At 48.7% G+C, this 121,896-nt stretch overlaps 4 protein-coding genes across 8 annotated transcripts; 2 read left to right on the forward strand and 2 right to left on the reverse strand.

Moving 5' to 3' along the window:
- Positions 1-40,384: 40,384 nt before the first annotated feature.
- On the reverse strand, positions 40,385-81,070 carry LOC144096608 (uncharacterized). Its single transcript, XM_077629418.1, has 12 exons — positions 80,664-81,070; positions 71,130-71,324; positions 69,114-69,367; positions 65,109-65,253; positions 63,910-64,039; positions 62,910-63,075; positions 62,226-62,374; positions 55,237-55,459; positions 51,860-52,121; positions 49,697-49,885; positions 49,082-49,205; positions 40,385-45,890 (listed from the first exon to the last, which is right to left on the reverse strand). Exons 1-12 carry the CDS (start codon positions 80,954-80,956, stop codon positions 45,636-45,638), a joined length of 2,385 nt encoding a protein of 794 aa, XP_077485544.1. The 5' UTR covers positions 80,957-81,070; the 3' UTR covers positions 40,385-45,635.
- A 7,296-nt stretch (positions 81,071-88,366) lies between these two features.
- LOC144096610 (uncharacterized) lies at positions 88,367-91,635 on the forward strand. Its single transcript, XM_077629419.1, has 3 exons — positions 88,367-88,520; positions 89,835-89,918; positions 90,124-91,635. Exons 1-3 carry the CDS (start codon positions 88,469-88,471, stop codon positions 90,435-90,437), a joined length of 450 nt encoding a protein of 149 aa, XP_077485545.1. The 5' UTR covers positions 88,367-88,468; the 3' UTR covers positions 90,438-91,635.
- On the reverse strand, positions 90,989-95,222 carry LOC144096611 (uncharacterized). 2 transcript variants are annotated; one of them, XM_077629420.1, is made up of 4 exons: positions 94,719-95,222; positions 94,514-94,656; positions 91,964-92,178; positions 90,989-91,346 (listed from the first exon to the last, which is right to left on the reverse strand). In XM_077629420.1, the coding sequence occupies exons 3-4, from the start codon at positions 91,969-91,971 to the stop codon at positions 90,989-90,991; spliced, it is 366 nt and encodes a 121-aa protein (XP_077485546.1). In that variant the 5' UTR covers positions 91,972-92,178; positions 94,514-94,656; positions 94,719-95,222. The 2 variants fall into 2 exon arrangements, 1 of the variants encoding a protein (XP_077485546.1); XR_013306786.1 differs by lacking the exon at positions 90,989-91,346 and adding an exon at positions 91,517-91,654 and having other exon boundaries at positions 94,719-95,218.
- A 4,819-nt stretch (positions 95,223-100,041) lies between these two features.
- On the forward strand, positions 100,042-120,825 carry LOC144096612 (uncharacterized). 4 transcript variants are annotated; one of them, XM_077629424.1, is made up of 6 exons: positions 100,057-100,481; positions 100,947-101,158; positions 108,323-108,534; positions 109,567-109,767; positions 111,133-111,283; positions 117,369-118,039. In XM_077629424.1, the coding sequence occupies exons 1-6, from the start codon at positions 100,478-100,480 to the stop codon at positions 117,447-117,449; spliced, it is 861 nt and encodes a 286-aa protein (XP_077485550.1). In that variant the 5' UTR covers positions 100,057-100,477; the 3' UTR covers positions 117,450-118,039. The 4 variants fall into 4 exon arrangements, with proteins under 4 accessions (XP_077485551.1, XP_077485550.1, XP_077485547.1 ...); XM_077629421.1 differs by having other exon boundaries at positions 100,066-100,481; positions 109,546-109,767; positions 117,369-120,825; XM_077629423.1 differs by having other exon boundaries at positions 100,066-100,481; positions 100,950-101,158; positions 109,546-109,767; positions 117,369-120,825.
- Positions 120,826-121,896: the final 1,071 nt, after the last annotated feature.

The raw sequence follows: 121,896 nt of genomic DNA on the forward strand, positions 1-121,896 counted from the left end.
AGGCAGGCAGGCAGGCAGGCAGGCAGGCAGGCAGGCAGGCAGGCAGGCAGGCAGGCAGGCAGGCAGGCAGGCAGGCAGGCAGGCAGGCAGGCAGGCAGGCAGGCAGGCAGGCAGGCAGGCAGGCAGGCAGGCAGGCAGGCAGGCAGGCAGGCAGGCAGGCAGGCAGGCAGGCAGGCAGGCAGGCAGGCAGGCAGGCAGGCAGGCAGGCAGGCAGGCAGGCAGGCAGGCAGGCAGGCAGGCAGGCAGGCAGGCAGGCAGGCAGGCAGGCAGGCAGGCAGGCAGGCAGGCAGGCAGGCAGGCAGGCAGGCAGGCAGGCAGGCAGGCAGGCAGGCAGGCAGGCAGGCAGGCAGGCAGGCAGGCAGGCAGGCAGGCAGGCAGGCAGGCAGGCAGGCAGGCAGGCAGGCAGGCAGGCAGGCAGGCAGGCAGGCAGGCAGGCAGGCAGGCAGGCAGGCAGGCAGGCAGGCAGGCAGGCAGGCAGGCAGGCAGGCAGGCAGGCAGGCAGGCAGGCAGGCAGGCAGGCAGGCAGGCAGGCAGGCAGGCAGGCAGGCAGGCAGGCAGGCAGGCAGGCAGGCAGGCAGGCAGGCAGGCAGGCAGGCAGGCAGGCAGGCAGGCAGGCAGGCAGGCAGGCAGGCAGGCAGGCAGGCAGGCAGGCAGGCAGGCAGGCAGGCAGGCAGGCAGGCAGGCAGGCAGGCAGGCAGGCAGGCAGGCAGGCAGGCAGGCAGGCAGGCAGGCAGGCAGGCAGGCAGGCAGGCAGGCAGGCAGGCAGGCAGGCAGGCAGGCAGGCAGGCAGGCAGGCAGGCAGGCAGGCAGGCAGGCAGGCAGGCAGGCAGGCAGGCAGGCAGGCAGGCAGGCAGGCAGGCAGGCAGGCAGGCAGGCAGGCAGGCAGGCAGGCAGGCAGGCAGGCAGGCAGGCAGGCAGGCAGGCAGGCAGGCAGGCAGGCAGGCAGGCAGGCAGGCAGGCAGGCAGGCAGGCAGGCAGGCAGGCAGGCAGGCAGGCAGGCAGGCAGGCAGGCAGGCAGGCAGGCAGGCAGGCAGGCAGGCAGGCAGGCAGGCAGGCAGGCAGGCAGGCAGGCAGGCAGGCAGGCAGGCAGGCAGGCAGGCAGGCAGGCAGGCAGGCAGGCAGGCAGGCAGGCAGGCAGGCAGGCAGGCAGGCAGGCAGGCAGGCAGGCAGGCAGGCAGGCAGGCAGGCAGGCAGGCAGGCAGGCAGGCAGGCAGGCAGGCAGGCAGGCAGGCAGGCAGGCAGGCAGGCAGGCAGGCAGGCAGGCAGGCAGGCAGGCAGGCAGGCAGGCAGGCAGGCAGGCAGGCAGGCAGGCAGGCAGGCAGGCAGGCAGGCAGGCAGGCAGGCAGGCAGGCAGGCAGGCAGGCAGGCAGGCAGGCAGGCAGGCAGGCAGGCAGGCAGGCAGGCAGGCAGGCAGGCAGGCAGGCAGGCAGGCAGGCAGGCAGGCAGGCAGGCAGGCAGGCAGGCAGGCAGGCAGGCAGGCAGGCAGGCAGGCAGGCAGGCAGGCAGGCAGGCAGGCAGGCAGGCAGGCAGGCAGGCAGGCAGGCAGGCAGGCAGGCAGGCAGGCAGGCAGGCAGGCAGGCAGGCAGGCAGGCAGGCAGGCAGGCAGGCAGGCAGGCAGGCAGGCAGGCAGGCAGGCAGGCAGGCAGGCAGGCAGGCAGGCAGGCAGGCAGGCAGGCAGGCAGGCAGGCAGGCAGGCAGGCAGGCAGGCAGGCAGGCAGGCAGGCAGGCAGGCAGGCAGGCAGGCAGGCAGGCAGGCAGGCAGGCAGGCAGGCAGGCAGGCAGGCAGGCAGGCAGGCAGGCAGGCAGGCAGGCAGGCAGGCAGGCAGGCAGGCAGGCAGGCAGGCAGGCAGGCAGGCAGGCAGGCAGGCAGGCAGGCAGGCAGGCAGGCAGGCAGGCAGGCAGGCAGGCAGGCAGGCAGGCAGGCAGGCAGGCAGGCAGGCAGGCAGGCAGGCAGGCAGGCAGGCAGGCAGGCAGGCAGGCAGGCAGGCAGGCAGGCAGGCAGGCAGGCAGGCAGGCAGGCAGGCAGGCAGGCAGGCAGGCAGGCAGGCAGGCAGGCAGGCAGGCAGGCAGGCAGGCAGGCAGGCAGGCAGGCAGGCAGGCAGGCAGGCAGGCAGGCAGGCAGGCAGGCAGGCAGGCAGGCAGGCAGGCAGGCAGGCAGGCAGGCAGGCAGGCAGGCAGGCAGGCAGGCAGGCAGGCAGGCAGGCAGGCAGGCAGGCAGGCAGGCAGGCAGGCAGGCAGGCAGGCAGGCAGGCAGGCAGGCAGGCAGGCAGGCAGGCAGGCAGGCAGGCAGGCAGGCAGGCAGGCAGGCAGGCAGGCAGGCAGGCAGGCAGGCAGGCAGGCAGGCAGGCAGGCAGGCAGGCAGGCAGGCAGGCAGGCAGGCAGGCAGGCAGGCAGGCAGGCAGGCAGGCAGGCAGGCAGGCAGGCAGGCAGGCAGGCAGGCAGGCAGGCAGGCAGGCAGGCAGGCAGGCAGGCAGGCAGGCAGGCAGGCAGGCAGGCAGGCAGGCAGGCAGGCAGGCAGGCAGGCAGGCAGGCAGGCAGGCAGGCAGGCAGGCAGGCAGGCAGGCAGGCAGGCAGGCAGGCAGGCAGGCAGGCAGGCAGGCAGGCAGGCAGGCAGGCAGGCAGGCAGGCAGGCAGGCAGGCAGGCAGGCAGGCAGGCAGGCAGGCAGGCAGGCAGGCAGGCAGGCAGGCAGGCAGGCAGGCAGGCAGGCAGGCAGGCAGGCAGGCAGGCAGGCAGGCAGGCAGGCAGGCAGGCAGGCAGGCAGGCAGGCAGGCAGGCAGGCAGGCAGGCAGGCAGGCAGGCAGGCAGGCAGGCAGGCAGGCAGGCAGGCAGGCAGGCAGGCAGGCAGGCAGGCAGGCAGGCAGGCAGGCAGGCAGGCAGGCAGGCAGGCAGGCAGGCAGGCAGGCAGGCAGGCAGGCAGGCCAGGCAGGGCAGGCCAGGCCAGGCCAGGGCAGGGCAGGGCAGGGCAGGGCAGGGCATTGCAGGGCAGGGCAGGGCAGTTTTTTTTTCTACCCCCGGCGGGTAGAACAGTCGGCTGAAAGCAGCAGGTTACCTGAAGAAACTGCTATCCAGTGTCGCAGAATGGATTCTGCAAGAAAATATGTCACAACCACATCAGAGGAAATGAATCCGTACACGGTCATTCCTTACATTAATGACATTTCCCTCAGTCCCAAAAAGGTAGGCGCAAGAGCTGGTGTAAAAGTGGTCAGGCAGGCTCCCCGCTTGATGATCTTGGAGTGCGCAGACGTGTAGGAGAGCAGTCCCTTCTAGCTTCGTGGTCCGTACCGCCAGCATATGTTGTGAGCGCCTAGAAAGGCTAACGTCAAGTCAAGAAATCGCATAACGTTGGTTTCTGGGAGTTCACTTGTTATTTCTAGCCCTAGTTCTTCTAGTCATCAGCAAAAGCAGCAATGAGAACCGCATTGACGAGATCCTGTCATCATGAAGCTCAAGGCAGTTTTGCCGCCCAGAAAAGTCGGCTGAAAGCAGCAGGTTACCCGAAGAAACTGCTATCCAGTGTCGCAGAATGGATTCTGCAAGCACTTAGAGGCAGAAAATATGTCACAACCACATCAGAGGAAATGAATCCGTACACGGTCATTCCTTACATTAATGACATTTCCCTCAGTCCCAAAAAGGTAGGCGCAAGAGCTGGTGTAAAAGTGGTCATTTCAGCACCCAACCAATTAAGAATACATGAGCGCCAAAGTCAACAGCGAGCAAAGAAGAATCAATGATAGAAAAATCACCGGAAAAATCATGTGAAATGTGTGAAAAGAGGATTTGTAAAATACCTCAGTCATGCGGACGCGCCTACATGGGTCAAACAGGGCGCTGCTTGAACGAACGGCTTCGAGAGCACAAAAGATCCCTAAAGGGCGCCATCAGCAGTGAATTAGCAAAACATGGCAGAGGGGATGAATGTGACCTGCAGCTTAGCAACACAATGGTCATCACGTCATATTTTGATCAACGGACCAGGGAGACTGAAGATGCCTTCAACAATCGACAAAAGAGTGACGTATATGCGTCAGCATACTTTCGATAGCGTTTCGTGACAGCGAAATAGATTATCTGCATGCGTTGTCCTAATCTTTTACCACGTGTACATCTTATGCGTTTGTCATGCTTCTGTTCTTTCCTTGTTTCACGAGCAAGATGTATATATTCGATCGAACGTGGATTAAAAATATGGTTGTTAGTCAGCGTTGATTCCCGCCTCTCTATTCTTTGTTTCATGCTGCGCTGCTCCCGCCACAAGAACATGAAATGTGCCAAAATTTTACACCACAAAGGAAATATGAATTCAAAAAGTCGCCCGATCCCGCCCATATAAAAGGAAATAGCAGCGCAATACAGATGTAATTTCAGTTTATTAGATGTGCTCTTTGCATTTATATGAATACAAACAGGAGACGCATATCTATGCACCATTTAACACACAATGTACGGAGCACTACGGCACCAGCATATAATAATGGCCAAATTTTTCTCTTGGTCTGAGAAATCTGATAAAATAAAGCAATAAAAACATAATACAGGCTGAAAATTGATGCCCCCTAAGCAAACATTCTAAAGGTTACAAAAGCATATATGCACACGCAAAAGCAAACACATGTAAAGAGCAACCTGGGTGCCAAAAGAAAAGATGATATGGGCGTACGATACAGATACGCGGTTTCAGGTCACGGACATTCTGCAGGGTGAAACCTCCCTCTGGCTTTGCTTCTCGCATGAGCCTCGGGGTAAGCTTGAGCGTGTTATCAAAACAGGAGAAAAAAATTAGTTCTACAAGCCGAAAATAAAAAACGAGCATAAACCAACATACCTTGACGACGTTGCCAACGGAAACCCGGGGATGAAATAAAATGCTGCAACTATATACATGAATTCAACGCAGCCTTCTGTCCTGCGCCTTCTAACGGCCCAGCGAACGCCCATACGCCTTACATACTCGTTACACCCCCGTTTTATTTTCTTGTAAGTGTGGAGATAAGACTGCTTGGAGCCGGATGGAAAGAGGAGGTCTTGAGGTAGGAGCCCTGGTACCCATGGTATAGCAGACCGCGCGTGCGGCACAATACGGCGTGGGAGGCGAGATCAAAGGGATCAAGGCACAAGTAATCCGGTGGGGGTGGATTGAAAGTAAGCGACGCGAACACAACACAAACTATACCGCTGCGACAGGACGGCAATGTAGGTAGAGCAGGTTGATCCATGGGCACTCGCAGCAAGGGTCTGGTGGGCTTCCGAAGATCTCTCCCGCCAATGACTGCAGTGGATGGCCAGGCTGCCACCAACAACACGCCACAGTCGTCGGAGGCACTGAGGAATGCAGAGTGCGCGCTAGGAGTTGCCCATTGTTTTGAAATCCGCTGCCGCGAACAACGCCTGTAAGAGCGCCATTGTGGTGTAGGGCCGTGAAGCTGCGCAAAAGACTTGCGATGCGCTGCGCGCCGCTGCACCAGATCCAAAAGGAATTATGAGGGCACGCCGAGGTGCGCTGGAAAGCTGCCATGAATCCGCAGATACGAAGTTCACGACAGCCCAGTGATGAGAGCAAGAGTTGCCGCGCGCAGGGGCTTGCGCGCGAGCGGCTAGAGGTTGCGCGAATACGTGCGCGCTAGATGGCTTCCGTCCAGCGAGGAAGCCGGGCGAGCGACGGGAGGCCGTTACTGCGCCTCTGCTAGACAGCGGTGCAACGAGGACTGCTGGCAGTTGGAGATGCCTGCAGGGACCGCCGCACTGTGCTGAAGTTGGAAACACTATAGAAGACTGGCACGTTGGTGACCGCCGCTCCCGGCGGTGCGATGAAAAGGCAGACCGCCGTCACCTGCCTGCCTGCAGCATAGAGCCGACAGCCCACGAGAGACCACTACGGCACCTCTTTCTTCCTTTCGCTCCCTCCTTTATCCCTTCCCTTACGTTCGTGCGTCAGCCGATATGTGACACAGACACAGCGCCATTTCCTTTCCCCAAAAAACAATTTTCATATACTACAGATAACTGAGCTTCCACAAAACGCATTTTAAAAAATTCTTCCTGGAGGATATTTGTGAAGCGGCGTCCTTTAGCATCCCAGGCACATCGCCTACTTCAAATTACACAATATGTGCTTGATGATACTATCCCACACCACACTAAAGCTATTCTGGCAGTTGACAGAGTTCGACACGATGCCATCTTACGGGAACTGCAGGCTCTTCAGGTAGGCCCTAAAACCTACAACTACACTTGCGCCTTTCTCTCGGGCCGCACTGCCTCCCTGCACATAGATCAGAATACCACATCCCCTTATACACTCGGAGAGCTCGGAACCCCTCAAGGATCGGTCCTTTCTCCCCTTTTCTTTAACGTTGCTCTCATCCCACTAGCTCACAAATTGGCTCTAATCCCACACCTAAAGCATACCCTGTACGCTGATGATATTACCACATGGACCACTCACGGCTTTGACGGGGAATTTGAGGAAACTCTTCAGTTAGCAGCACACACCATCTCCTCTCACGCGTCATCCATCGGACTCGAATGTTCCCCATCTAAATCCGCGCTCTCCCTAATTAGGCCAAAATCTGGCGCTAACCCGCACATCCAAATAGCTTTAAAAGGATCCCCTATCCCCGCCCTCCGCATCCTTAGCCTCCACTTGAAGGATTCTGGACAAAATGAACATACCCTTAAAAGACTCAAGGCCTCCACGCAATCCGTGTTGCACCTTCTACGCCGAGTATCCTCCCTTAACAAGGGTTTAGACGAAGCGGACATGAAAGTAGTGCACGCATTTACGCTTAGCCGAATTCTATACGCAACCCCATATCTCAAATTGAACTGCACGGAAACCGAACGCGTGAACGCCATGATCCGCCTTGCGACTAAGGCAGCCCCAAATCTACCTCGTAGCACAAGCACAGCCAAACTGCTTGCACTAGGCATGCATAACATCATACAGGAACTAGTTGACGCGCACCTTCAGACACAGTACCTTAGACTTGCCACGAGCGCCACTGGCCGCCATATACTCTCCTCCTTTCGCATCAACATACTGGCTAACCAGTCAACCCTTATAGCCATCCCTCGACACATATCCATACACATTTCATTGTGAAACCCCTTCCTCTAAACGTCCATCCCCAATATCATATCCCTCGCCGCGTAGCTCGCGCTAATTCCCCCCATAAGTATTAGGGGCAAGCACACGATGCCGTTTGGGTAGACGCCGCATGTACAGCGTGTGAAGCTACCGTAGCAGTTCCCTACAATCAAACCCTACCCCACCCCCTAACTCACCATTTTCCCTCGGGCTCTACACCCGAGGAGGCAGAGGAGACCGGCATCGCCCTAGCCCTTGCACATTCGGACGCCCAATACATCTTCAGCAACTCCAAAACGGCTCTGTCCAACTTTGCCAGGGGCAGGATTCACACCCCTGCCTGGCAATTGTTGAACACCCCTACCCAAAATTTACCACGCAGGGTAGAGCTCCAGTGGGTGCCGGCTCACTCTTGGAACCCTGGAAACGAGGCTGCCGATAAATTGGCCCGAGTTTTGATTTCCCGGACTCAGGACAGTCTCGATCCGGGATTCTTCGAGGGAGCGGGCGCACACCTTTGCGGAGCTCACGCAAATACCCCGATTGGACCATCGGACTTACCCCCTCCCCATCCCTCTCTTACGCACTCCCAACACATCCTCTTCAGACGCCTCCAAACCCGCTCTCTGTCATCCCCTCAGCTGTTATCCCACTATTGTGGCACTTCCCCTGCATGCTCCCTGTGCGGTGACCCTCACGCCACACTCTGCCACATCCTTTTCAGCTGCCCTGCTGACCCGACCTTCTCCCGGAGGGACAGAAAGCCATCTCGAGCTGGGAGGACTGGTAGATCCTGCTCACGTCTGCAGACCCGACATCGAAGCTTGCTGCGGTAACTCGGGCTGCCGACGTCATGTCCCGACATGACTTACCGTATTTACGCCCATAATTTGCTCCCTCGCATAATTTGCGCGCCCTTAACTTATAACCCGGGTTTACAAAAAAAAATTTTTACTTGCATATTTTACGCACCGCGCTGCGCTAGACCACCATCACGCACGCGGGCTCTACTATGGCTATACTCAGTAGCATTCGGCTATTCCGCGTGTTTGTTCGGAAGGCTTTTTGAATCTTTTGTGCCCCGCCGCGGTGGCTCAGTGGTTAGGGCGCTCGACTACTGATCCGGAGTTCCCGGGTTCCAACCCGACCGCGGCGGCTGCGTTTTTATGGAGGAAAAACGCTAAGGCGCCCGTGTGCTGTGCGATGTCAGTGCACGTTAAAGATCCACAGGTGGTCGAAATTATTCCGGAGCCCTCCACTACGGCACCCCTTTCTTCCTTTCTTCTTTCACTCCCTCCTTTATCACTTCCCTTACGGCGCGGTTCAGGTGTCCAAAGATATACGAGACAGATACTGCGCCATTTCCTTTCCCCAAAAAACCAATTATTATTATTATTATTGTGCACTGGCATTCATGGTGGCGTCTGGGGCCGCTGCTACAATCGCGGTGGCACCAGCGGCATCGCCACTCGGAACGGCCAGCAGCGCTTCCGGGGAGGATCGGCAGCTGATAGAAGAGCCAACATCGCTGTTCGGCTGATGCGTGTGACTCGACTGTCGGCTACGCTTTTCTTGGTGGCACTGACGGCTTGTGTTTGGTTGTTCGGTCGTGTCTTGCGATGGGATATCGCAACTGTACAGCAAGTTTCAAACTGCTTGTCAGCGCCTTATCACGGCGCGGAGCGGCGAAGCCAGCGAGAATAACCCCGAGCGCACAAGTTTGCCCATAGACGACAATCGTTGTGTCGGCAAACATGTGCGCACGTGGCTATTCTCGCTGGCTTCTCAGCTCCGCGCCGTGATAAGGCGCCGACAAGCAGTTTGGTCGACACTCGCGCAGTACTGTTAAAGAATTGTGTGGTGTGATAATAGATTTATTGATCCGCGGTTGCTTTCCCGGATGAAGTTGCGAAAGCAGACTTACGGAATCCGGAACTACTGATCGCTGTGCCGCAAGCGATGACGCTGTTTTAGCGCCTTATTAGGTTCGTGCATGCACCTTCATGCCATCCCGCATGGGGGGGGGGGGGGGGGGGGGGATGCGCGGCCTTTCATTTAGAGGTAACTTTTTTTCGGGAGGGGGGGGGGGGGGTGCGGCTAGCGTGGGGTGCGGGTCCGGGTGCTGACGTATACGCGGCAATATACACTATACCTATATTGCGCGTTATGACCTTTTGTGGAGTTTTAGAAGTCGCGCTTGCGAAATCCCCACGTAATTTGCGCACCCCCATCTTAGAGCCTTAATTTCTGAAAAAAAAGTGCGCAAAGTATGCGCGTAAATACGGTACTTGATGCAGTGCGGGACCGCGTGGTGGCCAGGGACCCAGCAGGGTCTAAAACTCACTTGCGAAAATAAAGTTTTTCTGTCTGTCTGTTAGGCACATCGCATCTTTGTTGAGACGCCCTTTCACAGCCCCATTAAGCAGGAGCTTAAGCGTCCTCTTCAAAATTTTAATGCCTTTTTCAGTGTGAAGACACATATAAGCCGAGAGCGAGGAATTCCCAACCGAAGGGTGACTGGCACGGTAACTGGAAACCTCCGTCTGAAGCCTGTTTCACATAAAAGCGATTTCCGCGATGTCTGCCGCCACGGCGTAAAAACTAATTGTTTCGAGCGGCTATAGAGCGACATGCCAAAAGTTCCAACAATTTGCACCCACCCGCTCAGTCGCTGGATTCGCTCAGCCTTGAGACGGCTGCTGCGAAACACTGGAAAGGCTCAGCGGAGGTGGGCCCGCGTGCCTGCTATGGGGGAACAGTGTGCGTGCGTGAAAAACTTTTAAAGCGAAAGCTTTACTGGCCGCGAACTTGCGATTTCGCCGTGGCGGTGCTGTGAGGAGGCGCATGACGTCACAATGCGTGCCTCGCCGCGGATATTTCTCGCTCGCTCCCTAGTCACTACTGCGCATGCGCCACTAGTAGCACCCAGCCACAGGTGTTCCGCCACTGCGCAGCGCCGCTCCTTTAATAATTGATTTTTGGGGAAAGGAAATGGCGCAGCATCAACCCCACACACCGGCGGACACCCGAACCGCGCCGCAAGGAAAGGGACAAAAGAGGGAGCGAAAGAAGAAAGGAAGAAAGAGGCGCCGCAGTAGAGTGCTCCGGAACAACCTCGACCACGCGGGGACCCCCAACGTGCACCGACAGCGCACAGCACACGGGCGCCTTAGCGTTTTTTCTCCATAAAAACGCAGCCGCCGCTGTCGGGCCCGAACCCGGGAACCCCGGACCAGCAGCCGAGCGCCGCAACCACCGAGCCACAGCGATGGGTCTAAGCACTCCCAACAGATCCTCTTCAGACGCCTCCACACTCGATCTCTGTCATCCCCTCAGCTGTATGTTATCCCACTATTGTGGCACATCCCTTGCATGCTCCCTATGCGGTTACCCTCATGCCGCACTCTCCCACATTCTTTTCGGCTGCCCTGCTGACACTCTCCCGCAGGAACAGCAACCCATCTCGAGCTGGGAGGTCCTGCTCACGTCTGCAGACCCGACATCGCAGCTTGCTGCGGTGGCTCCGGCTGCCGACGACATGCAGGACATGCAGTGCAGGACCGTGCAGTGGCCCAGGGGCACAGCAGCGCCTAGAACTCACTTTTTTAATAATAATATTTGGTTTTGGGGGAAAGGAAATGGCGCAGTATCTGTCTCATATATCGTTGGACACCTGAACCACGCCGTAAGGGAAGGGATAAAGGAGGGAGTGAAAGAAGAAAGGAAGCAGAGGTGCCGTAGTGGAGGGCTCCGGAATAATTTCGACCACCTGGGGATCTTTAACGTGCACTGGCATCGCACAGCACACGGGCGCCTGAGCGTTTTCCTCCATAAAGACGCAGCCGCCGCGGTCGGGTTCGAACCCGGGAACTCCGGATCAGTAGTCGAGCGCCCTAACCACTGAGCCACCGCGGCGGGGCGAAGCTCACTTGCGAAATAAAGTTTTTGTCTGTCAGACTGAAGGTGTTTCAAACATACATGCAGAACAGTAAATGGGTTGTAAAAAATTCGCACTACCCATAGGCTGCCTTAACATTTGTATTAACAACTTATTGCAGGACATAACGTTGCGTGCTACTGATGGTAGCACGAAGAATCTGCCGAAGTGTTTCTAAATCATTTTTGCACGCGTTCCAACTGAAGCACTACATATTTGTGCGCTGTTCGGCAAAAGGTGTAACCGACAAGTTGTGTACAGTTGGATAAATGTCCGGACCCCGAAGAGTGTCTGCTACGGGTCCAATTGGAGAGAGAGAGAGAAAAAAACTTTATTGTTGGAGAGGAAGTCGGGGCACGCCCCTGGATCTCCGCACGACCCCACTGCACTCAAGTGTTTATGTCCCTAAGGGTCCATAACACTGGCAGCCCGGCCGGTGGCGATTGTCTGCACGGCTGGGTCCTCCGAGCGCAGTAGGGTCTCCCAGTCCTCCCAGGTCTTGAGGTCCTCTAGGCCGCGCGGGGGAGGGTCCGCCGGGCAGAGGGAGAGGATGTGGAGGGAAGAGGCGAATGGTTCTGGGCACAAGGTGCAGGCAGGAGTGGGGAAGGCGGGGTGATAGTGGGCTAGGGTCAGGGGTGAGGGGAATGTGTGTGTGTCTGTAGTTTGCGCCAGTGTTGCGTGTTGGACTTATTTTTGAAAATGTGGGGGAGAGTTTGAAGGATGCTGCACTCCCGCCACCGGTTGGCCCGGTATTGCACTACTACCGGGATCCGCCTTGTCATTAGCGCGTCTTTACTATCCTGTCTTTCTATCCGATCTTTCAACTTTCCTGCTATCTGCACGTGGTAGCGATTGTGGCTCGTCTTGAGCCAGTGAGCAGGCCTGTGCACTTTACTTTTCTTTCTTCCTGGCAACAATCTATCTATCTATCTGTGTACAGTTGGTTACGTTACTGTAAATATAATTGTGTAATGTCAACGACACCATTAGAGGTGACAGATGCAGCTCTCCAATTTTTAAAGCGAAAGCCAAGCAAAAAAAACTCTGTTCATAATTTACCGACAGCCTCTAACACATGGTGAATTCGTGTTCAAACTGACGCGGTTAGCGATTTCGCCGTGGCGGTGCTCCGAGAAGGCACATGACGTCACAACGCGCGCCTCGCCGCGGATATTTCTCTCTCTCTCTTTCGCTTCCTAGTCACTACTGTATGCGCCACAAGTAGCACCGAGCTACAGGTGTTCCGCCGCTGCGCAGCGCCACGCCTTTCCTCAAAATCCAACTTTAAATTTTCAGTTTTCTGTTTCTTCTTTCCCTCCCTCCTTTATCTCTTCCTTTAGGGCGCGATTCGGGTGTCCACCGAGATATGAAACGGTTACCGATGGTGGTGGTGGTAGTGGTTTTATTAAAAATAATAGTAAAAAGGAAGGAAAAGATTTTTGCTAGCCCCGGCATCTGCCATCGATACTGAAGCACCTGAGCTGGGGCAGCGGAAATAAAGGACAGCAGGCAGAATGGAGAAATGAAATGAAAGAGGTGAGGGGATAGGAATAAAGGATAGGGGGAGAAGTAATATGTACAAACTATTTACACAATAAGAAATGTGTCCAGGCTGTGCGCGTGATTAGTTCATTTTAGAGGAATTAAACCACACGCGCGCACAGCACTGTGTTGGTTACAACTGGAGTGGGGCGTCCAGTTATTAATCGTTCAAGGCAGAACTCGCGGAGCGTTCGGTCACTGCGTGTAACTACCTGACGGAGAACAGACGGGACGTCAAGCCCGTGTGTTCGAGGAATGCACAGAGGCTCACCAAAGTTCGCTCACGAGTGCGCGCACTGCCCTGCGGCCACAATAGCGTCTTGATGAAGTCTGGTAGTGTGCCCTGCGCCCTATAGGCCGCGAGCATATCGCGACGAGCATCGGCGAACGCAGAACAGCGAAGGAGCAGGTGTTCTAGTGTTTCCACTGCACCGCATCCGTCACGCCCCGCCGCGGTGGCTCAGTGGTTAGGGCGCTCGACTACTGATCCGGAGTTCCCGGGTTCGAACCCGACCGCGGCGGCTGCGTTTTTATGGAGGAAAAACGCTAAGGCGCCCGTGTGCTGTGCGATGTCAGTGCACGTTAAAGATCCCCAGGTGGTCGAAATTATTCCGGAGCCCTCCACTACGGCACCTCTCTCTTCCTTTCTTCTTTCACTCCCTCCTTTACCCTTCCCTTACGGCGCGGTTCAGGTGTCCAACGATATATGAGACAGATACTGCGCCATTTCCTTTCCACCAAAAACCAATTATTATTATTATTATCATCCGTCACACACATCACTCGTCACGATTCCGTGACGCACCCGTCGTTCCCCGGGCCACACGCAGCCAATGCGCGCGCGGAGGATCATTGCACGTTGTGACCGTGTAAGTGCGCGACAGCCGGTGACACTGTCGATGCGCTCACCTCCCGCGATGCATGGGTCGGGGTGCTGCTTTCGGAGATGGTCGTGGATGGCCGCACGCACGTCCTCCAGCGCAAGGGGCAGATCGCTGGCAGGTAATTGGTGTGCAGCGGTCGCGAGGTCGTCAGCTTCTTCGTTGCCGGCGATGCCGCAGTGACCGGGCACCCACTGTGCACGCACGGCACAACCTCTCTGCGCGAGGCGCTCGGTGCGCGAGCGAATTTCCCGCACTAGTGGGGTACCGCGGCCGTTAGATTGCAGGCGGCTGAGGGCGGCGCGGGAGTCGCACAGCAGAGCACTCCTGGGCGGTGGAGGGCCGAGGGTGAGCAGCAGGTCCAGCCCAAGCCGGATCCCCAGCAACTCCGCCGTGGTGGAGGAGCCCAGGAAGGCTGCGTGTTGCTGGCTGTGCAGTCGCAGGGCGGGGATGGCGGCCGCCGCAGCAAGGGAGCAGCTGTCGCGGGCCACTGAGCCGTCGGTGTACACGAGGAGATGGTCCTGGAGCTCCTCGTGTATGACGGCTCTGGCCAGCTGCTGCACAGCACAGAGGGGTGTGCTCCGCTTTCCCGCAACGCCGACGATCTCGCTGTATCTCCGAGACAGCAGGCCAGGGCGCGCAGGAGCCGTAGGGGGGTGGGTCTTGGGTCAATTGCTCATACTCGAGCAGCGCCGCGCCCATTTGTGAGCGCGGGTGCGAGCGCATACGCTGCAGCAGCGAGCCGCCGTCCGGTGCGCGGTGAAGCCGGTCGATGTGATTCAATGCCCTGCGCGCTGCTTGGAGCTCAAGGGGCCACGCTCCTGCCTCGGCCAACGTTGCGGCTTTACTCCGCTTTACTGATGAAACGAGTAACTGTGCCATTTCCTTTTCTCAAAAACCAAACAAAACAAGTGAGCCGACGGCGTTCATAGAGTTCATTGGCGTTAACAACTTTGCAAAGGCCGTTCATTTTCACGAAAGGAAAGACACACAGCCGGCTCCGTGGCTGAGTGGAGGCCTCAATCTCCCTTTCATGTACGTGGCGTTGGTGTCCAACTGCTAAAGTCTGCTAAAGTCTGCTTTGATCGCGTTCCGCACACTGGATAGGCAGCGCGCCCTCCCTGCCACCCTGGGAAGTAGGATGCAGTTAATGGTTGATCGCGAGAGATTGATCACCAAATGAACGCTGCGGCCTAGGTATTGCTGCAGTGGCGCATGTCAGCCACAACGCTGTGAACGGTAATGCATTCAGGCCGCATCTATCTCTCTCAACACGAATCAAAGCACGAATGAAGCGTCCGCATATCCAGGAAGCCAGTTATGCGTCCTTCTTTTGCTCAAAGCCATCACCATCTAGAACATTGTCAACGCCAATGCGAATGAACACAGTGAACGCCGACATCTTTCGCTTTGTATATCCTAGATTAGCGGAGGTACCACATTATTTTTTTTAAACAGTGCTCTACAACTATACATACATGCACGTCGGTCTCCGGTTATTTACTGTACAGTTTCCTTCCTAACAGAGTCCGACACCGTCCTTCGGAGCCGGTACCTGCAGTGCTCAATGAGTCAGACAAATCAGGTAACCCTCGTCTCCAACAGTGATCGCCAGTGTGCGTGACTGGTGACCCAACGGCTGTTGGTTTGAATCCCGACTAAATTTTATAGAATTCCGTTTGTTAAGTCGTTAAGTCGTTAAGTCGTTAAGTTTGTTAAGTCGTAAACATCACTGATGTGCACTTCTTCGCCATAGCCGCCACATTCCTACCCCCATCGCTTCCAATTCAGCGCAAGAACATGTGTCGATAAAGAGCGAGCATATCTAGCTAGCGTAATTGCAAAATCCAAAATACAGCTCCTTGAACATCACTGATGAGCACTTCCCGCTACAACACTTACAGCATCGATAAAAGATGCCGACGGGGCCAAGAGTTTGTCCCCGTCGGCATCTTTTGTCGATGTTGTGAGTGCGTTGCGCAAAATAATGAGCTCAAAAATCAATGTCTGACCTTCATGTTTTGTTTGGGGCCCTGCGTTCACATGTTCCAGCGATGACGCCTGGTAACCTGAAGAACTTCCTACAGCTAGTGCTTTCTTTTGAGTCCCTAATTACCACCTTCGCAGCGAACTTCCTTGCGATCTAATATGGATCGGGTTAAACCTCGTGGATCTCATATGCACCGAAAAGTGCCGTTTATATTGCAGTGGAACTGCGCTGGGATTTTAAGTCAGTTAGCTGAACTAAAACTATTTTTGAAGGAGACGTGTTCCAGTATTGGCCCTGTCAGAAGCTGGCCTGCCAAGCGGGAGATGTTTGACTGGATATGTCGCCCATAAAAACTGCAGCATAAAGACATTTCCTGCAGGAAGTGCCGCGCTTTACTTAAGAAGGGAAATTCCACATGTTTCTCTAAGCGTTGCCGATCTTTGCACGGATGACATTGAGGTAGCGGCTGTGAGAATACAGTTCGGCTCTCGAACCCTTTCTATTGCATCTGTGTACTTGTCTCCGCGGAAGAAGGTAGCATTGGATTTGTTTCTACAGCAGCTCTGCGACCGCTGCCCAGCTCCTCGAATCATCTGCGGTGATTTCAACGCCCATCATGTCGTCTGGGGTGACAGGAACACGGATTCCCGTGGACGCAAACTCGTAGAGGTTATTGACAGTTTCGACCTGTGTGTTGCCAATGACGGAAGCCCCACTTTCTTTCGACCTCCAGCCTCAGCGACAGCTATACACCTGACACTCCATTCACCTGACGTCCGCGTGAGGTGGTCAACAGCGCCTGACCGCATGGGAAGTGATCACTACCCGATTTTTGTTTGCTGCCGACTTTCGTATGCATGATCCTAAAATTAGCAATGTGGTCCACTGGGACAAGTACAGAGAGCACCTAGAACGTTTTTTCTGGTGATGACAAAATGATTTCTAGTAAGCTAGCAGCAACTACGGCAGTCAAGTTACCTGATAATTTTCCGGTCCCGCATTTAAAGCTCAGGAAACTTTGAGCAGCGAGAAGGGCGGAGTGCCAACTCATGCGGAAGAAGGACGACAGGGAACTGAAGACGACCTTCAATAGGATGAATTCTGCCATTAGACGGCACACGAACAAGCTGTACAGGTTGCAATGGGCCTCATTCTGCGCTAGTTTGAATGTGTTCTCACCGATGACGAGAATATGGCGAGTTATTGGCAGCCTTGCTGGAGAATCTCGCCCTTCGAAGCCTTTTGAAGCTCTTACAATATGCAAGGAAAAACCTATTGCGTGCTTGGCAGAGAAATTTGCAGACGCACTCGTATGTGCTAATTCTGGAATAGATATATATACACCACCTGCTTCCTCCAGGTCTATTACGGACGTCCCGTTCACGCTTCGTGAGCTTCAGACTGTGCGCAGTGGCCTGCGGCGCCGGTGTGCACCAGTTCCCGACGGCATCACCAACCAAATGCTGAATAATCTGCCCTTGCAACTCAGGAAGGAGCTCCTCAACTTCATCGATCGAGCTTGGGAGACTGGCGATGTTCCTCTGTCATGGAAGGTGGCACATGTAGTTCCAGTACTGAAGCCTGGCAAAGACATGACAGACCTTGCCTCGTATCGCCCTGTGTCATTGACCTCCCGTGTAGCTAAGTTGATGGAGAAGCTGGTAAATGAACGCTTATCGTGGTGGCTTGAGGACAGCAAGGCACTGCCAACATGTATGAAAGGATTTCGCCGGGGTCTTAGTGCCCAAGATAGCGTCTTAGACTTGGTGAGTCACATTGAACACCAGAGAGCTTGAGGACAGCAAGGCACTGCCAACATGTATGACAGGATTTCGCCGAGGTCTTAGTGCCCAAGATAGCGTCATAGACTTGGTGAGTCACATTGAACACCAGAGAGCTTTCGGCCTTTCCACCTTAGCCATTTTTCTTGGCGTTGCGAAAGCTTACGACAACGTGCTTCAGAGCTCAATTCTAAACAGTTTGCAAGGCATGGGCATACACGATCATATGTTAAGATTCATTTACAAGTTTATAAGTGACCGCGCGGTTCGTGTACGGTTAGGGAGTACGTTAGGCACCGAAAGGGTTCTGTCACGGGGTGTGCCGCAAGGAAAAGTTCTTTCCCCCACGCTCTTTAACGTCGTAATGGCTGGCCTTCCCGATTCATTGAAAAAAAATTGCAGGCAAGTGCGTATGTCAATATATGCTGATGGCATCTGTATTTAAATTACTGGCTACCAACAAAAGCGATTAGCCCTGATAGCTCAACAGGCTCTACTTTCGGCACAAGCTTACCTTCAAGGGGTGGGATTTTTTTTCATTGTCTTTATTTTCTCTTGGACAGAGAAGGAGACAGGACTAAAAGCTCGTAAGCTTGACTGACAGCTTGACAGCCCCCTTTACCAACTTGGCAGTTCAGTACACAGGAAGAGATTTTCAATTTTCCCAATAAACACTGAAACAAAATAACAAAACACTTTGTAAAAAAGCAGCACTATGCATTGCAGCACAAACATAGGTATTAGAAAAACAAATAACTGGTCATGGGGAAACGAAAAAAATAATAACAGGTATAGGTTTAAACTGAGTGCAATATTACGTAATCTTGCTAAGAAAAAATCGCTTAATAACATCACTTGAATGCTGAAAGGGGTCAAACAATTCTTTGTTCAATTTATTTAATAATACTGGAACAGTATAAGAAAGAGACTGCTCGGTATAATATGCCCTAGGCGTCGGCACTAACGAAATTTCTTTATGGCTAGTCTGCAGGATATGCGCGTGTTTCTCAAGTTTTGCCAGATAACTAATATAATGTTCATCACTTTGTGAAGAGCTTTAATATATCATTAAAAGTCTATAATTGTTTAAACTATAGATTGGCATGATTTCATATTTTAAAAACAAGTCATGTGTGGGGGAACAATAAGGAACACCAGCAATGCATCTTACAGCTCTTTTTTGAAGAAGGTGAAGCTTGGATAAATTTGTGACACCCGTAGTGCCCCAAACGGTACAACAATATTGTAAAAGAGAAAGAACTAATGAGTTGTATAGCAACAGCCTAAGTTTGACAGGAAGAGTACCGCGCAGTCGCAACATGACACCGACAGCTGAAGACACTTTTGATCTGATATAGTCAACATGATCATTCCAAGTCAAATGCTTTGAGAATATAACGCCAAGGATTTTAACGGAATCTACAATTTCAACAATATCAGAGCTTAAGAACACGTTCAACGGCCTAGAAATTATCTTTTCTTTTGGAAAGTACAATATTATTTTTGTCTTTTTAGAATTAATCTTCAAACAATTTGATTTTGCCCATGTATTTAATGCACTCAGTGTTTTGGTTGCTTTCTCTTCAATGTCACTTTCTGATCTCCCGGTTATGAACACCGAAGTGTCATCAGCGTAGGATACAATCTTTCCATCAGTTACAATTGCACAATATCATTTATATAGATTAAAAATAAGAGCGGTCCCAGTATACTTCCTTGGGGGACTCCTGCATAAATATTTTGTATTGAGGACAACGAATTTTTAAAGTCAACATATTGTGTTCTCTTCGACAAATACGATTTCATAAGATCGTGAGCTTTTCCTCGGACACCATAGCTTGCCAGTTTATGTAGTAAAATTCTGTGGTTTATCAAGTCAAAATCCTTAGTAAAATCTATATATATGCCTGCACCTATTTCCTTATTTTGAAACATATCTATAATGATTTCTTTTTGAGTCAGTAATGCTGTTTCAGTGGATCGATTCTTTCGAAACCCGTGCTGAAAGTCAAGGAGCAGGTTATGTTTTTCGAAGAAAGATAGTACCCTACAATGCATTAATTTTTCTATACCCTTCGAGAACACTGGCAGTATAGAAATTGGACGATAGTTACGAATCAAATTCTTGTCGCCGCTTTTAAAAACCGGTATCACTCGAGCCATTTGCAGTGCCTTTGGAAATACAGCGGTGGATAATATGAGACTGTAAATGTGAGTAACAGCGGGGCATATTAGGTGAAGAACATGTTTAATGGGCGCTATTTGGAGACCAGTTGCATCTGCTGACTTGCTATTTTTAATATTACTTATGCACGAGAAAACTTCTGTGTAGTTCGTGGGCGCAACGAAAAGGGGTGATGGACAGCTGCTTCCCTTGATGAATTCAATGTAATTTTGGCTGCACTCTACCTGACTCTGAGATGCTTGTAAGATATTATTGAAAGCATCAGCTAAACAGGTCCCATATATTCGTTTGCCTTCATGCTGAAAGTTTTCGGAAGTATCACGGGTATTTTGCTGCAATAAGCAATTCAGTTTTCGCCAGATTACATCCGATCGCTGTTCTTCAGGGCTCCAAAATACATTTGTGAAATAGGCGTCTCGAGCCATTCTTAGTTTTGATGTTAGATTATTTCTGTAATTTTTGAATTGCCGAAGCAACTCTCCATCTTTTGATTGTACAAACTGTGCGTACAATCGGTTCTTATGCTTGATCATTTGGAGCAAGTCGGACGTTATCCAGGGTTTCCGTGCTTTTGATGACATGGCTGTCTTTCTTAGCGGAAAATGTGCATCATATATAGACTTGAATGTAGTCATGAAGTTAAGGTAAGCGGTATCACTACTATCTTCCTCAAAAACGTGGTTCCAGGTCTGTTGGCTAATCGCAGCAAGAAAGGATTCAAGATTTTTTTCGTTATAGATTGTGTATAAATTATTTGCCTTTTGTAATTAACATGTACAGCTTTATCAGCAATCATGACGATTCCAAGATGATCACTAATGTCGGTATATACTACGTCTGCAGTTACTAAATTACTGTCAACATTTGTAATGAATACATCTAATAAAGATTCACTTTCTAAAGTCACTCGTGTCGTCTTTGTTATTACGCTAAAAAAACCATTAGCAGCAATTAAATACTGGAGTTCTTTTTGGGATTGACTCAATGAAAGCATATTTATGTTAATATCGCCACCTAGAACCATATCTATAGACTGATCAGTTGCGTAGCTAAAAAGCATTTCAAGAAATTCAAAGAAGTGATTAATGGCACCAGATGGTGGCCTTTAAATAACACAGAAAAGTTTGTTAGAACTTCGTAGAGTGAGCACTATTTCGCACGATGATGTTTCTCTAAGCAGAAGCGCGACGACGCCTCCCCTTTTATCTTCGCGGTTTTGATAGAAGCACTGATAGCCAGGACGGTGAAAAACAATTGATGCTGGTGTGTACCAGGTTTCAGTTAACATGATCGCTGTTAGTGACACTCCGAAAGTATCGAGTAGAACAGCTAATTCATCTTCTTTGCTTGTTAAGGATCTGACGTTTAAATGAAAAGCTGACAAAACACATTTTTTTGGTTTCACTATATGCTTAATTTCATATGGCTGATAACCCATGTCGAGAAACAAATTTTAGGTGTCTGCAGGTATAACTACACAATTTGACGCAAATCATCAAACTTGGTGACTGCCATCACTGCTGAGGTATCCGTTCTGCGCACAAATATTTTACCATTCCGAGTCCATGCATATTTCCATTTCCACTCCTTTTTCTTTGCATTTGCCGCACCGAACAGTTTTTTCATAGAAGGGCTCAAGTGCTCATTAACGAAGATGGGGGTTTGGGGTTCAAGTTCAATGTCCTCTGACGTTATCCTCAGCTTTCGAGCTTTCTCAAGAAAGCAGTCACGAACTGATCTGCGAATAAACTGCACCACTATATTTGGCGCTTCTGTATTCCCCGTAGTTCGAACGCGGTGACAGACCTCGATGTCTCCACTTTCAAGGGGCATCTTAATAGCCTTCGCTATCTTTTTTGTGATATCCATGACATTCTCGTCTTGCGTCCTCGGAACACCTTTCACTTCAACGTTGTGGCACCGCATGTGCTGTTCATTTTGTAGGAGTTTCACTTCATGCTCTTGAACTTGAGCATGCGAAGCGTCTCGTTCCTTTTCTAGTTTTACTACAGATGTTCTTAGCTTTCCATTTTCCAATTCAACGCGGTTCACGGACGTTTTCATTTCTTCATAACTCTCGTTTATGAAGCCTAGGCTGTTCTTTATCTCGCGGATGTCCTTTCTTATGTCCCTTTCGAGACTTTCCCGTAGTTCGCGGAACTCTTGTTTGAGTTCTCGTTTCAGTTCCTCAAAAAGTTTAACAAGTTTCTTTGACATTGCCACTGGGCAAAGGGGAAAATAAGCTTGCAGCTCGGTTGACGCAATGACAACAACAGTACACACGAGCAAGTACAAGCGAGAGTTGGCATGCAACAGCAGCAGCAGCAGCAGTCACGGCAAACGAGAAAAAAAAAAGCTCCCAGGTTAGTAGGGCAAAATTTATAACAATAATAATATTAATTGGTTTTTGGGGAAAGGAAATGGCGCAGTATCTGTCTCATATATCGTTGGACACCTGAACCGCGCCGTAAGGAAAGGGATGAAGGAGGGAGTGAAAGAAGAAAGAGAAATAGGTGCCGTAGTGGAGGGCTCCGGCATAATTTCGACCACCTGGGGATCTTTAACGTGCAGTGACATCGCACAGCACACGGGCGCCTTAGCGTTTTTCCTCCATAAAAACGCAGCCGCCGCGGTCGGGTTCGAACCCGGGAACTCCGGATCAGTAGTCGAGCGCCCTAACCACTGAGCCACCGAGGCGGGTGGGCAAAATTTCATCAACCTGAGAATGTACGTACAGCAAAGCGCTTAGAAAAGCGTGCGATCGCCGTGACTGCCGCTGCCAAGTATGTACAGCAAAGCGCTTAGAAAAGCGTGCGATCGCCGTGACTGCTGCTGCCAAGGCGTCGATGCGTTCTTCGCCGGCTTTTCTGCTTTCCGCCAGGAATCCACGCAGGCGCAGTGGAAAAATCCGGCTTTGTTCTGTTTCCAGGTGTAGGAAGACGTCAAGCGCGGTTGAAGATAGACCTCGGTCACTCTTGCATCCGTCAATCCAACCACACACGTTTCCTGGGCGTCATTATTTACTCCCGTCTACAGTGGCGAAAAGCTGTAGACGCGATTGTTTCATCTATATCTTCTCGTCTCAGTGTGATCCGTAGAATTGCACGTGAGCAATGGGGAAACCATCCTTCTTCGATGGTCATACTTCATGAAGCGCTGGTGGTCAGTCGCATAATGTATCAATTACCTTTAATTTCCCCCTCGGCATCACAGCTTGAACATCTCGAAGTTGTCCACAGAAAGGGCCTAAGAAGAGCCGTTGGAGTTCCTCAGGCGGCTGCGAATGAGGTAGTACTTCATGAGTCTCTATCGAAACCTCTTAGCCTTGTCGCTTCTCAGAGACTACTAATGCATCTAGGCCGCCTAGGACAGGCGGTAGCTGGGCGATCCCTTCTCCAGCGGCTCTGCAGGAGATATGAGTCGAAGGCTTATTTGGCACTCAATACTCTTAGTTCTTTAGGCCTTAATGTCCGAAGGCAAAGGAAACGGTTGAAACCCTCCTGGTCTTTTCCGACCCTCGACTGTAAGGTCACAATTCCCCATGTGAGCGCAAAGCGCAGGTCTCCTTTGGCAGCAACGCGTTCGCTTGTACTTGAACATTTGGAAACAGAGTATGCCCGCCATCTTCAAATTTTCACGGATGGTTCTGTGGACATGGTCAAACAAGCTAGCGCAGCGGCTTTTTACATTCCTTCTTTGGACTGTAAGTGGTCCGCACGCTTTACTGCTGTCGTATCCTCCACAACGGCTGAAAGTGTTGCTATTGAGGCGGCTTTACGGAAATTAGGGTCTTGTCCGGCTCAACCTGTTGTCATCCTAACTTATTCAAAATCTGCCCTTCAGAGGTTAGAGCTCGGATTCCCTACTGATGCCTTGTCTATAAGCTCTCTTCTCTTGGTGCAGAATCTGCACAGCAGAGGCTTTATTCTATATTTCCAATAAGTGCCCTCTCACATAGGAGTCAACGGTAATGAGGTGGCAGACAATCTCGCCCATAAAGCTCTCTCAAGGAGTCCATCAAAAAAAGTATTTCAAGATGGGAATAGTCTTCACAGGAAAACGGTGCTCGATCATTTCGGTACCCTGTGGAGTGTGCCCCACAAGCCATGTGTGACCAAGGGACTGAGAAGATCCCAGGCGACTCTACTACATCGAATTCGCACGGCCTGTGCTCGCACTCCTGCCTGGATGCATAAGACGGGCATAGCATCGTCTCCGCTCTGTTCTTTATGTGGTGTGCGCGGGGATATCAAATATTATATTATGTACTGCCCAGAGTACAACGCGGAAAGGTATGTGATGTTCGCTTCCTTCAAGAAGACAGGAACCCGTCACAGTACAGTTCAGGACATTGTCTACCCGAGTGGAAACCAGATATGCAGAAGGGAGGCTGCACGCCTTCTTTTAACATTCCTGCAGGACACGGATCTTGTTTCTAAATGGTGACAGCAGGAACGGACTATGGCCTACTGTGATTGAATGTGTGCGTAGATGGTGTCTTCCGGAGTGGACTACGTTATACTGTGAGTGAATGTGTGTATGGACTGTGGCACTGCAATTGCCTATGTTCTACTGCGACTGAATATGTGCATAGATGGTGACTTCTGGAGTGAACTGTGATGTGGACTGTGTGGATTGATAGCGTGCATAGATGGTGACTACGGGAGAGAATGTGTGCTATTATAAAAGACTGTGCGCATAGCGAGGTAGATGCGATAGGCTTTACAACATTATTAATGTAGAAGGGACGCTACGGTGGAGCAATTGCCGGCAGATAAAGCAAGGCTAAACCCACCTGTAGCATTCAATGCCTCAACTCAACTCAAGTCACTTCCCGCTGCAGCCACCATATTCCTGCCCTCTTCGTTTTCAATTCAGCGCAAGAACATGTGACGACATAGAGCGAGAATATCTAGTTAGTCTAATTGCAAAATCCAAAAGGGAGCTTCTGTGCAGTCGTCGCCGACGCTTCCCTCAAAATACTTCACCGAACTGTTCGTTTAAATATACATCCTATACAACGAGTCAATCGTGATTTTTTTTTCATTCTCCAGCTTATTTTGTTGTCAACTTCTGTACGCACTTTCTCGGGGCCATGCTCTCCTGCGCTCTAATGCGCGGCGCTTTCCCCTTAAAGCCGCCGTTGTGGCTCAATAGGGTTTCATTTTTGTGGAAAGGAAAGGATTCTCACTTTTAGGTGGACGCCATCTGGACGTGCACGCTCCGCATGGGCTCCCGCTCTTTGGCCAATTTCTGGCGTTTTTACGAAGCCAGTGGTCCGGGACCACGTTTCCAGAGGTCAGTGAAGGTGTCCGTCACCACCTGTCATCGGTATTTGGAAGACTTTCGGCATTTTCCGCCTTTTTTAGGACGTTTTCCTGCCGAGCCCGGCAAGCCCCCGGTTGGGCCTAACGCCTCGCAGCGCTAGGCTTAGACCACGTACGGCTCCGACTCTACCCAAGATGGAGTACGATGTGCAAGGGGAGCAGATGTCTCCGGACAAATTCAACGTCCAGCATTGGGAGACCGTTTTGCGGTTTCACGAACGACATCGAGCCAGGAAGGAGTTCGCAAGTACGCCGAACACTAGTACCGCCCCGTCCACGGTAAAGCAATCTGGCGGCGCTGCTGCCAAGTCAGCCGTCAAGAAGCCGCAGCTGCAACGCCGACCGCCCAGACTGCCACGGCTTCCAGTCGATGACTAAAAGGTTGTGGTGAGGCCTCGTGGCGGACTTAGCCTCTGCAAGGTCGGGACGCCAACTATCTTCACCACCGTATACCGAGCACTCGGCCTCAACTACCAAGAGTCATCGAAGACAGACCGTCTTCGTGTTAATGCAGTGAACAATACGTTCGCAATTAGTACTCCGGTGGATACCAGAGCACAGAAGTATGTCGCCTTGAAGAATCTGCAACTCGAAGACGAGGCCTTCGAGATGAGCGCCTACCTCCCACCCCCGGACGACTCCGTCCGAGGAATCATCTACCAAGCCAAGAGCGGTGAAAACTACAAAGAGAACATAGATGGTCTGGTACCCTTCAATCCGACCCTTCCGATCGTGGACGCCCGGCAGCTGGGAAAGGCCACCTCGATCCTCATAACCTTCACGGGAACCAAGGTACCCCGGTCTCTGTGCTTCCGAGGAGGCATGTAGTACATCTGCTACCCATTCTACAGCAAAGTAGAGTCGTGTTTCAACTGTCGTAACACCGGTCATCACACCGACGTCTGTCCGAAAGCAAAGACGAATCTCTGTCACCGATGCGGGGAGAAGCACCCTCTGAAAGAAGACCCGGACTGCACGCCGAACTGCATCATCTGCAGCGGCTCCCACCTCACGGGTAACAAGAAATGCAACTACCGCTTCATACGCGCTAAGCCCAGCAAGGGAAAGAGTCAAGACCATGATGAGCTGTTCCGTGAGGACGGCCAAGGATATTCGTCGGGTGGACACCGCTCCCGGAGAAGATCAAGATCCAACTCCAGCCACCGGAACCAGACTCCGGACAGTGGCTACCGGAGGAGCCGGAGCCGATCCATATCCTTCCCACCACTTCAAGAAGGAAGAGGGGGACAGGGAGGATCACCAGCCGGCAGGTCGAGAGACAAGAAGGTGAGCTGGGCACACGTTGCCTCCCAATCTAAACAAAGTACATCTCTGGATTCGGAGCTTCAGGTCTTAAACACGACGCAACCAAATGCATGTTTTTTGGCTATTGCATAGAAGGTGAGCTGGGCACACGTTGCCTCCCAATCTAAACAAAGTACATCTCTGGATTCGGAGCTTCAGGTCTTAAACACGACGCAACCAAATGCATGTTTTTTGGCTATTGCATAGAGCAACGCACATAATTTTTTTTTCTATTCGGCTTAATTCATAATTAGTCGAGATCAACTAACCAACTTCACAAGTGACGATGATAGGCGAAAAATTCCAATGAGAAAGTTGTAGAACGGTCCACAAAACGTCCGATTGAACCGTTTGTAATTAGCTTACCATCTATAACGTATTAGCTTTTTTTTGTTCACTGCAGATGCCCGCAAAATACAAAAACCCCACATGACATGTCCGCTTGCGCATCGCGACTGTAGTGCTCTCAAGCGTTCAGCCCAACAAACAAACAGCTCATTTAGCCGGGTGCGCTGCCACTTAAAAGGAGACAGGGCTGCGACACATGCGCCGGCTGTGTGATTACGCGAGGCAAGCGGTAAGGGCTGTGTCTGCTCCTCGCTATCATGACCGAAACCGTCCTGTCACGTTCTAAGCGGCAGCACACTGTTCATTCCTACACAGAACGTTTGAGAGCACTTAAATGAACACAATACGCAATGAACACAGTAAGCCACTCTTCCAATCTTGCCGTTTTATCTTTTATGCGCACTAAAGGTAGCGGTCTGTTTACGCAGAATAGTAAAATATAATCATCCTTTTTACACCTCTTTATTTCGTTCATCTTCTCGACCCACCAGAAACCTCACCTATGGGAACTATAACCTCCCACCAAATAATAACATCTATAGTGAACGGCTGGTACAGTTTGCAGGAGCCAAGGTTTTGGAACAGTTTACAGCTAGACATAAAAATAATCACATGAACCTTGTAAAATATTAAAAACTTACTTTATGGTACTTATATGACCAATGTGACGGTTGTTTTGTCTTCGTGTCTGCTGTGCTGCTTTTGTTGGATTTTGTTCAGTGTGAAATAACGTGCAAAATCATGTATTTCATCTTTAGCTCTCACCTAGGGTGCCTCAACACAGGGTACTTGATAGGTAGGTATAGGTAGGCCCCAAACAATGCTGGCGCATACCCACTGCGACGAAGTGGCCAGGACACAGGCGGTTAATTGCTGGATACAGGAAAGTTTTGACGGGAAAAGGAGTGGTAATAGCATGTAGGCTGATAGATTGGAAGACGCAAGGACAGGGGTCCTGTTAACTTGGAGATCGAGGACTGGTTTAATGTGTATAATAGTATACAATGCCTGTAATGTTTCAATGTCGTACTGACTGAGAGCGGGAAAAAGAAATTAGAGTGGGAGTCGCTGCGTTTCACGAAGGAAATTTTGCACAGCAGAGCGCACACTCCTGTCGCTTCGTCCAAGCAAAAAAGCGCCAATATAGAAAGAACAACCGCAGAGGAGACAGGCAAACCCAGTTGATGAAATGGAATTTGCAAAAGACGCTTCCTGTGCACTTTCGTCTTCTTCCTCCCTGCGGTCTCTGCGGCCGCAGGTGAAAGGTCATCGATGCAGCTTCCTTTGGTAATTCGAGATCCTTCCAGTCCCTTCGGTAGGGTGATGACACCACATGTTCAATAGGGAGACGCCATTTTGAATCACATGCATCGCGCTGACCCCTACAATGAAGAATGGTTCTGAAAACTAACCTCAATTCAAACTTCGGTGTCTGGAAGCAGAATTGTACGCTATCATGTGTCAGACATGAAAATGCTGATTTCGGCAAAAGTACTTTCGTGCGGCTAAATGATCCTGTGCTTCGAAACGGCGGATATGTCACCTCACCGCTCTACCAATTCTAACAAAGGAAGCTGCACCGAGGCACCTTTCACCTGCTGCTGCGGATACCGAAGAAAGAAAGAAGACGAATCTGTACGGCCCTGTCGACGGGCTCCAACTGGGCCACTTCCGCATGCAGACAGAAGGGAGTTGTAACAGATGCGAAATAAAAGACGGGAGGAAAAGGCGCACGTCCGTCCAAGTGACGACGCCGGCTATTCCAGCTATATACAGATAGTATCAATACCAAGCAAGGCAGCAGTGTGGGCTAGTTGGCTGTACACTTGATGGGAATGACGCGCTACACAAAGAAAAAATGACAACTGAAACGATAGACACAGGACCAGCGCGCACAAACTAAGGAATATTCTGGTACGAGGGCACACAAGTACATTTCATGCACATTCTCAAAACAATCAACTCATTGCCACCAGTTGTGTCGCACGCACCTTCACTTCTTGATTAGTTCCAACTCCTCACATGATAACAACACCAAGGGTGCACTTGTGCTTACGCACTCTTCACCGGCCTCCCATATCTCGACGGTTTCTCTCAATTCCCTTTCCTTCTTGTCTCTTTACAAGCTAAATTGCGACACAGCCGGTGGCAATGAATTGGTTGTTTTGAGCATGTTCATGAAATGTATTTATGTGTCCTCGTACCAGAATAATTCTTAGTTGTTAGTGCGCGCTTGTCCTGTGTCCAGTTTCAGTTGTTTTTTTTTCCCTTGTGTAGCGCATTATTCCCATCAAAATTATCAATACCGCCTCGACTTTTCACTAGGCATGCATGGCGTAGAAGCTTATGCAGAGCGCAGTGGCTCGTGTAATTGTTACCTTGAAATTAGTGCGACATGAACAACAAGAGCGTGCTTAAAACTGCGCTAAGCAGTGAAGCATAAACGAGAAAAGCAAACAATACGTTGGCAGTGTTTCCGAGGAACAATCTCTGTGTACTGCTTAGTTTGTATTTCCCTTAAGTGTCCTTTTTAAAACTTGATGTAATTCGTTTAAATACAATTAGGATGCATAATAAAATTAAAATAATGCATGCACGATATGATACAGATATGATTCCAGCCCCACCACGCCCAGTGTAGGATGAACAGCACTATTGTGTGGACCGCCCTGAAAGGCACACGTTTACTTTTAAACAGCCCTTCAAAGCCTTACAGGGGGCCGATGAAGGTGGGATGTAAGCAGATGTAAGCATGCAACCTTTCCAGCCATGCCAAGTCCAATGTAGAATCTACATTAATGTTGTGTGGGCAACCCTATTTCGGCTTGCCGAGGTATTTCCTGCACAGGCCTACATTTATTTGAAGCCGCCCTCAAGAATCCGACATGGGACCAATGCTGGCAGCACGCAGACATGTCCCTTTTCTGCGCGCCCAATGTAGGACCGACAGCGGTTTTGCGTGGGCAGCCCCATAGTACTTTCTGCATAGCACCTTCATTTACGTTGAAGCTGCCCTCACAAATCCTACAAGGGAGCGATGCGGCGTCATGCAGGTATCGCATCTTTTTAGCCCTGCCGCGTGCATTGTGGACCAACAGCAGTTTTTTCGTGGCCAGGTCCATTTGGGCTTGTAGAGGTATTTCCAGCACTGGGCCTACATTTACATCGAGGCTGCCCTCAAGAATCGACATGGTACCGATGAGGCGGCATACATACATGGCAAGATTACTTTTTAAAAGGAATTGAATTAAATTACTATTCGCTTTTGTAGTTCTCGCAATGTAATTAAATAGCATTCCAAATTACTGCTCACAAAAGTAATGACATTACGTTACAATTACTTCCCAGAACTAATGGAAACTACATTTAGAGAATTTTTAGTTTAGACGAATAAAAGTTGCGCATTGGTCATAGTTCCTACAATATTTCCAGACTTCTTTGTTTGCACCGCCACTGAGCTTCGAAGTCGGCGCCGTAATACCTCTCTTTGAAGAAAGTTAGGTGGGCGGATGAGATTAAGAAGTTTGCGAGGATAGGGTGGCCACGGATGGCGCAGGACAGGGTTAATTGGAGAGGCATGGGGAGGCCTTTGTCCTGCAGTGGGCGTAGTCAGGTTGATGATGATGAACAAGATAGGTAGCGCTAGTCCACTGAACAGCCGCTTTTCTGACGCAGATGAGGTCACATGCGTAATATGCTCCCACCCCCTCAAGAATTTGCATCCACTGCTTGTTCACGCTCATCCTCCCGGAAAGGGGCGCAGACAAGCTGCCAATTCTGCTGTTTTCTGGAGGCACGATGGCGAACATAGATTGCATGTCGCCTACGTTGCCTTTCAGTTAAAGATAGGGCATCAAATCCGGCCGCAGTTTTCCCGAAATCTCACACCCAACTGAGACTCTATTGTCAGTGCTGCGACATGACAATATATATGAAGCAGTCTAGAGGGAAGTACTCGCTCAAGCACTCGCAGTGTGCGTGTTTAGGTGCTATCATCATCATCAGCCTGACTCCTCCCACTGCAGGGCAAAGGCCTCTCCCATGTCTCTCCAAATAACCCTGTCCTTTGCCAGCTGCGCCCACCCTATGCCTGGGAATTCACTTCTTAATCTCATCCGCCCACCTAACCTTCTTCCGCCCCTCGCTACGCTTGCCTTCTCTTGGAATCCACTCCGTTACCCTTAAGGACCAGCGGTTATCTTGCCATCGCATTATATGCCCTGCCCAAGTCCACTTCTTCCTCTTGATTTCGACTAGGATGTAATTAACCCGCGTTTGTTCCCTCACTCATTCTGCCCGCTTCCTTTCCATGGCTCGCTGCGCTGTCCTTAACTTAATCTGAACCCTTTTCGTTAGCCTCCACGTTTCTGCTCCGTAGGTGAGTGTCAGTGTTCTTAGCGATGCAATGTGTAGCGAAACCGTCCATGGCATTACAAAGAAATGAGATAGCCTTCCTCGATAAGTCTTCCATCCGCTGTGTAATCCTCGATGTGTTTGTTTCTGGCTTGTTTTTTGGTTTCGTGCGTTTTTAACCTTATATATTTCGCGTGGTTTTCCAATAAAATTCAGTTGCCAGACAGCGCCCGTGTCGTCTTCTCTTTCCTAGGTCCGTTGTCCGTTTTGCGCTGGCTCACAATATTGTCACAGATAGGTTGCAGAACCAAAATGGCCAGGCTTAGCTTAGTTAAGCCAAGAATGCGTTGCATATCTCGATGGAGTTCCGTGCTGCTCCGTTGAGTCGATAGGCTATTGACTCGATCGCCATTGAAACTGCCCGTGTAGCAGCGCTCGATCGCCTTTGAGTCGATAGACTATCGGTTCGAGGCCCCTCGAAATGCCCGTGTGACAGGGGTATAAGACTGTCCCGGCGAAGGAGCGCAGCTCTTTTATACATATGCCGTGACGTCAATCATAGCGCAGCGCCCCTAGCGGAAGGAGCGGGAGTCAGGTGGTAGCTGCGGCCGCGCGCGACCGCGCCAGTTGGGGCCCAGCTTTTCCTCCGTGACGTCACGCGCCGGCGCAGCGCCCCTAGCGGGTGGAGCGGGAGTCAGGTGGTGGCTGCGGCCGCGCGCGACCGCGCGAGTTGGGGCCCAGCTTTTCCTCCGGCTGTCGTGACGTCACGTCACGTGGTTTGGTGGCTTCCCGGCCGCGCCCAAGGGCTGAACTGAGTGATTGCAATATGCAACGCATAAAAGGGCTAGGCACAGGCCGCAAGGAATCAAGCAGTGTCCAAGCTGCAAACAGCACGCGCGTCTCACTTCTTTGTCCTCAAGGCGCGGCCAGGTGTCCCCGGGCGGCGCCTTGAGGAAAAAAAAAAAGAATGGAAGTGAAAAGCGTGGGCGCACTTGGAGCGAACGGGAGGAAGGAAAACAAGCGAGCAAACGATCACGGGCGGCCGAACGACTGCAGGCAAAAATAAAACAAAAGAAAACGCGAAAGAGGCGCCCGTTACTGTGAAAAGTAAGGCTTCATACGCAGTACGTGCACTACCTGAGGCTGCGGTCGACGGCGCGAACTGGGCACAGTGCCATCGGGGAGGACTTCATACGTCACATCCGTGATGCGGCGCAGCACTGTGTAGGGTCCAAAGTAGCGGCTCAGGAGCTTCTCCGACAGGCAGGGGCGACGTACTGGATGGAGTCCATATCCACACTGTCATCGGCGTGGTACTCGACGCGGCGATGTCGTTGGTTGTAGCGTTGTGCATCCGTTCCCTGCTGCCGGCAGATGTGCATACGGGCCAGTTAACGGGCTTCCTCTGCTTGCCGGGAAAATTCCTCGGCGTCTGGCGTGAGCGCCTTGTCGTCAGGAGGGCACGGAAGCATGGCGTCTATAGCATTGTTTGGACATCGCGCCCGTAGACGAGGCGAAACGGTGTAAAGCGAGTCGTTTCCTGAATCACCATGCTGTAGGCAAACGTCACATATGGGAGGACCTCCTCCCAAGTCTTGTGCTGTACGTTGACGTACATTGCAAGCATGTCTGCTAAGGTTTTGTTGAAGCGCTCCGTGAACCCGTTTGACTGCGCGTGGTATGCAGTAGACTTACAGTGGTTCGTGTGACTCAGCTGGAACACCTCGTGCATAAGCTGCGCTGTAAACGCGGTGCCCCTATCGGTGATTACGCAGGACGGGGCGCCATGTCGTAAAACAATGTGGTGTATGAAGAAGCGCGCGATTTCAGAGGATGTACTGCGCGGCACCGCCTGGGTTTCCGCATAGCGCGTCAAATGATCAGTTGCAACAATGGACCCAGAAGATCAATGCCGACTTGCTCAAAAGGTGTGCGAGGTGGCGCAATTGGTTGGAGCAAACCTGCGGGCTTGAGCGGTGGTGACTTACGACGCTGGCACTCACGGCAACCTCTGACGTAGCGGTGGATGGTCTTTGCAAGTTTAGGCCAATAATAGGCCTGACGCACTCGAGCGAGCGTGCGTGCAAATCCCAAGTGGGCAGAGATGGGCTCATCATGACACGCAGAAAGGATGTCGTCACGGAGGTCTGATGGCACGACTAGGAGGTAGGTCCGGTCACTGTTGCTGGAGTTTTTTTTTGTACAGTGTGCCATTGCGAATGCAAAAAGAGGTCAAGTGGCGGGAAATGTGTCGAGGTACGTTGGAAGCATGGCACTCCGGGTGATCCATGACAGACCGCAGGGCAGCGTCAGCATGCTCCTTTGCCACCAAGTCCGAATTGCTGATCACGCCTAGGAAACGATTGTCACCCTCTGCGCTGTCATCAGCTTGCTCGACGGGTGCGCATGAGTGCGTGTCAGCGTCTTCGTGTTTACGTCCGGACTTGTAGGCAATTGTGTAATCAAACTCTTGAAGGCGAAGACTCCAGCGTGCTGGGCGGCCTGATGGGTCCCGGAGATCGGTTTAATTAATTAAGCCAGCAAAAGGAATGGTGGTCGGTGACCACTTTGAAATGACGGCCATAGATATAAGGTCGAAATTCCATCGTGGCCCAGACGACAGCGAGGCACTCCTTTTACGAGGTGGAGTAGTTGATTTCGGTGCGCGAGTGTGTGCGACTCGCATACGCGATCATACGTCCCACGCCTTCTTGATGTTGGACGAGGACGGCACCAAGTCCGATGTTGCTAGCGTCGGTGTGCATCTCGGTAGCAGCCTCCTCGTCGAAGTGAGCCAGCACAGGGGTAGTGTGCAGCCGTTGGCGCAGCTCTGCATGTCAAAGCAGCCTGTTGCTCGGCAGTCCAGACGAACGGTGTATCGTCACGTGTTAAACGAGTGAGGATTTGAGCGATCTTGGAGAAGTCGGCGATAAAACGGCGGTAGTAGGCGCACAAACCCACGAAGCGCTTGAGCGTTTTCTTTGTAGTAGGACGGGGAAACTTGGCTACGGCGGCAGTTTTCTCGGGATCGGGTCGTACGCCGTCGGCGCTCACAACATGGCCGAGAAACTTGAGCTCTTTGTAGCCAAAGTAGCATTTCTCGGGTTTAAGTGTCAAGTCGGCCAACCGCAGGGCATCCAACAGGGTCCGCAGGCGTTCAAGGTGTTGGTCGAAGGTTTCGGAAAACACCACCACGCCATCTAGGTAAACTATACAGGTTTGCCATTTGAGGCCGCAGCCAGGACAGTATCCATCATGCGTTAAACGTCGCCGGCGCAGCACAAAGGCCGAAGGGCAACACCTTAAATTCATATAGGCCGTCGGGTGTGATGAAGGCAGTTTTTTCGCGGTCACGTTCATCAACCTCAATCTGCCAATGTCCGCTCTTTAGGTCGATCAACGAAAAAGACTTGGCGCGGCGAAGTCTGTCGAGTGAGTCGTCGATGCGGGGCAGCGGGTAGCCGTCCTTTTTCGTTATGGCGTTCAGCTTACGGTAATCAACGCAAAAGCACAGTGTCCCATCCTTCTTCTTAACAAGCACGACGGGGGACGACCACGGGCTCTTAGAGGGCTGAATAATGTCGTCTGTAAGCATCTCCTTCACCAGCGCTAGGATGGCGTCGTGTTCCTGTCGGGAAAATGCGGTGCGGCTGCTGTCGTATGGGGCGAGCGCCATCGGAAGTGATGATCCGATGCTTTGTGATCGTCGTTTGCCGCACTTTAGAGGAGGATGAGAAGCAGGTTTTGTACTGGAGCAGTAGGGCACGGAGGTCGCGCTGTTGAGTCGCTGAGAGCCCGGAGCTAATATCGATGCGATCCAGGGACGTGTCCGGACGCTCCATGGGCTCGGACGCAAAGCACTCAGTAACATCGGCCAATTGGTCGGCCCACGTAACGACAGTAGCTCGGAAAAGGTGACAAGATTCGTTCGTAAAATTAGTGATCAGGAGTTCCAACGGACCGTTACGGAGGTGGACAACGCTTCGGGCCGAGCAAATGCCGTGTGTCAGCAGCAAGGAAAGGTTGCCCTCGGTGGCCGCAGGTCCATCACGTAGCCCATCATCGCATTCGACGCTTGCAAAAACACTGGAGCGCGGCGGGATCAAGACACTTTCAGTGGAAATACGAAGGGCGGAGCTGCGTTGACGAACGTCGGAGGTGACGTCCGCTTTCGCTGTAGAAAACGTAACGGTTCTGTGCCGCAGGTCGATAACACCATTCTCACGGAGAAAACGTACGCCCAAAACCAGGTCACGAGGATAGTCGCGGAGCACCAGGCAGCCAACTACGAACATCGCGAGTCGCTGATCTTGACCCCAGGCGTGCACTGTCCAAGAGGAGTAATGATATGGCCCCCCGCCGTCCGGATCTGTACGCCAGAGCAAGGAGTTGTAACTTCCTTCGGAAGCCAGTTTTCCACTGATAGTTGAAAACTCCGCTCCTGTGTCCACCAACGCGCTAATGCTGTGGCCATCGAGAAGCACGGGTATGTCGAGGGAGAAGCGGTCCTTTAGTTCAGCTGCTGTCGTCGACGTCGTCAAAGCTCTATCATATCGGATGCCTGCGTCGTCTTCATCGTCAGGGGGTCTTTACAGCGTCGATATCCAGCGACAACGCCCCCGGAGGTCGCTGTCCTCAGTTTTCCCGGCGAGGGCTGGGCGAGCGGTCCACCGTCGCTCGCGAGGAGTTCTGCGCATTCGGTGAAAACGATGATTGGCGAGGTGACGGCGACCGGGACTGACGGCGCGCCATGGGCCACAGAGGTTGCTGGGTTACGTACTCCTCAATCTCACAGGGCCGCTGCCCAAATCGGGCCCTCGGCGCATCGGAGGAAAAACCCTGCAGGCCAAGCTCTCGATATGGGCACCGGCGAAACAGGCGGCCGGACTCCCGACAGTGGAAGCACAAACGCCGGCGGTCAGGGCCGCGCCAGACGTCCGCTCTGCGCAGGGATTGGCGATCACTCGGGATGCGGTGCTGCACTGGCTGCACGGAGGGTAGCAGGACGTCGTGATGGTTTGGAAAAACTGCCGCTGTATTTGGGGCAGGGCGTCGCAGAGCGTCAGCGTAGGTCGGGCGGCAGTAGACTGTCTGGATTGGCTGTGGTTCGACGCGTAGTAACGGAGGCCTGATAGCTTGCTGGCACCTCTTCGCGGATAACGCTCATAAGGGAGCTGGCCGCTGGCTGCGACATACCACAAGTCTTCTCTGGCTCCTCACGGACAACAGCGAGGATAATGTCGCGTAGAAAGTCGGTATTGCTGTTAGAAGCTGGGAGGGACTCCGTAACAGAAGCAGCAAGGACTGCCCGGCCGTACGCAGTGGAACGCTGCCGGAGGACCTGCTCCATCGTGACTGCCTCCGCTAGAAACTTGCCAACAGTGCTTGGGAGGTTGCGCAAGAGGCCGTCGAAAAGCGCGCATTAGGTGGCGCAGCTTTTTGGCTTCCGACATGGCTGGGTCAGCCCGTCGGAAGAGCCGCGTCATGTCTTCGACGTACATGGTTACCGTTTCGTTGGGCTTTTGCGTACGGGACTGCAAGGCTCGTTCAGCTCGCTCCCGACGATCAGCGCTGACATACGCGGCGAGCAGTTGACGTCGGAACTCAGGCCATGATGAAAGTGTCCTCACGGTTTTCGTACCACGTACGTGCACCGTCCTCCAAGCTGAAGAAAACGTTCCTCCGCTTGGCGGCGTCATCCCATTGGTTAAATGCGGCGACACGTTCAAACTGGAGGAGCCAATCTTCCACGTCCTCCAGTTGAGTCCTGTGAAAGGACTTTGGTAGCCGTGGGTTCTGGCGGGTGTAGCACGCGGCGCCTTGCATGACCGGTTGAGGGGTAGGCGCCGAGGCAGAGTCGAGTGGCCTGAGCACAGGAGGCAGTCGGCCAGGCGGCGAGGTTGTCTCCAATAGCCCATTCTCAGGGGTCCATCCCAGATTTCGGCTGCTGACCCGGTGCACTGGCGTGTCAACAGGGCTCTAGAGGTCTGGGGTCCTCGGTGTTAGGAGGGGTGTGCGACATATTCCAGGGCGATTTACCCAGCATCTCCACCATAAAATGTCACATAGTTCGCAGAACCAAAAAAGCTAGGCACAGGCCGCAAGCAGTCAAGTAGTGATGATGATGATGATGATGGCCTCTGGCTGAATGGCACGTACCCTCCAGAACCCACGGCTACCAAAGTCCTTTCACAGCACTCAACTGGAGGACGTGTAAGATTGGTCAAGCAATGTCCCAGCTGCAAGAGCACGCGCGTCTCACTTCTTTGTCCTCAACTGCGCCGCCCGGGTACACCTGGCGGCAATATGAACTACTTCCAACTTGCCCAACAAAACGTACCTACTGCCAAGGCATAGCAGATATAAGGAAGAGCATGGACTCATTTATCAGCAGAAGTAATTAGCTAGTAATTAATTACTCTCCCGTGAAATTACTGCTCCAAAGTAATTCATTACATTACCTAATTACCTGCCCAGAAAAGTAATAAATCGCTTAACAAATTACTCAGAAAAGTAATTTAATTACTGCCATGTATGGCACCATGCAGATATTCCCTCTTCAGTCCTACCGCACACAATGTGGACCGACACGTTTTTGTGCGGCCAGTCCCATTTGGCTTGTCGAGGTATTTCCAGCAATGGGCCTGCACTTACATCGAGGCTGCCCTCAAGAATCTGAGAAGGAACCGATACGGCGGCATGCCTTCATTCCAGCCATACTGTAGGACCAGCAGTATTGTGTGGCCCGCCCTATCGGGAACACCTTTGCTTTGAAGCTGCTCTTAAAAACCGGACAAGGAGCCGTTGCAGATGGCATGAAACCATGCCACCATCTCAGCCCCGCCCAATGCAGCAGAACCAGCAGCGGTTTTACATGGGCAGCCCTATTTCGCTTCGCTGACATATTTGCCGCCATCACACCTCTCCAGCCCCGCCACACCGATGTGGCAAAGAGTGGTTTTGAGTGGGGAGGCCCATTTAGGCTTGTCGAGGTATATTTGCAGGGGTACACATTTGCATTAAACCTGCCCTCAAGAACCCAACAGGAAATCGATGCGGGCGCATGCAGGCATGCCACCTTTCTAGCCCCGCCGCGCCTAATCTACGATGAGCAGCGGCTTTGCGCGGGCATGCCCAATTGGGTTTGCCGAGGTGTTTCCAGCATAGGATGTACATTTACGTTGAAGCTGTCCTCAAGATTCCAACAAGGCACCAATGCGAGCAGCATGTTAGCTTGCCACCTTTCCAGCCCCGCTGTGTTCGATGTTGCACCAACGGCGGTTTTACGTTGGCAGCAGCGTTTGGACTTGCCAATGTGCTTCCTGCATAAGATCCACATTTATATATTCAAGCTTCCCTCTAAAACTTGACAAGGGCCCAGAGTGGGCAGCATGCAGGAATACCTTTCCTGTTCAGCCACGCCCAACAGTGGTTTTGCGTCTGCAGTTCCTACCGAAATAGTGCCAACATATATGGCCCACATATATATTGGAGCTGTCCTCAAAGAACTTCACAAGGAACCGATGCAGGTGGCATACAGGAATAGGACGATTAGCGGCGTTGCGTGGGCAGCCAGGCTTGGGTTTACCGAGGTATCTCCTGCATAGGGGCCACATTCACGCTAAAGCTGCTCTCAAGAACCAAGTACAGAATTGATGCAGGCGACATGCAGGCATACCACCTTACCAGCAACTCTGCGCCCAATGTAGGATCAACAGAGGTTTCGCATGGGGAGCCCCTTAGGGCTTGCCAAAAACAAACTTTATTCAGAATAGCTCCTCGACAGGAGCAGCATGGGTCATTCCGGACTGCTTTCGTCTTGTCCAAGGCCCCCTGAAGACAGCCGCCGCACAGGCTCATCGTGTAAAGCTAAGCTTGTCGTCCAGGACTGTGCTGGACCAGGCCACCACACACTGGTGCAGTGTGGCACTTAGGTGTGAAGACACTGCTGGGTTATGTTGGCAGGCCCATGTGGTATGGAATAATGTAGCCCTATCCCCACAATGTGGACATTCATCCTCATAAGGGCTTGCCGGGGATTTCCTACATAAGGCCCACATTTACACTGAAGCTGCCGTCAGGAAGTCAAGGGGCCAATACGGGCAGCATATGACACCTTCCCAGCCCTGGCAGGCCCCATGTAGAGCAGCCGTTTTGCGTGGGCGGCCCCATTTGGGCTTAGCGAAGTAGTTCTTGCATAGGGCCCACATATGCGATGAAGCTTCCCTCACAGACTCGAAGAGGGTCCGACACGGGCAGCAGGCAGGCATACTACCTTTCCAGCCCCAACATGTCCGCTGTAGGGCCAACTGGGGACCAAGCAGTTGCACTTTTTTCGTTGAAAAAATGTGGTAGTTTCTCGCTTTTGGGAGAGTGTGACCGTTTTCTCTTTAAATCTGCCCCCGGAGTCAATGTAGGTTGTTTAGGGGCTGTCCAGCCCTAGCTACCCATGTGGTGCAGCAACAGCTCCACATTTTGTGTTACCTGGGACACAGGAAATTTCTGACAATTGGCACTGTCCTGACATACCATTTGTTAGCCGCTTCAGAATATAAGGGCACATTTAGTAGAAGAATCAGTTTACTATGCAATTGCCTCAGCCCAGCCCAGGCTTGTCAGTTTACAGGACCGAGCGTGGCCCAAGCCGACTGCCTGGACCTAGCCGAGCACCCAGCCTGAGCTTTTAGGTAAGCCCAAGCCCATGCAATGATTTACCTGTGGGCAGGGCGCACTGCCCTCCCAGGTTTTGTCGGATATGTCCAGCCAACACAAGGTTCACACGCCGTGCGAGGGCTGACAATGGGGAGTGGGACACACTGCACAGAATAAGTTAACGAGAACAACTCTGGACTGCGACTTTCACGCATGAGGAGCAGCTCGTATGCGACTAACGCATGATGACCCAGAAGTCCGCTAATAACTGCATCAAGAGGACGTAGCTGTCATGACCCAAACCTTTGGCATATTACACGGAGCACAAGGCTACGCTCGTAGTCAGTGAATACAAAACAACGCATCGATTTCCCAACGAAGCATTTTCTACACTAGCATTCCACAAAACCATGCCTCAGTATCATCTCTAAATGCTGCTCTGAAAACCACCTCTCAAAACCTCGTTTCAACCTCGTCTTTCAACACAATCTTTAAACCCTACGTTAAGGCACAGCTGCCGCTGCTTTTCGCAGCACACCTAGGACGATCGTCCTGTGGGATTGTTTGTTGCACTCCTCTTGCGAGTTTCCAGAAAAACCACTTTTAAGATGTATTGTTCTACTATATACTTTCTTCTCACGTAGGTAACATGATATGACAAAATCAAATGGTATAGAAAAGTGTCCAAGGGCACCAATTTGTGGACATCCAACGCTACAATCCACACGGGGGGATGCTTGGATTGAAGATGGGCACCTGGTTTGGTCATGCTGAGTTCATTTGATCTGGCCTAGCAGCTTTACCCCCTCCACTACACACACACATAGAGGCAGCACACAGAAATAGTAAATGGAAAATTTATAAAACCATACTCTGAGTGAACTAAGTAGTGCCTTACTCCATAAACACACCGACCAATTATAGCATATAATATGTGTGTGACCACCACTGCAGGACATGTCCACAATACAGCAAATTAAAAGGACCACAAGCAGTTATTAAAAAGGGGGGTTTTATTCTTTCATACAAAATCATTATAAACAATGCTCTTCTGTGCACAATGAACAGAGCAGATGGTACAAACAAAAAAAATAGAAAAACGTCTGTGCCCAAGGCTGTCACGAAGCACACAGATTCAACTCCTTCAACGTATACTTGCACCATGAGTACACAGTGCTACACAGGTATAGGAGGGAATAATCCACACGCACGCTCACAGCATTGAGCAATTCCAACCCAACTGCCACCTCGGCAGTTGGGATCTCGCTCACGGTTTAGATGCAACCTTACGAGACATCGAGAAAAAGAGGGGTGCACATAAAACCTGAACTCTTCAATCCCTCCAGCCGGCTGTGAAATTTCTGTGCTAAAGTTTCACTGTGTTTATGCAATTTCTTGAAACAGAGGTTATTTATTCCAATTCATGCTCTGGAAGCACGAAAAACAAAACAACTGAAAGTACAAATATTCTTCATGACTGTGCTTTTTAGATTGCAGAATTCTCTGTCATTTTTCATTTAGGAATAAGCAGCTACAAATGCCTTTCATCCTAAGTGCAAGACTGTTGCCTTGGTTTTTATTTCAAGCTTCCAAAGTACAAGCTTACACGAACTTGCCATTATACTAATTTTAACTCATTTGGAATTTTGCAACTGGAACAAGTAAATATCTCTGCTGCAGCACCACTCCAAAGCATAAAAACATATAGTGCACCGGGCAAAGCACAACATGTATAAAAGCCACAAGTTATAAAAGGCAACCTATAAAAGCTGCAACCTATAAATGCTGCAAGCTCCATACTGCCACAATCATCACTTCGCTACAGCTGACACATCACAACAAACAGATGTACTGCAATGTGAAGGCCGTGACACAATCAATTCTAATGCAAGTGGTGTTTGATGTCATTTTACTCCCATGACGTGCAGGAAAGCAATACGGACAACTGACCACACAGAAGGAAAGGGGAACTCTCCGGGCCAGAATATAATGGGGACTCACAGCTCACTGAAACTGCATGGAATGTTCTTCTCTGTATGTATAATCAGTGCAAAACAAAAGTTCTGGCTAGCTACGTACAGGTAGGCATCAAGATAATGTTTCAAGATAATGTTTTTGGAAAAAAACTTCTTATGAAAAGTGAATTTCACCAACAAAATAATCAGTGAACTTCTGCTAGCCTTCCTCAAATGAGCAACAAAAAGTTTTAAGGGGGAAGATTCTTTAAGCGAATTTTTTATTTCTAAAGTCACAGTCATAACACCCTCAGGGAGAATGTATTAATGTCTGCTGATTCCGAATATATTATTTAATTTCTTTCAAATAAGGCCATTGTTCTCTTATGAAAGATGTAATATTTTCTGGAAAACTTTTTAAGATGTCTGCTGCAGGAAAGTTTCCAAAATGCATGCCACTAGTTTTTGCTGATATGAAAGGTTGCAATAAGGGCAAAATTATCATGGTTCCTTTCACGAAACTGGAACTATAGTGTTTTGAAGATGCCACTCCAGAAATAAGAGAAAAAGCCTTTTGTATTACAGCCTTTACCATTATTTACAAGTGGTATACACTGGCACTGCTACGTCACGGCACTGCGCTGCAACGCCACCGGCCACCATGTCTGCAGTGCATGTAGCACACAAACTTCTGCTCAAACATGTTTTTGCCACGTGTCACATTTGGATTTTTGCTCAGACCCCGCATGCATTGGTGATTTGGCTCGCAGTCACCTTGCACAATAGCTGCACTAAACTGCGTCCTAAACGAACAGCACTCAGGATGGTCAGCTACACCGTTTATCGCTGCCTGAGCCAATCAAGAAATGGTGCAACGACGACAATTAGCCACCACAGGTTCTGTTCCTATCGATTCCAGAACTGAAGGTCATATAGTGGTCTGTGACAGCAGTGCTTCTGTCAAATTGGAGGGCAATGAAAACGACAGCAATGACAAGCAAAACCAGCTTCTTCTCTGTAAATACACTTTGCTTCAACACCTTCTTGGGCTCACCCTTTGGCTGTTTAAAAACAACCAAAAGCCGACAAAACAAACTTTGAAACAGAATGCAAGTCTACAGCAGAAGGACCACCATAGATCATCATACGGCCATATTCAGGTAGACCCTTTGTCACAAGTTTAGAGTCCAGGGGGGTTGCTTCCAAGCCACACTGTGTGGCTCGTAATGCATCCCATGCATTACAAATCACCTGCCCCCTCCAATGGGTAGGAATCCCACAAATGCTAAAGAAGCCGCACTACAGAGCTTAGAACGAAGCCGCCTGGGCTCTAAACGTCTGACAAAGGCTACACATAACAGGCAATAGAAAACTAGAAAAAGAAACAAGAGAAGCCTGTACTGGAGATGTTTCTATATGTAGCTTATGGTAAAATGTTTCCAGTTACTACAGTTACTTCATGCAAACATCTATGCTTCCGCACCATCAAACATGGAGAGAAACAGTTGAGTTCTTAAAAAAGATGTAGCTGCAGCCAGGCCAGCATTAGCGTAACATAATAACCAACACTCAGACTCTGAAAGCAGTTGGGCATATGCTGTTTAAAAGCGAGATTGCTGGTTCAGCCGTTTTATAAGGCCATAATGATATGTGAAGAAATTTTCCCTCTGGTTATGCTGCACATATAAAGTGCACTTCCTTGTCTGCTGCATGCCATACAAGCTCCCCTTGCTTCAATAAACACTACACGAATGTAAAACGTAACCTCATGACGTCCTAACGAGTAATAGGCAATGATAATAGGAGCGCTGCTGATATTTCCCTCAGTTAGATCTTCCAACCAAGGCACAAGCGACAATTTCTCCCATCAAATAAGAATAAGCAAACAATCAAAAAGGGCCACAGCCCTAGTACAAGCAAACAGCTTGCAAACATGGTCTCCAGCCATGTTGTAATGCTCATCTATATACTGCACAGAACAGGGCAGTGAATGCATCAATGACTTCCACAAGCAAAAAAAAAAAAAAAGCTGTCATAGATCAGCATTGGAGAAGGAGCACCAGTAAGAAAAAAACACAAGATGAGAAAACAAGGTCACCTAACGAGTTCAAATCTTGTTTCACATCATACCCAAGAGCTAAAGTCACTCACTCGCTCCAAAAACACTGTCACACTTCACTTGCAGTGTTCCCCTCTCTGTGTGAATGTCATAAATTGTAAAAGAGAAAGTGCAAGGCACAATGCACAATTACACTGTGTGCCTGAGATTCATTCCACTGAGAATAGTCTTGGCTAATATATACACAGACATCACCACCTCGTTACAAAAAATAACAACAACGTATACAACAAATGTAAAAAGATGGTAAGAAAAGCTAGCCATCCATTGAAACCCTCACCAGTAGAGTTCGTCACAAACTCCAAGCAGAAAAAGACGCATAAAACTTGAGTTATATGAGAAAGTAAACAGAAGGAGCATTATATAAATGCATTATTGCAAAAGGATCTAGTTTTTATGTACACCGGGTACACGAAAGAAAGGTAACTCAAAATGGACGGATAAAATCGGCCCGACCAATACAGATCATGCCAGCAAAGGGAAACACTGTGAAAAAGCACAACCTCATGCAAAAGCTGGCATTGTTTGATTTCATGTACAGGCACTTAGTTTTAAGCTAAACAGCAGCAGTTAGTATGCAATATGGCATATCATTCTAAAAAATGCATTCTTGACAACACTGACGTTGAGTCATTTAGTAACAAAGGAAACACACAAAAGAATGTTGCTACCTGCCAGTGCAGCTAATACCACTGTCACAATGGAAAAGTTAATGTCGCTTGAAATAAACGACATCAGCCTGTGATATCAATCTGCTTCCTCATCAGCAGATTATCACTTTAACCAAAAAGAGCTACGCACTCCAAAAATGGTGAGGCGACTAATGAGGTATGAGGATGCATGTGGCAAATGGACGGAATGGGATGCTACGTGTAAACGAAACAATCGGGTTGTAACAACTCTGATATAAAAACTTAAAATTTCCAATGAAAAATTGCTTCTCATCCCCAATGGCACAAGTTGGTCCGACTTTTGAGGGAATACGTATTCCAAGACCTTTCTTGTCTGTTTACCTGTGCCTTCAAGAAAGCAGCTAAGAGCAAACTACAGGAAACACTCTTGGAGTTACAGGTAAGTCATCTACCAGCTTCATCAATCTGTTACCGGCGAAAGCTGGCGCACTCCCAAGTTATCGAAAAGGCACGTGGCAAAAGTGTGTCTAAAATATGGACGGCAGTGCGATAGCTTTTCAAAAGGGTCCAACACACTCTTTAGCTAAGAGCGAGACTGCATCAGGAATCGGGAAATGGTTCCTCGCACTTTTCACATATGAAGTGTCAACACTGATATGTAGACCTCCTAATACCGCGGCAGCCAGGTAACTGCCCAAAATCTAAAACAGCACTAATGCCATGGTATAAAAAAGGGGATACCCAGTAAAGTATATAGGACAGAAAGAAAAGCTAGTTTCATTTTGTACAAGCACAGCTGCACAAGGTGGAATGTATCTTGGGTTAAGTTAAATGGAGTACTCGAGTCAACCAACACTAAACACATCGAGACCGAAGCCGGTCTTGAAGCTGACGGGCATGCTGCATGCAAAGTCAACAGCAATTAGAAAATGGGCAACACCTCTCCTGTACACAAGACCACATTTGTTAGGCAGGGCTTCACACATTGCGCCTTCCCTACAAAAGCTGTCGCTGACTACTCATTCAACTGCCACACCGTAACTTTTCAACGGAGGATTTTGCGAGGACACGGCCGTTTCAGTGAATCGACCCAAGCGAGGTAATACAGCATGGGTACAAAGTTGCCTGCTCTAATAGCTGTGCCATCGTCACAGGGTGGGCTTTACCATGTGTGTCCCATGAAAACCTTTGTCCATAGCTTTCAATTCGCATAGGTTTCAATAACCACTGTGGTACAACTTTTCAAGGCAAGATGAGGGCACACTGCCTGACATCACAAAGCATATCACTGCTACGTACAAATTACCATTTGTTACCACAACCTCAGCGCTCCAAAGGTATAGTAGAACAGTCTGCCTTCAAGCTGAATAATTTTCGTGAAAAATAGCCATAAAAAATAAGGAAGGATGGAGGCCCCCCCCAAGAGGAAATTAGCTCACCTTACAAGATGGCAGCGCTGATCACCTTACGATGACATCACTTCTGTCCTGCAACCGTTCGCACCGCACTCCCAATTCGGGGTTGGTGCACCCACTCCTCACACGAGAGTCCGCAGCAGCAGCACAACCGTCGCAACCAGTGCCACGCTCGCGATCAGAGACGACGCTCCAGCGATGCGACACTTGAGCGTGTCGTACCTGCTGGGGTTGTCCTCGATGACTTTCTCAAACTCGGCCTCAACGATCTGACCGTCGAAGTAGGTGATAGGGTCGTTGAATGGGTACTCGAAGCCCTGCAGGCACTCACACTTGTACCCGCCCGAGTCGAAGCCACGGCCCAGGATCGGTACACACTGAGGAAGGGAAGATGGAGGGAAGGGAAAGGCATTTACTTACACGCAAAAATGCTGGCTGCAAGGTGCTGCAGAAATGCATCCCCACTGAATGACCACAGGAGCCACTGCCATACCCAGCTTTTTAGACGTCAGCAACTAGTGTCATCTGTTAGCTGCCAGCAGTGAACACCACATAACTCAATGGGGATATTTTAAACTTGTAATTTTGAGAAAACAAGACAGTCTTCAGAGATTCTGCGCGAACTTGATAATTATCATGGCCGACTCTTCGTCCTCACTGCACAATCTGGCCTATAAAATGCTTCTGGTAAAATGTGGCAGCTTTAATACTATATTTGCGTGTACACGGATATGACACTGGTGCATCGCATTTCCTAGCGTATCTCGCGAAGCCGACATGCCGCTGTTTACAGCAGAATCTCGGTTATACCACTTTCAGGGAACTGTGCAAAACCATCGTATAAACCAGGGTCGCATAATTGAAAATATCGCACAAGTTATGCATTCGCATAATAAACACGTCCGCTAATCTGACTGTCAAAAATTATTTAAAGTCTTTTTTCCCCACGTGTTATGAAAGCACCTGTTTTTGTTCTGCGAGAATTAGTTCTGAGGAGCCAGTCCACAAGCAGCCAGGCTTTTCGGCATTAAAGAGGAGTCTTGAGACGAGGCCCTCGTGCACTCCCATCCCTGCACATTTAGTGATGTCGCAAGCACCTCGAAAACAATGATTTGGAAGACGCGCCAGAAATAAGTCTGCTCTGATTCTTCGAAGATGTTTTGCAACACGCAGTGCAACGAACCCAGCGACATGCCTTTCTGTTCAGATTTCCTCTAGGACTGCTGTCACTCCGCGGCAGCACGCAGAAGTGTCTGCACTATGAATTCACACCATAAGGGAAAAAAAAAAAGCACAATGTTCACCTGCAAAGTGAATGCGCTGCGGGCACGCTTTCTGCAGTGATGTGCGGTTTGCCGGGTGACAGCGCGCCTCTCGCTCCTGGCTCGCTCGGTGTCGCTAGGCCTAACATGCTCCGCACTGAAGCCATAGCGGAAAGCGCTTTCAAACTAGCCACTGGTGACGGCAGAAATGTCTAATCTGGTTAACGCCTCTGCAGCAACTTCATGCTGGTATGAATGTACAGTTGATTTCCCTAACGCCTTCATCAGTGAAGCGAGCAGAAAAGTGGGCCAGGTGAGCAGCCTCGCACCGACAGCCTTCGGTCACATGCACGGAGTCAGAGCCCGAGCTATCGGCAGAACCGTCATTGCAGGCCGTCGTGCACTCGATCAGATCACTACACACATGTCTCAGTCTTGATTCCGATCTGAAACCAACCTGGTTAACGTCACGCCTGCCAATAAAGTGCTCAGCCAGCATCTCCCATTCCAGACCCTTCCTGCCGGCTGTCATACGAAGCAAGCAGGGTGTGCATATTTTTCTGTTGTATATCGAGGCTTTTAATGCATTATCCCTATGGAAGGTTCACCAGGCCCGAGCCAGATCACTGTAAAATGCAGGTCATCGCATGAAACGGGGGACGCATAACTAGGGTTCCACTGTACATGTGCACATCAAGTCTGGCAAGACGGTGGCGCTACGCCCAGTGCAAGTGGTATAGGGGTCCAGCCGCCCCACCTTGAGCACAGACTGCCTTGTTATCCGGCAGAGGGGGTATCATACAGTCATTGCAGGGAGCAGGAGGGGAGCTTCCAAACTTTTTCCATTCACCTCGTAAGTCGACTTCCCTCTGCCTGGCAGATTAGAGTGATGCACTCTCCTAGCATGTCTTCCCTGTTTACATTAATACGATTGCCAGAAATTTGATATCATGGACTGCTGTTGCATTCATGTAAAATGTGACTTATGAATCGAGGTTTTCAAAGCGCCACCCATACTGCACATAATTTTCTTTTTTCATGAATTCTAGCCAGATATGTGAGCCTTCTAAGCCTAAAGACAACCATATAAACGCATGTAAGGGCCGCACCCGTGTATGGGCGGACCCCGTTTTCCAGAAGGAAATATTAGAAAAAAATAATATCCCTGTAAGGGCCACACCGAAACTTTCCACACGACCCACACGGGTATAGCTTTCGAAATGCACGTGCCGTGGCCTCCGAGATCAGCTCAGGCTGCAAGCAACGGCACTCTAGATCGCGGAGGCGACACATGCGCACAGGAGCTTCCAGGTGCTGCCCATGGATGGCGCCAGAGGCTGCGGCTTATTATCATCATCGTCAACTTTCTCCTCCGCCGCCGGCTCCCGCTATCTATATCAGCATCAGCATCACTAGCTCCAGCTTTTTGTGGCTGTCAAAGGCACGGGAGTTGTGGTTCACTATAGTTGTGGCTTTCGCTTGCTGCTGCAGAGCGTTATAGTTTCAGCAGTTTTAGCACGAGCTACATGGCTGGGAGTTTGTTGTCGAGCACGGCAAGCGTGCGGTGCGCAGGAAATTTGACGTGGCCAAGAAGTGCATCCGACGATGGTGCAACCAAAAAGGATGCACTGAGAAACACAAGCTGCAAAAAGCACGCTTTCCGAGGCAAGCCGTGCAAGTTTTCCGAACTGGAAGAAGAGCTGCTGTGCGACTTGTGGGATGAGCGTGCACCAGAGCAGCCAGAGAGCACAGCTAGGGTGGCTAGAACTTAAAGAGCACAGCACCAGCTCGCAGTAAGAATGCACTGCAGGTGGCGACTGAGCGTAGAATTAATGCCGCTAATTTCCCGATTGGTGTGTTTGTACTTTAAACAAAAATTTTTTCTCGAAAATCGCGTGTATGGGCCGCACCCCAAATATTGACCCTCAAATCTGGAAAAAAAACTGCGGCCCATACACGCGTTCATACGGTAATTTCACCTGTCCTGTAGACTACACTACCTTATTGCTGCAGGCAGAATTAGCCCTCTGTAAAACACCACCCACAGGCACTTGAACTGACACCTGTCACAGGGTTTGTAAAAAAGCTATATTTTTCAGTTCATGCTGGTTGGTTTACCTTTTTCGTCCAATACACTGCTGGAAACGTGACCACATTGAAGCTGAAGCAGAATTAAAAGTGCTTCCCAGAGCTCGGGACTAAAGCAAAGCATCTCTTGTAGCTCTTCTAGTTGCAGCACTTCCAGTTAAGCTCATCTCACCTTTGCCAAAAATACATCTAGACGTGCGACACCATGCACGACTCACCCTGGAAGAGCGGCGGTCACACTTGTGCGTGTCCTGGAAGATGTTCTCCTCCGTGTACGGATCGTAGTCTGGGCACTGGTTGATGTCCAGCTCTGTCACCATCACTGTCACCGCCACCACTCCCCTGCACACAGAGATGACACGTCGGGGGTTGGCTGAAAGGTTCACATGCAGTAGCATACCATAATTGCACAATTCTGATGTGCCCCTGATTCTAACGCACAACCAATTTTTATGTTCACAAAAATAGAAAAAGCTGAATTCCTGCAGATGCATGGAAGCAGCATTCATATCTGCTTTTCTATTACTGCCATAGAAGGATTTATTGGGTACAAACAGATGGTGGGTTGACTTTACCTGATGCATTGTACGTGTTTCAGATTTCAGGAAATATGTTTTTCGAGAAACTTCAAAACTCCTGGAACATTACCTGCACCCATCAGAGAGCACAAGTTAGCTTTTAAGTTCAACAAGTTTCCCCCAAAACAATTTTGTGGTTTAGTTCTAAATGCACTAGATCATAAAGACTGCTATGGGCAGCATGCACACATCATATCTTTTGTGCCACTTTTCTATGCCACAAACAAACAGCACTCCACGGCAGTGACGGCTCACTTGAACTCAATGCGGTTGTGCAGGCTGTCCCAGCCAAAGAAGGGTGATGCGTAGACCATGACCCAGTCACCGTGCAGGCCCCCACAGTCAAAGTATGGGTCGGTCCAGTAGCCATGTTCCACCTCAGCGGCGTGGTACTGCAGCGGGTAGTGGTCGTAGTTGATGGGGTTGTGGCCTGTCGAGTTATACCTGCGGATATGAGAAGCACACGACAGGGTGCCTCATTGTAATGAGCCAGTTTTGATAAATTCATGGTATTCTCAAAGAAACAGGATGAAAAAGGCTCACTTGTGACAGAACAGGCACCACTTTTTTATATTGCGCTTTCCTTGATATCACAAGATACAGCACATTTTAAAAGAAATATGCTCAAAGTTCTCATTTGGGCTAGTTTGCTCATGCTAAAGAAGTCTTAATATGTTAACGAGCTTACAACAGGACGCGGCCATCCTGTGATAACTCCGCCTTTTGTTCATCCTGTCTTCTGGTGATATTTTATTGTGACAGCCGTACCAATGGCACTTAGTGAAAATGCCGGCATAGTCCAAGTGAAGCCTCCATCCTCCAGAAGCAACGCCCATTTCTACCCACCTTCATCCTACAGAATAACTCTGTCACGTGTGTGAAGCCTCGGTTTGTAGTACAAGCATTCATAAGAGTAAAAGCATCAAAGCAATCACTGAAGGTAAATCCAACTGCTTTCACAGAACTGTCACATCAGGTTTTATGACTGGCCTGTCAATTTTTTGTTTTCTGGATAAAACAGCACGGACCAACTGGCCTAAAGACGACTAGGCATAATACAAGTGTATGTTTGCTCGACTGATTCCACAATATGTTCTCAAGCCGTTGGCTTAGGAAAAGTTTCGCAGTGATTGACGCATTTCTGCACCACCAACCGCTTCTGCCCGAGAACAAGGCAGACTTGCAAAGCATGTGCACTGAGATGCTTGAGGCAGTCCCCCACGAAGCTATTTACGGCTGGGCTGCCATATCGTTTCATTCACCCTAGCACTGCACTTAACAAAGCTCAGTGCCAAGTGTAGCCAGAATGTTGATTAGTTTGGTATTTTCGCATGGAAAGTTTGGTTGCTGTCAGTATCCCTATGGCTCTGTGTTCCCGTCAGAATGCTTTCCCAGCTGTGTGATGTCCAGTGCAATACAGCCATCAATTTAAACTCCTTGACCTGAAAGAAAGGAACAAAAACCTATAACCTTTTTTTCTTCTTTTTTTTCAAATATAAGTCTCACCTGTGTAACCCCTGCTGCATTCATTCACACCAACGTAACGTCTGTTATAGGTGGTGCAGTTGCAGGAGAGCTTGGCTAGATTCACCTCAACCAAGCTGCAGTAAATACTTCCATTTCCCGAAAGAAGCCTTGCACAAGGCAATTATAAACAGGAAGCACTTAGTGAATGCTCATGAAATAAACTCCCTCTAACTCAGAAAATGCACAGTTCACATCTCGCTAAATTGGCAACGCATGCAGGACTAACTTAGCCACACATCCATTAGCTCTTTGGCACGCTATGCACACAATTGTGTACTGCACCTAGCAGTGATTTTTTGCTTCAGGTGAATTTCACATCCTTCATGTCACAAATAAGCTGGTTTTTCACGCCAGCGAACGCGATAATATTTCGCAAAACAATGAGCGGGGAAGCACGTCGTCCACCATTTTGTGCAGACATATTTTGCTACAAGCAGCAACATCATTGTTTTCTCTGCAATTCCAAGCATAATGTGCACCTTCGAAATCTAAATTATCATTGCTATCCTTCGGATGTTTTCTTGACAAGTCACGGCATTTTGATGCCGCTATTTTCATCCACTATGATACTTTGTACGAAATTTTTCACACCCCAGCTAAAATCAACTGCTTGTATTTTATGCTGGAAAACTAACAAACTCTATTTCTTAAGGCCTGAATATGCTACTAGGGGAAAAAATATTTCAGTTCGATTAAAAAAAAAAAAATGGCATAGCAAAGGGCTAAGCCAGCTTGCAGCCAAAGCATAGCTTGCTCAGGAAAAAAACATTCAGTGAAACAGGAAGACAGACGAACCCAGCAAGAAAGACAAACGCTTTCCTCAAGCACAGATGCAAAAGGTCAAACTCAGGAGGTGGTAAGTTTGACGAAAGCGGGCCCTGCATTGCGCACCTTATGCGTATCTTGGTGGTATAGGTGACCAGGTCATCCATGTTGGCTGCCCAGCGAGTTTTCAATGTTGCAAAGAAGTCCTCGTGCAAAAAGGCACCACTACGAAAGCGCGCCATGTCGTCAACGTAAAAGCGGCGCTCGTTTCGGTGGCGCCGATAGGCGTAGGGTGCGTACAGCGCTCGCCCAGGGAACTGCTTCCGGTCAAAGTAGACGCCACAGCCCAAGATCCGCTGGTTGCCGGCCACTAGTGACATGGCCTCACCTGCAACATGCACGAATGGCGAAATCCATGACGAGCGTGAAACATAAAAAATGAGATGAAGGACACGAAGAACTTGACACCAGACAAGCACTAGGTGCTGTATGTCGCGTGCATTTGTAGTAGTGTCTTTCCCAGCATCTTTACTGCCATTTTGAACCACAAGTTGCATGAGTTGCCCACTACACTCGGTGACAGCTCGTCTTGGCAATGAGAGGAAAGGCACAGCGGCAGAGCTTCTCTAACTGTGTCAATACAGTCTAACTGCAGTGCGGCCCCCTCACACATGTCGCTCGCTGGGTGGCTTTTCACTCCATCGCTGGAGCAGCTGGCACCATCTATGGAAGCCCCTTGGAACCAGGCAAGCGTAAACAATTCGTCCTATTCAAAGCAACTGTTTTTTCGGTGACTCTCTCACGTTGAATTAGAAATATCCCTTAAACAACAAGTGCTACTGCATTTTATAAGAGGGAACTAATAACTCCAACCAAGGACTATATTCGCTGCATAGAAAAAGAAGGCCTGTCTCAAGCACTGCAGCGTCGGCTCTATTGCCAAGGAAAGTTTCAGTGCAGTATAACCCGGTCATGTATGTCAAGAAAACTGACACATGAGGTGGCATTAGCTACAAGCACACAGAGAGCACTGCATCCTTCGTTCAGCAAAGTTAAAAGTAAAAAACAAACAAGCAAACTCCTGGTGTCTCATAGAAAGTAAGCATTAGCAATGGCAGCAGCTTGCTTCCTTGCTCACTCATCACGCGAGTCAACCTTCATTATTTATGTGTTGGCTCCTAGAACAGTACACTACACTATTACACCTGTGTGGTAATTTTTATGCAGTGAATTCTATGCCTCACTGCCATGTGCTACCAAATTTTAGTGCCAAATTTTAGTGTTGACAAGGCTCCATGCAGCAAAGCAAGTGCTCACAATTTGTTTGTTTTTTTCTCGTACATATCCTTCTGAATTAGAACTTGCGATTCAATGGTATTACGCTATGCATGTCCCACAGTGTTTATCACAAAGGGCCTTAAAGGAACATCAAAGTATGTGCAAGGCATTACTTGTAAGCCATAAAGTCGATTGTTCAGAGAAAGACCAGCACGTGTTTACTCCCGAGAGGAATGTGTGGTAGCATCTGAGACAAGCCTAAGGGGGTGCTTCCTGAGCAGTACCAAGCTGCTCACACAGATGGCATCACATGTGTCAGCCATCATCATCACCAGGCAGTGACTTTAGAGGAAGGAACGCCGACAGAGGAGGGAGCCTTTGAGGTTTTTCGGATGTTGCACATGCTTGCAGTGTGTGTGTGTGTGTGGACTGGTGCGGTGACTGACACGCGGAGACATTGCGAGAACTGAGTGACTCATAACAAGTGTGTTATACTCCATAGTCAGAAAAGCTGAAGTCAGAGAATGTTTAGTTATACAGTAGAGCCCGCTTACAATGGCCTCACTTATATCAAACAGACATTTAGTATGAACAAACACGACACGATCATCACAATTTAAATTAAGGCTGTGATGCCGAATTTCATAGAGAACGAACGTCCGCAGACGCAAAGTTCGGTAACACCGAACATGGACCCGCCAGGAACACACGTTCCGAGGCATCCTGCACAGTCTTCATCACAGTCTCGCATGAGCATCAATCAATCAGGCAAAGAACATGCAAAATTTGTGTGCAAAATTTGGCCTCCACCGCTGCACCCACATGCAGTGCATCGGTGTGATATGTGAAAGGCTGTTACCAGCTGGCACTGGGCAAAAGCAGTGCCCTTGCAATAACTTAACACCATAGACCCAAAAATTACCATATTAGTGAGTACAGATTTCGTGCCTGGTTGATATAGGTCCCATAATTAAAACCTGCCTACCTTTCATCATGTAACACACTACGCCTAACCACACAGTGCCAATCGCCCTGGTGGTCGCAATGCACGAAAATGAGCCAAGCAGCATCAAAAGTTCGCCAGGCAAACGACAACTTGCAGATACCGAGTAGACAGTGCACCATGAAAGCCCGCCTTGTGTTTTCATCTATATTATGACCAGTCCACTTTCTGCGAACATCTGGATATAACGAACGAACGGCACGAGATGGTAAAGTTCTTTTTGACTGCAAATGTCACAAGTAATAGTTGCATGCAAAGACAGGTGAGTGACTGGTCTCAATCACGGAGTGCTCGACCAAAGACTGCAAATGACAGTGGCGATGTCTCGGACAAGCTTCCTATCACACTTTAAAGGGACATCGAGAACGAAATAAAGTTAGCCTGTATACTGATAAGTTAACAGCGCTCTAATGACAAAGTGGCTACTTTCACTGCAAACGGAGATTTTACGGGCAAGAAAAAGCCAAAAAATGAAGAACAGTTACTGCCACCAGAAGCCATTTTTGCAAGCAAACTGCGGAGACATCAAAGCAGTTGCTTGCATGCAGATTCGCTGCCTAACGGTGATCACAGAGTCCTTTTCAGTCTTGACATCGTGAGTTTGAATCGAGTGGCAGAAGAAAGACGTTCCACTTTTAAATCAAACTTTATCTGTAATAGTGCGTCTTTTGTTGCCAAACAAACACCAACGTAGCCACAAAGAGCCCCCCCAGAATCGATTTTTACTGAAAGAAATTGCCATATTTATGTCCACATTATGTGCGCACTTTTTATTCAGAAATACGGTATCACCAATTAGTACACTTGTGTAACGCGAGATTCAGCAACACCTGTTAGCAGTGCTCAATGTGCCGCTCGCTCTGCTAGGTGCCACCCTCAATGCGCAAAGGTTGGAACGGCACAAGCACTAGCTCACACAGGATGCCACAAATCCGTATGTGGAAAATAGTGCCACTCCACTTTGTTCTTATTTTTCTTTCGTGTTACGACAATGTCGCCAACACCACAGAGCGTAGACTAGTGCCCTTAACAGCTATCGCTGTAAAATAAAAATTAGATGGCGTTGTCCTCAATGTCCCTTAAACAAGAGCATATGCTACGATGCGTAAAACACACAGTTCAGTGAGAGAATCTAAAGTGTTTCAAGTCCCCTTCAGAATACCCATCAATGCCCAGTGGTAACGCTTAGACAAAAAGCAAGGGAGAGAAGCATGCCCCTCACCGATGATCTGGTCTGGTGTGAGCGAGCGGTCAGGCACGCGAAACTCAGCAAACAGTTCCTTGGGGTCGACCGTCTGCAGGAAGCCCGACAGGAAGTTGGCCAGCCGCACAGCCGAACGTGCCTCATTCTCCAGCTGCCAGTCACGGCCATGCGCCACATCTCCCGGCAGCCTTAGCAGCTCAGGTCGCTCACGCCTGATTGCCTCACAGTTGAATGCTGTCACCTGCGCATGTGCATGCAGCGGCAACAGTTCAACAAACGAGCATGCAGGAAAAGAGAAAACAGATCAAAATGTCAGCTTCAGTTGACAACGCAGTGCGCTTCAAGGAGTATAGACACCAAATTTTTTGCAGCCTCTTTTATCTTTTGGAAAGGTTAGCATACATTAGTAAACCATATTTACTCGCACAATGATCACACTCACATAATGATCGCACCCCTGAATTTTGTCCTCAAAATTCTGTTCTTTTTACTTGCCGTGTAATGATCGCACCCCAAACTTGCCGTGCTACGTTTAGCTTGCTCTGTCAGCCGCCATTTTTGTTTTGATGTCTGTCCTACACTCACACAGCGGCAGCCGCCTATTGGTTGAACTGCAGTCATCCCACAGCAAACGCGTTCCCATAATTCTTGACAAAAATAATAAAAACTCGCATGAAAATTGGGTTTCTTTCCTTCCTCCATGCTCTATGAAAGCTCGTGTACGCCATTTTGAAAGTCTGCAGAGTGGTTTGTGATCGTGTGTGTGTGTGTGTGTGTCGGTGCCATTCCACCAAGGGGCGGTATACAGGTTTCACGGCCGCGTTCAAGATTAAGGGTACTGATTATGCGCTGGAGCATCATTCCAGTCGTGCTGCCGCCAGACATTTCGGCGTCGACGAAATTCGAATATGGTGTTGGAAAAAGCAGCGTGAGAAGCTGATGGCTACGAACAAATTTCGCCGGGCTTTCCGCGGACCCAAAACGGGCAAGTTTCCTCACGTTGAAGAGGCGGTACTTCAATACGTGAGGGACCTGCGCAAAGATGGTTGTGCAGTGTCATTAGAAATGATTCAAACACAGGCACGCACAGCTGCCAGAAAGCTGGGAATTTCCGCAAAGAACTTCCGCGCTAGCTCCGGTTGGACTACCAGCTTCATGCGATGAAATGGGCTTTCCCTGAAGCGGCGGACGTCGTTGTGCCAGCGGCTCCCATCCACATATGAAAGCAAGGTAACAGACTTTTACCATTTTGTCACCGGGATCCACGAAAAGAGCGACTACCTCTTGTCACAAACTGGGAACGCCGACCAAACTCCGCTAACCTTCAACATGCCCCGAAACATCACCGTCAACGAGAAGGGCGCTTGGAGTGTCCTCGTAAAGACGTCGGGTACAAAAACGCAGCGATGCACTGTCATTCTTGCTCTGACGGCCAACGGGCGGAAGCTGCAGCCATATGTTACTATATTTACGCGCATAATTTGCGACCTCGCATAATTTTCGCACCCTTATCACCCGGGTTTACAAAAAAACATTTTTTACTCGCACATTTTACGCACCGCGCTGCACTAGACCACCATCATGCACGCGGGCTCTATCCTATGGCTCTACCCAGAAGCATTCGGCTATTCCGCGCATTTGTTCGAAGGCTTTTTGAATCTTTTGTGCACTGGGTGTTCATGGTAGTGTCAGAGGCCGCTGTCACAATCGCGGCAGCACCAACGGCATCGCCACTCGGAACGGCCAGCGGCGCTTCCGGGGAGAATCGGCAGCTGACAGAAGAGCCAACACCGCTGTTTGTTTGGTTGATGCATGTGACTCGACTGCCAGCTACGCTTTTCTTGGTGGCTCTGACGGCTTGTGTTTGGTTGTTCAGTCGTGTCTTGCGATGGGATATCACAAATATACGGCAAGATCAAACTGCTTGTCAGCGTCTTATCACGGCGCGGAGCGGCGAAGCCAGCGAGAATAACCGCGTGTGCACAAGTTTGCCCATAGATGACAATCGTTGTGTTGGAAAACTTGTGCGCACGTGGCTATTCTCGCTGGCTTCGCCGGTCCGTGCCTTGATAAGGCGCCGACAAGCAGTTTGGTCAACGCTCGCGCGGTACTATTAAAGAATTCTGTGGTATGATAATTGATTTATTGATTCACGCTTGCTATCCCGGACGAAGTTGCGAAAGCAAGCTTACGGAATCCGAAACTACCGAACAATCCGCCTTTTTCATTTTCCTGTGCTGCCACCTCGCGTACAATGCTGGAAGCTCACTGGTAGGGTACTGCGCGCCCAACCCGGCCGGACTGAGTGCCGCTCCGGAGCACGTTTTGTTGGAATCTGTCGACGATGGCGTGTCCTGGGCAGCACCTGGTACCTGGAGGATTTCTAGGATTGACTGATGGCTGGGTGCGAAGTCCGAGGCAGGCTGCAGTGCCCACCGAAGAGCAAATTCTTCAGTATCTCCGATCATCCGGCATGCGATGCGAACACCAGCTTAGCAAGGGCCACCGCTTCAGAGATGAAGGCCACATTCGGAACATAATGTTCAATGAAATATCCCCGATCAGTGAGGTTGGCGTTTCCCGCTGTATATGCCTGCCATCCATGAAAGGTGGATACTACATCGTGCACGCCGTAGTACAGAAAACGACTGGGGACAACAGTTTCCACAAGCAATCGTTGTGCTGAAGCGCTGTAGAATAGCTACACGAGCTATAAAAGCACAAGCGTACTCGCAACAAAGCAGCTCTGTTAGCATTTCACTGTATTTTCCCACAGCACACCGCTGCATAAGTTAAACAAGCATGCGCGTCCATAAAGACGAGCGCGAGAGGCGCACACTGAGTCCTTCCGGCGATACCACGCAGAGCTTTTCATCATGGATATGATGCAAACACACGCATAACGCACCTTCTGCTTCCTCTGCCTCTTAATACATGCCACGTACCCACATGGGTGTACTGGCCAAGATGTAGTGGCATAAACAAGGAAATTTCCATAGGAGATTATGACAAAATTTTAGCACCATGCGTGAATGCTCTCGTAGCTTCTTTTTCATTGCCCGCTCCATCGCGCGTTGAAAGCGGCTCACAGCACTTGCCCATTCGGCCTTCTTGCTTGAGAAAGCAAAAAAACGTCGGAACGAAGTCTGGGTGCCGCGGTGACATTCGAGGCCTTCCTGCCCATGAATAAAACACTTCATGATAGACTGCACACGCATTTAAACACAGTACCTTGTCCGTATCTGTCACAAAGTGATTCCCGCATAGTCTTGACGTGCTTGACGGTGCCCAAAGGCGGCCACGATCGTCGATCCGGCGAACTGCTTTTATCCACGCTTCGCGTTGAAGGCTGTCTTGGGAAGCGCTCGGAAAGCGAAAAAATCCGAGTTTGCTTCCCTTTGCAGCCGTATGCAACATATTTCGTAGGTATCGCCAAATGCGTCGCGCTGAACGCCCGACGGCTGCAGCAACGCACCCCGAGCAGGAAGCCGGTTTATTTACACTTCCACGGCCGGTCTAGAGTGGAGCGCGCGACCCTTCCAATATGTTTCGCGACACCGCCGCCAGGGGATGGACGCATGAGCAGTTGTGTCGTGAAAAAGGCGGATTGGCTGGGCCGCAAGCGATGACGCTGTTTTAGCGTCTTATTCAGAGCTTCATGCATGCACCTTGATGCCATCCCGCAAAAGGAGGGGGGGGGGGTGGGGGGGGGGGGTGGGGGGAGCGGCTTTTCATTTAGAGTCAACTTTTTTTCGGGGGGCAGCCAGCATGGGGTGCGGGTCCGGGTGCTGACGTATACGCAGCAACATACACTACAGTAGAATCTCGTTACAACGAACTTCACGGGACCGCCGAATTTAAATCGTTATTTTGAAATATCGTAGTACTGAAAAACCATTATTTTCATGTCAGTAATGCATCACAAGAACTAAAATTACGTACCTTTGCAGCAGATTTACGTGTTGGTAAGTAAATAATAAACGATAACGCTGGGCACAGTTTAACTACAATTTATTGCTTGAAGAAGTCTGTTATCTTCTTCTGGCGAGTAGACGACAAGCGCTGCAGGATGAACGCCTCCACATCCTCGACCTTCCTGTGCACGTCATCGGGGACATCTTTGCAGCGCCCGAGGAATGATCGGGTCTTCTCTAGAAAGACTAGGACATCCGAGCTGGAAACAATCTCTTCCTCTTCGTGCGCTGATCCAGTGTCGGCATCGTCTTCGTCGCTACTACATTCTTCTTGCTCACGCACTTGATTCACGATGTCTTCGGTGGTGAGCTCCGCGGATGTAGCCGCCGCGCTGTTGCTATCCACATAATTCGAAAGTCGCTGTCCACGGTAGTTGCCCAGCCGCAGATGTTTTCTTGAGGGAGCCAGCTGCGACTCTCGATGTAGTTTTATGATCTTGTCCCGATCTTTGAGCATCGTTGCCATTGTTGACGGTCTAATGTCAAGCTCCCTGCACAAGTCCGCTTGCTTTTTTCCAGCAGCTGGTCCGCTTTTTCTTTAAGCGAAAACTGGCATCGCTTCTTTTTAACGCGGGAGCCAGGAGAATTCATTGTCAGCAAAGCTAATGCACAACACAATCACAGCGCCGATAACTTTGCAGATCCTAACGTTCGCTGTCGACGTGGTGACACTGCGCTGAATAGGCTTAAGACTACTGCGCAGTATGTGACCACACGCTGGATGGATGATAATGGCCTTACCCTTTTGTATCGGGCGGCAGCTTGCGCCACCTAGCCTATATTCATTCAACGCGACACTCGCGTGATGGCGATACCGCTGGGGCTGTATCCGTTGCAACGAGTTCCCCAGCGCATAGCTGATGCTTCGGATGATGATGACAGGCGTCAGCTTCAGGGATTTGGTACGGAACTTCGTAATAACAAAGCGTCTTGCGACGAATGCGAGATTAAATTACATACGTTATTCTGAAATATTCGGTAATTTGAAATTCGTAGTACTGAAAGTTTTTTACATTGAAAGTATAGGCATTTTGGCGGGGATTTAAAAAAAATTCGTAAATCTGAAAATTTCGTTAATCTGATGTTCGTAGTAACGAGATTTTACTGTATACCTATATTGCGCGTTATGACCTTTGTGGAGTTTTTTAAATCGCGCTCGCAATATCCCCGCGTAATTTGCGCACCCCCTTCGTCGAGCCCTAATTTCTGAACAAAAAGTGTGCAAATTATGCGCGTAAATACGGTATATTTAAATGGAAGACTGTTCCAAAGGGAAACTTTCCCCGTGGCATCCATGTCCGTACTCAAACTAATGACTGGATGACTGCCGAACTGATGGTTGACTGGATAAAGACTGTTTGCGAATGAAGGCCAGGGGTGCTTCTGCTTCCCTCGCTTCTTGTTTTGGACAGTTTCAGAGGCCATCTAGTGGATAGCGTACATGCTAAGCTTAAGGAGCTACGCACGGACATTGCAGTGATCCCGGGATGTCTAACGTCGTTGCTGCAACCTCTCGACGTGTCACTGAGCAAACCGTTCAAGGACAATGTTCGAAGGCTTTACGCAGAGTGGATGGCAGCGGGCGAATATGATTTGACGCCAAGCAGCAAAATCAGAAGACCGTCTGTGAAGGTGCTTTGCTCGTGGATTGTCGAAGCGTGGAGAGGTATCCCTGACCAGGTAGTGGCCAAGAGTTTTAAGAAAACTGGCATATCCAACGCTCTGGATGGAACGGAAGACGACTTTCTTTGGGACCACGAAGATGCCCCCAGCGATGACACTGCCGTTTCCGACAACGAATCGTGCAGCAACGACAACGAGGACTCGGACTCGGAATAAATTTTTGAATAAGAAAAATAAAAGGGCAATGTGTAGTTCATGTGATGCCTATGCAATGTGTGCGTTTATTACAAAGGTAAGCCTAACTCAACTTCTATTTTTGGTTATGATCGTGACCGCTATTGTAAGAAGTCTGACCTGCATCTTGTTTGCATTTTCGATGCTCAAAAACTTTTTGTGGAAAATTTACTCCGCGTATTGCACCCCTAACTAAATTTGCATCAATTTTTTTATAAAAAAGTATGATCAATATGCGAGTAAATTTGGTACATCGTTAGCAAACATGGATCACCAGATGGAATCTGCCTATGCACTCGGTAAGTAATTTGTGATTAATTTCTTTTTTCGTGTTGTTTCAGCTGCAGTGAACAGCTGAACAATGGCTATGATGTTTAAGTGAACTTCACAAGTCAATAAATATAAGGAAAGGACAGGTGTAGCAGCAGTTTCCCAGTGAGTGGACATTTGGACTGTGCCACGATGAAGGGGAGATGCGTGGCTCGGAGATGAAATTTTTTACTTTTTGATGTAGAGCAATGAAATTCGGCACGCTCATTAGGAAGTTCACTGCATGCTTAAGTACAACATTTCAGTGAAATATCTTAAATAGCTTTGAACATTGTTAATTTTTATATGTTTCATTGCAATATCATACTTGCAGAAAGCCTGGCAAGACAACAAAACAAGGTAGGAGCCTGGAGTCATTCTTCAAGTTTTCCCAAAAGAATGGTTGATGCAACAACATTCTCCAAATATCTTCAGTAGCCCAAGCATTTTCTACACAGGATGTTACATATATGCTTGCACAATGCACTCATTATCGTCATGTCAAATTAGTGACAGTGTGAAAAAATGAGACAATACTAATTCCGAAATACAGAACATCACTACGAAAATCCATGAAGCCACTGTCATACCATACTTCCTGCAAGCAAGGCAGTCAGTTTAAAACACCTTTGAAAAAACTGGCACTTTCAAGGAGAGTTCACCCAGTTTATAGCTACCTATGGTCACAATTAACATTTTTGAAAGTCACTTCTGGGCTCTTTCAGAGAATATGTTTCGGGTTGTGATTAAACTGACGTTAGCAGCACTGCCGCAGCACTGTGATTAAACTGACGTTAGGGTAGCAGCTACCCTGGGCAAAGCAGTGCTCTTCCCAACCTCCTTGGCTCAACCCACAGACCTACCCACCGATTTCATGTAGGTGAAGATGAGGCGTGGGTCTTTGTTGGCCCCTGAGCTGATGTTGAGGATGGCCATGTGGTTGGCCTGTAGGCCAATGAAACGGATGCGGTCTTCCTCAGGAATGCGCAGCAGGTTCTGGGTCAGCACCATCATATCTGCATGCGAACACAAATGGGAAAAAAAAAAACAGCTTAAGCATGCATCGGCCCAGCAATAGTTGATTTGCTTCGATCACAGTTGGCTTTGAAGGCCAACAGTAATACACAGCTCTCCTTACCTTGTCAAAGGCTGATTGATCCAAGCCTTCAGCTATTTTGAACAAAATACTTGAAAATCTCACAGGTGCTTAAGTTCTGGACCTTTAGTTCTATTTCTTTTTTTTTTAAACACAACTGTTGCACATATCGGAGAGTGCCTAGAAAAGCATAGTGCAAGAGCTCCCGTTAACATAGAAACTAAAGTAGCATATTTACTTGCACGCTGGGCACACATGAATGCATGCACTATATTGACTGTCAAAATATTAAGTTTCCCTAGGATTTTACCGTGTAACCAAAACACACCCAGGCTTTCATAGATCTTTTGATGAAAAAATCATGTTCATTATACAAGTAAATACACCATTTTGCTCTATGCCACAACAATAATGAAGATCTGGGATCTGGGTAAACCTGGGTTGGCACCACTCACAGCCAATCTTCTCGCAGTGGAAGCCCGTACGGTAGTCATGCTCGGTGGCACGCTCAATGAGCTCGCCATGGTACGGGTTGCGCACAATCCGGGGTCGCCGGAAGCCTGGCCGGCACCTGCACTGGTAGCCACCACGCCGGAAGCCATAGCCGTGCACAGGCTCGCACTGCATCGATCGAAAAGGGGAGAATGGGCCATTTAATGAGGCTCCCTTCTCTGTTCTTTGTAAAATCTGAGATGTGGTAGGTGACAAAAGGGACTTCACAAGTAACACTGAACCAGATAAAAGCATTATATGTGACCATTTTCAATGTGTCTGCACACACCTCCACTTTTCTCAAGCCTTCATATCAGCTGTTTCATGCAGTTTCCAGATAACACTTCACAAACGTTATTTCTTCCAAGCAACAGCTGCATCAGTGACACTTGGCAGGCTTTGCAGCACTGCAAGATCAGCATAACGCAGGTTGCAGACTCTCCACAGGTATACACGGGTCAATGTGATTCAGATCTCTGGTCTATTTAATGACGCTCATGAATCAGAACATGTCATCAATGGCAATGTGATCTAGACAGCGATGGAAGCAGGCTCCAGCTTTTTCGAGCAGGCTTGGGAGCAGCAAAAGTCTTATTTTGGAGCACCTTTGGAGCAGCAAAGGTCCCATTTTGGAACAGGTTTAGAGCAATTTGTAGGCTATTTCTGAGCACTTTTGGAGCAGGCTGGCGACATTAAATGCGACTGAGAGCAGTTTTGTTCGCAACCAGTCCAAAAACTGCATAAATATTGATCATGGATCCCACAGGCCAGAATTAATTAATTAAAAGGAGTAAAAAGGCGGAAAAGCATTGCAAGGTCACAGACAAGCACTACACTAAGACAGACAAATGTTGTCACACACTATATTGCTTGCAGTCATCTTTGTAGCACTTTTATGAATACCTTGCCCACCAATCGACATAACAATCCTGTGCATGCACAGCGAGCCACAAATTCTCAGACCTCAGTGGTGTCGTTCTTGCAGCGGGACGTCCCGGCAAAGTAGTTGGGCCGGGGGTTGCCATCCCCGATAGGGCACTGGTTGATGTCCAGCCGCTCAAAGTCCAGCTCCAGCACGGCCACGGCAACATACCTGTGTGCAGACATCACCACATTATTGTAAATGCGTAGTCTCCCTCATTTTAGCCTTGGGAAATCCCAATGGCTTTCAACAGGTGTTGAAGAACCCTGCCCGTCTAGTCTTGCAAGCCTTCTGGCCTGACATGCACACAAGTAAGAGCTGGCAATGCATAACACCTGTAAAGGTGCACACATTATAATGACTGCCTATATATACAGACAGTCTGCCTGGTCAGTCCCAAAAAAAGAGCTGGGTAAACGAAAGGTGCAGGTGCATGGTTCCTCGGAATCCAGTTTGAGAATCCAGAACAGCACAGGGCAGTTCTGTTGCCATACATTCTAATACAACCCGTAGGAACACAGCGGAAATTAGGAAGTCCAACAATGCATGCATTCTGTGGGTTCCCCTGTGGACCATTTTTTTGTGTAGTACTATAGCCTTGTCTACTGCCAGCAAACGTAATGCTTGTCAAATAATGCTGTGGTTAGTTTGAGCTTTGAATCAAATACGACTGTTAGGAAGCTTGAAATAATTTTACAAGTACCCGAGGTTAAGGGTGAAACCTGAGCTCAAAATTAAGACATGTATGTCAAAGAGACTGTATAGCATATGTTCTCCGAAGGTCCCACAGTTCACACACTTTCCCAGCATTTTACTCCAGGGAGAATGGTGGTGTGTTCACTTTCCTTGAATCAACATCATAATAAAATTTCCTCTTAAAGCTCGCACTCTGGGAAAGTGTGATCTAGATTGAGACAACCCTTTGATTTATCCAAACACGTATCCTTTCCGAGCTCCTTCTTTGCTCTCTCACACAAGTGCACAGGTAGCCCAAACATTCTGGTTAAGGCCAATTAGTTGGTGGGACATGTTTTCAAGCAAGTAGCAATGCATGAACCGAATGAAGGAACAAGTTAACAGTATGTGCTGTTTGTTCCTGATGTGCTGTTCATTCCTTTCTTTGTCCTGCTCTTACACTGTCATAATTAGATAAAATACGTGTTCCACAGGCAGCTGCTCAACAGCTTTCACAGCAACTGGCCCCCCTCCTTTTTGGTAGGTGTGCAGAATGGGAGCTCACTTGGGGATCTCAATGTGACGCCACTGTGTGTGACGCGGGTAGATGTCCGGTATAGGAGACGTGGCGCCATACACCCACTTGTTGGACCGCTCACAGTCAAAGTACGGCCGAGACCACTTGACGGGGCCCGGAATGTCCGAAGGGGCTGCAGGGCAACAGCAACACAGCAACTTTGCAGACGCCTCACTCATTCAAGCAGAAGGCAGCGTAATATCCATTGCAGCACATGATTTGTTGCCAGGTCGATAAACTCGAACTAAATGAGCACATCACTCACAGCACACAGATGCTAGAGACTGAACAGCCAGTTATATAGTGTTCTGCACCACAAGTTTGCTGCTAATGTGAATCCCCAATCCACGCTTCAAGTGACCTCCTTTGTGTTCAACTTCAGATGATAGCAGGACATTAGAAAGATGTTCCAAAAATGGGCAGACAGAAGACTCATCTGCTGTCAACAGACTCTCCAAGCAGACTTTGCAAATTGTAAAGGCCTCGCTGAACAATACGAGTGCCTGAATCATTGCAGTACATGCACTCTACCCAAGACGCAGACAGAGAAGGGAAACGAACACAATGCTTTGTGCCTCCCTGCTCCGTTTGTCTTCATCTCTGTGTGCTGTAAAAAATTATAATGATGTGAGACCAAACAGCCCCGCAAAGTACAAGCCTGAGCTGTCTTGCTGGCCATGTCGACAGGGCATGTCGACATACCCATGCCGACATGCCCTTTTATTCAATAGTGAAGCTACCCCCCGTTGCCTGTTTGCATTTATTCATGCTGCACTCCACACACACGAGTTTTCCACTTAAAGGTTAGGCTGAACCCAGCAAGCACGCAACAGTCACTGAAAAAAGAGCGATTTATTGCATCCCACAATCAGCAATGAGCTCCATAATGAGTGAACTACTGCATGTTAATAATTAGACTGTTAGCTATGTTCTTATGCTATTATGACCCTCCTGCTTGGGCCAAAGTGGACTGCAGTATTTGTAAATAAATTATTTATTAATTAAAAAGGGCCCATAACTAGCCTACGGCTATGGGTCCAGACAGTGTTGGACACACCTTTATGTGATCTCAAATATATATAAAGAATTTGAATCTGAATTTCAATTTTAGAGAAACCTTAGTAGCCTGTCAGGCAGTATAATTACGGAGAAAATTTCACTGCCAATGCATGTTAAACATGTATGCTCATGTATGTATGCTTACACATGTATGCTGAGCTCACAGGCTGTAACACTGCAAACTTCCCTTTGCGTAATGACTCCTGCTTTACAAAACAAGCAAATCAAAAATCACACAAAAAGCTTTTGTTGAAACAAGAACACGGAACAACTCTGTAAACAAAACAAATTCAAAAGTGGGCCTCTTCGATTTTCTACCTCTGGCTGCCTGTGGGCTGCCTGTTGGCTGCCAGAGCGCGGAGCTAGGCACTCGATTTTCTCGGGCTGCTCCGCGTACTTCCAGTGGCTGCCCAGAATGCATTTGTTTTTCTCTGGCTGGGCGGTTTCGGGCTGCCAGGGGGCAGCCGGACTCGCCAGAACGATTTTTTGCTGGCAGCGCTCGGGCAAAAAGCAGACGACGGAGAGGTGGTATGGTAGCGGGAAGCACGCGTGGCCATTTTTATATGGACTAGAAGGACTGCGCAAGCACGCTGAGACGGCGGCCAAGTAAGGGGGGTACATGAGGGAGCCGGCTTCAAAAAATGTGACTTAACCGCCTCTCCTGAATTCTTTCCTTCTTCCATGTGCGCGAATGAACTAGCTGCTAAATTCTACCACAAGCCAGCCCACTAGCACCCTGGATTGCCAACCGCAGAAACATTTTAGTAGGCTGCCAACTGCAAGCCTGAATAGTTCCAAAAACAGCAGTTTTCCCGTGACCGCGTCTTCTTTTTGGCGCAGCTAAGGTGCAATATTGATCAATTTTCTGCTTTTGGAGCAGACTGGTGCACAAAACTGTAAATGTATCAGAATGGTGCAAATGGAGCAGCTGGAGCATGGAGCAGCACTGCTCGCTGTTAATCTATTTGTTTTGCGTACGTGTGTGTGATCGCAGTTTGATAGTCTCACCACCTCGCAAGCACAAATGCTCGCTTCATATTACGATCGCTTTAGTTCTGATTCACAAAATATTTCGGCTGTTAATTTCGTGCGGCCAGCTTATATTGCAATGGTATTCAAGGCATTTCACGAGAGCGGCCGCAGATTCCAGCTTCGTGTACGCGCTCATACGCGCGTATATATGCATGTGCAGAATGTATTAAGGCGAGATGTCAGTTGAGCGCAATACAAGAGCGTACAGTATTCATTGCGTTCTGCGCAATGGAAAGGCAGATATGGTTTGAGAAGCACTTGACTAATTGAAACGAGTCCTTTATTCCTTTATTAAAAGCCTTGACGAGCACACTGCTCGATGCATCTCTGCGCATGCATATATATGCAGCCACACAGTTGTCACTTATAGCAGCCAATCGAGGCGAGTGCTGATTCTGTCGTCACCAACTGTTGGACAGCTTAATGCTTCGGCCTTCTGGCTCAAACGCTTAAAATATCTAAGAAGAACCGTACGCATGCTTCTGCTCACGTTTGGCTCATTAAAGAGATAAAAAGAATTTCCTAGCATGGATCATCATGTATGCACACGTGGTACGTGAGGCGCCGACACGCAAGGCTGGATTGTAACACCTTTCATTCGAGTGCCAGTCCTCTGTGGTAAAGCTGTAGCATTACAGATACGATATGCAGCTGAATTTGTACAGTACACCCACTTGTTCTAGATGAACATTCAATCAGCTAATCGCTTTTGTCTAGATTATGCGTGCATTTCTTGCCGGCAGCAAAAGCCAATGGCTGACAGACTACAGTTGAACAGAACGTATCCCGATTTTTTTCTGATTACAGCCCTCAGGAGTTCATGAATGTAGAAATCGTAATGACCACAGCGCAGAGCCAATCACCATTCAAGGTCGATTGTCTGGGGTCATACCAGTCATACTTACGGCATAATAAACAAATGCGATAATCCGAAAGTATGGCATATCGTCTGATGAGCAACACACGGGGAGTTTGTCCCTCCGATGTGATGTCAAATGAAAGTTGTTAGACTGTGATTGTTGATCAAATGCTTCTATGGATTTCTCAAAACTTGCACAGCACACTGTGCACCGAAGGCACATGCTAGCGTTGTCGTCACCAATGTGTAAGGGTGCGAGCACAATAAGCTGTTTGTTCTGCAGTCTGAGGCAGCCGTCAATAACTTCAGGTTGTTGTTTCCAATCTCAGGCAGCCTATTTCTGCCGTATGCGTGCGTAGCAACGACATGCAACAGAACGCAAAGCTGGAGAGCATCTGCCCTCCGTGATCCATGTATAGCTCGACGTCGTAATTGCCGACAGGCTGGTTCTGGTGGCCACCAGCCCATGTGACCATGATGCGCTTTGCTGTCAGGGGCGAACTGGCTGGCAGCTAGCGGGCTGCCCGAACGCGGTAAACCGAAGATGCCCAGTGCCTCAGGGTTGTGTTTCAGTAGACACTGCCCCTGGGCCAGCATCTGTAGTCCTTCCCAGGTGGTAAGACGGAAGGGCCTCCTTGCTCCTAGGTAACCCTATCACAGAGTTCCAACAATACTCTCCTCCCCGTCTATGGCTTCGTTTTGGTTAGTTGTGCAGCTCAACCCATCTGTTCCCAAGGTGCCCGAATCACGGAGCCATGAGGCGGTGCTTGGCTGACTGGTAGACCAGGAGCAAGCCGTGTCAGCGACAAACCAGGCACTGAGACCATGTGATGCCCTGTGCCCTTCCTGTTGGTCATTTTTATTCACATTTCCTAATTTTTCTTTCGGTGCCTCTTGATGGCTGATGGGATACCCAGCAGGTCTTTGTGACAAAGGCCTTTTTGCAAGCTGCTCTTCAACATTTCCTGACATCCCGTATGCTCAAGCTAAACTCTACACCGGCTGCTTAACAAGATGGCCATAAAGTCAAAATGATGCCTTACCTGGGGGTCCGTGCCAAACGAATGTCTCATTGGTGCCATTGTAGTGGGTGATCTGGATAGTGTAGGTGGTCTTTGAGTCCTGTCGCTTGGTGGGGTCCGGCAGCCATTGGTTATACCATTCGTTGATGCGGTACTGGTCGCTCGAGTAGTTGCGGCTGGGAGTGTCACCGGGAATGGCGCCCAGGTCCACCGCATCAATCGTGTTGAGTGTCGATGTGCCCTCCAGATGGTACGGGTCGTTGAAGTCATCAGCCCTGCAATGGGAGCACCACAGAAGTATGAGGAGGAATGCGGCATAGTGGATTCAGGTACCGTGAGAAGAAATGTGAAATATGAAGTCACTGCATTGGTTCAGCTGGTCACAGTTCCATCCAAAATGGCAGGCAACAAAGGCTTTTCACAATTTTCAACAGTGGTTTTTTTGCCTGCCAAGCCTGGACCCCTGCATATTCCGCCTAGTAAACTGTTTTAATACAACCGCATGGCGGGCATTTCACTTAGTTCATGATCCACTTGGAGACACGAAGCACAGGCTGGGTTCATGTCCTATGAGCATGCATATAAAGTGCAGAAAACGATCTGTTGACAAAACTGAACAAACTGCAGGTGTAAAGGATATACAGGCAATGGCAGCTGAAATGTTACAAAATAACAATCAACAAGCAGTTAGAAACAGTATTGCCACAAATTTTGATCTATAACAACGACAGATATATTTGCACTAACATACTGTGATCACTAATATAACACAAGGGGACACTTTCGACATCTCTAACAATTTAAAAGATCAGTGCATAATGCAACCACTGACAAAAATTCAAAATGGGAATGCTAGGGTGACCAAAACAAGCAAAGAATTTGGACACTTTGAGAGTGGTGGCCAAAATGCACAGCAGCTCTGCCTGCAGTTGTGATGCCTAATGTCAAGAAACCCCCCTCCCTACAACAATACCTATAAAGGCACTTAGGTACCTGAATAAATAAATTAATGAAACAATGCACAGCTCCCAATCAGCTTCTCATGCTTTTTTCCATGCATTTACGACAAATGTCATGGAACACACACTAGGTGGAACCTGCCACTGTCATTACGCACTCCGGTATTAAAAGCCTGGTATTCACAACAACGAAGAGCTACTGCTGTAAAAAAATTTTTTGCATTATATTCAAATCACAGTTCTAAATATCCGACAAGGTACTTTTGCAATACAGTAACTGTAAGCTTACACAAAAATGGCTTGCATTATATTCGTGATAACATGACATAAACTGGAAAAAAAATTTGAAGTAATAGAATTTTGGGGGTTTATCACGCAATCTAATTGAAACAGATACCCACCTACTCTATCCCTAGAAAATAGACAGGACAAAATAACACTCAGCAGCCATTTATTGAAATGTCTGTTCCTTGTCCCTTTGTTCTAATCACGGCTAATGTTCGTACACATTTATCTGCATTGTAAATGAGCATTGGCTCCCATGGTGAGGATCAAAGTACACTTCATTAATGCGAAAGCATTAGATGGATCAGTTCAAGGTCATCTGTCCACAAAATGTGCCCACTGCAAATGATACTGATTACAGAATAAAAATAAGAAAAAAGAATTTTGGTCTAGGTAGGAATCGAACCTGGAACGCCGGCGTGCAAGATGACAGGGACGCTGCCACTCCGCCAAGACACTTCGATGAAGGTGAATAAAGGCGCGTCTAGTGAATGCACAGTTCTTAAATACGTATCTTCGAAATATGTACTGAGGCCTAGATTAGTAATTATGAGCATGTTAATTACATATGTTGCAATCAAGCGAGTACAAAATTTCATCCATTTCCAGTAAATTTCCTCTGTGCTTGGCGTGTAGTCGTAGCGCCATCATGCAGCATCCACTGAAAACCCTCTCGCAATGTACGGTGCTAGTCCAGCAGATAGCACAGGTGGCAGACCGCACACAGCTTTTGCATTTCTGCATATAAGAAGACTTAACCACACCTCGTAATTTTTTCCATTTTAAAACTGACCTGTAAGCCCTGGGTGCAAACAACGGCATGGTCTTGTTGAAGAAGCCCTTGTACGAGGGTGTGAAGGACATGTTGGGGGCATAGTAGATGGCACTACTGTTGATAAAGCGGTTGGCTGCCACGTCTGAGATCACCGACATGAAGTAGTACATGAAGCCAGGCTCATCGTTGTCCGCCGCTCTCTGCAGGATGAAACTGCACCAGTGGGAAAACATTTGATTTGAGAAAAGACCAGTAATGGGAAACAATTCATATCTAGACTACAGTCGTGAAGCCAAGGTGAAACAATAAAGCAGAAAGCAGACTGAGTCAATGATTCACCTTTGAAAATTAACACCAGTATAATGGACGAAAACATTGTCCTGCATGCCTGTTGTAAGTCTTCATTCTTTATGCTGGTGCCAAGTTTTAAAGCTGGAAAAACGTTCATAATTTTACATTTTAATTCTCTTTTTAATCGCACAAGTTCCGCACCAGCCAAACTTGAAGATCTTTGCAGTGACCGAGCGCACCTTTCCTTCTGGTTGATTAAACTGTAACTTCACCACCCTTAGCATCTTGTTTCTTTGTTCCCCGCCACAACCACTGTACTGCCGGTGTACCACCACTGAACCGGTTCCGTGAGCTAACTCTGCCAACGCCAGAAGTTATTTCTTTTCATCGGAGTTTTGTCTGATCAAATTGCCATTCTTTCTTTTTTCAAAATGTATAAATAATATGAATATGTGTATTTGTAAACCCACTCTTCCTTTTCGCGCTTTATTACCGTGCTATTCAAACCACTACAAGTTGCTGTTAACACTAACACGTTGCCAAACCTGGCACATTACAATGTGTTATAGTATATGCCCTTCCTGCAAAATCCCGGGCGGGATTGGCAGTATCTGTAAATAAATAAATAAATAAATAATAAAAATCTGAGGATGCAACATGACAGAAAACAAGGGTGACACTAAGTCACTCACATACATGCAATGTACGTCAGCTAAGTTCCACAAGGTCACATAATAGTGTGCCCAGACAACAGAACAATGTACCGTTCACTTCCGATGTCACTTTTACATTGAAGGCCATGGGAGCACATAGCTTCCCACAGGTTATAAGTAGGGGTTGGACTTTTTGGTTTTTACTATTATTGAAAATTCGGTGTACCCTTTTCAGTTTTTATTTCAGAACGCAAGATTTGGATTCTTTTGGCAAATATAATTTTCAAAGAATGAAATATACTTTTTTCGGTAATTTATTATAGAATTCTGTGTGGTCAAAAGTCCCTTACTCTATCTTGGTGTTTTTTTCATCCTGACATGGTAGTGCTTGGAGCTGTGCTTGTTGAAGAAATTGCTGTTATCATTAAAATAGTAACTCAAGTTAAATGAGATAGCCAGTATACAAAAAGTGGTAGCATTTTAACACAGTTAAACCGAGTAGCATGCGCAAATGCATGTGTTTTGCCTGGTTAGCTCATGGTTCTACTTCGCTGGGTCATCGGCACGTCTGGTGACAATATTGGACTCAAGTTAACCTCTAATCGAGGTTAAGCTCACCTGATCTGTTCACACTGCAGATGGAAGTTGATGAAGGCAACTAAGTGCAACACAGCGCGAGAGTGTGTTGCACTTTAACATGAGGTGTGATCGGCTGTGGAGATAGCATAGTGCTACCACGCAGTGGCTAGCGAAGCTGATCTGTTCACACTGCCACGGGTTCTACCCCAGTCGTGGCAATATTTATTTTATTTCTGCACCCCCAAGGTCATGCAAGCCACAAGATTCATGGCTGAGTCTGACCCCGTGAGGCAGTGCCTTTGCACTAAAACGGATGTGGAAGTTTACTTCTAAGAACTAGGCTGTCGTGTTATCACTGGATAGTCACGCTACTACAGCTAGTGCGAGGGCAAGGCATCACGTGTTCTGTATGTTGATTCATTTACTATTTATTTATTTTCAATACTGCCAGTCTCATCTGAGACCATAGCAGGTGGGTGAACAACAATAAGAAACGTATGATAAATCCAAGCAGTGCACTCGTGAGTTACATGACAGAAAATCAAAGAAAGGTGAACGTAAAGGAACAAGCCAAGTAAAAATAAAACATAAACATCAGTAAAAAACGTCTTGTATTGTGAATGCATGTATATACACACGTCTTTTAAAAAAATACAATGTCTAGGAGTCAGGTGCAACATTTCAAAATAACAGCTAACCGGAATGTGGCAGCAAGCTGTCCTTGCTTTTTTTTTTTTTTTTGCTTGGAGGACAAGGGGAGGGGGAAACCTGAAGACAAATGGTTTATGGGGGTTTAACGTCCCAAAGCGACTCAGGCTATGAGAGACGCCATAGTAAAGGGCTCCGGAAATTTAGACCACCTGGGGTTCTTTAACGCGCACTGACATTGCACAGTACACGGGCCTCTAGAATTTCGCCTTTATCGAAATTCGACCGCCGTGGCCGGGATCGAACCGGCGTCTTTCGGGCCGGCAGCCGAGCGCCGTAACCGCTCAGCCACAGCGGCGGCTCTGAAGACAAATGTAGAATCATTAATTATGACAAGGCCCTATGTAATGCCTGTTTTAGTAAGGCTTGTATTATAGTACTGCATGAGCCCAGACATCCTCCAGGCCTGGTCTCCTCAAAGCAGCACGGTGGGCTGGCATGCTGGCATGTTTGAATTCAGTCTTGCGCTACTTTTAGCAGGAATGACCCCTTTTTGGAAGCATGTTGCTGACCAGCTGCCCAAACCAGACCTACTTGTTGTGTAAGACTTGAGTCTGCAGAGAAGCTCTGCCACGCATGCGAGAATTTTTGTGCCTATGGCTTTTTTCATAGGGTAAACAATAAAATGTCGTTTTTATTTGTTGCTGTGATTAGTTGGTCAGAGGAGTAATTCAGCAGCCTGCTTGCCATGGGCTCCTGTTGCCAACTGCTGCTCTTTTAGCCTATTATAGCCTTAGTGCCCTTTGACCACTCTTCCCTTGCAGCATTAAAAATCGGATCATCTTCATGCAAGAAGTATCCATGGTTGTGCATTTGTCAAAATCTAATGCCAGTATGGCTGTGTAAAGGTAGATTGCTGTCACTTCTCTTGCTCACAAGCTTGTTCTCATGTACAGTAAGCGTGGCCCGCTGGTTTTTTCGTGCATATGCCTGGTGCCGCCGATTGACCTTGGCTCTCACGGCAGCACTTCGCCAAGCGTGGATGCCACATGGTCGCATGTTTCATTTAATAGTGGACCCTACTGTACATCTCATTCCATAAAGGCAGAATCAACAACGTTAAGCATGTATAAGATTAGTTATGTACAAATTTTTTATGTTAGGGTGATCATAGCATGCATGCAGCGAAGAAAGCTATTACGATGACTTATGCTACAGGTTTCTAGTTTTTCATGAGCAGGCTAGTCTTGTGAGGCAGCTGCGAAAGTTTCGTGGTCGATGATGATGCTAGGTTTTTAATGGCGCAAGGGCAACTGGGGCCAAAGAGCTCCAAACACAAGGTTTATGGTCGACTCGGGCTAAAATGTGTGCAGATGGTAAGGTTAAAACCAGGTGTACAGGGCCTAAGAGTACTGAGTATGTGCATGGTTATAGTTGGAAGAGGGTGTTTAAATATCTGGTGGAATGGCTCAAAGTGATGTAGCGCTTAAAACTTGTTTTAAAAGGAGTTATATATGAAAGACGAAGCCAGATAGCCTCAACCATAGTCCTTGAATGAGCAAGGAGGGCGAGGCGTCTTCTGGCAGTTATGGGTAAGCTCAGCACTCTCCTCAGGAATGAGGAGGTGCTGAGATTACTTTGAGTATGAAATCCCTCGTAAAAAACCTACATCAGTTAAAAATTTAAAAACCCTATCCAATGAGAACATGCGGTGATCACCTAAAAATAATGAAGGGTGCATTGGTACTTTAAATGTGTACAGTTCAGGGAAGTTATGTCGTCTTTGTGTATCCAGTCTGGGGCATGTGATTAATGTGTGGACAACCGAGATGTGGGCTCCACATCTCGTACATTGCGGTGCCGGAGTATCCTGTAGAAGATGTGAGTGTGTGGTGAATGTATGTCCTATCCTCAGTCTGCAGAGAGCAACTTCTTTGAATCTATTTTGTTTTTCTGTGGCATACCTCCCAATCCGTGGTTTTATTGTGTGCAGTTTGTTGTCTGTTTCCTCATCCCAATCCTGCTGCCACTCTTTGCGAAGTGCAGTCCTAATATATGGCCTGCGGTCCTGGTACGGGAGTTCTTTTATATCTATACTACTCAGTTGGCACCTGATGCTGCAAGCCTATCAGCTTCTTCATTTCCGTTTATTCCACAGTGACCTGGTACCCAGCATACTGTAATTTTGAGGTTAAATGTGCATGCAGACTTAAAGCATTTCAAGAGGGAATTCATTACAGGGTTTTTACAGGGTTTTCCAGAAGACAGGGCTATAATCACACTTAAAGAATCTGAGTATATAACAGAGCTTGGGATTTTCTTTTCCAGGATGAATCTAACAGCCAACAGAATACCATGACATTCCGCAGTAAATATGCTTGTGTGTACATTCATGCTTTTTGTTTCAGAAAACTGACTATTGTAAACTGCACATGAAACTGAGGATGTCTTTGAGGCATCAGTGTAAAACTCTGTGCAGTTTCGTGGTCGAGCCGGCACTCAAAAAGTAGGTCCATGCAGTGGTTTAGCTTGTATTATCACATTTGTTCTGGCTGCTGATAAGAATTGTGATGCGCTGATGATGTGATTTTCAGAAAATGTTAATACCTTGGTGAGCATTTGCAGCACAGATAGCTTGGTTAGGCTAGGAAGGAAAAACTGCAGGTCTTTTTGTGCTCACTGGTTTCAGGTGGTTTTTTATTTGTGTATGGAAATGACAGTATTTTTTAATAACACCTTGAATTTACGTGGAGCTTCTGACAAGAAATATGTTGTGTATAGAACTTATGGCCTTGCTCAGTTTTTTCCTTAATTTTTATGCACACCATCAGTCACGTAAGCACGAAAGGCAGGGCATAAACAGTGCAGTCAGATGTTGAGATGTTGGCCCCATTCTCCATGACCTCCCTGATTACAGCTGTGAAAATTCTCTGGCAAGCTCACAGTGAAGTGTTTGTTTTGAGTACTTGTCCTTTCTGCTCAGCCTTTCCTGGCGGCTTTTTCTGGCCGCCAGTTAGGTACATATTTCGGCTGGTCAGCAAATAAAGATTGCAGTGGTGTGTCAGCACTGTGTTGTGCCCCTTCGTGCTCCATTCTTCTATGTCCCATTCGTTGCGCTGTAGTTATGGAATGGGACAGCAAAATGCTGCCTGACAGTGACCGAAATCACCCACAGAGGCTGCAGTGCGAAGCATGGCTGTTTTGCCAAGTCAAACCTTTTACCACTTGGGAGGCATGAAAATCTTTTCAATTGCATTATATGAGTGAGAAGAGCACTTTTCAGGATGCTCCTTACAAATGTCACTGAACTGCGAAATTTATGACCGCAGTGCAAATTTCACAGTGATCTCAGGCCATGAAAGCCTGTGGTCAAATCTGTTCATGTACTGAGTTTAAGTTGGTTAGGTTTGAATTCAGTCATAACTTGTAATGCTTATTCTGCTAGCTTGCTTGCTTGCTTGCTTGCTTGCTTGCACGAACACTTGTGGAGCTTTGTTTCACACCTTTGCTGCACAGCCTGTTGCATTTTTCATTCATGTGAGTCTGGCAGTTGGCGCATGAATACCTTTAACTAGGGGTTGGATATTCCAGTTTAAACCGAAAATAAGTGATAAAACTATGGCAATTTCAGTTTTCTAAATTCCGTGTTACCTTAAAGAGGCCAGTATTCGTGGTATGCAAGACGTAGCTAGTTGGCTGTAGAATGCGAGTTACACTCAGTCAGAGTTAAAATAACTGAGTAGGGAAGACAGGGCATGATGTGACGATGGCAATGTTGGTTAAGCAGCGCAGTTTTGTGATTTGAGGTATTGCTTCGCTAGCTGACATGCCTCTGCAGATTGGGAAGCATCACCTCCTCGACGCCTTCTGGCTGAGTGCTCTATGTTCACTATTATCACCTGCTTAGAGCAGTTAGTCGGTTTAGTAAGTTAATCAACTGCATGTTGGACACTGACACGAAACCATGTGTGGGCTTCATGAAAAGGTTTGTTCTGGCTACTGCGACGATTGAGCGGCAGTTCTATTTCTGCTGTTTATCAAATCAGACCCATTATGTACTCTTTCAACACATGAAATCTGCGACAGTGCCTATCAGAGAGGCGTCCCCCATGGATCCGTGTTGGGGCCACTGTTATATTTAATTTTCATTAATGACATAACCAACAATATTGATTCTAACATCAATCTTTTTGCCAATGACTGCATTATCTACAAAACAATTAACAGCTACGAAGATCATATTTCGCTCAGTAATTCACTGAACAAGCTAACCGAATGGTGCAAAACATGGCAAATGACGATTAACACGACTAAATCCGTTTGCCTGATGGTAACAAAAAAACAGCAACCTCATGACTTCCTGTGCTTTGTTAATGGCAGAATACTGACGAATGTTTGCAAACATAAGCACTTAGACATCACATTAACTTCTGACCTCAGATGGGACGTGCACATTGCTATCATAACCTCGAAGGCATTACGCAAACTATTTTTTCTCCGAAGATGTCCGCGGTTCGCACCCATGCCAACTAAGCTTCTCGCATATACTACTTTCGTTTCTCCAGTTTGAGAGTACGCTACACAGTTTGGTTCCACCATTCAGAGACTAATGTAACGAAATTGGGAAAAGTACAGTGTAAAGCATTGCGGTTTATTCATAACAAATATAAGCGCACTGATCCACCGACTAACCTCAAGGCTATTTCGGGTTTAGCGACACTATCATTCAGAGTGCAACAAGCACGACTCAGTCATGTTCGTTGAGGCATACACACGCACACACTATGACAGAATACTCATACTGTAACAACACATTCATGTATTCTTGCTTTCCCCTCGTAATCAGACAATGGAATCGCCTTGGTTCCTTAATTTTTTTTGCAGACACATTATCTCAGGCCACATCCAGGATAGAATCCATATCAATTAACCAATAATGCCTTCTCATTTAAATATTCAAATGCCTATCAACACTTCAATAGAGTGTTAATTAATCGTGAAGGAAGTTCCTCTTTTTTTTTCACTCGACTGTGTGTCTCCTGTTACGCTGTACGCTTTACTATGCTTTGACTCACATTTGCTCCCTGAACGAACCTGCTCTCTTCCCGTCTCTTAACGTTACCCCATTCTTTTCAACTCCCTCAGAGGGAAACAAATGGGCCTTTTGTGAACTGCCACGTAATTTGCCTCGATATCAGGATGTCAACAAGTGTGCACACACCTGTAACAAATGAAACAAATTTCACCAGCAATGTAAACTTTCTACAACTGTGGACGAATGCGCAAGACAAAGTGTCCTGTGAAGTGACTGTGTTACCTGTTCACTTACGCATCTGGCTCATAGCACCCTTAGTCTGGCATGGCTCTAACTACTTGAAAGAAACATCTGCGATATGATGTCCCTGCCACTTGAAGAGCATTTCCAGAAGATGACAGAAAGAAAGTGTTCTTGGTTTGTGCATCAGTCTAGACAATATGAAAACCTCTCTTTTCTACACGCGAGAGCCCCCTCTTACCTCCTCCCGATCTTTTCTGGTTGAAAAAAGACCTCAAGCTTATTATAAGCACGCATGCGCAGTTTATGCTGGTAACAGGTGCAAGCAACAGATAGCAACAGTTATCAAGCAGGCACTTGTCACTTAGTATGTGCAGCTGGTGCTTCGTGGAAGCATACCAAACCTGCGTTGAACTCATGCGTTTGTTTTGAACTAGTTTTTTGGGCAGCAGATGAATTTTCGCACACCCGAGTCCCAGAGGGCACCACATCTTGTGAAAAAGGTGGATTAACAAAAAATCACCTACAAAGCACCTATTCAAACAAAATCCTGCGCAAAAAGTGAATCTCAGCTTTTATAGTGGACTGGCATTGCATGCAGCAAAATACCACTGTTGGAAAGGGAGCCAGAACAATAAAATATGGTTTAAAACTCCTCTATCAGATTAATGATCAGTAGCAGTGAATTCAATGCAACACAGCTAATCATTGAAACCCTGCTGCAATGCATCAAGCATGCACTGTATACCTACTCAAATTTTGATCAAGGAGTATGTTGTGGCAAACCAGTCTGCAAAACTCAAAGCATATAGTTGTACGACACATGCCAATTGAAACCTATTTCAGCCGCCACGGTGGCTCAGTGGTTACGGCACTTTGCTGCTGAACCAAAAAGACGCAGGTTCGTCCCGGCTGCGGCAGTCGAATTTCAATGGCGACAAACTTCTAGAGGCCCGTGTACTGTGTGATGTCAGTGCATGTTAAAGAGCCCCAGGTGGTAGAAATTTCTGGAGCCCTTCACTATGACGTCCTTCATAGCCTGAGTCGCTTAGGGACGTTAAACCCCCATAAACCAAACCTATTTCAGAAATAGATTTCGGCCACAGGTTGGTGACCACTACTGTAACGTGAAACCAGAACAAAAAGAAGCAGCACGTCCATAAGAACCTCCTTCAATGAGGGGACTGTCTCAACATGAAGTGCCAAGAGCTGTTTGCACAATGGCATGTTTGCTCAGCTTCCCATATTAGTAATTACTGAAAGTGCACAGCAGGCAGGGCCAACTCTTAGGCAGGACAGCCACGCTCTGACATGCCATGAGCAGGAAGCCGATGGTGAAGTACCGGTAAAACACTGAGGAGCTTTGCATGCATGCAAGGCCGCGGCAGTATTGTGTATACAACAACAGCCACTATGTGTAAGGTTTTGATTGCTGCCACAGATGCGTTCACAATTACAACATTGGTACGAGCTTTGCGTCACTCGTCTCAACGCTCAACGACCCGCCGCGCGCAAGTTACGACAGCAAGCTAAAACTCCATCAACACAACAACTAAAACAAAAGAAGCGCAGCACGCTGTAACGCAACACATCGTAGCAAGGCAGAGGAACCTTTGCTACACACATTGTAGCAAGACATGCATGATCGCTTTCGGGGGCGCCGAGGCGGCGAAAGTGGAACGGATTTGAAGAAGCACGGCTGCGCCGACAGGGCAGCTTTTTCAAAATCTGCGCTACCCGCCTCCGAACGCTGCTTTGTGGGGCTTCGCACGCAACGACAGCGGCGTTTGAAGCAGCTTGAAAGCAAGTGCTACACCCGATCGTGAGATCACACGCGGTAATTAAGATTGCGTAAAAATCCAGCTGACAGGGTGCTATCCGCTCAGCGCTCGCATCATATTGTCTGCAGCGCCTAGGTTATGCCCTTTTTCCCAAGAAAGCTACACCGATCGAGACGAAATTATTTCCACGGTGCCGGCACAGCAATCGCAAGCGCGCGCGAATGCTGCCGCGGAATGCGATGAGTCGATGTGCCGTTTTTCCGTTGAGCGTGTCTGCAAAACAGGGCGTCGCCAGCGGTGACGCGCTGCGTAGCGCGCCGCTTACCTGAAGAAAAATGCCCGCGAAATGGCCATGTTGTGTATATGCAACAGATTGGTCCGGTTCGGAAAGACCGGATCGATGTTGAGCCTCTGGATGTTGGGCACATGAGTGACGGTTTCGTTGGGCAGGAACAGCTCGTTGACGTCCACCACCCTGCAGTTCGTGCCCGTAACTTTGTCGATGCGCGTCCGGATGTCGTCGAAGTTGTCCCGCACGTGCCAGTTGAACTGCGCGAGCACACAGACGCACAGACAGGCCAACACAGAATTCACGATCGCGGCACGGACGAGAGCCATGGCTAAGTATCCGCGGGGCCTCGCGCAGTGCCTTCCTGGGCGATCACGAAGCGCTCGAGTACGTAGCCATGGGTCTGGGCGCGGACATGTTGGCTGAGCGCTTTGGGAGAGGAGTGGTTAGCAAGTTCCACGCTCCTCTCCTTTTTCTTTCCGTTACGCGCGTGCCTTTCTGCCCTCGCCCTCTTTGTAGAGGTAGAGCGGTAGAAGGCGCGGCTGCGGCCAGGTGAGGTCAGGTGGACAGCTCATCCTGATATAAACAGGCAAAGAGGATGCAGCTAGCTCCGTTTTCCGCTAAAGTTATTCGGATGCCGCGATATGTTCTTGTATACCACGAGTACGGACGGTCTGCCGCCTTTTGGCTGTGCTCACAGCCAGTAAGCCGAGGGCAAGATTTTAACACGAATGCTGCAAGTATCTGATTTGACACGATGTTTACCGACACCAAACGTCCTGCTTTTGCGGCCGCTTCAAGAAGAGCGATCGCTATCACGGTTTCTAACCCTTTGCTACCGCGTTTTGCACACAAATAAACAATGCTTTGGCAGGACCTTAAAGAAATGAAACCAGAACAATGTATACAACGAAAGGGAAAGTAACATTCCTCTCGAAAGTTCTCATAAAACATGTGGCAAGGAAAATTTTCCTACCGATAGAAACAGACAGGTTTAAGACCCTCTTGTAGCCTATCATTACTCTAGTAAAAAAAAAAAGTATCATTGAAACAGTGCGTCTTATATGCGAGCTCGAACTCGGTTGTTACATAACGGGAGGATGGCGCTATTTTTGTACTGTACAAGCATTTGCTTTGCAATTATGAAAGCATGATTAGGTATTTGTTTCAATAATTAGGAAAGTACGAACGAGTTCGAAAAACATACATATGGTCGCTTCAATTTCATGTACGCGTTTTTCGAACTCGTTCGTACTTTCATAATTATTGAAACAAGTATCTAATCAACGTTTGCTTTCATAAGTGCGAAGCAAATGCTTGTACTGTACAAAAATAGCGCTATCCTCCCGTTATGCAACAACCGATCGAGTATGAGCTCGCATATAAGCCGCACTGTTTCAATGAAACTTTTTTTTTTTTACTAGAGTAATGATTGCCTATAAGAGTTGTCTTAAACCTGTACATAAAAACGTAGATGGTCGCTTCAATTTGCCCTGCGGCGACCAAGGCGTGTCTGCAGATGAGGATCACCGCCGCCGTGCACAAGCTCACCGATCGAGGCCAGGGCATCTCCCAGCAAGCCGCGCTGCGGCAGCTTTGGGGGCGGTGCTCTATGCGCTGCCTCTCGTCACGGTGCGCAAGCCGCGCTGGAAGAAACTCGATCTCCAGCACCGCAAGTCCATGCGTGTGTGCCTAGGCCTGCGCAAAAACTCGCAGCGCGCCGCAACGTTGGCCGAGGCCAGAGCGTGGCCACTTGAGCTCCAAGCAGCGCGCAGGGCACTGAATCACATAGACCGGCTTCACCGCGCACCGGACGGCGGCTTGCTGCTGCAGCGTATGCGCTCGCAACCGCGCTCACGAATGGGCGCGGCGCTGCTCGAGTATGAGCAATTGACTCAAGACACCCCCCCCCCCCCCCCCACACCCCCCACCCCCCCTACGGCTCCGGCGCGTCTTGGCCTGCTGCCTTGGAGGTACAGCGAGAGATCGTCGGCATCGCGGGAAAGCGGAGCACACCCCTCTGTGCTGTGCAGCAGCTGGCCTGCAGAGCCGTCATACACGATCGAGGAGCTCCAGGACCATCTCCTCGTGTACACCGACGGCTCAGTGGCCTACGACAGCTGCTGCCTTGCAGCGGCGGCTACCATCCCCGCCCTGCGACTGCACAGCCAGCAACACGCAACCTTCCTGGGCTCCTCCACCACGGTGGAGTTGATGGGTATCCGGCTCGGGCAGGACCTGCTGCTCACCCTCGGCCCTCCGCCGTCCAGGAGTGCTCTGCTGTGCGACTCCCGCGCCGCCCTCAGCCGCCTGCAATCCAACAGCCGCGGTACCCCACTAGTGCGGGAAATTCGCTCGCGCATCGAGCGCCTCGCGCACAGAGGATGCGCCGTGCGTGCACAGTGGGTGTCCGGTCACTGCGGCATCGCCGGCAACGAAGAACGACCTCGCGACAGTCGCACATCAACTACCTGCCAGCGATCTGGCCCTCGCGCTGGCGGACGTGCGTGCAGTCATCCACGACCATCTCCGAAGACAGCACCCCAAGGTGAGCGCATCGACAGCATCACCGGCTGTCGCGCCCGGTCGCAACATGTAATGAATGATCCTCCGCGCGCGCATTGGCTGCGTGTGGCACGGGAAACGACGGGAGCGCCACGGAATCGCGACGAGTGATATGTGTGACGGGTGCGGTGCAGTGGAAACACTAGAGCACCTGCTCCTTCACTGTGCTGCGTTCGCCGATGCTCGTCGCGATATGCTTGGGCGCTGGGCATACTGCCAGACTTCTTCAAGACGCTATTTGTTGCCGCAGGGCAGTGAGCGCACCAGTGAAAAAACCTTGGTGAGCCTCTGTGCATTCCTCGAACAGACGGGCTTGACGTCCCGTCTGTTCTCCGCCAGGGTTACACGCAGTGACCGACCATGGACCGACCGCTCCGCGAGTTCTACCTTGGGCGATTAACAACTGGACGCCCCACTCCAGTTGTAGTCAACATAGTACGTGCTGTGCGCGTGTGCTTTTATTGCTCCATCATGAACTCATCACGCGCACAACCTGGACACAATTGTGTAAATAGTTTGTGTATATTACCTTTCCCCCTATCCTCTCTTACTGTCCCCTCACCTCTTTCATTTCATTTCTCCATTCTGATAATGATGATAATGATAATTGTTTTTTGGGGAAAGGAAATGGCGCAGTATCTGTCTCATATATCGTTGGACACCTGAACCACGCTGTAAGGGAAGGGATAAAGAAGGGAGTAAAAGAAGAAAGGAAGAAAGAGGTGCCGTAGTGGTGGGCACAGGAATAATTTCGACCAAAAGGGTATCTTTAACGTGCACTGACTTCGCACAGCACGCAGGCGCTTCAGCGTTTTGCCTCCGTAACGCTACGGCGCCCGCGTGCTGTGCGATGTCAGTTTCTATTTCCTTTCCTCAAAACATTTTTCCACCTGAATAGGCCGCAGGCGTTCAGTGGGTTCATTTTCGTTGGCGTTGGCGTTGACAACGTTGTAGGCCTTTGACTCTGAGGGACCCGCCGCGGAGGCCCAGTGGTTAGCGCGCTCGGCTACTGGGTTATGGTGTCGATTCTTCGACCCCTAACCTTGACCCATGACCTTTAGTAGACCTTTGACATTGGATGACCTTTGTGTTCACCTTTGACCTTATGAACATCACATGGGGTGATGTGAAGCCACTTGATGATATCCGATGGGGGTGTCGTAAGATCATGTGATGTCACTTCATAGCCACGTGGTCTTGTGGGTATGCATAGAACGGCTGTTGCGAGCGTGTAGCGGAACTGCCATCGACGATTGCCGTCGACGAGCCTCAGACGCTTAGCGAGCTTTGTTGCTTCTGTACACTTCAAAAAAATGTGCAGGAAGATAGCGACCAATTTTCCTACTCGCTTGCGTATGAACTTTAAATAGCGGTCGCTCGTCTAGGGTGATTTTCTTTCCCGCGCCTAGAAGGCGTGAACAACCCTTCCACTGAGAGAAATCGGTCGATGACATCTACCACCTCATCGGAGCACGCAAGGACGTCGTGATGCAGCACTGCACTACGAAACTCGTTCCACAGTGCTGATCTAGAAACAGTGAAAGGAGCCAAAGCTGACTGCGCTTTAGGATGAAACGTTTGTGACGCATTACTCAGCCGCTACTAAAGGCCAGCTCATGCTCCAGCGAAATGTGGGCTTGCCACGAAATTCTTTTACCTTATAATGGACCCTCGGGCGATATCTCCATCGGCCACGTTTCGATTGAGGCGATCGGCTCAATCAAAACGCGGCCGCTTCGAAGCGCAAAAAAAAATTGCTGGTGGTTTAGCTCTGGTTAACCCTGGTCGAACGCTAAAAGCTGCATCTCCTTGGGTACCCTTGTGGTAGAGCGACTGGCGGTCTCGACGGCAGGCGTCGCATCGAACACACCTAGCCTTAGGCTGAAAGCATCAAAGTGCGCCGGTGTTTTGTGCAGAATTGATTGGTTGTTTTTTTTGGGCAAACGAAATGGCGCATATGATGCCATATATCGGCGGACACCTGAACCGTGCCGTAAGCGAAGGGATAACGCAGGGACTGAGAGAAGAAGGGAAGAAAGGTGCCGTAGTGAATGTCTGCGAAATAATTTCGACCACCTGGGGATCTTTAACGGGCACCGATATCGCACAGCGCCAACAAACGGTTGCCTTTGCGTTTCGTCTTCATCGAAACGCGACCGCCGAGGTCGGGTTCGAACCCGTGAACTCCGGGAACTCCGTGTAGTGAGCGCGCCCTCCGACCCGAATTTCACGAGGGACGGGTTGATCTCATTTCATGACATCCCTCATCACTTTAGGCTGGAGAGGCGCGCATATCCCCCTCCCCACAAATCGTTAAAAAAACCCTTAGAAAGTTTACCTGGCGCCGACTGCAAACACGCTCCTTTCTGAACACGGCAGTGCTTGCCCTCATGTACCCTGGCCAGTACGCGACCCAAACTGCCATAAATGTGGTGAAAGGGCCACATACGACAACATTCTGTTTAACTGCGCAAATAATTCGCCTCCGGCGGAGTTGATACAGCTCCCTTCTTCTTTTTTTTTTTTTGGGGGGGGGGGGAGGCCGTGCTGGTCATCTCGGGCACTAGGATTCAAGTACGGGCAATCGAGCGGGCCAATGAGGTCGCCGCCAGCCATCGGCTAGCGGCCATCTAGTATGTGTCTTCTGCAACCTGCTCTCGACGCAATAAATGTTTCACAATGCAATCGGCCACCTGAGGTTTTTTAACGTGCACTGACACCACACAGCACACGGGCGCCTTTTGCGTTTCGCCTTCATCGAAATGCGGCCGCTGCAGTCAGGTTCGAACCCGGGTACTCCGGCGCAGTAGGCGGGCACCTTAACCACTCATCCACCGCGGCGTGAAGCGTTTTATGCAGAACCCAGTTTCATGACCTGTGCATGGGGTGCTGGCAGAAGCCTTCCCCCTTGAGCGAGTGCCAAGGTCAAAGATTAAAATCAAAGGTCACTTTGGAGATAGCTGGCGTAACAGCCGCTCGTGTCGCTGCTGTAGCAGCCGGCATGTGTCGAACCTGACTACCACCAGTTAAGCACATGGTTTGACCTCTAGCTACATTCAAGGCCAAACTTGCCTCCCCTTTGAGCTCTAGATACATTCAAGGTCAAACTTGCGGCCCCGCTGACGGGTCGAAAAGCTGGCGTAGTGACGCTTTTCGCTTCAAAAGGCGCCCGTGCGCTGCGCGATATCAGCGCAGGTCAAAGACCTTCTGTGGTCGGAATTATCCCCGGCCACCTGGTTGGTCGGCTCCCCTTGTCCCCTTCGTCTCTCAATCCCGCATTCTTTCCTTCGTTCATTCATTTATTCATTCAGTCTGCTATTCTTTATTTCCGCTGCCCCAGCTCAGGTGCTTTAGTATCGATGGCAGATGCCGGGGCTAGCAGAAATCTTTTCCTTCCTTTTTATTATTATTTTAATAAAAACCACTTACTACTACTACTTGCTTCAATTTCGAACACCTTACCGTGCTAAACTGTAAGCGCATTTTCTTCCTGTGGTATATTAAATTTGCGGTCAGAGGTCGTCTCTACGGCTACTACTACTCAATGTTAGACTTTTATAGCTAATTAACAAACGTAGTGACCCAATTAACGCCCGCCAAACAGCCGCCAAGAATTGTATGCGCCTTCCTGTGAATAATAATTGGTTTTTTGGTAAAGGAAATGGCGCACTATCTGTCTCATATATCGTTGGACTCCTGCTGACTATGCCTGCTGAACCGCGCCGTAGGGGAAGGGATAAAGGAGGGAGTGAAGGAAGAAAGAGGTGCCGTAGTGGAGGCCTCCGGAATGATTTCGACCACCTGGGGATCTTTAACGTGCACTGACATCGCACAGCACACGGGCGCCTTAGCGTTTTGCCTCCATAAAAACGCAGCCACCGCGGTCGGGTTCGAAGCCGGGAACTCGCCGGATCGGTAGCCGAGCGCCCTATCCACTGAGCCACCGCGGCGGGTAAACCATGTTTATTCTTTCCTTACGGTGCAGTTCGGGTGTCCACCGATATATGTGAGACGTATGTATACTCCGCCATATCCTCTCCTCAAAACCAATTTTCAAAACTAATCTTCAATTTTCTTCGATGGATGGATGAAAAAAAAAAAAACCTTAACGGCGACAAATTTATGGTACCTTCGACTGGTCGCTCCGATTCTCTCAGAGCGACCGGAGCGGGGGCAGCTCCCGATCTGAGGAGGATGCAAGACTCGCCAGCCGAATGTGCAAGTGCTTTTCAGAGCAGTGAGAGGGACGGAAATCGCAGGAAAGGACTACTTCCTCCTGGATGGATGGATGGATGGATGGATGGATGGATGGATGGATGGATGGATGGATGGATGGATGGATGGATGGATGGATGGATGGATGGATGGATGGATGGATGGATGGATGGATGGATGGATGGATGGATGGATGGATGGATGGATGGATGGATACGGCTGAACCCTTTACATCGGGCGGTGGCTCAAGCCACCTAGCCATGTCTTGTGAAATTTTACTCCTGTCTTGCTTTTAGCCACCAATCAGATAACCTTCGCTTGGTTACTTCTAACCTCTTAAAATCCACTTTCCCTTCACTATCCCTAAACCCCAATGCCTTGGGTAAGTCAGCCCCGCTGCCTTCCACTGTAGGGTGAAGCCCTTTACAGAAAAGTATCAAGCGTTCAGCCGTTTCCTCCTCCTCTCCGCACGCAATGCACAAAGTGTCTATCTCCTGGTACCTGACTCTGTACGTCTTAGTCCGCAAAACTCCAGTCCTGGCCTCAAACAACAAAGAACTTCCCCTACAATTATCATAGATACTTTCTTTGACAATTTCCTGTTTAAAGGTCCGGTATGTTTCCAGTGCCGATTTCGTCAGCATCCCTGTTTTCCACAAAGCTCTCTCTGTTCCTTTAACCTTTTTCTTAACCGATAAATGCTGATTTGCCCCCTTACTGCTGTCCAGATATTTGCTTGTCAATTTTCTAGTTCGCTTTCTCCATTTCGTGTCAACATTCTTTATATACAGGTATCTGAAAACTTTCCTAGCCCACCGCTTTTCCTCCATCCTTCTCAATCGTTCCTCAAATGCTATCTTACTGCTAGCCTCTCTGCTGTGAGGGAGTGAAGGAAGAAAGAGGTGCCGTAGTGGAGGCCTCCGGAATGATTTCACAGACCACAGCGCCGCCGAGCAGCCGATGCCCGCAACGCTCCCAACAGGAGTGGCAGTTTCTGTTTGCCTGCGAAGTGCACGCGGAAGTCCACGAACGTATCCCTACCGTCCTGACAGCTTCCCAGTATGGACACACCGACGACCGCTGCGCAGCAGCTGTTATTCTCCCTTTACGACGGTAAGTTTGCAATACGAAGAGTGTGCACAGTGCGTTGAAACCCACAACTGGCTCTTTCCCGCGCTCAGGCTTTGTGTCGCTTGGTCAGCTTGGTGTGGTGTGTGCGCCTCACTTTCGAAGTACTACACATTATTAAAGCAGTTTCACAAGCGAATTCTACAAGTGGCGCGACGTAGTGAAAAATTTCCTACTTTTCCGTTGGAACCTTGTCGCTCTGGCCGCGCGAAACAGGTGCGTGCACCGCGGCAGTAGAAATTGCGAGCGCTGTAGTTTCGCATTTGAAACAACCTTTATTTGTTAGGTGCATTTACGGATTGTGTTGTGGCCTGTCCTGAACATGTGCGCTTGATAGCGAATGAATGCGCCAGTGCACAGCACCAAGTATGCGGGCACGCTGCTAGTCGGGTGTGCAGTAGGCTTGCAGTACGTTCAGGACTTAGCAGCAGTGCCGGGCTCTCTGCCCCGTAGCATGTGCTCGTACCATCTGATACCTGTTACAAGTCGTACTCCGTGCGATGGTACTTATGTGTCAGAGGAAGTAATGACGGCTAGCGGCGGCTTTTTCGTGCACAACTAGGTATGGGCACCGAGGCCGCACGGCGGCTTGAGCCGCCAAAAGCCTGATCGTTGCACGATTACGCGGAGTGTCGACCAGTATAAAACGTACACTTCAGCCCGATTCAACAATGGCCCAGGTGGTTTTTTGGGGCTGCGTGGAGCGGTATGTGTACATAGCGAAACTTCATAATATGCAGTGGAATCATCAGCAAGAGCGAAACTCCAGAATGTAATGTGTTGCCACATGAAATTTAGTACTGGGTTCATAATAAACTGCAGCCTCCGCGGTGGCTCAGTGGCTATGGCACGTGCTGGCCCGAAAGACGCGGGTTCGATCTCGGCCGCGGTGGTAGAATTTTGATGGAGGCAATATTCTAGAGGCCCATGTACTGTGCGATGTCAGTGCTCGTTAAAGAACCCCAGGTGGTCGAAATTTCCGGAGCCCGCCACTACAGCGTCCCTCACAGCCTGAGTCGCTTTGGATGGTAAACTCCCATAAACCAGAAACAAAACCATAATAAACTTCATCGGTTATGTCAGCTCACCAGGAAAGTATATGCATTGAAAAGTTGTTTACAGGGCTGAGGACGTGGGTTATTTTGTTCTTGACAGCTATTGGATTTAACACACTTTACATATTGTGAATATTTTTTTGTCGGTTTCTGTGGCAGACTCAGCAGGCATAAATTACCTTCTGTCTATCATCCATGCGTGAGGAAGTAATTTAAATGTTTCCCAATTTTTGTTCCTAAACAGAGAGCCGAGGAAGCGAAAATCAAGTACAGCTGCACACAGTGCCTGAAAATGAGCAGTCGAGCAGCAGCATGACCTCACCTTATGGTATGTATATATACCGCCAGGTGCAATCTCACGTCTTCGATTTGAAATCATTTACCTTCTTGCAAAGCCTTGCATGTCTGTAATAACATTTGTCATGCAGCAGTATCAGTGCATGTGTATTTTGCATCTATAGTAGAGCAAGCTAACTGCAAGCATCAAATGTTTCGAATGTGCTAATTTTTTTTTTATTCATATCTTGTGACAGGACCATGGACTACAAGTGAAACAAAGCTGCTCCTGGACTGTTATGTACGCTACATGCCACAGGGGGGGCCTCAAAGGAGGTTCCGCAGCAAGAAGATGATGTATGAGCAGATTGCTCAAGACATACAGAGAGTTCTTGGAGTCATTTGCACAGGAATCCAGTGTGAGACAAGGTTCAAGACGCTGGCCAAACGAAAACACAATGTGGACAGAAATAATGGAACTTCTGGACAGTCTCGCTGTGCAGTGTCATATGAAGAAGAATTTGCAGCTATCAGAGCAATTGATGACAGCATTGAGCCTGAAGTTCTGTGAAGTGTGGGAAAAGTTTCATACAAAAAGACCATCTCAAACACTGCTAGTGCAGCTCCTTCGAGTGTCAGCTGCTCTGATGGCATCGAGGAAAGCGTCAATGATATATCATCTGATGACCCTACGGTAGACTCTGGTTCATCATTTGAGGAGAAAGAAAATCAAAGGTACCGCACAGACAGAAAGATGCGCCCGAGCACATCTAGGATGCAGGAAATGGCATTATTTTTTGAGGAAATGGGAAAGATCAGCAATGAAAAAGAAGCTCGGCGCGAAGAAAGAGAACAGAGAAAAGTAGATTGGCACCAGGCACTACTCAAAGCTCATGCGGAGCAAATGGCAGTGCTGAAGGATATTTTGAACTCAAAATAAGAAATAGTTCTTGATTGAAAGAGCATATTTATTCAAGAATATTCCTGTAGTCAAGAATGCTTTGTTTATACCTGTTGAAAGCCACAACATGTGTTCATAAAAGTGCAATAAAAGTTTGAGCAATTAAAAGTGCGATAAAAGTTTGGGCAATGCAATCGTTTGTTCTCAACATCATTGCAGCTTCAAAAGAGCTGTGCCAGAGCGTCCCTTTTCAGTTCTCCAAGCCTCCGAAGGGCACTTTCATGAGCAGTTTGCTGTGTCTGCTGGTCTGTTGCCGAGTCTCCTTGCTTGTGCCTGCAATGCCTTCCATCCATATCGTCATCACTTGGCACATCACAGTCGCCAGCGTCCAGGCAAATGTTATGAAGGACACAGCAACTGAGGATGAGCTGGGTAATCTTGTCCACAGTGTGAAATTCCACAAACCGCAGCTGCCAAAATCGTTGCTTTAGCATTCCAAATGCGTTTTCAATTTTCACTCGTGTTGCAGCATGGCAGTTCTTGAACGAAATCATTGCCCGAGTCATGGTGCCATAATTCCTGAAAGGTGTGATCATATAGTCCCTTATTGCATATGCTGCATCGCCTAAGATGTGGTACTTGTTATTTTCGCAAACCACTGGCAATTCTTCCTGCACTGTAGACAGCCTGAGGACTCTGGCATCGTGTATTTTGCTGGGTGTTCCAGTGAAAACGTCCAGAAATCTGCACCTTGAGTCGCAAATTCCTTGCATTGTCAGTGACACCTGGTCATGTATGTTTACATAGGTAGACTTAACCTTGTCCGGACATCGTATACAAACATAGGTGCCGTCAATGCAGCCAACCACATTCGGAAAGCCAGCAATCTGAAACGCATTAGATGCATAAGATGACATTTCTGTGTAGCATTATATGCATGCTACTTCCATGCTTTTTTCTTCTCTACTGTATAAATGCTGAGAGTTTGACTTTCAACCTAAGAAGCAATTCGTCAGCTACCTGCCCACAACTGTTAGGCAGACCTAGAAAAAAAGAATCCCTAGAAAGCTTGTAACATCATCAGGAAGAACAGTGCGAATTAGACAAGGACTAAAGGAAGAAACTCATAGACGGGCACTTTTTCCTTCAGTCCTTGTCTAATTGGCATACCAACTCCAAATGGCATACCAACTCACCCAAGCATCAGTCCTAACGAATTGTAACATCGTACAAGGGGCTTAATTTCATAAATTCTTGAGCCACAGCTTCTTTGTCGCTTCCAAAGTAAATGATTTCTGTGGCAATGTCACACAGAAATTCCATCACTCTTGTGATTACCACTTGCACTGTTGATTTGGCCATGTCAAAAAGGGTGGCTACTTGCCGCATTGACGCCTTGTTGCCAGCGTACCTGGAAATTATCATTACATAAGAATAGTGTACATTCATAGAGCATCAGCGTAAAGATATGTGTGCGGAGATGCGCTGTACTTCGTCCCTGCAGAGCACTTTGAAGTGCCTGGCTGCACTCCAGACACTGAAGCACTTCATAAAGCACGATCGAAGAGGCGGATAAAGAGATGCAAGGAAATCCTTATTTTTCCCACTGCCGCCTTCTAGGAAACCTGTGCAAGTTTTTGTGATGACCCCCATAATGCGCAGGTCCACACGGGACGGAGAGGCAAAGAGACACCGTATGGCTCAGTTTAAACAAACAGGTATATTCAATAATTACACATGATTAAGATTATACATCAGAGGCTGGGGCGTCCGAGCTTACGTGCCGACGACTTCATGGGGGCGATGGAGTGGCTCCGGAGTTGGGCTCGAGCGGTTGCTGGCAGAAGCTGCACGCCGTCGGGCTTCGGCGCTGAAGGCCCTCTTGGCGAACGATGTCGTCCTGAGCGTGTATGCAGTAGAATTTCAATAGTCGTCCGTTTCTTCGAGGATGGTTCACAAACCCTTCCTCTAGTGTCGTTCGGCTTGGAAGATGAACAGGAGGCGAGCTTGTAGATGATGACAGCAGAGCATAATTTTACAACATACATATACAGAGAGTTAAACTGGAAAAAGCAGAACTGAATTTACAAAAGAACAAACTTTGCACTACTTTACTCATCGACCGGGCAGGTTAGTGCCTAAGTAGCATCACATTACATGCTAAGCATGGAGCCCCAGCTCAGACTGGACTGCATCCGTTTACATGTGCTTTTAAGCACTTGATTAACAAAGGACTAAGGGCGGTCATTTCCAGTGGCCCGCCCAAAGCATCAATTCTCCAATCCAAAATACCATGCGAGATGGGGACAACCCCTTGGGTTGGGCTTAGCCTCGAACCCAGAGTCTGTTAACAATACAAACTAAATAAACAACAAAAACGCCACCACTCTCTCTCAAGTGAGAGTATACACAGGCTCTCTCTTCGGAGCTAATTCACTAGCGCCTGTCTTTCCACATTCTTGGCGAGTACTGCCTGTCCGCCATGACAGGTGTCCGTCACGGCCCTTCTGGGAATGCGCTTTTGTTCACGAGGCACGGCGGGAAGCTGTGGGTGCCTTCCCGGCGATAGCCCACGTCGAAAGGGGAAGGAGGGAAAGAATGTTGTCTTCGCGGTAGCGCATAGCGTCGGCTGTGGTACGGCGCGCTCTGGCCCGCTGACAGCTCCCTTGTCCTGGAATGTGCCCGGGAGGGCCGCACCTGGAACGGCCACGCAAATTGGGGAGGATAAAGCCTGTTTCCCCGCGGCGGCGGCGGCGGGTCCGGTTGTTCTGGTCGTCACTCAAAGAGCATGGCTGGGTAATTGATGATGCCGCTTTCATCTGGGTCTCCGTCTACGCCGCGCCGTGGAACGCGGAACCTCGCAGCACACAAGGAATGTCACATTTTGAATAGGCGTGGTTGACATGCCGTATTATCAGCTGCAACAATCGCCTGCCTGCTACAAGAATGACGAGAAAGGATATATGACGGAAAGGTGGTGGCGGCAGCAAAAACTCTTTAGTTCCAGCAGAAATCACATATTTGTCAGGCAATGAATAGGATTATGTTTATCACGGTGCAAAAGTGTGGTTATATACAGTGAAGCTTCTTTGGCATCTTTTTTTATTATTTCCTAGTGATACCCTTGACTGCAATATAGTTCGCGAATAGTCAGTAGACATCAGTCGTGGAGTTTAAATAATTATTATTGTGAAAGCATTTTATGGTTATGTTGCATCAGCAAGAATTGTGCGCAAACTCTGTCCGCACGATTATGTCATTCTGTGGAGATAAATGTGCAAAAGTTTGATTGTTTAGGCAGTGCGTGAGTAGTTCCTGAAAATGAAAGTTCGGTTGCTGAATTGCAATTAATTAAATTTAATTAGTGAAAATAAATGCTGTGTTTGGAGCAGGTTTTGAGACTAATTCAATGAAAAACTATGTAAATGCATAGAAGGCTTACTTATTATAAGAAAAATAAAATAAATAATAAACTAGAAACAGAATAAAATAAGGAAAACCTTTTGAAAAGAAATTTTTAAATGAACAAAATTTCAAGTGATAAATGGAGGACACACTTAAGTGCAATCCTGTCATTTTACCAAAAAAGAATGGCTGCAAAATACGGATATACAGTATTTTTTTATCGCTTTAAAGAATAGCCATGCGGCCGATCGACTTGGTATGTACAAAACAGCACGGAAACGCACCCCAAGAACATACTTTTTTCTCGATTCAGTATACAGAATAAACAAAAGACTGCTCACCAAAGAAAGGAGAGAATGTGCTCTTCTGCAGTTTTCACCACAGAGCCACCGTGAGTTCGGTCCGAGGGGTAAAACCGAGACACCGCGAATCTCTCGATTAGCTCACGGCATGTCTTCTCAGGGAGACGAAAATTCCTGCGAAACTGGTACAGAACAGGCATTTATAGACAGCCGCTTTCATAATGTTGACGTATCTTTTTCTTACCTCCTCCTCGGAGTAAAGCCGCACGACTGTCTCCAAGTAGTTTGTTACTTTCGGTATTTTTTTCGGAACACCGAAGAGTTTGACGAACATCAGCTCGTAAGCTCCAGTCTTCGTCTGAACTAGTGGAGTCACTGCTGTCTCCTAAGTCCAGAAGAAGCTTTGACGGGGCGCCAAATGTAGCAATCTGCTTTCGCTTTGCCATGATATATTACGGCACAAAAATAGCGTAGGAAGGACCAACCTTCAGAACGAAACAGAACTATTGGCGCCTTCGCATTCGTCGATGCAGAATAACCGGTGGCCGTCGAAATAGGGCGAATATCTGTCACGTGACCACAACTCTGCGGGAGCGCCCAGTCGCTCCGAGAAAAAAGCCGGTGCGTCTCGAGCAGCTCTGAGCGAGAGGCGAGCGTTGAGCGAGAGCCAGACGAACGTTGTCAGAGCGTCAGATTGCGACCAGCCGAATGTGCGTTCGCCTCGCAGAGCGCTCTGAAGCGACCAGTCGAAGGTACCATTAGTGTTCGTGACCCTCACGGGTCACTGGGCGCCGTGGTCGATCCTCGGTCCAGGGTGCCGCACTGGACAGCTGCCAGCGTGGCTCGGCTTACGAGAAATCGTTGCGCTTCCTCGTCCTGGCTGGCCAGCAAGTGCTCCCACTGCGTCACACTCGAGTGTCACACTACGCCCATCTGTGGGAGCGCAAGAAGTCGCTCGAAGCTCTACTTGCCACTCGGAAATGGGACCGCAATATCCGACGTAGACTGGCGCGCGCACATACGAATATCGAGAAATATGCAATAGAACTCACTCGACAGAGCTGGCACAACATATGTGACCAGATGAACAACCCTCCAAACGCTCGTAAGACGTGGAACCTCCTTCGACATTTACTCGACCCAGAAGGAGGCAAGCTCCAAACACGCCAACAGCTCGAGCGAATCTTCCACCAGTATCCTGGCACGTCTGACGAGCTTAAACAAGAGCTTATAAATACTTACATCCGCCCTGAACCAACAACCAACCTCCCTTTCTATCAGGGCGCGGAAAATCTCTGTCTAGACGCTCCGATCACTTTAGCGGAGGTCCGAGCAGAACTCAATCGCCTCAAGACGACTTCGGCGGCCGGTCCTGACCGCATTTCAAATAAAATGCTTAGGAATCTAGACGACGCATCCATTCATGCTCTTACCGACTATTTTCAAGAATGTTGGGCCAGCGGTACCATCCCTCAAGAGTGGAAATGCGCCAATCTAGTCCTCATCCCCAAGCCAGGCAAACCACCAACCTTGGCCAACCTCCGTCCCATCTCTCTCACGTCCTGCGTTGGGAAGCTGATGGAACACGTTATCCAGACCAGACTCTCACGATACCTTGAAGACAACCATCTTCTACCAGACACTATGTTCGGCTTCCGCCCTCATTTAGCAGCCCCGGACATTATGCTTCTTCTCCATCATCAGGTAGTCATGAGACGTACACTAGACACAAAAGTCATCGTCGGCCTCGATGTTGCCAAGGCATTCGACAACGTCCTCCATGAAGCGATTCTTCAACAACTTCAAGCTCTCGGTGTCGGACATCGCATGTATGCGTACATCCGAAACTTTCTCACCGACCGCACAGTGCAACTTAAAGCCGGCACGGGAGATCCTTCCATCATCTCTCCGGGAAACCGTGGCACGCCGCAAGGCGCCGTACTTTCGCCGATGCTTTTTAACGTCGCACTGATAGGCCTGCCGAAGCTACTGGCCGACATCCCCCACCTGCATCACAGCATTTATGCTGACGACCTCACACTTTGGATCACGCGCGGCAGTGACGGCCAGATTGAAGAGACTTTACAGACCGCGATCGAACGGATCGGAGATTATCTAAGTACAGTTGGCCTCACGTGCTCGGCGACAAAGTCCGAGTATATCATCATTCCTTCCCCGGGACGACGCCCTTCAAAGATACTTCCGGACATCAACCTCCAGGTGCAAGGAAACCAGATTCCTCGAACAGACAACATCAGGATCCTGGGCTTGCATCTACAGTCCAACGGCAGCAACAACATCACGATCCAACGCATCGACCAGTCGGTTGTGCAGATCGGACGCCTCCTTAAGCGAATCTCCAACAAGCATCATGGCATGCGAGAGTCCAACCTCCTGCGCCTCGTTCAAGCTTTCGTCTGCTCCCGCATTACCTACTCTGGACCCTACTTACGTCTCACTCGTGCCGAAAGCGAACGGCTAGACGCGTCACTTCGAAAAGCATACAAGACGGCCCTAGGTCTTCCCATGTCCACAGCTACCCATAAGCTCATGGCTCTCGGAATCTCCAATACCGTGAGCGAACTGATCGAAGCAACCCTCACCGCCCAGTATGAGCGGCTCTCACTCACACACGCTGGCCGAGCGGTACTGCAGCAAGTTGGGATCTCCCCGCCGAGATCGGCCCCAAGTTACGCTGAACTTCCATCGGAATATCGCCTAAATCTCCGCATTCCTCCCATTCCCAAACGGATGCACCCGGAACACCACGCCGAGAGACGGGCCGACCGGGCTCGTCAGTTCGAGAAACGCTTCAGCGGACGTCCGGACGTCACGTATACGGACGCCTCTTACCATCCATCGAGGCCAGCGATGGTGGCGGTAGCTCTCGCCCCTCACCGCAGCTGGTACACAGCCTGCAGCATTCGCAATACAGAAACAGTCACCGCAGCTGAGGAGGTTGCCATTGCGCTCGCGCTAGCCGACCCTAATACCAAAGTCGTCATCAGTGACTCTCAACAGGCTATTCGCAATTACGATGCTGGCCGTATCTCTTGCCAGGCGTTACACATTCTACGTTCTACAGCACCTTCTTCCACATCTCGCTTACTTCTTTGGGCTCCAGCCCACGAGTCGCTCAGCGGAAACGCCCAGGCACACACACTCGCTCGAGATCTCAGCTGCCGAGCCGAGAGTATGATCAGCCACCCTGCTTCCGCTGACACTAATATCCCACGCGCTTCACTATCTCTACTCACCACTTACACGGACATACTCCAGCACTACAGACTCCAAAGGTGCACATATCCTCCCGCACACCGCGATCTAACAAGGCGCGAGGCCGTCCAATGGCGCAAACTACAAACTGGCAGCTTCCCACACCCCCTCTTATACAGCAAGATCTTTCCGGAACAGATAGCCCCCATGTGTAAACACTGCTCAACTCCGGCCACACTCATACACATGGTGTGGACATGTCCACATTACAACAGAGACAACGCAAACACCCCAGAGACGTGGGAGTCTCTCCTGTGTACTTCCAAGCCAGCAGACCAACGCTGGCTTATCCAGCGCGCGGTGGAGGCCGCGGCATCCCAAAGGATCCCCGCCGACCTCCTCTAAGTCAGCGCAACCGGTCCTTTGACTGGTCCCCTGTTTTTGGGCGCAATAAAAGAGTTTACCTACCTACCTACTCGAGTGGTCTATTATAGGCTCTAAGCCTGCTTTAGGGCAGGTCCATGTGACATACTCTAGTGTAGGTTTACCCTGCCACCACGGACATTCGTCTGCATATTGTGTAGGGAAAATCTTGTGTAATTTGTGCAGGTGCGGGTAGGTACCGGTTTGTAGTCTGCGCCAGTCGACAGCCTCCTCTTTGGATAGCCTTTTGTGTGGGGCTTGGTAGCATTTCCGCTGACCCCTGTAATGGTCGAGTATGTCTGAGCCATCATGGAAGGTCTAATAACATAAACTGCGGAAACAGAGCCTCGAAAGCAAAGGAAAGGCTCATTACTGGCCCCCTGGGACAGTGGACACCTCAGTCGCGCTTTAACCTGCGTGGTGATAGTGACAGATGTGCGCTGCATGCGTTGGCATTCATAACGTTGCGACGTTTGCAACGTTGATAACGTTCTTGATTCTCCGATGATTTTGAGGAAAGGAAGGCGCATAACTGGCTCCCAAAGGGGAAAATTAATAATTGTTTTTTGGAGAAAGGAAATGGCGTAATATCTGTCTCATATATCGTTGGACACTTGGACCACGTCGTAAGAGAAGGGATAAAGGAGGGAGTGAAAGAAGAAAGGAAGAAGAGGTGCCATAGTGGAGGGCTCCGGAATAACTTCGATCACCTGGGGATCTTTAACGTGCACTGACATCACACAGCACACGGGCGCCTTAGCGTTTTTCCTCCATAAAAACGCAGCCGCCGCGGTCGGGTTCGAACCCGGGAACTCCGGATCAGTAGTCGAGCGCCCTAACCATCGAGCCACCGCGGCGGGTGGGAAAAAATGAAAATTGGTTTTTGGGGAAGAAATGGAGCAGTATCTGTCTCGCATCTCTGCGGACACCTGAACCGGGCCGTAAGGGAGGGGATAAAGGATCGGCTGAGAGAAGGAAAAGAGGTGTCGTAGTGGAGGGCTTCGGAATAATTTCGACCACCACTTTAACGTGTGCTCTGCGATGTCAATGCACGTATTTAAGATCCCCAGGTGCTCGAAATTATTGCGGAGCCGTGCACTGCGGCAACTCTTTCTTATACTTCCTTCTCTCAGTCCTTCCTTTATTCCTTCCCTTACGGCGCGGTTCAGGTGTCCGCCGATATGTGAGACAGATGCTGCGCTATACTTCCTTTCCCCAAACGCGATGTGCACTGACATCGCACGTACAGCACACGGGCGCCTTTGCGTTTCGCCTTCATCGAAACGCGGCCACCGCGGTCGGGTTAGAACCCGGGTACTCGAACTCGACCGTGGTGGCCGCGTCAATCGCGCTTTGAGATGGCGGAAGTAAGAGATGTGGGCTGCATGCTTTAGCGCTGACAACGTTGTGGCAGACACGTGGCACTGCAGCAATAGGCCGCAGCGTTAATTCATTTGGGTGACCGACCTCACGCGATCAACAATTAATTCAATCGCCACCTTCCAGGGTGGCTAGGGTGGGCTCACTGCAGCACTCAACTATACTCAACGTTAGTGACGCCAAGTCGCGTCTATTTATAGTTGCCCGGCATTTTTAAGTTTCTGGGCAATATTAAAGATTCTATAGCAATATTTCTGGCACTAAAAGGGAATTACATTACACATTTCTTTCTCTTTAAATTTATATTGTGCTTCCATCACATTAGCGCGAATGGAAGGATGGATGGAAAAACTATCGCGTTCTGACATGCGTTCTGACGAATCCGTGCATTCCATTCCATTCCAAAAACCTTTATTTCCACCAGAGAAGAGGCTCCCCTACTCCCCATCTCTGGCACGCAGGCCTAGGGGTGGGGGCCGGGAGCCTCGCATCTAAAGGCAGGCATAGAGTTCTTGGTCTCTTGCGGCCTCCAGTGCCAGGTGAATGACTTTTTTCTGCACGGCGGGGTCCGCGCTTTGCAGAAGGGTTTCCCAGGCTTCCTTGCTATTTATTCCTTCTTTAATCCCTGGGGAGTGTGTACATTCCCAAATGATGTGATCTAGGGTCCCCCTATTCTCACATTTTTTGCATTTTTCCTCTATTTCCTTTTCCCTAAATACGTGTGATGCCCACACCGGGTTTATGAAGTTCCCAGCTTGTAGTCTACGCCATGTTGTAGCTTCTTTATTCCCTAGTGTTTTGTCCGGCGGAGGGAAAATCCTCCTTTGACTTCTATAGCTCTCTATTATTTCTGCATAGCTGATCAGTCTCTCATCCAGGTCCTTGCAGTCGGGCGGCTCTCCCCTGGCTCGGAAGTAGAGGTCTCGAGCCAGGGTGTTTGCCGCCTCGTTTCCAGGGATGGATGCGTGAGCTGGTACCCACACGATGCGTACGTCCCTCCCAATTTCCTTCTTTTTTAGAATTTGTGCTGCTCCTAAGGCAATCCTCCCTCTGCCATAATTGTAGACTGCAGTTTTGCTGTCACTAGCTATAATTTTGGCCTGCGTTCCTACGCATGCGAGCGCTATTGCGACTTCTTCCGCCGTTTCCGGGTTGCGGCTCAACTCAATGCTGACGTCGCGAAGGACAGCTAGGAAAACACAAAAGACGAACACGGACGACCATATGTTCGTCGTATTTTTTTATGTTGTCCTATTCTTTGCGCTAAATAAGATGAAAATACCTACCCATACCAATTAGCCCAACAGTTAACTCTTTTAAATTCTAGAAATTTTGCCACTCGCGGTCCAATCCGTTGTTAAGACGCAAAACGAATAGAAAATACAAATTATTTGAAATGCTTTAGCTTCCCTTGCTGTATTACATTATGTCTCGTTTTAACACTTTTTTTTAGCAGTTACAGTGCGCTCCTGCGTGCTGTTTGAGATGCCGCCCCCCAACGTGCCACAGATAAAGCTAAACGCTAAACGATCCCCGTCTGGCAACGGCGGCGGCACTCGATCTGCGATGGCGTCCAGCAGCGCGTCGTCGGCTCCGGCTGAAGATGCCAACCTACTCTATCCCGAGCTCATGTCGGCTGCCACCATCATCAAGATACTCAAAGAGGTGATTCACACTTCCAACTCTTTTCACATGAAAGGAATTTTGCGAAAGTTTGGTCCCCACGACCAGCCGCACGCAGATGTCGAGCGACGCCGTGCTGTCGGAATTGTGTGCCGCTGGGTGTAGCGATCGAGGCCTGCCGTTTTATTTCGTGTGTACGCGGCGGTCTTAATTTCATGCGCAGCCGCTCAGAGTATCCTTCTCAGCTGTTCTCTCTAAAACTCTGGTCCTAAAGTCTCCTCCGTTCGCCTCTTGATCGCACGTGCATCGGCCGCTGCGATCCAGCGCTAGGAGTTGGCCTCTCGATCGCCTTAGCTTGAGCACATTCCTTTTGAACGCTTCGTTCCACTGTGCAGTGCCGCGTGAATTTTTCCGCGAGTAAGGATCGTGTGCCTTTGTCCTGCGGCGGCGCCGGGTGTTGAAGCGAGTGCAGTGCTGCGTATCTCTCCCGTTTAGAACGGCGGAAGATGCGCCGAGCACGTAGCAGCAGCACTCGCGTGGGCATCACTATCCTCTGGAGCGTTCGAGCTGTGGTGTGCGAAGAAAGGAAAGGTCCCTTCGATTTGGCTGCACTAGTTCCGTCAAGTTCTGCGGCGGTGCCGCGAGCGTGCAGCATCAGTTCAAGTTGGCTACTTCAAGTGCAGCTTGCACTGGCTGCTTCCAAAACGAATAGTCTAATGCGGTACGGCTTCGTGTCTAATGCAAGCCTACCGTCTAATGCAAGCGTAGTCGTCTGCTAGACTTGGCGTCGCCACCAAATTACAGCCAGCTGCGTGCTGTCGACATCAACGGCCGCAAAAATCTCGAACCACACGAAGAATTATTTTCGACCAGCAAATCGCAATAGTTGTTGTCATGAACCAGTCCCAGGAAATCATCGTCTTACATGCAGAAAAAGAGTGGTTGCATGCATATGCACAGATGATTTGCGAAAATGCTGCTCATGGGGCTCGACTTAGGTTTACAATTCTGATGCCACGAACCTCCTCCTTTCAAGAATGAACAGCCATCGTTTCATTTAAACTACAGACAAATCTTCTTCGAGTTACACATAAAGGCCGCCATATCGGTGCACTACAGCTGCACTTCCACTTGGGAGTGTGCAAGCCAGCCAAGAACTCGTGCTGCACTAGGCTGGCACTTTTGCAAAACGGAGACGGGAGTGCAGCGGGCGCGCGGTGTACATGGCAAAATGAATGCAAAAGTGCTGCACTCCTTGAACTGGTGCAGCAAGGGCCGCCAAATCGAAGGGACCTGAAATCTAACTGCATTGTCTGGGTATTGGAGTCTGTGCTTGCGCCGTCTAGCAGTAAGTGTGTACTGTGCAAGCTGCAAAAAGACGCATCCTTCCTCACACGCAGCGGCTGCTATTAGACTTCCTTCTGTTGTGCTCCGTAGGACGTATCTCTAGCGCTCTAGGGAAGCCCCTACATGTTTGTGCAAGTTGCGACCTGTCAGTGGTATTCACCCACGGATGCGTGATGACTTGTACAGATAGGAAAAAAAATCAGAAAAAATAGGGCTACAATTTTTAAAAATAATGTGTGGAAAAGAGCTGATGGAACTGACTCATTTTCTTTTTTAATTTATTATTTTGTGCAATGTTCTGAAGAGCAAGTAATATTGTGATCCCACCAATACCTTCTCTGTGCAGATAATGCTGCACCACTAGCTCAGCTGTGTGTCACCGACTGCTCTGCATGCAAAGGCCTGTCAGCCAACGTTGGTCTACGTCAGATGTGCAAAACAAGCAACACACACTGTGGTCTTTCGCCTTGTTTCTCACAATTTTTCCTAGCTCTAGGTAGAGTCACTGGATAAGTTTTCAGAGTGTCATGTTCCTTTTCTCTGTGCCGCCATGCTTGGAAGAAAAATGGCTGCCACGGTCTGATGTTGGCATAACAGCAAACACTGTGATCTCCAGGGACTTCCCATAGAGCCGCAGGCTTCCAAAGCCTCTAGGCTTTCTTCTAGGACCTGCATACCTGCACAAGATGTTGCTTCAACAAGTTACGAAAATAATTGCTGCCTGTTTACCTGTTTATTCTGAGCGTCCATCCACATTATCTTCGAAGTTAGCTGTGCCAACTACACGGAAGTTTAATTTGTCGCTTATAGTAACGACGTCGTGACGGCAGACACATGGGGAACATGGATGTGATGGCAGTGCTGGGAACGTCAAGTCATGGCCAGCCAGGAAGCTTCCAAGTCAGGTGGTGGGGAGAGGAGGATCCCTGCACTCTGAAAACTTTTCCAGTGACTCTATAGGTGACCAGCCAGTGCGCCACTCTGTGAACCTAAATGCAAACATGGAATGGCCTCTGCATTGAGCCCTTTTAGTGGCATGTCAAGACTGTGTCCGATTTGACTGGCAGAAACTTTTATGCATTCGTGCAGATGGTTGTGGAGGCAAAAACCATGTAGTATTCGGTGCATGCACTGAAAAGGGGGAGAGAGAGAAGCAGTGAAAGAATAGTAAGGCAGAGAGGTTGGCTAGGTTTGCTACCCAAATTGGGAGAGGGTGCAGTGGGAGCAGAATGCGAAAAAGAAAGAAGGAAAGATAAAGTGTGCACAGACACCTACGGGGAAACCACACTGCACGTTGATAGGTGTTTGTACTAGCTGATCATTCTAAAAACCACTGGAGTGTACTGATAGCCTTATGAGCTGATGGCCAGTGGGCACAGTGTTGAGGAATCACTCAGACGTCTGGTTGCCGAGAGGTGCCTACATTGTGGAGGGCAGCTGTCCCTCCGAGCAGTTCTTGGGGCACTGAAAAATAATGTGGTAGTTGACCTCTTTGGAGCTGTGGGCATCACAGTCAAAACTGTCAGCTATCCCAATGCTGAAAGAATAATGTGTCTCGGCTACAGGGCAAAAAGACATGGACCAGGGCAAAGAACACACCGCGCAGTTGTGACTCGCAGCTGAATTTTTGTTGCCAGGGCAGTTGACATATGTACCTTGCTGGCGATAAACAAAATTAAAACACATGCACTGCATATATATTGCAGTGTAATGCTACTGGACGACTTAGACATGTGCCGTCATGTTCCTTGATGGATTTTTACCTATTTTGGAAACATTGAAGATAGTATAGTCATGTGGTCATCCTGCAGCCTGGCTATTTTATCAGTTCCATGACCTCTTGTGTTAGCTTGTCGCAGAAAATGTGACCTCTGACATGCAACGAAACAGGGGCAGTACTTTTTAAGCATTTCCCGTGTTCCCTGTCGCTCGCATTGTACCTTTTGTATAGGTGCGGTACGGAGAATGCGAGTGGTGGATTTGAGGCCCCGCGTCCATCGCCCACGAAGAACCACAGTTATTCTGCATCCCCATTTTTGTGCTAGTAAATTTTAGAAAAATCACAGTGCATACAGGATCCTATCTCTTTAACCACTCCCTTCAGACCAGAAATGCACCCCCTGATAGGCAGGATGGGCTACAGGATAATATAAGCTGATAGGATAGCTAGGGTGCATGATAGCCATGTCAACATACCATTATCGTCCTTGCCAAAAGAGCTAAAGCTCCTTGAAGGAGCGTGATGACATGTGTGAAGTCCTCTGATGCCATCATGGCAGGCGTGTATACAAAGAGTGCTTGTAATTTAATTTTGCTGGTCACCATTGTGGTAGATATATCAGCAACCCTGCTAGTAAAGAAAAATTGAGTTGCCAGTCAGTGCTGTGTCATGTTTCCTGTGTTGTCATTTGCATCTTTTGTGACTTAGCTATAGCATACCAGAACCAACTCACCTGCGTTATGTTATCTAAAATAAATTTAGCCTTTGGGAGTGCCGTTGGCCTTCTGCCTCCTACCGCGTAAATGCGTGTGTTAGCAGTCTGCCTCTACACAAAAGTCGCGGTACATCGTCAACATAGGTTCAGAGACCGCAGCTACTGCATGGTTGGTTTCAAATGTTGAGCTGATGTGCAAAATGAATGAGCAGTGCAGTACATACACACTAAGTGAACCTCTCTGCTGTTGCTTCTTGTTGTAAAAAACGAGAAAACGAAAGCACCTGTATGTACAGTGGATGGAGGCAATTTGATACACAAAAATAACTCCTCTATTCAGGTGTGTGGGTTTGGCAGATGGGAAGGCTCTCAGCACGACTGTTTAAAGAAGGCAGTGCCACAGATCATATGCACAGACATCAGTCCACGTTTGGCCATTCTGCACTCATGGGTGTTCACAACGTTGTGCTGTCCAAGCTGGACAAAACAGCTTTTTGTGCTTGTGTGTTTGGTTACTTTCTTGTGTACCATTGCTTTTGTGTGCGCTCCTGGCTATTGGCTGCTCTTTTCTATCGCCCCTGCTGCCGGGATTCATAGATTCATAGTCTACCTCTCTGGTGGTGTTTGCTTGAGCCAGTGAGGGTGACAGGCTCCATCTTCATTTCATAGTTCATTGTGGTTCAAGGAATTCTCGAAATTCTTTGGACCGTCAGTACAGACTGGCCTTGAGGCATCAGAAGTTAAATAAACTCAGTCTTTTCAGCTCTGCTAAGATGACTGAGCATTGATCCCAGCAGACCCTCCATAATTTGCTGAGAATCAAACAATTGACCGAATTCATCTTGACAGATTTGGTTAATACTTCCCGCGGTCATCTTAGCCACCCTGAACAAAAGCTCGAGAAATTCAGTGCGGATATAGAAAATAACTAAAGTCATGCACTCACTAAACAGTGTTGTTATGGATTCATTCTTTTGCAAATTTCCTGTTGCAATCGTTTTGAGCATTTTTACTCAATATCTTTTATGGCCTCGTTTGTTGTCTTTACTTAGCATTATTTGTTCCAAAAATGTGCAGCATGCTTGGTATTCACTCATTCGCAGTACTTTGGTTCAATCATTGTGGTCAATCGCTGAACCTTTTGTTTATTTTCCCTTTATGTAATGCACCACGAAAGACTGTCCAGGCCACGATTGGTCTTGGAAGCGTTCTTTAATTTCCATGTATGGCGGTTTAGTAATTTGTACTTGCAATAAGCCTGTGAGATGGGATGACTTTTTATTTAAAGTAGGGTTGTAGTGACCAACATGTGAAATTTTTTAAGGTATTTGATTTTTAGTTCATTTTTTATCCTGCATTCTTGCTTGTTGTCTCGAGCCATTGTGCATTGTTGTAGTAACAGAGTAGTGCACAGAACATTGTGGTAGCTTCTTTTGAGCAATGCTTTCTGGATTTTGCATTTTGCTCACTCACTCCACTCAGCTCCTTGCTGTTTCTGAAGAAATGATGGTATAATGCATGATTGTTGCATATGGGTCTGGAGGTAACAAAGGGGCAATAAAGTTATTTGTGCTCAGAATGCGTGGATTCCTTCACAGGTGCATTCTAATAATGGACAGCTCATCGGTGCTGCATAAAGCAATTGTATGCATAACTTTTTGTGCATTCTTGAGCATACAGAAATAAATGCTTGCATTGAACTGATGTTAGTGAATACATGTTCATAAAATGCCTCAAGCAACCTTTTTGCAACTATGTAATCTGAGAAACGTGGAGGCTGATGAAAAGTGTTCAGCTTAAGTTAAGGACAGTGAAGCAAGCTATGGAAACAAAAATGATAGGTGTGATGTTAAGAGACCGGAAGCGGGCAGAGTGGGTGAGGAAACAAACGCGTGTAAATGACATCCTAGTCGAAATCAAGAGGAAGAAATTGGCTTGAGCAGGGTATGTAATGCGAAGGCAAGATAGCCGCTGGTCCTTGACGGTAACGGAGTGGATTTTAAGGGAAGGGAAGTGTAGCATGGGGGCAGTAGAAAGTTACGTGGGTGGATGAGATTAAGAACTCTGCTGGGATAGGGTGGCCACAGCTGGCAAAGGACAGGGTTTAATTGGAGAGACACGGGAGAGGCCTGTGCCCTGCAGTGGGCGCAGTCAGGCTGACGATGATGATGAATCTGAGGTTGTCTTTGTGAACACAGCTGCCCTTAAGACTGAAAAGATGCAAGGTACTAGGTGTATGTTCCAAGGTCTCTGTGATTAAATGCGAATGAGCCATAGTTGAGTTTGTTTGCACATGTAACTAAAATACTTTGAATAGCCACAGCCCACCATAAAGGGTTCCTCCACATAGTAAATGTGTCTTCTTTTCTGTAATGAGTGTATGCATGTGTGTGTACGGTCGTGAACAAAAGTTTGCGGGATTTGTATTTTGAAAAATAATGTATTGCTGCGTCACGTCACTAGCCAGTCAGTTGGTATTTGTTCCACTGGAAAACCACGCACGTCCCCTCATGATTCCATGCTTTTAATTAACCTCGCTTGCCTAACCGCTCAGAAATAAATTATTTTCCGCCAACCCGCATCCCGCAAACTTTTGTCCACGACTGTACATGTGTGTATGCAGCACCCTCCCTGTGAGAGCCTTTAGGGTGATGTGAGTAAATAAAATAGATGTAGTCATTCTGATTCGGGGGTCATGCTCACTGGTGAACTTGGAAGAAATGTTTTCATACCGTACTAACTTTGAACTTCGAAAACCTTTGAACACAACACATGTAGGTATTTTCACCTAGTGTTTGGTGCAGAATAGCCCTCGCTGCTTATGCTCCATGAGACACAACTCACGCAACCAATCTTTATATGTTTTTTCCAGGTAAATACGAATGGATTTATTAGAGGCAGGAGTGGGGAACTTTGTACATGGCAGCAGACCTTGAGTAAATAGTTACAGAATGTCTGTTCTGACTTCTTGATTTTCTATGCACATGAAAAGATGGTGCTGCATGTGGTGTTATTCATAAATGCATGACATAGACAGCAGTAACACCTCTCAACAGTAGTGGGCCTTTGTATGCTTTTGTCCCTGCAAGATGCTTAAAAAAAACATGCCCATCATACTCTTTTGCTCATGAATGATGTTAGAGTAGTTGCAGGTATAAGAAGGCTGACAGCTTGAGCTAGATTTAACTCATGGACTCTATCTAGTGTTACGATAAGATATATTACCCTAGGTTGTTGGCAGTGCAAAGACTTAGGCGCGCTTCATTTGATCTGTTCGCCCTCTTAAGCTTTTTCTCATTTATTATCTCTCTCCTTCTGTAGCCATTTTCTGTCAATCATACTTGTATGAAGTGATCCCTGCAAGTACGTTCTACAGCTCTTGCAACCGCAAAAATTTGCATGGGCTTCTTGTTGTGTTACGTAGCGGTACGTGAAGCACCCACGGCTTGAGGAACTGGACAAGGCAGCGCTCGTGCATCTGTACGAGAAAACGGTGCTGCCCTTGCCGCAACGCGAGTACAGCGACACCCGAACAGGCCGAGCCCTGGCAGCTCTGAGGGAGCGTGCTGACAGTCGCCGCAAGCGGAAGGCCTCCACAGATGCTTCCTCAGATCCACCATCCACAAAGAAGCAACGGTTAGTCACTTTACCGCACCATCATTTCTTTGTATTATTGCATGAAGTTGAAACTGCTTGGCACATCTGTCAGCGAGACTGAATGGTGCATGAACCCCAAGCTTCAGCAGGAGACTTTATTTTTATGGCCTTAGTTGTATATGGTACACTGGTAGGTTTCATAATGTTGGACAACCACATACAAGTGCAGAGCAGTCATAGGTTGATCTTTGATCCTCCTCCACAGCTGACAGTATCCCCTGATCTAGCACCACGACAGCACCTGCTACATGGTGCCCCCAGTTCTGCCACGGCATGGCTCGGTTCTGTAATTGCTGCACTTAGCAGCCACATTAGTCAGTAACAGCTTAGTGATACGGGGTTTGTAATAAGGAATCAATTACACATCAGCATCCAGGCACAGCTGTACAGTTACAAAGGAAAGCTATATATGCTTTCACGGAAATTTTGTAGTTGAACCAGAATTCATTCCTGGACCAGGACAAACGTTTCTTCAACCAAGAAGTTTCTGTGAAAGCTGTATAGATTTCCTCTGTAGCCGTATGGCTGCACTTGGGTGGCCGCTTAACTGTGTCCTTAAATAAGTAATTACTCCCTTATAGCAAATCTTCTCAACCTTGCGGGATTACTCTAAACATTGGACCAACACCATCCCCACCTCGAATTGTTGCTAAATTCACTCTTGCCCTACCATCTGATCTGCTAGTTGTCCTTGTAAGCTCAGTTGGCAGAGCGACTGCCCCCGACAGGTGGTGGTCACAGGTTTAAACCACAGACCAGGACAAATATTTCTTTAGCCACAAAGTTTCTGTAGAAGCTGTATAATCTATACAGCTTTGTAGCCGTATGGCTGCGTTCGGGTGGATGGTAATGAGTAATTGCTCTCTTGTTATTAATACACTCCACTTGGGATATTCCTGTAAGTATCGTTTACCAGGGGGGTTTACCACCCAGCTTGGGCTGAGATTCACAGTGCACTGGATGATTGTGTGCCTTTACGTGGCCACCCAGTGAAGCCTCCGGTGCCTGCAGCGAGCCAAGCACAAGTCGAGTGCGAGAACCGCCCTCGGACCAGAGGCGACAGGAAAAATCTGCATCGGTCGATGCAGAGAGGCGGGCGGAGCGACGCCCCCAAGGGAGCAGGGATAGGGAAAGCAGCAGCACAAGTGGGCACGCGTCAGCAGATCACGTCAGCAGGCACACATCATCATCTGATCCAACGCGGCGCGCCAAGTAAGGCGAAATGTGTATGATGCAGCAAAATATAAGAGCATAAAAGTAATCATTAGCGAGCCATAAAGCCAGCCAAAGTAAAGCAAAGTGTGAATGCATCAAATGCAAAGCATAAACTCATTTGAAGCAAAGTGAGATTAATCGGCTCAACTGTTAGGCAGTGGGGTGCGGCAAAATTCTCTTGCGACCATTGACCGTGTGCTTCAGGCGTAATGTCATGTTGAACATGTGACATCATGTGCTGTGGAACGAGAGGCCTGCACCTCCACCACAGAGTGCGCATTGCCTTTTGTTTGGTTTGTTTACCTAATGTACCAAGCCCAGAGCGGTACTGTCTGTCTGAGGTGATCATTGGTACAGGATTCATACGGTGAGCTTTCCTATGAAAAATTTCTAGAATAACTTACAGGCACCATAGAAGGTACTAGAGTGGGTAATCAGGAAGTTTTCTTAGGGCAGCATTGCATCGTACCGCTGTGAGCGAAGATAGCCCTAGGCTTTGCCTAACTGCCACTACTGCAAGGCGATAGGGTGAGCGGAGTTCAAGAGAAGAAGAAAGTAAGGGTGGAGAGGTCGGCCTGTGGTGATGTGACCCTACACAGGGGAAAGCGGCAGGGAACGAAAGGGAGAGGTATAGTGTGAATGGAGGTTAATGATGTCATAATACAATTAATTGCATAGGGTGGCCTGGACGATAGAAATGTCAACGCACATGCTGGCTGGCACCCGTCTCTCACGTAGGTTTGACATGTACATGTAGTGCATGCAGTCCATGTCTTGCACACAACAACGCTTATCACTTACACCTTTTTTGAGATGGGCCTCCACACACAACTTTGCACGCCGACGTATTATCATGCAGCTTTCTCTGTGTCAGTGGTGCAGTCCATGCACAGTTGCAGAGACAGGCTGCAACATACACACATGCCCTGGCGCACACATGCACATGTGTGGTGGGCAGTGCGAATGGTGTGGGCCTCGCACAGCACACGTGATGTGTCGCAGATGGGTATCTAGGCCTGTCTCTTAAAAACTTGTAGTGGCCGTCGTTGTGGCCTTCTTGTGGAGATGACAGAGCAATTTGGTCGCGGTGGTGAATTGGTGGCAGCGTGATTGATTTATTTTAATAAAAGTCAATGCATTGTGACGGGGGAGCTGCAACAATTGTCACTCTAATGCAGATCAAAGTTGCCACAGTGTGGGCTGTACCAGAGGCAGCATGCGTAGCCTAGACGCCAGCTTAACCTTCGAGTGAAAATTAAATTTAGGGATGGCTAGCTGACTTACCTGTGTTGTCTCGGGTAGCCCACATAATGGTTTCAATGTGCAAAGTGGACGTTTGAGTATCTGCACTTCTTACCCCAGCCAGGGCAAGCCAGATGCAGCAGGGGACAACCGGAGGCGGTCGCAACCAAACGAGGCTTCCTCTGATCGGGACAAAAACGGGGGATCTGCTGCAAATGACAGTGGCGAGTGGGGTTCCTGGGATGATGAGCCCCAGACCAGTACAGGCAGGGTGAGTATCCTGCAGACTGCAAAGCAAATGTCATGATGTTGGCCATGAAAGCAAAAAATAAATCGGTCGCACATTCCCCTTGCTGGAGGCAATTCACACCAATTGTGGCCCTCATTGTCATGGTTGCGCCGTTCTCATTTTAAAAGCAAGCAACTATTATCAAGTCTTTCAGCAAATAAATTTACTGTGGTGCAAGCGGTTCCTGTCAGTTTTTTCGGGGTCATTCGATAATTCGAACATTCAGATAATTTGAACATTTTTTCCTGTTCATTCAAGTACGAATTAATGAGCTTTTGCTATAGTAAAGGAGAGGCAGGGGTTAAAGCGTGAATGAATTTAGGTGCTTGGAGGGCCCAAAATGCACTTCAGGGGACCCAGTTTGAGAACCCCTGGCTTAAAAATAGGCCTTTTCGATTTGCCGTGCTCGGGCAGCCCGCTGGCTGCCAGAAAGTTCGCCCCTGACAGGAAGGCGCATAATGGTCAAATGGGCTGGCGGCCGCCGTAATCAGCCCGCTGGCAATCACGGTGGCTAGCCAGTCACGGATCACGGAGGGCAGATGCTTTCTGTAGCTTCCCGTTCTGCTGTGTCTCGCTGCTATGCACGCGTGCTGCAGAAATAAGTTCCTTAGGATCGAAAGCAACGAACTGAAGTTACTGAGTGCTGCTGTAGACCGTAGAACAAACAGCTGATCGCGCTCGCAGCCGTATACATCGTCGATGTCAACGTGAGCGTGTGCCTTCGATGCACCATGTGCTGTGTAAGTTTCGCAAAATCCTCAAAAGCATGTGATGGGTAATCGCAGTTTAACGTCTTTCAGTCGACACCTCATTGGAGGGAAAAATTGGCCATGCATTGCTCATCAAACGGCATGCCCTACTTTCGGATTATCGGGTGCTTATTTGCAGCCAGTATGACTGGCATGAGCACAGATGATCGACCCTGCGTAGTGATTGACTCTACTGCAGTCGTTACGATTTGTACACTCACGAACTGCTTGGTGTTGGCTGTTACCAGAAAAAAATCTGTCGCCTGCCGGCTTTTGCTGCCGGTAAGGAATGCACGCACAAACTTGACAAAAGCGCATGTGAGCTGGTTGAACATTCATCTAGAGCAAGCGGTTGTAACTACTGTACAAATTTAGCTGCATATCATATCTGTAATGCTACAGCTTTGCCGTAGAGGGCCGGCACTCTAAAGAAAGGCGCTACAATCCATCCTAGCGTGCCAGTGCCTCACATACCAAGTGTGCTTGCATGATGATTCTCACTGGGAAATTCTTCTCTTTAATGAGTCCAAATTGAGGGGACGCGTGCGTGAGGTACTTTTCAGATATTTTAATTATTTGTGGCACAAGGCCTGAGCATCAAGCTGTACGGCAGTCGGCGACAACTAAATCAGCACTTGTCTTGGCTGCCGTACTTGCCCACTGTGTGGTCACGTATACGAACGCACAGATGCCTCGAGCAGTGTGCATGCAAGGAGTTTTAATAAAGGACATGTTTCAAATAAACAAGCTTTTCTCAGAGCGTATCCGCTTTTCCATTGTGCAGAAAGCAATGAAGACCATGCTGCTGTATTGCGTTTAACACCTTGCCAAACACATTCACCACATGCAGTATGTATGTGCTCGTCTAAGCGCGTGCTCAGAGCTGAAATCTGTGGCTGCTCTCGTGAAAGGCCTCGAACACCATCGCAATATCAGCTGGGCGCAGGAAATTAACAGCCGAAATATTTTGTGAATTAGAACTATGTGACTGAAATACGAAGTAAACATTATTTGCATGTGCTTGCGAAGTGGTGAGACAGTCGAACTGCGATCACACACACACGCAAAACAAATAAATAAACAGCGAGAAATAAGGCAAAAGGTGCCATTGCAGGTGACGCAGACGATATGCATCATGGTCAAGTTGAAACAAGTGCCTGCATCGCGTAAAACATCGCATGAAGAACCGGGGTCCTTCTAGTCCATATAAAAATGGCCGCATGCGCTTCCCACTACCATACCACCTCTCCGCCATCTGCTAGTTGCCCCTAGCGCTGCCAGCACAAAATTGTCCTGGCGAGTCTGGCTGCCCGCTGGCAGCCTGAAACCGGCCAGCCAGAAAAAAACAAGTGCCGGGCTCCGCCCTCTGGCAACCCGCAGGCAGCCAGCGGGCAGCCAGAGGTGGATAATCGAAGAGGCCCAGTGTGTGTGCTGTATGCCCATAGGTGCCCTGTGTCCACTGAGAGAGAGAGTGCATGCAGTCATCCTTGCAGCTTTCGCTTGAGCATGCTTTAAGCATCCTACTGTAGAGATGCAAGGATACTTGTGACGCTTCTACATCCCCCACTGTTTGTTGCCCTGTGTGTGCATTGCAAGACTATGAGCTGATTACCTTCAGGGTAGGGCTAGCGATGAGTACGAGTGCTGTGTAAAATGATGAACACAGTGATGATGCCATGCTCATCTGCCGCTACCCCTGGGCTGCCACTCAGTAGACACAAATAAGCATTAGCCTGTGAGCGATTGGGGAGGTACGTGGCACAGTAAAAGTATGTTCTGCATTCGGTCTGAGTTCGGGCCTCCGGTTCGCATTTGGTTGCCCAGTTTGGCCTTTGCTGGAAGGTGGTGTCCAGGGTAGAGTGGCTGTGCCCTCAAGTTGGCGGCTGTTTATTTTTTTGCTCTTTCCTGGGGGAAATGGGGCATGCAGGCAAACAATGGCATGAGCGACAACGCTAAACCAGGGAAACCAGGATAATGGAGCTAGTGCCGTAATATCTGTAATTGGAGAGTCAGTGAGAGCGGTGTCTGCTGGGCATGGGGAAATGGGAGTGCATGGTGTTGTCAGAAGTTGCAGGGTCGCTGCGGAGCACCAGAAGAAGTAGAACCAGCATAGCGGACATCTAGAAGCGAGCTGCCCGTGCCATGCTTATGCACACAGCATGCGCCACTCACCTTTTTCTTGTCACAGCCGGCTTCCAGGCATCGCAGAGGCGTAACCTCTGCGATGCGGCGTAGGTGGGTGTTAAAGTATGTCCAGCCTGTGTCGCGTCTGTCTGTCAGCGGGGACAGCTTTGTGGACAAACAAGTCCTGAGAGTATCATGCTGCTCCTGTGTTGGTTAGGTCTTGCTGACACACAGGCAACAATGGAGGATTCTTGGATGCATACTGTTGGCGATCAAATTACATTATTTCCCGAACCTCCCTCTCAAAGCTGCAATAAGTGGCTTTTCAGAATAGTGATCAAAGCTATTTTAGGAGAGCAAAAATAAGGAACTGAAACTGTGTTCTGGCCAACACTTGATGTCACAATTACCTGTAAATGACGTCACAGACATTATCTGGAAAGATTCTCTGTACATGCTGGATGGCTAAAGCGGCAACTGTAAGCGATGACTGGAAAAAATTTCCGAATTATCTGAATGTCAAATTATCGAATGTCCCCTCAGAAGTGATGAAAACCATTCATGTGAAAGCAAAATTTGTTTGGCGAGAACCTGGCCAGCTCTTATTTCTTTGTAAGACAAAAACTGCACGACAGCAGAGATTTTTTGCATTTTTGTCAAATGTTTTAATTAGCGGTGGAGCTCTTCCACATAGGGCATTTCATGCGAGAAGGCTTCACCGCACAGATGGTGAACAGCATGTGACGAGCGTGGAGTTTCGGCACCCTGGAAAAAACGGAAATACCGTGCGGGTGGAAGCGAGGGAAGCGCGCATTAGGAATAGAGCGGCTGAATGCCTTCTAAAAACAAACAAAAAATATCAACCAGGCAGTCATTATACCAAACGGTGTGCTCGCTGATATGCAGATCAGATCGCCGTAGGCTAGCGGCGAAGTTTCGAAAACAAAACTGGACTTTGCACTTGCCTTTGCCTGCCTTTGCGGGGACATCAGAGGGGCGCGGGAGACAATGCAATATCCAGTTCTTGTCTGTGGACGAATATCTGGACGATCGCCTGTCGAGCATGTAACATCTCACCACGGCACTCCTTTGGGGGTCCGTCCGAATTAACCGATGTGAGCCCCGTGGCACCCGGATAAATGAGCTTCTAACGCCATAGACTTGCATGGGTGTTTGGCAGGACTCCAGCAGCAGTCTGTATTATCCGAATTTCCAAACTCACGGGGGCCAAATTGACGAGGTTTTACTGTAACAAGTTGCAGCGAATACTAATTTTCTTTGAATAATTTTGAATATTTCTGGCACAAAAACAAGGCTGAACAGCACAATAAGAATTTTCAGAATCATGTACCTTACTGACATACGAAGCCATTACATGCAAAAAATAGAGAGTGCATTCAGGCTTTGTCAAACTCAATGAAACTGTGTCGACTTTCAGTGAAAATCGCTGTTGGAAATTGGGGGAGTTGACCTACATGCTATGCTGACGTATTTTGTAGGCTGTGGAACCTCTAGCTGCTGTTAGTAATTGCGATCTCATCCTAGAACAGCTGTTGCTTTTCAATGGTGACTCCATGGGCACCTTTCAGCCCAGTGCCACCCTGTATGAGGCGTAGGAAGAGGGCACCCTTCTCCATGTGCTTCATGCTAGGTCCCCTTTGTGCTCGCGGCGTTGCACTTGATTAGTGAATTTCACAGGGAAAAGAGTGACTGCCGCAGCTGCATTCAGCTCAGACTCGTCCCGTAAAAGTCAAGGGAGACGCACGCCGTCCATTCGATGCATGCGGCGCAGATAACGCAGGCGAAGACACCTGGCAGATGCAGATCTGGGCGCACTTGTGCCTGCTCGTGTCTGCTGCCGTGCACTTGCACAGACTGGCTCTGGCTTACACGCAGGCGTGCAGGCATGCGTATCGGGGCTTTGGCTGCGTGCAAGCCACAGTACCATCCTGGAGGAAGTACACTGAACCAAACCACGTGGAGCAAGTGTTCCAGAAGTGTAATTTGCTCGAGAAGAATACTTCCAGATTTCTGATAATTTACTATTTGACCAAATATTAAAAATTATCAAATATTCGCAAAACCCCTAGACATAGGAGAGCCTGATGTGAAAGTTTCAGTGAAATCTGTGGGTGTATAAAAAACCCTTAGTTGCCCACATTCCTGTTGAAAACTCGCTGTCATGCTTTGTAAAACTTGCTTCTAAGCATGTACATCGCTGCAGAGATTCAGTTGACGCGTGACACCATCCAAATGCAAGCAAGAAAGCACAAATGCGCACACAAAACAAGTTTCTTGCACGTGCAACTCAAGTCCTCAGCTGGAGAGCTAGTCTGCCTGCCCAGCCAACTATGTGATGTGGAGGCGCTCGGAGAAAATTTTACCGTTCACTGTCATGCGCAATGCCACCCTATGAAGGCCTTGTCTCCTATCCAGCTCTCAAAGAGCTATGTGTCAGCTTTGTGTAGCTTCAAGGTCGGTGCACGGTTGAACTTGAACACAGATCAGAGGTGCCTTCAAGAGCCTCTTTGGATGATATTTAGTGGGATTAGTGGGCAAATGCAAGTGATATTGGCCAACGGCAATGCTGCCTGGAACTTGTTACATGATTATATGGTGCCTCTGCAAAAACAGTACTAGTTGCATGATCAGCAAACTTGGAAGCCATTCTGGGGATCGAATAATGTGGACATCCTCCTTTCTGCCCCAAGGAAATTGTGGTCAAAAGTATTGCTATCCTGGTACAAGAAGAGTACTTAAGGCACTTCAAAAAGCAGGGCTCGCAAATCACAGCCCCCTACTGCTCACTTAACTATTCACACCTATTAAGATGTTCATTACTCCTCTAAACATAGAGGAATGAACACGTCTGGCGAAGTAGGTTTTGAGCGAAGACTTATGGTGGCAGTGTGTCCACCTAGTTTTAGCAGCCTGATGAGCTGGTTCATATAGAGAGAGCACGTTTGATGCAAGTTGGCTGATTGCTTGGGCTGGGACTGGCACGTTGTTCTCTTTCCAGCTTTGCCTTCCTTCATGTCTTTGCTAGAGTTCCTCTCATTTTCTTTTCACAGCTTATTCCACTCTTTTTCAATTCTTCTGTGTCGCTTTTCTTCACCCAAACCCTGTCCCGTGTGCAGAGTAGTGTGCCGACAATTTTACAAGCTCGCGAAACTGTCTTTGCTCCATTCCCACAGACGAGCACCACAAATCGGTGCCACGGTGAAGGTGACGGACCCCCCAGGAAGAAGCACCGCACTCCAATCACATGGCCGTGATGACTCCTTCAGAGGTGGCCGGGCAGGCTGCCGCAAACCAGCGTGGTGGGAGGAGGAGGAGGAGCACTGCTTTCATACTCGTCGTTCGCCTCATCGTCACCTCGCATGAGCGTGCCATTGGGTCACACGCCGGGCAGGCATAATAATACTTCACCAGTATGCACCCCTCGAGAACGGTGGCTGGTGTGGGCTGCTAATAAATAGTGCGCATCCAAAAGCTGTGACTGTCACTCACTCAAGAGTTGGACTGCACACTTCTGTGGCAGGCTGTCGTTCCGTTCCATACCTTTCTTTTATCGTCCGTATTAACTTCCTAACTTTTTTCTTGAAATTTGTCCCTTTTCAATTTCCTTTGGCATGCTTTATTTAACACAGCGCTTTACTGTACATACACTGCCATACCACCTGCCAGCTAAGCTCTTGGACGAGAGTGACAGTGTTCATTATAAGTGACATGGAAATGTGACATACCAGACTGTGCTGCTGTGGGGCCTCATAAGAGTTAGCACGATGCTACTAGATGCGCATTTTGTCAACAGCAGCAACAGTAATCTTTTCTGCCCCTTTCAGTTGGGTGCAGACAGTGCCAAGAGAAACAAAGCAAATATGGTGTTCCTGACATATGCATTCAAGAATACAAACCACTGTTGCTGCACATTGAATGTGTGATGTATCATGGTTCCCTTAGTTGGGAATGAGCTTGCATGGCAGACATTATTGTGCATTTGTCCTACTGCCTGCTGACAAAGTTGCATGTGGCGGAGCTCCAGTGTGTGGTGCAGTTTGGCAGACATTGCTGAGCACATCTCTGGCTAGTCTGTAAACGGCTGGTCTACTGGCTGACAAAGTTGCCTGCACACACCTCCACTTCCTGAAGCTAATCTAGGCCCTTCCGTTGCCCAAATTCGACCTCTGTTCAGACACCACCCTAGGCCAACACCTACCTAGCTGTTTCCCTGTACTGGTTCTTAGAGGAAATCCTGTCCAGAGAGTTCAGGCCAGAGTAGCTCAGACAGCAGTTTAACATTCTATGTGTTGTATGAGTTCTATGTGCGAAAGCAACTCTGTGATCTATGGGGCACCACACAGTGGGAAACACTGGGGATAATATTGACCGCCTGGGGTTTTTCTGATGTGCACCAATCTTTCAGTACACAAGCATTTGCATTTCTCCTACAGTGAAATGCAGCTGCATGGCCAGGAATTGAAGCTGCAATTTTGAGCTGAGAAGCACAATGCCACAGCCACCAATGGCTTTGCTGCAAATGAAGAATCGCTGCAGTATGCTGCACAAGAGCACCACACGACAATGCTGTTTGACCAAGAAAAAGTTCTATACAGATATGGAGAGGCACCTGGTTCAGCTGAGAGAGTTTGTCTTGCAAGTTTGCAGCATTGGTTAACAGTGGATGCATGCCAATGGCTTGGGGAAGCAGGGCTAAATACAGTACTGTTCCCTTCCCTTTTGTTCCCCAGAAACCTGACTGAAACATATGCCCTGTGACATGAACATCATATAGATTCCTCATCTAGCTTCCTCCCGTAAGAGGCAAATATATTTCAGCACCTTTCTCGCTACCCTGTGAAGGACTAGCTAAGCCGTCTTGTAGAAAGTGGGTAGACTTGGTGGCACACTTTTACCTGTCATGGAGCCCATGTGGGCAAGGCAAACAAAAGCTGGCTGCAGCTTGCAAAGTGCTAGTTACATGCGTAGCTATGAAAGCACAAATACTTTTTGCCCTCACACTGGGGATGAGGTGACACTGGTACTTGTGCTGCACTCTCGGGCCACCCTAGAGTCTTTGTGTGTGTCCCTACGCCTCCATAGAGTGGCACATACTCTAGAGCATCAACGTGCACCACGCTCCCAAGTATGTAACACAAAATGTTACTTCAGTGTTGAGTGATTGTAAAAAATGCGCATCGTTATGTAACATCCTTGCATGGCTACAACATTGAAAATAAGAAAAAAACTTCGAACGGTGAGCATACCCAAAAGTGCCCACTCATCGTCCCACTTGGACAACGTTCTCATGGGCAAGCAATGTGAATGCGGTGTTTTCAGGTCGTAACATATACGGGTTCAGCGGCGAATTCAGTCTACCTTGAAGGAAGCCCTTACACAGCTGACGCTGTAAAGGGACACACAGGCAGCAGGAAGTAATGCAATTGCTCATTTATCGTTCACTTGTTCAGTTGTCTGTCTCTTTTGCATTATGAATAGTCCCTAAGCGGCAGGATGGGGAGGGCACCTTAGGTGTGTTCCCGTCACCTGCCAAGCAAACAAGTTCAAACCACTATATTTTGCATGTAATGCACAGGAGAGCAGTCCAGTCTCTTTTTCCCCATTAGTACTTGTCTCAATAATAATATTAATTGTTTTTTGGGGGAAAGGAAGTGGTGCAGTATCTCTCCTATATGGGGGGATAAAGGAGGGGTTGAAAGATGAAAGGAAGAAAGAGGTGCCGTAGTGGAGGGCTTTGTTTCACTTTTTATGTTTCCATGGAGATGATGCACATTAATGGACATTAATGGCACGCATGCAGTTGTTTCCTGGTTGGAGAGGGGGATGTAAAGAGAGAGGAGGAATGCCATTCCACCTCCCTGTGATGACTGCTACTTTTAATCCTTACTGTGTTCCAGGGTGCCAAAGGCTGGCGCTATGGTGAAGAATGACAACACGCAGTAACACTGCCTACAGAGAGAGAGGTGACCAACTTGGACTGATATCCCTGATAAACTGGTGGATTCAAGTTTGGTTTGGTTTATAGGGGTTTAACGTCCCAAAGCGACTCAGGCTATGGGGGACGCCGTAGTGAAGGGCTCGGGAAATTTCGACCACCTGGGGTTCTTTAACGTGCACCGACATCGCACAGTACACGGGCCTCTAGAATTTCGCCTCCATCGAAATTCGACCGCCGCGGCCGGGATCGAACCCGCGTCTTTCAGGCCGGCAGCCGAGTGCCATAACCACTCAGCCACAGCGGCGGCTTGGTGGATTCAAGTGTAATTTTAGTTTGATAAAGTTGCTGACGGACAGCTCTGAAATTGCAAAAAAAAAAAAAATATTATGGTAGTCCTAACAAAAGCATTTTATAGTCTGTTCTAAAAAGGCACTGTAGTACTGCCTTTCTGGTTTCGGTAATGATAAGGACCGGTAAAAGGAGGACACAGGAAACAGCTCACCTATACCTAGCGCTCTGTGCTAAAAAAAGAAAGCATGAACATATAGGCAACACCACACATTGTGGTAAAATTCAGAAAAGAAAAAATGCACAACCAACTAAAGCGGAAGCACACATATGAGGAAATCTGCTCACCCTCAAGAAAGCGCAAGTTGTGAATAAGTCTTTCATCCTGTGTTCTACCTTTTATGACGCATCTCAAGTGCTATTCCAATTATCATCATCATTCATCATGAATGAGCATGCAGAGTCTACTGCTGTTCAATCACTAATGTCATCAATAACACAGGGAGATGAATTTTCCCTTTGCTTGCACAGCACATATGACAACGTACTGGAAATGCTCAATTACGTTCAGAACTTCTTACAAATGAGCAGTACCACAGCAGGTTGTGTTATAAAAGTAATGGCCTTTCAGAAAGACTCGTTGATGTGAGCCGAGAACACGTTTCTTATCAGTGAATGGTTGGAGAAGAATGCCTCTTAACTATTAGTTAACAATGTTTCCGCCATGCACAGTTTAGCCAAGCCATGCTCGTGATGTTAAAACAGTAGTGTTCAGGTAGAAATGTGGCAGCTTTCAACCTTCTTTCGGAGACAAGCTGCACATTTAAGGCTGCTAAACTCCACTGAAGTTAAAAGTTATTAGTCGTGGTATTGCTAATCATTTATTTTTGTGCCCCAATTAGTTGGCATACTTTTCTGGATCTCGGCTGTTCTTTGCGTAAAAATTTGCCTCACACCTACTTTTAGCAGTGTGGCTAAAAGGAAAACCAGCTCAGAACCATGAAAACAAGCCTTGCAGTTGAAGGAACATTGAGCCCAATCCATGGCTCAAAACAACCTGTATAAGGCAGTCTTTCAAATAACTAAACTAGGCAGGGGTCTAACCACTTGCAGGACATGCTTGAATTAATCAGTAACGTGAAGCTTTGGGGATTTTGAAAGAACACAACTCATAATCAGCGTCTCAAAGCCTAACCAGTATTTTTAGGGTGTAATCGTTTCGAACCACTTCAATGTTTTTAGTTACAGACATCCGCAATTTCTCACATTAACCGCAGCTGCTTTTTGCTTGACTCTTCTACATGGGCCTTTCCCATCTTTACTGCCCTTGAGTCCTCACAGAAAGTGATCCGAAGTTTTTGGAAAAACCAAAAGCAGTTGCCTTCCTCCTTCTGCCACTGCAGAAACAATGAAATTTCTCCAACACGGGCTAAGTAGGAAGCTGGAAACCCTGTAGCAATTACGTGAAGATTGGC

This window comes from Amblyomma americanum, chromosome 7, assembly GCF_052857255.1.
Source record: "Amblyomma americanum isolate KBUSLIRL-KWMA chromosome 7, ASM5285725v1, whole genome shotgun sequence".
NCBI lineage: Eukaryota > Metazoa > Arthropoda > Arachnida > Ixodida > Ixodidae > Amblyomma > Amblyomma americanum.

Bases quoted from the DNA above. Each gene is read 5' to 3' on its own strand.
- LOC144096610 (XM_077629419.1), top strand. From the start codon at position 88,469: ATGGACACACCGACGACCGCTGCGCAGCAGCTGTTATTCTCCCTTTAC. The intron at 88,521-89,834 runs GTAAGTTTGCAA...GTTCCTAAACAG, and splicing joins GTTATTCTCCCTTTACGACG to AGAGCCGAGGAAGCGAAAAT. The intron at 89,919-90,123 runs GTATGTATATAT...ATCTTGTGACAG, and splicing joins CAGCATGACCTCACCTTATG to GACCATGGACTACAAGTGAA.
- LOC144096612 (XM_077629421.1), top strand. The intron at 101,159-108,322 runs GTGATTCACACT...TGTGTTACGTAG, and splicing joins TCATCAAGATACTCAAAGAG to CGGTACGTGAAGCACCCACG. The intron at 108,535-109,545 runs GTTAGTCACTTT...GTGGCCACCCAG, and splicing joins CCATCCACAAAGAAGCAACG to TGAAGCCTCCGGTGCCTGCA.
- LOC144096608 (XM_077629418.1), bottom strand. From the start codon at position 80,956: ATGGCTCTCGTCCGTGCCGCGATCGTGAATTCTGTGTTGGCCTGTCTG. The intron at 71,325-80,663 runs GTAAGCGGCGCG...CCACTGGTGCAG, and splicing joins TCGCGGGCATTTTTCTTCAG to TTTCATCCTGCAGAGAGCGG. The intron at 63,076-63,909 runs GTCTGAGAATTT...CGATCGATGCAG, and splicing joins GCAAGAACGACACCACTGAG to TGCGAGCCTGTGCACGGCTA.